The 144,179-nt window shown below is 45.2% G+C and overlaps 2 protein-coding genes across 2 annotated transcripts; one reads left to right on the top strand and one right to left on the bottom strand.

Annotated features, from left to right (window-relative positions):
• Positions 1-50,139: 50,139 nt before the first annotated feature.
• Positions 50,140-95,547, bottom strand: LOC308578110 (uncharacterized protein; the record flags this gene model as incomplete). The annotated part of the gene is made up of 6 exons (XM_081178379.1): positions 50,140-50,244; positions 51,022-51,162; positions 53,951-54,146; positions 55,815-55,894; positions 68,619-68,735; positions 95,512-95,547. 6 exons carry the CDS (start codon positions 95,545-95,547, stop codon positions 50,140-50,142), a joined length of 675 nt encoding a protein of 224 aa, XP_081034505.1.
• A 5,508-nt stretch (positions 95,548-101,055) lies between these two features.
• On the top strand, positions 101,056-103,516 carry LOC308577989 (UDP-N-acetylglucosamine--peptide N-acetylglucosaminyltransferase 110 kDa subunit-like). Its single transcript, XM_081178300.1, has 2 exons — positions 101,056-101,216; positions 103,314-103,516. Exons 1-2 carry the CDS (start codon positions 101,070-101,072, stop codon positions 103,503-103,505), a joined length of 339 nt encoding a protein of 112 aa, XP_081034426.1. The 5' UTR covers positions 101,056-101,069; the 3' UTR covers positions 103,506-103,516.
• Positions 103,517-144,179: the final 40,663 nt, after the last annotated feature.

Below are 144,179 nucleotides of genomic sequence, written 5' to 3'. Positions count from 1 at the left end.
TGTCACCCTTGGAGGCTAAGGCACTGAAGAAACTTAATATGGAGGTCGGATGGCCAAAGTATTGGGAAATTTTGGAACAGGATGGAGATAAATTGAAATTACAAAGTCATGAGAAATTGAAACCTAAAGTACGAGATTGGCTCCAATATTACCAAATAATGGAGGTTTACAAACAGGACAGGAAAATTGGCTTCCAGGTGGAAAAATCAAAATTAGAGACTGAACTGTTAGAACCCAATACCAAGAATTTGTCAAGAATGCATAATTTGCTGCTGAAATGGAATACACAAGATGAAACAGTTAAATCAGCTATGATTAAGTGGGCACAGGACATTGGTCATAACATTATGTTTGCTGACTGGGAATGGTTGTGGAACACCGGTATTAAATTTACGGCATGTAATGCCTTAAAGGAAAACATTATGAAAATGATCTATAGGTGGTACATGACCCCAGTCAAGCTAGCAAAAATCTACCATTTGCCTGATAACAAGTGTTGGAAATGTAAAGAAACTGAAGGTACTTTCTATCACCTTTGGTGGACATGCCCGAAGATTAAGGCTTTCTGGGAAATGATATATAATGAAATGAAAAAGGTACTTAAATGTACTTTCCCTAAGAAACCAGAGGCCTTTCTCTTGGGCATTGTCGGCCAATTGGTGTCAAAGAAAGATAGAACTTTCTTTATGTATGCTACAACAGCAGCAAGAATACTTATCGCAAAGTATTGGAAGACACAAGATCTACCCACCCTGGAAGAATGGCAGATGAAAGTGATGGACTACATGACATTGGCTGAGATGACTGGCAGAATCCGTGACCAGGGAAAGGAGACGGCGGAAGAAGAATGGAAGAAATTTAAAATCTATCTTAAGGACTATTATAAACTTGATGAATGTTAGAATGTCGAGGTTTTGAGAAAGAAAGGGTTACAGTGATATAAGATTAGACTGAAGGAAAGATTAAGAGGACAGAGGCTTGAGAGAAATAATTAGAAGTTGCTAAAAATTTTGGACATCGGGATGCAGAAAGGGGAGGTATGGGGGAGTCTGAGAAACAAGGTTTATGAAAAAAAGATTATGAAACTATACGTGTTTGTATGTCTTTTTATATGTTTGTATTGTTTTTTAAAAAATTGTAAAACCAATAAAAAAAAATATAATAAAAAAAGGGGGAAGCAGCTCCGTCGGCAGGAACGGAGGGGAGGTCAGAACAAGCTATCCTCCCGGAAGGGGAGGGGAGCAGTGAGAGGAGTGATGTAACGATCAGGAGAAAGGTTGGAAGCTGGGCGCGCGCGCCAAGTTCAAATGTGCAAGCGCGCGGGGAAACGGAGAGCCCGGGGGAGGAGCCAGGTCCCAAAGCCCGCAGGAGAGCCATCTGTGGATTCAGCGTCAGAGGAATCCAGGAGGGGTGAAACTCCAGCGGGCAGAAAGACCCTGCGGAAAAGGAAAGACAGGAGGAGGTGGAGCAAAGCAAGCATCTTAAACTGGTGCAGGGGAGGGACTGATTCAGAGGGGACTTCAGCGGTCTAGCGTTACGGACGTGGGGCTGCGTGCCTCGGCTGTGAAACGAAAAATGAACTGCAATAAAATTTCTGTATATAAAGAGAGACTGGCGTTGGTCCTTTGTGAGCTGGGACCTGAGGCAGCCCTGACAGTAAGTCCCCTCTCTGTACGCAAAAAAATTTTTTTTGCAAGCTCACGAAGGTTGGCAGAGATGACTGCGGAGGAGCAACTAACAGAACTGCGAAACGCAGTAGCGGAGCTTTCCACGGCAGTACTGATCTCCAAAAAGACAGGAGAGGAAGCAGAAGCGCGATGCCAGGATCTGCAAGCCAGGTGGGAGCGTGCATGCAAAGAAGGGTTCCCGGGGCCCAGGTCAGAGGGAATTGGACTCGGCTGGCAGGGGGGCAGTTTAGTAGCCCACTTCGATGGGAACCTGAAGCATTATCCCAGTTTCAGAGCTGACATCGTATATGCGCTGCATTTGCTTCGGAAGGATTTTAGAGATGAGGAGGAGAGAGTAGGCTTCATTGTATCCCACTTGCATGGGGAAGCTAAAGCCTGGCTACGCAATTTATGGCGCGAAGATGGTCCTGCCCGCAGGGATTCTGACGCATTTATCGCGGCCATGGACGCTTGTTTCCAATCTACCGTGGACATTGATGTGGCAAGGCGCGAGATGCATGGATTGAGGCAAGGCAAGGCTACAGTACGACAGTACCATTCCCGCTTTTTTGCATTGCTGAATGTGCTGGGCTGGGAAAAGGACTCCGTGGCAGTGAGAGATTTGTTCTGGGAGGGACTCAATGGCTCCGTAAAGGATGAGTTGGCAAGGGGGGACAGACCTCAAACCCTCGCAGACGTCGTGCAGAGAGCGCTCACGATAGGAGTGCGCCACGAGGAACGCCCTTGGCACAGTGATGAGGGTCGCCAGGTGCGTGCACCGGCTAGAGCGTCTCCTTTTCTTCCCAGGGACCTGGGACGTACGCATCCCTCGCCTCCGCTGAGGGAGGGGGAGGAACCGATGGAGCTTGGTGGTGCCAAGGCTCAGACAGCAGCCGGAGCCCCAGCGCCCGGAGCAGTCAAGACTAAGCCTCCTAGAGGGAGCAGGAAGTGCTACATCTGTGACAGTGCGCAACACATGGCCAAAGAGTGTCCCCAGAGGCTCCAGAAGCACACTGCAGCCTTAGCAACAGTAACAGAGGCAGCTCACCACGGAGAGCAGTTTCAGGGAAATGACAGTGCCTGGCTGGAAGCAGAGATGCTGGGGCTCAGCCAGGCAAGTCAGTAAAGCAGTCCCCAGCGATTTTGCAGCCTACAGACCCCCTACCACCCAAGCCAGTGGTGCAACTCACTGCAACTCTCCAGTTACCTAATGGACTCACCCTGGAAGTCCCTGTTAGCATTGACTCCGGTAGCAACGCAGACTTCATGGGGGTGCAGTTCATCAAGGAACATCGCATAGCGCTTCTACCAGCCACGCTGCCCTTAAACGTTGTCACAGTCGATGGCAGGAAGCTGCTGGGCGGGCAGGTGGTACAACAGACACCACCCATGGTGATGCAGATTGGGAATCACCGCGAGGTCATCAGTTTCAACGTCACCCGCCTGTCAGACACGCCAATAGTGTTGGGCATGAGTTGGCTGGATAGACACAGCCCGTCATTAGCGTGGTACCAGCGACAACTCACCTTTGGTTCATCCTACTGCGCACAGCACTGCATCCAGCCCGGCCAGGAAGCGGAGGGCCAGGAGGAAGGGCAGCAGCTGCACCTGGGCATGGTGCAGTCGGTGCCCCACAAGTACAGGGGGTTTTTGGAGGTCTTCTGCGAAAAGGAAGCTGACCAGTTGCCCCCCCACCGGCCCTACGACTGCGCAATTTACCTCTTGCCAGGAGCGACGCTGCCGACTGCGAAGCTGTATTCCATGTCCGAGGACGAGATGCAGGAGCTCAGGGAGTTCATAGAGCACAATTTGAAGCGGGGATTCATCCAAGAATCCAAGGCAGTGGGGGGCAGTCCTGTGTTTTTCGTGAAGAAGGACACGCCCCAAAAAAGGCTCATCGTAGACTTTAGGGCCATAAACTCGATGACAAAGCCCAAGGCATTTCCCATGCCTAAGATTGACGACTTGCTCACGACGGTGCGAAAGGGGAAGATCTTCACCAAGCTGGATCTGCGCGGCGCGTACAATCTCATACGCATGAGGGAGGGTGATGAGTGGAAGACGGCCATGTTTACGCCGTTGGGCACCTATGAATACAAAGTTATGCCGTTTGGCCTCCAAAATGGCTCCCACTGTTTCCAAGCATTCATGCACCACGTGCTAGCGGGACTCCTTTACAAGAAGTGCGTATGCTTCCTCGACGACATCCTGATCTTCTCGGAATCGCCGGAGGCTCACGAGAGTGACGTAAAGGAGGTCCTGCAGAGGCTAAGGGAGCACAGACTCTACGCCAAACTGGAGAAGTGCCAGTTCGACGTGACGGAGGTGGATTTTCTGGGCTACAGGCTGTCCGACAAGGGACTCGCCATGGACAGCGCCAAGGTCCGCGCGGTGTTGGACTGGAAGAGCCCACACAATCGGAAGGAAGTCCAGAGGTTCGTCGGCTTCGCCAACTTTTACCGCAAGTTCATCAAAGGTTTCGCGAAAGAGACGGCGGCTATCACGGACACCCTCAGTTCCAAGAAGAAAAAGTTCATTTGGACGGACCAGGCGGAGCAGTCCTTTCGGAGACTTAAGAGCCTCTTCGTGTCCGAAGAACAGCTGCTACACGTGAATCCCAGCAGGCCCATGCGGGTTGAGACTGTCGCATCGGACAGAGCGGTGGGGGCGGTCCTCTTGCAGCAAGATCCGCAAGGGAACTGGAGGCCTTGCGCGTTCTACTCCAGAAAGCTCAGCAAGTCGGAGCAGAACTACACCATCTGGGACAGGGAGTTGCTGGCCATTCATGCAGCATTCAAGGCGTGGAGGCACTTCCTCATCGGAGCCAGACACACTGAGCAGGTCCGCACGGACCATAAGAACCTAGAGTATTGGCGCACGGCGAAGCTCCAGAGCCAGAGGCACATATGCTGGGCGGAGTTCTTTGCGGATTTCGACTTCAGGATAGAGTACATCCCAGGAGACAACAATGTCATAGCAGATGCGCTCTCCAGGAAACCCCAGTATCTCGAGGAAGCGGCACCAGTGGCGGCCAAGCACATTTTCGCACCGCAGGCATGGGCATGTGCTTCAGCCGCCGTGGACCTGGACGCGGTGCGTCGCACGCTGCAGACGGATCCGTTCGCGCAATCCAAGATGGAGGAACTGTGGAGGGGCACAGCAAAGGACGGCGATTTCCAGATACGCGACGGCCTGCTAACCCGCAAAGGTGCTCTCTACGTGCCGGGGGACGATCTCCGTGCGAAGGTCCTGCAGCAGTTGCACGACGCACCCAGCGCGGGTCACTTCGGCAAGGAGAAGACGGCGGACTTAGTAGCCAGGGACTTTTGGTGGCCCCAGATGCGAGGAGAGGTTGCGGATTACGTCGCCAGGTGTGACACTTGCCAGAGATCCAAACCAGTGCACAAGAAGCCAGCGGGACTACTGGAACCGCTGGAGACGCCACTACAGCCGTGGGAGAGGGTGGCGCTGGACTTTGTTACTGATCTACCCAGTTCGCGAGGCAAGACGGCGGTACTTGTGGTTGTAGACCTGTTCACCAAGATGGCGCATTTCATTCCTTGCGCGAAGGTGGCCACAGCGGAACAGACCGCCAAGCTGTTCATAGACCACGTGTTCAGGGTTCACGGCTTGCCACGGTCCATCCTGTCCGACCGGGGCCGCCAATTCATTTCCAGTTTCTGGCAGAAGTTCCTGGGTATCCTGAACGTCAAGATCAACTTAGCGTCGGCGAGGCATCCGCAGACCAACGGCCAAGCGGAGAGGGTCAACGCCATCATGCAGCAGTACCTGCGATGTTACGCCAATCAACAGCCTGCGACTTGGGTGGACTACCTACCGCTGGCCGAGTTTGCCTACAACAACATGAAGCACGCGTCAACGGGGGTGACACCGTTCTGCGCCAACAATGGGCGACATCCCAGAACCTTCCCGGGGTTGGAGACGACGGCACAGGGGGAGCCGCAGGGAGCTGAGCACTTAGCAGCAGAATTGCAGGAGGTCCATGAGGAACTCCGACGGCACTTGGAGCTAGCTAAACACGCCTACAAGGAGCAGGCAGACAGGCACAGGAGGGCAGGGGAAGAGATCCAGGTGGGGGACTGGGTATGGTTAGCGGCCCAGGCAGTGCCGGCCAAGTCGTTAGCTAAGAAGAAGCTAGGACACAAACAGCTAGGGCCATACCAAGTTGAGGCCAGGATCAATCCTGTAGCTTTTTGGTTGACTCTCCCAGAAGGTTCCAGAATGCACCCGGTCTTTCATAGGTCGGTGCTCACACCCTACAAGGCCCCACACAGGTTTCAGGAGCCAGGGACAGCACCAGACCCACGCAGAAAGTCACCAGAGGGGGGGAAGTCACTGAGGGCTACGACATTCAACGAGGTCACGGAGATTCTGGACTCGAGATGGGGGGGAGGAGGGAGTAGAATATCTCCTCGCCAGGGAGGGTACCCCGGCCAGCGCCAACAGTTGGGTGCCGGATTATGCTCTGGAGGAACCGCTTCTCAAAGACGAGTTCCATGCACTCTTCCCACACAGGCCCATGCCAGCGGATTATTTCGACAGCTGGCTTTTTACGCCCACACTTTCCGCCAGCACGTTCCAGGGGTTCTCCTCCGCAGAGGAGACGACGCCGGAATCGAGCCCTCCAAGGGGATTGTGCTCTTTTTTTATATATATATAAATTTTTTATTGGTTTTACAGCATTTTTTAAACAATACAAACAAATAAAAGGACAAACAAACATGTATAATTTCCTAACCTTTTTTTCATTACCCTCATTTCTCAGACTCCTCCATACCTCCCCTTTCTGCATCCCAATTTCCAAGATTATTTCAGCAGCTTCTAAATAATTTTATCATATATGTGTCCTCATAGTCTTTTCTTCAACTTATTCTTATGTCACTGTAATCCTTTTTTCTTTCTCAACACCTCGACATTTTAGCATTCATCAATTTTATAATAGTTCTTAAGATAAATTTTAAATTTCTTCCAATCCTCTTCCGCCGTCTCTTTCCTCTGATCACGGATTCTGCCAGTCATCTCAGCCAATGTCATATAGTCCATCACTTTCATCTGCCATTCTTCCAAGGTGGGTAGATCTTGTGTCTTCCAATACTTTGCGATAAGTATTCTTGCTGCTGTTGTAGCATACATAAAGAAAATTCTATCTTTCTTTAACACCAATTGGCCGACAATGCCCAAGAGAAAGGCCTCTGGTTTCTTAGGGAATGTACATTTAAGTACTTTTTTCATTTCATTATATATCATTTCCCAGAATGCCTTAATCTTTGGGCACGTCCACCAAAGGTGGTAGAAAGTACCTTCAGATTCTTTACATTTCCAGCACTTGTTATCAGGCAAATGATAAATCTTTGCTAGCTTGACTGGGGTCATGTACCACCTATAGATCATTTTCATAATATTTTCCTTTAAAGCATTACATGCCGTAAATTTTATCCCGGTGTTCCACAACCATTCCCAGTCAGCAAACATAATATTATGGCCAATGTCCTGTGCCCACTTAATCATAGCTGATTTAACTGTTTCATCTTGTGTATTCCATTTCAGCAGCAAATTATACATTCTTGATAAGTTCTTAGTATTGGGTTCTAACAATTCAGTTTCTAATTTTGATTTCTCCACCTGGAAGCCAATTTTCCTATCTTGTTTGTACACCTCCATTATTTGATAATAATGGAGCCAATCTCGTACTTTGGGTTTCAATTTCTCATGACTCTGTAACTTCAATTTATCTCCGTCTTGTTCCAAGATTTCCCAATACTTTGGCCATTCGGCCTCCATATTGAGCTTTTTCAATGCCTTAGCCTCCAAGGGTGACAACCATCTAGGGGTTTTGTTTTCCAGCAAGTTTTTATATCTTATCCAGACATTATATAATGCTTTTCTGACAATATGGTTTTTAAAGGCCCTATGCACTTTAATTTTATCATACCATAAGTATGCATGCCAACCAAATGCATTATTGAAACCTTCTAAATCCAAGATAATCCAAGACAGTAAGAGCTGTTCGACAGTGGAATTTGCTGCCAAGGAGTGTCGTGGAGTCTCCTACTTTGGAGGTCTTTAAGCAGAGGCTTGACAACCATATGTCAGGAGTGCTCTGATGGTGTTTCCTGCTTGGCAGGGGGTTGGACTCGATGGCCCTTGTGGTCTCTTCCAACTCTGATTCTATGATTCAAGATATCTGTATTCTCGAGGAGCATCCACTCTTTCAGCCAGCAAAACGCTGCTGCTTCATAATACAATTTTAAATCCGGCAGGGCAAATCCCCCTCTTTCTTTTGCATCTGTCAATATTTTAAATTTTATTCTGGGCTTTTTGCCCTGCCAGACAAATTTTGAAATGTCTTTCTGCCACCTCTTGAAACAGTCCATCTTGTCAAGAACCTGCAAAGTTTGAAACAAGAATAACATTCTAGGCAATACATTCATCTTAATAACTGCAATTCGGCCTAACATTGACAGTTTCAAATTTGACCATATTTCTAGATCTTTTTTGATTTCTGACCAACATTTTTCATAATTGTCTTTATACAAATTCAGATTTTTAGATGTCAGATGAACCCCTAGGTATTTCACCTTCTTAACCACTGTCAAACCTGTTTCATTCTGGAATTTCTCCCTCTCCATACCTGTTAAATTTTTCTCCAAAACTTTAGTCTTTTGTTTGTTCAGTTTGAATCCGGCCACCTGACCAAATTCTTGAATTATCTCCAACACCCTCTTTGTACTAGTATCTGGCTCTTGTAAAGTAAGTACCAAATCATCTGCAAAGACTCTTAACTTATAATGTTTTGCTCCGACCTGTACATCTTTAACCTGCTGGTCATCTCTAATCATATTTAGCAAAACCTCCAGGACTGATATAAAAAGCAATGGGGAAATTGGGCACCCTTGTCGTGTCCCTTTTTCTATCTTAAATTCTTCAGTTATCACATTATTTACAATCAACTTAGCTTTTTGTTCAGAATATATCGCACCCATACCATTCTCAAATCCTTGGCCTACCCCCATCCCATGAAGATTCTTTTTCATAAAACTCCAAGAAATATTGTCGAAGGCTTTCTCCGCATCCACAAATATCAGCACTGCTTTAGTGTTTATATTCACCTCCAATAGTTCCAAAATGTCTATTATGTTCCTCACGTTGTCTGATAAGTGCCTTTTTGGGAGAAAGCCTGCTTGGTCCTTGTGAATCTTCTCCATCAACACTCTTTTCAATCTTTTTGCCAAAATGTCTGCAAAGATTTTGTAATCCACATTGAGTAATGATATTGGGCGGTAGTTCTTAAGCTGAGTCTTTTCAGTCTCTGTCTTTGGTATGAGTGTAATATAAGCTTCTTTCCACGATTCTGGCGCCTTTTTCCCCTCTAGAATCTCGTTACAGACTTCCTTTAACGGTTGTACCAACCACTCCTTCAAAGCTTTATAGTATCTGGAAGTCAGTCCATCTGGTCCTGGAGATTTGCCCAGTTGCATGTTCTGAATGGCACCCTCTATCTCTTGTTCTGTTATTCTCTGGTTTAGATCCACCTTGCTTTGATGAGAGATTTTTTGTAGTCCATATTTTTTAAGGAATTCATCTATATCCTCTTCCTTCTGTGGTCCTTGTGAATATAATTTTTTAAAGTAGCTCAAAAAACAGTTTCTAATCTCATTGGGTTTGGATATATTCTTTCCATCCACTTCTAGGTTTGTAACTGTATTTAGTTTCTGTCTTTTCTTCAATTGCCAAGCCAGAAGCTTACCACATTTATCTGCAGATTCGAATGTCTTTTGTCTCATTTGCTTTATCTTCCATTCAATCTCTTGGTTCATCAGTTCCATATATTGTGTCTGGTATAACTTGATCTCTCTCAAAATCTCCTGGGACTTTGGTTTTGATCTCAATTTCTTCTCTCCTTCTTTTATCTTTTCCAGGATCTTTTCCTTCTTCTCATTTTGCTTTCTCTTTTTTACTGAATTTTGTTGGATTAGGAATCCTCGCATCACAGCTTTACTTGCGTCCCAGATCACTCTTTTTTCTACATCAGTTTTTAGGTTTAATTCAAAATAGTCCTTTAAGGTTTTTTGGGCCTTTCTGTGGATCTCCTCATCTCGAAACAGGGTGTCATTCATCCTCCATCTAAATTGACCAGTTGTTATAAATTTCATTTCCATCTTCACGGCGTTATGGTCAGAGCAAGTCTTGGGGCAGATTTCTATATTCTTGATCTTTGGAGCCAGCCCACTAGTAATCCAGATTTGATCGATTCTGGTCCAGGTCATCATTGCTTGAGAAAAGAAAGTTCCCTCTCTTTCGAGTGGGTTCCTTGTTCTCCAAATATCTATCAAGTCCATATTTTCAGTCATTTCAAAGAAGGTCTTCGGAAGTCTCCCTTCCTTAGAGATTGTCTGTCTTTGTGCCTTGTCCATATTTGTAGAAACCACACCATTCATATCTCCCATGATTACTACATTATAGTCCAAATAGTCCATCAGAGTTCCATGCAGCTTCTTAAAAAATTCCGCCTTCCCTTCATTTGGTGCATAAATTCCAACAATTAACAGTTTTTCTCCTTGTATTTGTATTTCAATTGCCAAATATCTTCCTTGTTCGTCTTTAAACATCATTCTTGGGGCCAATTTCTCTTTTGCATAAATCACCACTCCTCTTTTCTTAACTTTATCCGATGAGATGAATTCTTGTCCTAGTCTTTTATTTATAAGTAATTTCCTGTGTACCCTTGTCACATGGGTTTCTTGTAAGCAAATCAAATCCAATTTTTCTCTTTTCAGAATATGAAAAAATTGACGTCTTTTCCTGGGCATGTTCAGCCCATTACAATTCCAGCTAAGGAATTGCAGGGCCATCTTGTTATTTGTCATTTACTCCTCCTACCGCTCCAAGTTGCTGCTCTTCCTCTGATGGTGGTTTAAGTCCAAACGATAGATTCAAGATATCTACCGCCCCTTTTACCTCTGGAATTGGGTCTACCGTTCCCTTCTGCAAATCCTCGTGGTTTTTCTCCAAAAACTTCTCTTTGTCTTGAATTGTTTTTATTTTCACCTTCTTTCCCTTGTAGTTAAAGGACAGTCCTTGTGGGAACTCCCACCTAAAAAGTATGTTGTTCCTTTTCAGCAGGTAGACCAGATCTTTATAGAAGGTTCTCACCTCAAGAATATATTTAGGGATGTCCTTGAAGATTTGTATATGAGAGTTTTCAATTTCCAAGGCCTTTTGGCAATGTAGTTTTAATATTTTGTCCCTTTCTTCCTTGGATCTAAAAGTAATCAGGCAATCCCTCGGAGTCTTTCTGTTCTGTCTCCTGCCCAATCTGAATGCTGTTGTTATCTTAAATTCTTCCTCCTGCAATTCTTCCTGCCAAAAGTCAGAAAACTCTTGTGTGAGGAACTCCACAAGGCTGTCCCCTTCACTTTCGGGAACTAGTCTTAATTTCAGGTTTCTCTCCTTTCTCTGTAATTCCAGCAAAGACAAGGTCGCATCATGTTCATACACTTTTCTGGAGATTGGTTCTAGTTTTTCCTGTGTCTCTTCAGCAATATGTCTGGCGTCCTCTGCGATTTTACGTGTTGCAGAGTTTTCTTCAATCAGCTTATTTATAGATTCTATGTTAGATGTCACACTTTTCGTATTCAAGTCCAACCTTGCTGTTAATTTTTGTGAATTTTCTGTACTCTGCTTTGTCAAAGCTTCTAAAGATTGATTTAACTTGAGTAACGCCTGTGTCATTGAATCCATTGAAACAGCTGTCACTTTTTCTTGCCCAGCTGCTCCTGTCGGTGTTAGGCTTGATATTGAGCCTCTTTTCTTTTGTTGTTGTTGTTTTGCTTTAGCTCTGGTAGTTATCTCATCTGCTGGGCCGCTCATGTCCCAAGGACGTTCTCACAGGAGCAGTTTCCTGATGGAAAATCCCACTGTCTTAATCCGTTGCTCTGCAACTGTTACTTCTCAACCCTCTAGAGGGAGCAAACCAAAATGTCCAAGTGAAGGAAACAAAGAACAAAGAGACCAGGATTCCTCAATATAAGTGCTGCAACACTTTTTCTATATAATTACTCTGTCCACACTATCCAAAGAGTTGTTGCAGCAAAGTCCCAACACTGTAACAAGCAGAGCTTCCACAGTATAACTTTGTAACAAGTTGTATCAAGTTCTAAATACAGTTCCTGGTATCTTATTTTGACAGTCCGTCTCAGGGGATTAAGGCAGCGGAAAACTTTTCTCTTTTAAAAAGTCATGCAGGTTATAAAGTCACTTTTTCTCCCCTCTGCCCCTGCCTGCTAGAGTGGAGATCATGTCCAATGCCAAGGTTAAGCAGTCATAAGATTATTTTCCTTCAGATGCAGCTTTGTGTTTTCGTTGCTTAATCTGTCATGCAGTTGGGGGAAGGCAGACTTCCTTATTTTTTGCCTTTCCCGTTTCCGGCTGAATTTTAAATTTTAGTTTTAAAGTCCCAAATAATCTTTCAGTCCTACTCACGGGTTTTTCAGTCGAATTTCAATTTACAGGAAGGAATCGGCGCTCTCCGTTCATGGCAACGCGGCTTCACTCCGCGGGCTGGGTTGCGACTCTCAGCACCATGCTCACTCCCGATGCCGTTCCGGAGCCTTTAAAAAGGCTCTTTCGCAGTAAAGGGGGGCGCTTCTGGTTCCCACCGAGTCTCCTTGTTCACAGGCTTCTGCGCCTGTGATTTTAGGGGTCCCCCGCTTGCCGTAGCGGGTCAGACCCGAACTCACGGAGCAGTCCTTCTCCGGAGCTCGGAGAAAGGACAGCCATTAAACGCTGGCGCCGACTGGAAGTCTCCAAGGGGGGGATCGTGCTCGGGGGTGGACACGGACCGCTCTTACTGGTGGGACGATCAGCCAGAAGTGGGGTGGAGCAGGAGGTGGCTAAGGTGGCCTTGGCAAACAGCATCGCCCGAGGTAACAGGGGGAGAGGCGGACATGGACGTGTTGGGGGAGGAGCCCGGGTTCGAGCACACATACACTGAATTGGAAGCAGAGGAGATCGACGTAGACGAGGTCGTCAAGGACTGGCCGGATCCAGTTGGGGGGCGGCAGACCGGGGGAAATGAACTGTTTCCAGCATTACCCCCCATGGCAATGGAGCACCCGGAACCAGCACCCGAGCAGCGGGAGGGGGGAAGGGGGGGCTTCGAGGGGGGATGGATGTCAGGGGTTCAGGAGCAGAGGCACATGGGAGGCAGGAGAGGGAGGACTATTGGGAAGAGTCCGAGGACAGCGAGGAAGAGGAGGACGGTGGCCCGAGGGATTCCATGAGCCTTTCCAGCGAATCGGGGGATTCCCAGGAGGGGGCGCCTGTAGCCAAGACAAGAGGAGCCCCAGGGGGGACTCATCAGGGGGAAGGAGCAAATAGGGAATCCCGAAGCAGCAGCTGGAGATCGGGACCGGCTTCCCCTCCAGAGCATAGCGAAGGGGGGGAGGTTCCAGTGTGTCAGGGGAAGCAGCTCCGTCGGCAGGAACGGAGGGGAGGTCAGAATAAGCTATCCTCCCGGAAGGGGAGGGGAGCAGTGAGAGGAGTGATGTAACGATCAGGAGAAAGGTTGGAAGCTGGGCGCGCGCGCCAAGTTTAAATGTGCAAGCACGAGGGGAAACGGAGAGCCCGGGGGAGGAGCCAAGTCCCAAAGCCCGCAGGAGGGAGGGAGAGCCATCTGGGGATTCAGTGTCAGAGGAATCCAGGAGGGGCGAAACTCCAGCGGGCAGAAAGACCCTGCGGAAAAGGAAAGACAGGAGGAGGTGGAGCAAAGCAAGCATCTTAAACTGGTGCAGGGGAGGGACTGATTCAGAGGGGACTTCAGCGGTCTAGCGTTACGGACGTGAAACGGCTGTGAAACGAAAAATGAACTGCAATAAACGTTTCTGTATATAAAGAGAGACTGGCGTTGGTCCTTTGTGAGCTGGGACCTGAGGCAGCCCTGACAGGCGCGAAAATGATCCCGCCCTCCAGGATTCAAACGCATTTATCGAGGCTATGGACGCTTGTTTTAAATCAACGGTAGATGTGGATGTGGCCAGGAGGGAAACGCACGGGCTGCAGCAGGGCAAAGCCATGGTGAGACAATATCACTCCCACTTTTTTGCATTGGTAAATGTGCTGGGCTGGGAGAAGGACTCTGATGCCGTGAGGGATCTGTTCTGGGAGGGGCTAAATGGACCCGTGAAAGATGAGCTGGCGAGGGGGGAGAGACCTACCACTACCACAGAAGTCGTCCAGAGAGCGCTGACGATAGGGGTACGCCTGGAAGAACGCCCTTGGGGCAGGGATGAGGGTCGTCTGGCACGCACACCGGCCAAAACACCTCCCTTCATACCCAGAGAAACAGGGCACGCGCACTCCACGCCTCCACTGGGGGAGGGAGAAGAGCCGATGGAGATCGGTGGTGCCAAGGCTCAGACAGCGACCAGAGCCCAAACACCAGGAGCAGTCAAGACGAAGGCTCCTAGAGGGAGCAGGAAGTGTTACATCTGCGACAGTGCACAGCACATGGCCAAAGAGTGTCCCCAGAGGATCCAGAAGCACACTGCAGCCTCAGCAACAGTAAGAGGAGCAGTTCAGCAGGGGGAACAGCTGCAGGGAAACGACGAAGCCTGGCTGGAGGCAGAGGCACTGGGGCCCAGCCAGGCGAGTCAGTGAAGCAGTCCCCAGAGATTTTGCAGCCCACAGACCCCCTCCCACCCAAACCAGTGGTGCAACTCACCGCATCACTTCAGCTGCCAAATGGATTCACCCTGGAAGTCCCTATTACCATTGACTCTGGTAGTAATGCAGACTTTGTGGGGGTGGACTTCATCAGGCGACATCGCATAGCGCTCCTACCAGCCGCGATGCCCCTAAACGTTGTCACGGTCGATGGCAGGGAGCTACTGGGTGGACAGGTGGTATAGCAAACGCCGCCTATGGTACTGCAAATTGGAAATCACTGCGAAGTCATCAGCTTCAATGTCACCCACCTGTCGGACACGCCCATAGTGTTGGGCATGAGTTGGCTGGATAGGCACAGCCCGGCATTAGCATGGTACCAGCGGCAATTGACCTTCTGCTCCTCCTACTGCGCAGAACACTGCATCCGAACCGGCCAGGAAGAGGAGGGACAGGAAGATGAACAGCAGCTACACCTAGGCATGGTGCAGGTGGTGCCCAACAAGTACAAGGCAATTTTGGAGGTCTTCTGCGAGAAGGAAGCGGACAAGATGCCTCCCCACCTGCCCTACGACTGCACGATTGACCTCCTACCGGGGGCGACACTGCCGACTGGAAAACTATATTCCATGTCTGAGGACGAACTGCAAGAACTCAGGGAGTTCATAGATCACAACTTGAATCCAAAGCAGTGGGGGGCAGTCCCCTGTTTTTCGTGAAGAAGAAAGACACGCCCCAACGGAGAATCGTAGTTGATTCCAGGATCATAAATTCCAGGACAAAGCCCACAGCATTCCCCATGCCCAAGATCTACGACCTGCTTGCGACGGTGAGGAAGGGACGGATCTTCACCAAGTTGGATCTACGAGGGGTGTACAACCTTATACGCATGCGGGAGGGCGATGAGTGGAAGACGGCCATGTTTACGCCTTTAGGCACCTATGAATATAGAGTTATGCCGTTTGGTCTGCAAAATGGCTCCCATTGTTTCCAAGCCTTCATGCACCACGTGTTAGTGGGCCTCCTCTACAAGAAGTGCGTATGCTTCCTAGACGACATCCTGATCTTCTCGGAATCGCAGGAGACTCACGAGGGAGACGTCAAGGAGGTCCTGCAGAGACTACGGGAGCACAGACTTTACGCCAAACTGGAGAAGTGCCAGTTCGACGTGACGGAGGTGGATTTCCTGGGCTACAAGCTGTCCGACAAGGGACTCGCCATGGACAGCGCCAAGGTCCGCTCGGTGTTGGACTGGAAGAGCCCGCGCAATCGGAAGGAGGTCCAGAAGTTCGTCGGCTTCGCCAACTTTTACTGCAAGTTCATCAAGGGGTTCGCGAAGGAGACGGCGGCTATCACGGACACCCTCAGCTCCAAGAAGAAGAAGTTCACCTGGACGGACCAGGCGGAACAGTCTTTTCGGAGACTCAAGCATCTCTTCGCGTCCGAAGAACAGCTGCTACACGTAAACCCCGGCAAACCAATGAGGGTTGAGACTGACGCATCAGACAGAGCGGTGGGGGCGGTCCTGTTGCAGCAAGATCCGCAAGGGAACTGGAGGCCCTGCGCATTCTACTCCAGGAAACTCAGCAAGTCGGAACAGAACTACACCATCTGGGACAGGGAGTTGTTGGCCATTCATGCAGCCTTCAAGGCGTGGCGGCACTTCCTCATCGGAGCCAGACACACTGTGCAGGTCCGCACGGACCATAAGAACCTGGAGTACTGGCGCACGGCGCGGTTCCTGAACCAGAGACACATCCGCTGGGCGGAGTTCTTTGCGGATTTCGACTTCCGGATAGAATACATCCCGGGAGACAACAACGTCATGGCAGATGCACTATCCAGGAAATCGCAGTATCTCGAGGAAGCGGCACTGGTGGCGGCCAAACACATTTTTGCACCGAAAGCGTGGGCATGCGCTTCAGCCACCGTGGACCTGGACGCAGTGCGTCGCGCACTGCAGACGGATGCCTTCGCACAATCCAAGATGGAGGAGGTGTGAAGAGGCACAGCGAAGGACGACGAGTTCCAGATACGCGACGGACTGCTCACCTGCAAAGGAGCTCTCTACGTGCCTGGGGACGACCTCCGAGCTAAAGTCCTGCAGCAGTTACACGACGCGCCCAGTGCTGGGCACTTCGGCAAGGACAAGACGGCGGAATTGGTGGCCAGAGACTTTTGGTGGCCCCAGATGAGGGGAGAAGTCGCGGATTACGTCTCTAGGTGTGACACATGCCAAAGGGCCAAACCAGTGCACAAGAAGCTGGCGGGACTGCTGGAACCACTACAGACGCCGCTCGAACCGTGGGAGAAAGTGGCCCTGGACTTTGTCACAGATCTGCCCAGCTCGCGAGGCAAAACAGTGGTACTCGTGGTCGTAGACCTGTTCACCAAGATGGCGCACTTCATTCCTTGCGCGAAGGTGGCCACAGTGGAACAGACTGCCAAACTGTTCATAGACCAGGTGTTCAAAGTTCACGGCTTACCACGGTCCATCCTGTCTGACCGGGGTCGCCAATTCGTCTCGAGCTTCTGGCAGAAGCTGCTGGGCATCCTGAACGTCAAGATCAACTTAGCGTCGGCACGACACCCGCAGACCAACGGACAAGCGGAGTGGGTCAACGCCATCATGCAGCAGTACCTGCGATGCTACGCGAATCAACAGCCCTCGACCTTGGTTGACTACCTACCGCTGGCCGAGTTTGCCTACAACAACATGAAGCATGGGTCTACAGGGGTGACACCGTTCTTCGCCAACAATGGGCGGCATCCCAGAACCTTCCCGGGGTTAGAGACGAAGGGGGAGGGGGAGCCATGGGGAGCAGAGCACTTGGCAGCAGAGTTACAGGAGGTCCACGAGCAACTCCGAAGGACCTTGGAACTAGCAAAACACGCCTACAAAGTGCAGGCAGACAGGCACAGGAGAGTCGGGGAAGACATCCAGGTGGGGGACTGGGTCTGGTTAGCGGCCCAGGCAGTGCCGGCCAGAACGTTAGCTAAGAAGAAGCTCAAACACAAGCAGTTAGGGCCATACCAAGTCGAGGCACAAATCAACCCAGTGGCCTTCCGGTTGACACTCCCGGAGGGCTCCAGAATGCACCCGGTATTTCATAGGTCAGTCCTCACACCCTACAAGGAACCCCACAGGTTTCACGCACCAGGGACCGCACCTCGCCCACTTAGAAAGTCGCCAACGGGGGAGGGGTCACCGAGGGCGGCACCACTCAACGAGGTCACAGAGATTTTAGACTCAAGATGGGGGAAAGAGGGAGTTGAATATCTCCTCGCCAGGGAAGGTACCCCGGCCAGCGCCAACAGGTGGGTGCCGGACTATGCCTTGGAGGAGCACTACCTCAAAGACGAGTTCCATGCACTCTTCCCGCACAGACCTATGCCGGCAGATTTTCACACCCACACTTTCAACCAGCACGTTCCAGGGGTTCTCATCTGCTGAGGAAACGGCGCCAGACACAAGCTCCCCGGAGGGATCACTCTTGGGGTCTGCCACAGACCGCTCTTATTGGTGGGACACTCAACCGGAGGTGGGGTGGAGCAGGGAACTGCTAAGGGGGCCCTGGCACGCAGCATCACCCGAGGTAACGGGGAGAGACGGACATGGACGTGTTGGGGGAGGACCTTGGGTTCGAACACGAATGCAGAGAGATGGAAGCAGAGGAGATCGACGTCGGCGAGCCCATTACGGGCTGGCCGGATCCAACTGGTCGGCTGCACGCCAGGGGGGAAGGAACTGTATCCCGCACTCACCCCCACAGCACTGGAGCACCAGGAACCCGCCCCAGAAGAGGGGAAGGGGGGAAGGGGGGCTTCGATGGCGGGATGGATGTCAGGGGCTCAGGAGCAGAGGTACAGGGGAGAGAGGAGATGGAGAGCGAAGGGGAAGGATCTGAGGGCAGCGTAGGGGGCAAGGGGGGTCCCAGGGGAGACACACCAGAAACAAGGGGCCAGCGGGGACTCCCAAAGCAGCAGCTGGAGATCAGGACCAGCTTCCCCACCAGAGCATAGTGGGGGGGAAGAGTCCCAGGTGTCAGGGGCAGCGTCTCCTCCAGCAGGGAGAGAAGAAGAGTCGGGACTGACCACGCCTCTGTCGGAGAGTGGGGGAACAGAGGGGAGGTCAGGTCCAGCTGGCCTCCCCGAAGGGGGAAGCAGTGACAGGAGCAGTGTAACGGTCAGGAGGAGGGTTGCCGGCTGGGCGCGCGCGCCAAGTTCGAATGTACAGGCGCGCGGGACAGCAGAAAACCCGGATGGGGAACCAGGTCCTAAAGCCCGCCGGAGGCAGGGGGAAGACTCAGGGGACTCAGCGTCAGAAGAGTCTAGGAAGGGCGAGACCCCAGCTGACAGGCGGACCCAGAGGAGGAAAGAGCAAAGGAAGAGGTGGAGCAAGGCTAGGGTCTTAAACTGGTGTCTGGAGGGAGGAAACTCAGACGGAGCTTCGGCGGTCTAGAGTCTCAGACGTAGAGCTGCACGCTCCTGATGTGAAAGACAAACTGAACTTCAATAAAGACTTTTGTATATAACAACGGACTGGCGTTGGTCCTTTGTGAGCTGGGACCCTGGGCAGCTCTGACAATAATGAACTAAAAAAGGTATTTAAATATACCTTCCCTAAGAAACCAGAGGCCTTCCTTTTGGGCATTGTTGGCCAGAGGGTGCTAAAGAAGGACAGAATTTTATTTATGTATGCGACAACAGCAGCAAGAATACTCATCGCAAAGTACTGGAAGACAGAAGATTTGCCCACTCTGGAAGAATGGCAGATGCAACTGATTGACTACGTGGAATTGGCAGAAATGACTGGCAGAATGCGAGACCTGGGAGAAGAGACAGTGGAAGAGGACTGGAAAAAATTTAAGGACTATTTGCAAAAGTACTGTAAAATGTATGAATGTTAGAATGATGCAGGATATAAAGACAACATGGCATTAGTAACCTAGTTGAACGAAATATGAAAATAACTGAACTATAAGAACAAAGATGAAATTTGAATAATATTATGTCAAGTTTAAATATCTAAATATTTGATAACAAAGGGTAAAATTGGAGACATAATAGCTGAAAAGTTTAATTTAAAACAAATTCTGAGAGAAGGTGAAGCATTGCTGAACATGATTTGGTAAATGGGAACACAGGAAAGGGAGAGGCGAGGGGGGTCAAGAAAGAGGGTTATGGAAGTTTGGTTTAACTATGTTGTATGTTTTATGTCTGTATTTTTGTATCGTATTGTTTTTTGTTTTGTGTGATTTCGTACTTTTTTTGTCTTTTACTGTGAAAATTTAATAAAATATCTTTAAAAAAAACATAAAAAACAAACAAAAACACCAATTTGAAATAAGCCCAATCAGAGCTTTATCATCTTCTTTTTATGTAGATGGAACCCAAAATACCTTTTTTCCATTGGTTTGGGGTGATTCTGGCGCACACCCAAATAACACCATGTGAATTGAAAAAAGCCCAATCAAAGCTTATATGTCTTCTCTCTATGCATATGGAAGCGAAAAGATGGTGTTGTGTTATTTTGGTCTCATTACACACACTTTGCGATTTCTGTGTCAATGTGCATTAAAAGCAAAAAACACGAAATGAAGTAAACGCAATCCAAAATTCTTTTTTCTATGTAGTTGGAAAACAAAACAACCTGTTTGGCTTTGTTTAGGCTTATTGCACAACTTTGCTATTTGTGGGTGAATGAACACCGAAAGAGCAATCGAAGCTTATTCGTCCTTTTACTATTGAGATGGAACCAAAACACCTATGCTTGATTTGGGCTGGTAACAAACATGTCACCTGCGATTTTTGGTTGAATGTGCATTCTAACCCCAAAAACACCAATTTGAAAAAAGCCCAATCAGAGCTTTATCATCTTTGAATCATAGAATCATAGAATCATAGAATTGGAAGAGACCACAAGGGCCATCGAGTCCAACCCCCTGCCAAGCAGGAAACACCATCAGAGCACTCCTGACATATGGTTGTCAAGCCTCTGCTTAAAGACCTCCAAAGTAGGAGACTCCACCACACTCCTTGGCAGCAAATTCCACTGTCAAACAGCTCTCACTGTCAGGAAGTTCTTCCTAATGTTTAGGTGGAATCTTCTTTCTTGTAGTTTGGATCCATTGCTCCGTGTCCGCTTCTCTGGAGCAGCAGAAAACAACCTTTCTCTCTCCTCTATATGACATCCTTTTCTATATTTGAACATGGCTATCATATAACCCCTTAACCTCCTCTTCTCCAAGCTAAACATGCCCAGCTCCCTTAGCCGTTCCTCATAAGGCATCGTTTCCAGGCCTTTGACCATTTTGGTTGCCCTCCTCTGGACACGTTCCAGTTTGTCAGTGTCCTTCTTGTACTGTGGTGCCCAGAACTGGACACAGTACTCCAGGTGAGGTCTGACCAGAGCAGAATACAGTGGCACTATTACTTCCCTTGATCTAGATGCTATACTCCTATTGATGCAGCCCAGAATTGCATTGGCTTTTTTAGCTGCCGCGTCACACTGTTGGCTCATGTCAAGTTTGTGGTCAACCAAGACTCCTAGATCCTTTTCACATGTACTGCTCTCAAGCCAGGTGTCACCCATCTTGTATTTGTGCCTCTCATTTTTTTTGCCCAAGTGCAATACTTTACATTTCTCCCTGTTAAAATTCATCTTGTTTGTTTTGGCCCAGTTCTCTAATCTGTCAAGGTCGTTTTGAAGTGTGATCCTGTCCTCTGGGGTGTTAGCCACCCCTCCCACTTTGGTGTCATCTGCAAATTTGATCAGGATGCCCTTGAATCCATCATCCAAGTTGTTGATAAAGATGTTGAATAAGACCGGGCCCAAGACAGAACCCTGTGGCACCCCACTAGTCACTCTTCTCCAGGATGAAGAGGAAGCATTGATGAGCACCCTTTGGGTTCGGTCAGTCAGCCAGTTACAAATCCACTGAGTGGTAGCATAGTCAAGACCGCATTTTACCAGCTTCTTTATAAGAATAGCATGGGGCACCTTGTCAAATGCCTTGCTGAAATCAAGGTAGGCTACATCCACTGCGTTCCCTTCATCTACCAGGTTTGTAATTCTGTCAAAAAACGAGATCAGGTTAGTCTGACATGACTTATTTTTCAGAAATCCATGCTGACTATTGGTGATCACAGCTTTCCTTTCTAGGTGCTCACAGACTGTTTGCTTAATGATCTGCTCCATAATCTTCCCTGGTATTGATGTCAGACTGACTGGGCTGTAATTATTTGGGTCCTCTCGTTTCCCCTTTTTGAAAATAGGGACAACATTTGCCCTCCACCAGTCTGCCGGGACTTCGCCTGTTCTCCAGGAATTCTCAAAGATGACTGCCAGTGGTTCTGAGATCGCATCTGCCAGTTCTTTTAATACTCTTGGATGAAGTTCATCTGGCCCTGGAGACTTGAATACATCTAAACTAGCCAAGTATTCTTGTACTATCTCCTTAGTTATTCTGGGCTGTGTTTCCTTTGCTGAATCATTTGCTCCAAATTCTTCAGGTCGGGCATTGTTTTCTTTATCGGAGAAGACTGAGGCAAAGAAGGCATTGAGGAGTTCAGCCCTTTCTGTGTCACCATCTTCTCCTCTGAGTGACCCCACTGTTTCTTTGTTCTTCCTTTTGCTACGAACATACCCATAAAAGCCTTTTTTGTTGCTTTTAACCTCTCTAGCAAGCCTGAGTTCATTCTGTGCTTTAGCTTTTCTGACTTTGTGTCTACACGTGCTGGCTATTTGTTTGAATTCCTCTTTGGTGGTTTCCCCCCTTTTCCATTTTTTGTACACATCCTTTTTTAATCTTAACTCAGTTAAAAGTTATTTAGATAGCCACCCTGGCTTCTTTAGGTCACCTTCCATGTTTCCATCTCATTGGTATTGCCTGACGTTGTGCTTTTACTATCTCCCTCTTAACAAACTCCCAGCCATCATGAACTCCCTTTCCTTTTAGTATTACTGTCCATGGGATCTCACCCAGCACTTCCCTAAGTTTTATGAAGTCGGCTTTCTTAAAGTCAAGAAATTGAGTCCTAGTATGCTTGGCTGCTCCTTTCCGCTGTATAGTAAACTTCAGAAGAGCATGATCACTCGCGCCTAATGATCCTTCCACTTCTACCCCACTAACCAGGTCATCAACATTGGTTAGGACCAGATCTAAAATGGCTGTTCCTCTTGTTGCTTCTCCCACTTTCTGGACAATGAAGTTGTCTGCAAGGCCAGTGAGGAATCTGTTTGACCTTATGCTCTTGGCCGGGTTTGAAATCCAACAAATATCCGGGTAACTGAAGTCCCCCATTACTACTATCTCCCTTCCTTTTGCATGCTTGGCCATCTGTTCCAGGAAGGCATCATCTATGTCCTCCGTTTGGCTTGGGGATCTATACTAAACTCCCACAATGAGGTCTCTGTTATGTTTCTCTCCCTTAATTTTGACCCAAATGCTCTCACTTTGGCTTTGAGGTTCTAAATCTTGGATCTCTTCACAGGTATACACATCCCTGACATATAACGCTTCCAGTGAAATCAGCGGAGAGAGCACAGGACCTCCGCTTGGCACGCCCACGCTGCGCAGAAGGCTTCCACGCAGAGAATCTAGGAGGAGACTTGGAGTCAAGCAACTTTTATGTTGGAAGAAATTTAGGTCACACCCACTGACGGATTCTGCCAGTGACTAAGACAGTCGCGTTTCAAGGGCTGTCAAACCAGGGAAAGTTTTAGCTATACGACTAGCTTGCAGCAGTTTGCAGTTTACGCACAAGCAACCCCAATTCCCATTACAGCAATCCGTCAGTCCCTTGTTGCTTGTGCGGAGAGCAGCAGAGGCAGTGTCATGAGTCAAGCTGGAGGAGCAGGCGCCGGAGAGGGGCCAGGAAGGAACCAACGCTCGAAGAGAGAAACAGAGAGTTGGAGCAGCAACTGGCTATAGTAGCGGCGCGGCTGGATGAAAGGCGGACTCAGGATGCCCAGGGGAAGCCCAACCCCATCGCAAGGAAGGTACCGGGACTAGTGCAGAAGTTTTCAGGCAACCCCAGAGACTATAATGCTTTTAAGACAGATGTGCAATATGCGCTGGACCTGCAGTATGAGGACTTTGCAGACGATGGGGGGAGGGTCGCTTTTGTGATAGGGCACCTGGAAGGCGGGGCCAGAGAATGGATTAGGCCCTTAATGGCATCGGAGAATGCCGCCTTAAAGAACTTGAGGAAATTTTTTAGCGCCATGGACCATATGTTCTCAAGTGATGTGGAGCAAAGCGTGACACGCCAGCAGCTGATGGAGTGCAAACAAGGGAACCAATCAGTGAGAGAGTACTGGTCACGATTTGCAATGCTAATCCACAAACTCGGGTGGGAACTGGGTTCAGAACCAGTGCAAATGCTATTTGAGGAAGGCTTAGCCTCTTGGGTAAAAGATGAACTTTCCCGCTCGCCCCGCCCGCAATCGATGGACCAGCTGACTAAAATGGCGCTTGCTGTGGGAGTACGCCAAGAGGCGCGCGCTCTGGAAAGGCGGGAAGGGAGAGTGGAGCGTTGGCATGACAATCGCATTCCAGACGTGCCTGGGCCACCTGCACCGCCCGTGCTGCCCGCGGAACCAATGGAAATTGGAGGAGCGCGCGTGCGCGGGGTTTCAAACTCCGGCGAGGTTCGCAAGAAAGAGGGGAAAACGACCAGGAAGTGTTTTCTCTGCCTACAGCCGGGACATTTTGCCGGGTTTCTGCCCTCAGAGAAAAGCGTGGTAAGGAATGGTGGGGGCCGCGGGGGGAGAGCAGGAGCAGGGAAACGGCAAGGCTTGGCTGCAGGAGAGCGGGCACAGCAGCCAGGCGAGCAACCAGTGAAGGTGCCCAAACCAGACCCCCCCCCCCCGGGCAGCAATAGCCATAGAGGTGGTGTTAGAACTCCCCAACGGACACCCTATTAAGGTGAAGGCATTGCTGGATTCTGGCAGCTCTTGCAACTTCTTTAGCAGGGATTTTGCACTAGAACACCAACTCCAGGTGGTGCCTCTCGAACACCCCCTGCAAGTAACAACCATTGATGGGAGAGAACTCTTGGGGGGAGTGACCCACTAGACCCCTCCCATGAAAACGAGGGTCTCCAGACACACTGAGACAATTGCCTTTCACGTTGCCACATTAGCAGGGCCACCAATCATACTGGGAATGAGCTGGCTGGCACTGCACGATCCAGTAGTGGGGTGGCACCAGCGGACAGTCACCTTTGGGTCAGCTCACTGCGTAGAGCACTGCCACGAAGGGGAAGCCCCGAGGATGGCAGTAGCCAGGGTGGCAGGGATAGCGGTGGGAGAAAAGGTGAGAGTACTGTTATTGGTTTCAGAACTCACAGGGTTAAGGAGTTCTGTGTGACGTCTCTTACCTGAGGCGTGGTTAGAAACTCTTATGGGAGTGGATTGACTCTGAGAGTTTCAGTCTGGTTTCGCTTTTGCGGAGAGAGGACGCAAGATGGGTGGCTTTCACCAGGTTTGAAGTTATGCTGTTAAACTTCATGATTAAAGGCTAAGAAGATAAGGAACGCCTTTGTGTCTGAATTTATTACTGCAATTGCTTCACCGCTGTGTTTATCTCTGCTACCGGCAAGAGGGAGAGGCAGGAAGGATTTTTGGATCAGCACGGACAGACAGCAGAGCTGCGCAAAGGGAAGCGTGCTGGACTCCATGTTTGTTTTTCTTGGAACTCATGGCAACTTTGGCCTCTCCGTTGCCATAGGTTATGGGTGCTTGCCAACGCTTTGAAGCATTGCAGGAACGTCCCACGTGTGGGGGGGGAAGCCAGCAGGAGAGTTGCTGGGTCCAGCTGGAGCTCTGGAGCTGTTTCTCTGAGGCTGGAAGGAGCTCGCTGGGAGGAGAAGCCGATCTGCCAGAGGCCGGAGGAAGCTGATACCAGTCGTGAGTAAGCTTACCCCGGGGGAGAAGGAGATGGCTCAGTCCCAGGAACATGGCTTTGAGCTTAAGCTGCCATGTGAGAAGTTAACCACTAAAACGTGGTTGGAGTGGAGTTATTTAGCAGAGTTGTCCTTAGTTGGAGCCAAGCTCTGGGAATTGGTGAAGCCGATGTCTTCGTCAGCTGGGGCTGTTGCAAGCCAACGTGAAGCTGAGGAGCGTGTTCTGGCTTTTCTGGCTGAGAATGTAAGTGCTGGTTTAAGGCCTATAGTTCTGGATGCAAGGAAACCTGCGGTCGCTTGGCTAGCTCTACAGGAAGTGTGCAAAGCTGGGGGCGGAAGCAAGGGCCGGGAGACGGCTGCATCGGAACAGGAGAGGCAAGAGGGCACTGACCACCTTCGTGGAAGCCGGTGCACAGCTGGGAAAGGCTGTGGGACCCCTGAGGGGGACGAAGGGACTATTGCCACTGCTGCTGTTGCTGCCAGTTTCGCAGGGTCTCAAAGCTGCGCAGGTGATGCAACATGTCTGCGTGAGGAGCTTGGAGAGAGGCAAGCTGCTGGGGGCCCTTTACCCACCACTGGGGGTGCAGGAAAGCGTCCTGGGAGCCCTGGGAGCAGTGGGGGGGCGGTGAGCAGTAAAAGCACAGAAAAGCCTCTTTTTCCAAAGGCTGCCAAGAGTTGTTTGCGTCGTAAGTCGAAGCCTGGGAAACAGGACAGAGCTAGATGCGTCAAGGTCAGCCATCTGCTGCAGAGGGAGATAACGGCTGCAGAGTTGTCTGGGAACTCTGAGATAAGTCCAGTCTTCGGAGCAACGAGAGAAGTTGCGGTTTCGGACGCTGCCAAGGACAGGGGGTGCAGCGGGACGTTTGTTGGCATGGCAACACTACAGAACAATTCCAGCAGGGACACAGCTGTGAAGTTTATAATCGACAGTGGAGCGAGTCATCACCTGATTGGAGAGACACCTGCTGGGGGGCTGCGGGACTGCAGGGCTGTTTTGGATGGGAAAATTGTGCAGTTTGCAAACGGTTCCCAAAAGCAAGTTTCTGACATTGTTGACGTGTATGTTCCTTTTTTGCAGGCGCAGCTGGAGATCTACGTTGTGCCAGGAATGTATTGTTGTCTGTTATCTGTACCAGCTCTTGTAAAAGAAGGGTACAAAATTTGTTTTGAAAATAACACCTGTTCTATTTCCAGAGGGGGGAAGCTGCTTGTCAACGTGGAAGGCAAGGACAATCTCTTTGTTCTGGAGACACCTCTGGAGGGTGGGGGGAATGCAGGAAAAGCACAGGCGCAGTGTGCTAGTGTTCCCAGTCATGATTCATGTGTTCATGTATGGCACAAGAGAATGTCTCATGCTTGTTCGGAAGATGTTAAAAGGTTGCCCGGCTGCACCAAAGGTTGTAAAATCACACCATGTGAGGGATCCCTAGTGTGCAGGGCATGCAGCAAGGTTCAAAGGTGCAGGTTTCCCGGGGTAAAGAGGGTAACCACAAAACCTTTTGAGTTGGTTCACACAGACCTTACAGGACCCATGAAGTGTGAGAGTCTGGGTGGGGCCAGGTTTCTGCTAACAATGGCAGATGATTTTTCTCAGAATTTATGGTGTTTCTCTCTCAGGTCACAGAGGGAGGCAGCGCAACTGATCCAGGATTGGGTTGCGGAGGTGGAACTAAGGTTCTCCACCAAGGTGCAAGAGTTCAGGAGCGACCGTGGGTCACAGTTCACTGGGTCTGCTCTGAAGGAATTCTTCAAGGAAAAGGGAATTCGTCACCAGGTGACGGGTGCAAAGTCTCCTCAAGAGAGAGGCGTGGCAGAGCACAGGAGTGAAACACTGGCTGAAGCTGTCAGGGTTTTGCTGTGTGACTCTGGGCTGCCTCAGAGCTTTTGGAGTGAGGCTTGGAAGTTTGCCAGCTTTGTTTTTAACAGGTCCTACAATCACGATGTAGGTGACACACCGTATTTTCTGTTGCACAAGAGGAAGCCACAGGTGCATTTCTTCCGTTCGTTTGGTTCTAGGGCTTCAGTGCCGATACCAACAGCGCAACGGAAGGAGGGTGGTCCTAGGTGCCAGGACATGATCTTCTGTGGGTATGATCCTGCGACAAATGGGTGGAAGTTTGCATACCCAGAGGGTGATCAGACCAAGCTGCTGGTCAGCAAGCATGCTGAGTTCTTTGAGCAGGGTGGTTGGTCACGGCCTAAGGTTGGTTCTGATTTTCTCTCAGAATGTCTGTCCGATTCTGAGGGGGAGGAAGAAAGGGAGGAAGGAGAGGCAAAGGCGGAGCCTGTTGCTGAAGACCAGGTTGCTGATGATGGTCAAGCACAGGGGTGGGTTTCTCCACAGGTTAAGATGGAACCCAAGAGCGAGCCTTCATCTCCTGTTAGCCATGTGCAGGAGGCCCGAAGACGCAGCAAGTCAGAGGGGGAATCTTCTGAGCTTGCTGGAGACACACTTGCTGACCCCAGTGGGTCAGGAGGAGCGCCCGAGGTTGTACTCCGGCGGTCAACTCGGACCACAAAGGGGATTCCACCTGAGAGGTTTCAGGTCACCAGTGCGTGGGTTGGTTTCGCACAGTGTGATTCTGGGAGTGTGGAAGGGATTCAACAATTGCCTGGGATAGATGCCAGTGGGAGGCAAAAGGCAATGGGAGGTGAGTTGAACTCAAAGAGGTCTGTAAATAGGGGTTCACAGTTTCCCTCAGGGTTCGAGACGAGAGGGGGTGTTATTGGTTTCAGAACTCACAGGGTTAAGGAGTTCTGTGTGACGTCTCTTACCTGAGGCGTGGTTAGAAACTCTTATGGGAGTGGATTGACTCTGAGAGTTTCAGTCTGGTTTCGCTTTTGCGGAGAGAGGACGCAAGATGGGTGAGCTTTCACCAGGTTTGAAGTTATGCTGTTAAACTTCATGATTAAAGGCTAAGAAGATAAGGAACGCCTTTGTGTCTGAATTTATTACTGCAATTGCTTCACCGCTGTGTTTATCTCTGCTACCGGCAATAGGGAGAGGCAGGAAGGATTTTTGGATCAGCACGGACAGACAGCAAAGCTGCGCAAAGGGAAGCGTGCTGGACTCCATGTTTGTTTTTCTTGGAACTCATGGCAACTTTGGCCTCTCCGTTGCCATAAGTACCACCTCAGTATGCAGACCTGGAAGAAGTTTTCAGTGAGAAAGAGGCGGATAGACTACCCCCTCACAGGCCCTTTGACTGTCAGATCAACCTACTCCCAGGGGCTCAGTTACCAGTGGGTAAGCTGTACGCCATGTCAGACAGGGAGATGCAGGAGTTGAGGAAGTTCATTGACAAGAACCTGAAGAGGGGCTTTATACGAGAATCAAGGGCGGTGGGGGGCAGTCCAGTGTTCTTTGTGGACAAAAGAGACTCCAAGGAGCCCCGCTTGGTCGTAGATTATAGGTCGGTCAACCGGGTATCGGAACCAGTGACCTTCCCTATGCCCAGAATTGATGACATTTTGGCCAGGGTAAGGAAAGGGAAGGTTTTTACCAAGTTGGACCTTCAAGGGGCGTACAATTTGATAAGGATGAGGGAGGGGGATGAATGGAAAACCACGATGTTCACCCCTCTGGGGGCCTTTGAGTACCTCGTGATGCCCTTCGGATTACAATCGGGTTCCAGCACATTTCAAGCTTTCATGAACCACGTGTTGGGGTCCCTGCTGTACAAGAATTGTGTGGCCTTCCTGGACGACGTACTTATCTACTCAGAGAACGAGGAGCAGCATCTGAAAGATGTCAAGAAAGTGCTGAAAAGGCTGCAGGAGCATCAGCTGTGGGTCAAACTGGAGAAATGCCAATTCCACGCCCGAGAGGTGGGGGGAGAGCTTCCAAGATGGCGCCGGCAAGGGCAGCCCTGCTCTAAGCTCCATGCTAGTCGTGCAGTTTTTTATTAGTTTTTAACAGTTTTATTAATTTCTTTTTACCTGTTTTAATTGCTAGCTAAGGCATTTAAACCTACAAGTGACACAGCAATTTGTCTCCCTTGTTGGAAGGACACTGAATCACCGGCTACACAAGGAACTAGAAGGCAAGCGTTGGTTAAAATTACTCCCGGGCACTGGATCACCGCTGCTGTAGCTGTAGCCTGGAGACAGGGTCTGAGCGGAGTCTCAATACTTGGGGAAGGGAAAGAAGCCAAGCCGAAGTTTTGAAGCCAGGCCAGGGGAGGACCAGAGGAGACCATAGGAGTCCTCAGGTGCCTGGACAAGCAGCTGAACCCGACGGGCTTGAGGACCCAGCCTCCCTCCCGAGCCGCTTTCTCCAGCTGCACTTCGTCATCCTACCAGCTAGTGTGGAAAGCTGTGAGGCTGTGAGGCTTCGGGTTGCTGAAATTACACTTTGAGAGGCAAAGAAGAAGTCTACGGCAGAGAGAGGTGAGAAGAAAGGAGACGGAAGTTCCAATTAAACAAAACAAAAGCCTGGAAGTTCGCAAAGCGGTGAGACCCTTCTGTTTTAAGTAAAGCCTGCCTTCACTTACCCCAGAGACCGAATAGGGGAGGGACGGGGGACCGGATAAAGATTTAAATTGAGAGCCCTTGACTTGTATAATTAACCGTGAAGAGGGCTGAGCTGGAGAAGATTTACTAGAGCCCTCAACAGGAGTAAATCTCTATCGGAATTTTACTCTTATTATAGCTCTTCAACGAACTGTGGAGAAATCCCTGGAGTTAAATACTCAGCTGCACAGCTAAATCACTGACTGTGGTAGGAAGTTCCCTTCTTCTCTCCTGTATTATTTATATTATTTAGTTCATATCTACTGTGGCTATGGGCAAGAGGAAACGCCTCAGAGAAGCAGAGGAATTACTGCTTCTCCCTAGCCCCAAGCTACAAGCTAAGGGAAGAAGAGTCCAGTCAAATCCTCAAGCAGCAGTTACTACACACAATAGATTTCTTCCACTAAGTGACTTGGATGTAGCCATTCCCAAGCCCCAAAATACCATCTTACACACTTGTAATCTAACGAGCACTCCCATTAAAGGTGGGTCTGACGTGGATGGAAAAAAGATCCAGGATAAAGAGAACCAGCTGGGAAATGAGTCCTCCCATTTACAATTAGTCATTAGGACACTGGACTGTATATTTAAAAAGATAGACTTTCTGACGTGCTCAATTTCCAAGCTAACTGAAAAAGTGATGGATATGGATGCCAAAATTGCCCTCAAAAATAACTACCAGAGGGGACCTCCACGGATAGCCCCACCAAAATCTGGGGCAAAGGGGATGAGAAAATACAAACTAAACAATCTCATGTGTAAGCAAAATCTAACACTGCAACCAAAGAAGGTGTGCCTAACGATAAGGTCAGAGATATGGGACTGGTCAAGCTTAGAAGGAGCTAAAATTGCCCTAAGTAAAATCCTGAGAATAAGCACAGTTCATATCGATCTTCGTGCTTTACTTCCGCTAACTCAATCAAATGGCCCTTACAAAGTTATTTTAGCCTTCCATTCGCTGAGATTACCCTTATTAATAATAAGAGAAAAATGGAAATTCATAAAAACAAAAATCATACCCACAAGGGTTTTTGCGGACAGCATAGTAAATCCACTACTTGTGGAAAAAGGGAAAGAGACATTAGATTCAGAAACAAGCTCTATAAAATCGCCAAAGAGATCTTGCTCTCCCCACAGAGAACGGAGGAGATCGTCTGCAGCCCACAACTAGGAATGAATTTGGGTAGTTCCAGAATATCCAGTGGTGAAAGCGCCCTTATGAATTCATTTGATGAATTACAATCACAAGAAAAAGAAAAAATAATAAATAAATTAGACAAATTAAGAGAGAAGATGTTTCAGGCCAAAAGTAAAATAGGAAACAAAGAAATTCAAACAAACAGGGCCATTGAAGGCTCGGTGGACCTTCTCCAATTTAGCCCACAGCCCCAAAATAGGTCTATAAAATCCAAGGCAACGATACAGACAATCGTCCCGCCACCTTCATTAGTTAATTTGGAACCAGCTCATCCTGTACCAACCGGAATGGATATATCTACTAAAGAACAGCAAAATGTAAACAAAATTTCGACACATTCCTCAATGCCTGACCTGGAGTCATCATTATCGGACGGAGAATCCCTAGCTGATGATCTAGAAGTTCAATCTGTTATCGATACGGACTGGACAGAAGACCCCTTGGGCCATATAAATAAGATGATATACCCATGGAAGGAAAATCTAATAATAGCTAAAACTTGTACCGACCTAATCTCTGCCCCCCTAGGTGATAAGCTCTCTGATAAAACAAGGGATTTCAGAGAGGAGATCAGACCAAACCAGGACACTACCCCTATAGGACCGAGCGAGCAGAGCATAATTATAAACAGCTCAAGAGGCACACCTGCGTCAAAAGGAGAGAAGTCATCTACTATTAGTCAAAGGAAAATTACTGACTTCTTTAAATCTGACAACCCAAGATCAGCGTTCCCCCCTTCTCCATTGTGACTACCCAAACCCCAGTCAAATCTCCCCCCCCCCCCCGTTCTCCTTTTTAAGCTGGAACATAGCAGGTTGGAAGGGGAAAAAATCTGACCCGGACCTTGTAAAACTAATAAACTTACACCAAGTAATTCTTTTACAAGAAACATGGGAAGAGGGGAGAGTAGATATTAATGGTTTTGATGTTACATCATTACCGGCATGCCCGTCTACTAAAGGAGGCCGGCCTAGTGGAGGATTAGTTATAGCAATTTCCTTGAAAATACAGGCAAAACTCACGCTTGTAAATGCTTCCACCTTTGCAATTACAGCCCTGATTACGGGGAAAAATTTTGAACTTGTTATAACAAATGTCTATCTTCCTCCTGGAGGCAACACTGCAGACTTATACAATAAATGGGGAATTTTGGAGGAACATCTTACTCTTTGTCTCTCCAAATACCCCAATATACCCAATGTTATAGCAGGGGACTTCAATGCTCGCATTGCAACAAACTGGGAGTCTTTAATCAAAGCCAAATGGTGGATAACTCCAGAATTCATTAATGACCTCGCCCTCCATACTCAAAGACTTTCCAAAGACAAAAGGGTAAATGAAGCAGGAACCCTTCTTTACCAATTGGTACTACGTCTAAACTTAGTGATTCTAAACGGGAACTGCCCGCCAGACGTACCGGGTGATTTTACACACATAAGCTCCTCTGCAAACAGTGTCCTGGATTATATGTTAGTATCTCATGACATTTTCCCCAAATTTTCCCATTTTAAAGTTGAAAATATTCAACTGAGCGACCACCTACCGTTGGTCGCCACAATGACTATAGACTGGACCCCAGATGGAGACAGGCACCCAACACATCTGATTACGAACTCAGTATTGCAAATCAAAAGTGTTAAATGGTCCGAATTACAGGCCCAAAAATACTCAGCATATTTCCAACAAGGGCTAAAACAAGCATATTCAGGCTTAATTGAGGACTACTACGATTATGACCAAACTCTAAGACTATTCTCGAATCTGTCAGAAGATCTATCGTCCTTTTTCTCTGTTCCGACGCATAAAATGAATCGAACACAAAGGAAGATAGGTGCATTGTGGTTCAATAGTGCTTGTAAACAGGCTAGACAACTTCTTGGTAACATCTACAAAGAATATAAAGCAACGGTCCTGCCAAAAGAATATTTCCAAGCAAAATCGGCCTACAAGCAAATTCAAAAGGGAGCTAGACAGGAATGGCAAGTGAATCAATGGCGGGCAATCATAGAAGCCTCATCATTACGGAACTCCAGACAATTTTGGCTCCTGGTAAATCAAAGAACTAAAAGATACCCTTTAACTATTATTCCTGCCCCGGTTTGGGAATCATACTTAAAAAATTATTTTGCCACAACTGACTGTACTGCTAACACAAGAGATGAATTTCAAGAACAGCTTCCCCTCTGGCCCCCCACTGATCCGGAGGACATCCATGATTTGATCGTTAAACTCAAAACAGGGAAAGCGCCTGGGCCAGACCTGATCCCGGCAGAAGCTATAAAATACCATGCGGACTGGTGGGCTTAAGTCCTGGCGACCATTTTTGATGCCGTTAACAACTCTGGAATGATCCCGGAAGTATGGAAGGACGCTATTATCGTTCCAATCCACAAAAAGGGCTCACCAGACGACCCAGGAAATTATAGAAATATCAGTCTGCTCTCAATAGTGGGGAAACTGTATGCCCGCTTCCTGTTGAACAGACTTACCCAATGGGCCGAAGAGAAAAAATTAATTGGGCCCGAACAAGCTGGATTTCGCCCAAAACAGTCAACAATTAATCATATTCTAATTTTACAGCATCTTGCCTGGAAATATTCCACCCCAAAGGGTGGCCAACTCTGTGTGGCATTCATTGATCTAAAGGCAGCATTCGATAGTATCCCCAGGAACATCCTCTGGGAAAAACTCACCCGCTGGGGCATCGACAGAAGGCTTCTCTGGCTAATAATTAAACTCCATGAGAACTCAGTGGCCAGAGTGAGACTCACTCCAGAGGGCGATCTCACCAATTCAATTCCCATTAACAGAGGTGTCCGACAGGGCTGTATATTGGCTCCATTCCTGTTTAATTTATTCATAAGCGACATGAGGACTCCCCTAACAGAGGCTCAAGAAAGGATTCACGCACCCCGCCTAGCACTTTATCGTTGCCCTCTGTTACTATATGCGGATGACGCAGTCATCCTCTCCTTTTCTAGAGTAGGTCTCAGGAGGGCCTTAAAATTTTTTGGATCATATTGTAACACAAATTCCCTTACAATTAATTATGGAAAATCTAAGATCCTAGTTTTCTCAAAGAGCCGGAAACTCCATAATTGGAGAATTGATGGGAGAGTCATCGAACCAATTTATAGATTCCAATACTTGGGAGTTTGGTTACAACATAACCTTAGATGGAAGGCCCATGTAGCTTATGTTACAAACAGAGCCAAAGCTATCTCCTTGGCGATCTTGCGATTCTTCTTCACCGATGGAGCCCTCCACATCCCATCGGCGTTGAAAGTGTTCAAGGCCAAGGTGATCCCGACAATTGCTTATGCCATCTCAACTTGGGGGACTTTTGTCAACCTATCTCACCTACAGGTTATTCAAAATCAGTTTTTAAGAGGGATATTGAAACTGCCCAACTGTGTAAGTAATACAGCGTTACACATGGAACTTAATATTGTATCCCTGGAAAACGCCCTGTGGAAGCACATACTCTGTCACTGGTTATCTCTATGGCACAATCTCCCAAACTTGTATTTGATACAATGTATGTGGAGAGATGATTTCCAGAGCCCATGGGTAAAAAATTTACAACTGAAAATTACGGCAATGGGAATCTCCCCATCTAAATTACTAGAGCAGGACATAGTTCCAGCTAAAAGAACAGTAACCTGTAAACTAGAGGAGATGGACTTGCAGCAGAAAATGGTGTTGGGCAATGGTACCTGCTCACCTCAAAACCTTGGTTTATTACCCCTCTTAAGGCTCCCAAACTATTTGAATTCCTTAACTTCTTCGACTCATAGATATGCCTTTATAAAGGCAAGATTCAACGCCTTCCCATCGAACGTGCTGAGAAATAGATTTTCCAATGGACAGATATCGCTCTTATGTGATTGTAATTGTGGGGCACCGGAATCGTTGCATCACATAATCTTTGATTGTGCTTCTCACTCATCGGCCAGGAGCAAGTTTCTTGATCCATATCTAAAGGGAATCGCCGATGATTGGAATGAAGCCAAACTGAGATATCTACTAAATGATGAAGATCCCCTAAGATCACTCACGGTTGCCAGATTCTTGATCAGCGTCCTATCCCTAAAGAAGAAAAACGGACTCCTGTGCGGCTCGGATGACCCTTTTAAACCATGACATATGTTTTAGGATGTAACTAGGTGATATCACCACTGATGTCTTTTATTAATTTATGAGCAGAAGACGATGTCTATGTTGCAAATTTATTGTAATGTATGTTGTTGGGTCTTTTGCTTATTTTGCTTTGGTTCTTGTCTGTTCTTGTAAGTTTTTAGCTGTTTTAAATTTGGAGGTTTAAGTATATATATGTTGGTGGGAAACTGTCGTGTGACGGGCCAATGGCCGTAATAAATATCAATCAAGAATGGAAATAAAAAGTCCATTGTATAAAATACATTTGAGGGTCACTTGAGCAGGAAGCACGTGAGGCGCAGCAAAACACAGGCCGATAAACAGTAGACAAAGCCCATCTTTCCCAAACATCGCAGGAAAAGGCCAGAATTTACGAAGCGCATGAACCATCACAGCTTTCCTCAATGATGAAGCAATTGCTAATATATAATCATAGAACTAGGGAGTTTGAAAGGGCCACGAGGCTCATCTAGGCTTACCCCCTGCAATGTGGGAATCTTTGCCAAAGAGCTTCCCTCTTGTGGCTTATCCCCACAACAGATACTGACTTTGGGTTTTGGTCAAGCAAACAGTCTAATCCAGGCATTCCCAACCTGCGGCCCTCCAGATGTTTTTGTCCTACAACTCCCATGATCCCTACCTCACAGGACCAGTGGTCAGGGATGATGGGAATTGTAGTCCAAAACATCTGAAGGGCCGACGGCTGGGGATGCCTGGTCTAATCTGTCAGTGCCTAAATGATCTCAAGTGTCAGAACAACTTGACTGCTATCAGGAAATTTCCCACCGTCCCATTTCGACTCTCCAGCACCTGATCTGCATCACCAAGCAATCCCAAAATGCCGACAGCTTTGAACCTTGCAAGATCAAATGTCTCGCCCTGGACTGGACTCGAGGGACGATTCCGACAGATTCCACATGGGAAACGCTCATGTCCCATGTAGCACCAAATCAGTAGTGCATGTGCTTTATAAAAAGCCTTGAGGAGATGATTGTGTTGTTGTTTAGTCGTGTCCAACTCTTCGTGACCCCCTGGACCAGAGCATGCCAGGCACTTCTGTCTTCCACTGCCTCCCGCAGTTTGGTCCAACTCATGCTGGTAGCTTCGAGAACACTGTCCCACCATCTCGTCCTCCGTTGTCCCCTTCTCCTTGTGCCCTCCATCTTTCCCAACACCAGGGTCTTTTCCAGGAAATCCAGGAAATGCTGGGTGAGATCCCATGGACAGTAATACTAAAAGGAAAGGGAGTTCATGATGGCTGGGAGTTTGTTAAGAGGGAGATAGTAAAAGCACAACGTCAGGCAATACCAATGAGACTGAAACATGGAAGGTGCCTAAAGAAGCCAGGGTGGCTATCTAAAGAACTTTTAACTGAGTTAAGATTTAAAAAGGATGTGTACAAAAACTGGAAAAGGGGGGAAACCACCAAAGAGGAATTCAAACAAATAGCCAGCACGTGTAGACACAAAGTCAGAAAAGCTAAAGCACAGAATGAACTCAGGCTGGCTAGAGAGGTTAAAAGCAACAAAAAAGGCTTTTATGGGTATGTTCGTAGCAAAAGGAAGAACAAAGAAACAGTGGGGTCACTCAGAGGAGAAGATGGTGAAATGCAAACAGGGGACACAGAAAGGGCTGAACTCCTCAATGCCTTCTTTGCCTCAGTCTTCTCCGATAAAGAAAACAATGCCCGACCTGAAGAATTTGGAGCAAATGATTCAGCAAAGGAAACACAGCCCAGAATAACTAAGGAGATAGTACAAGAATACTTGGCTAGTTTAGATGTATTCAAGTCTCCAGGGCCAGATGAACTGCATCCAAGAGTATTAAAAGAACTGGCAGATGCGATCTCAGAACCACTGGCAGTCATCTTTGAGAATTCCTGGAGAACAGGCGAAGTCCCGGCAGACTGGAGGAGGGCAAATGTTGTCCCTATTTTCAAAAAGGGGAAAAGAGAGGACCCAAATAATTACCGCCCAGTCAGTCTGACATCAATACCAGGGAAGATTCTGGAGCAGATCATTAAGCAAACAGTCTGTGAGCACCTAGAAAAGAATGCTGTGATCACCAATAGTCAGCATGGATTTCTGAAAAATAAGTCATGTCAGACTAACCTGATCTCCTTTTTTGACAGAATTACAAGCCTGGTAGATGAAGGGAACGCAGTGGATGTAGCCTACCTTGATTTCAGCAAGGCATTTGACAAGGTGCCCCATGATATTCTTGTAAAGAAGCTGGTAAAATGCGGTCTTGACTATGCTACCACTCAGTGGATTTGTAACTGGCTGACTGACCGAACCCAAAGGGTGCTCATCAATGGTTCCTCTTCATCCTGGAGAAGAGCGACTAGTGGGGTGCCACAGGGTTCTGTCTTGGGCCCGGTCTTATTCAACATCTTTATCAACGACTTGGATGATGGATTCAAGGGCATCCTGATCAAATTTGCAGATGACACCAAACTGGGAGGGGTGGCTAACACCCCAGAGGACAGGATCACACTTCAAAACGACCTTGACAGATTAGAGAACTGGGCAAAAACAAACAAGATGAATTTTAACAGGGAGAAATGTAAAGTATTACACTTGGGCAAAAAAAATGAGAGGCACAAAAACAAGATGGGGGACACCTGGCTTGAGAGCAGTACATGTGAAAAGGATCTAGGAGTCTTGGTTGACCATAAACTTGACATGAGCCAACAGTGTGACGCAGCAGCTAAAAAAGCCAATGCAATTCTGGGCTGCATCAATAGGAGTATAGCATCTAGATCAAGGGAAGTAATAGTGCCACTGTATTCTGCTCTGGTCAGACCTCACCTAGAGTATTGTGTCCAGTTCTGGGCACCACAATTCAAGAAGGACACTGACAAACTGGAACGTGTCCAGAGGAGGGCAACCAAAATGGTCAAAGGCCTGGAAACGATGCCTTATGAGGAACGGCTAAGGGAGCTGGGCATGTTTAGCCTGGAGAAGAGGAGGTTAAGGGGTGATATGATAGCCATGTTCAAATATATAAAAGGATGTCACATAGAGGAGGGAGAAAGGTTGTTTTCTGCTGCTCCAGAGAAGCGGACACGGAGCAATGGATCCAAACTACAAGAAAGAAGATTCCACCTAAACATTAGGAAGAACTTCCTGACAGTAAGAGCTGTTTGACAGTGGAATTTGCTGCCAAGGAGTGTGGTGGAGTCTCCTTCTTTGGAGGTCTTTAAGCAGAGGCTTGACAACCATATGTCAGGAGTGCTCTGATGGTGTTTCCTGCTTGGCAGGGGGTTGGACTCGATGGCCCTTGTGGTCTATTCCAACTCTATGATTCTATGATTCTCTTCTCATGAGGTGGCCAAAGTCTTGGAGCCTCAGCTTCAGGATGTGTCCTTCCAGTGAGCACTCTGGGCTGATTTCCTTCAGAATGGATAGGTTTGATCTTCTTGCAGTCCATGGGACTCTCAAGAGTCTCCTCCAGCATCATAATTCAAAAGCATCAATTCTTCGGCGATCAGCCTTCTTTATGGTCCAGCTCTCACTTCCATACATCACTACTGGGAAAACATAGCTTTTACTATACTGACCTTGTTGGCAAGGTGGTGTCTCTGCTTTTTAAGATGCTGTCTAGGTTTGTCGTGAGATGATTACCCCTCCTTTATTGCCTGTTCCGGGTTGCCCAACCACTACCCCAGAGTCCTCTCTTGGCAGATCAAGAGGAGCAGGTGACGGCAAAGGCGGCCGGGTTTTGAGCTGGGGCAGTCAGAATAAGGTCCACTCTCGATTCAAAACCCTCAAATGTATTTGATATCATTGATTTTTCATTTCTATTCCTTGCAGATCATCTCGTTGTTTTATTGCTACAACCAAGGGCTGATGCAAATTAAGAGGATAATGATAATGATGATGATAATAATAATAATAATAATAATAATAATAATAATAATAATAATAATAATAAACTTTTATTTGTATCCTGCCCTCCCCGTCCGAAACCGGGCTCAGGGAGGCTAACACCAAATATGTAACACTGGTATAAAATCAAGCAATAACGAAATTACCTCCTGAAAACAAGCCAGGATCAAATTCAAATCCAATTAGATGGCTTTCCGCAGGATTAGGGTTGGGAACAGTAAACGCTCATCAGGCCCAACTCTTATATGGGCCTGTGAGAACACTGGGAGGCCTCTTTCATACTAGTCCTTACACAAAAAGAGAAGGGGAGTCAGGTTGAACCAAAGGCCCGGCGGAACAACTCCATCTTACAGGCCCTGCAGAAAGATGTCAGATCCCACAGGGTCCTGATCTCTTGTGGCAGAGAGTTCCACCAGGCCGGGGCCAAGGCTGAAAAGGCCCTGGCCCTGGTCGAGGCCAGCCTAATCTCCCTGAAGCCCAGGACCTCTAACATTTTTTTATTTGCAGACTGTTAGATCCTCCGTGGAGAGGCGGTCCTAGGCTGTATTCATTCGTTTGGCCCAACGTGGGGCTCGTACCCATGACCCCAAGATTCAGAGTCTCAGCGCTCTGCTGCCTGAGCTACTCACACAGCTGCCCTCTTGTGCACCTCACCTCAAATTTGTCCGAATTGTGCATGCCTGGGATTCACTGCATGAGATGGGAGGTGGGGTGGTTCCCAAAGTCAGAGCTCAGGTAGCCAACGCGGAGCCGGCCCTCACTGCCTTTCAGGTCCTTGGGGTGCTCGTAAGGCGGCTTGTGGAGCACGTTGATCTAGCAAGGGGATTCAAGAAAGCCGGGTTACGGAAATGACATGGGGGTGGGGGACATGAGGCCACATCTTTGAAGTTGTTCCAATGTTACAAATATACATACCTTTGACTTGACAGCCCAAGAAAGACACGCAGAAAATCTATGCTTTAACCGACTCTCCTCATTCCGCCATTTGAACGAATTTGGGCTCCACCTCCCTCCATGAGCCAAGAAGCAGGAAGTCATGTAGGCAGCAGGAACAGGGCATCCCGCCAGAATTCCCCAAGCCTGAGAGCACATACACGGCACCCCACCGAGGGAGGGACCAAGGGGGCAACCATAGACATCTGCCAAGGCAGTTTAGCAAGGCAGGTGTTCTGAATGCCCATCTCCAGACAAGTCCAGTGGGAAAGGACGTGTCAAGAGTTTTATTGTTCTTTCAGTGATGGAGATTTAAGGGGTCTGATAAAGGGACCTCATAGTGAATGCATAACCCTTGTATACCCCTCCTCATTTGTGATGTGCTAGTGATGTAGTGATGATGTATCAACGATGCTGCTTGAAGTGTATTCTGGGGGGAAGAAGGAAGTTTTAAAAGTTGACATTGCCCCATGCTCGGGGTTCTTACTCCTGGGCAGACCTGTGGTGCAACAGTAAGAATCATGGTCTACTGACCACTGTTTTGCTCCAAATTACCGGGCTGGGACTTCCTCCTTTTACTGACAGCATGGACCCATGGGGGACAAGTGCCCCGTGAGCTAGGCTGTCAAGGAGTCACTCACCCTGGAATTTTTTCGCTTAACAGCCATTGGCGCCAATACAGAGCAGGCTTCCTAAACCTTGGCCCTCCAGCTGTTTTCAAACTACAGTGCCCATCATCCCTGACCACTAGACCTGCTAGCTAGGGACCATGGAGCTGTAGGCCAAAAGCATCAGGAGGGCCAAGGTTGAGGAAGCCTGATAGAGAGCTCTACCTCTCTTTCAAATCAGAGCCGGCAAAGGCGGTGGAGTTCCTGCGCGGGTGCCTCGAGGCGGTTGGAGGATGGATGGCAGCTAACTGGTTGAGGTTGAATCCTGACAAGACTGAAGTTCTGTGGTGTGTGGGCGGGTGGGGGGGACTCCCTGGTCCTGAACGGGGCAACTGTGCCCCTGAAGGACCAGCTGCACAGTCTGGGGGTCATTTTGGACCCATGGAGGCACAGGTCTGTTCTGTGTCCAGGGCAGCTCTATCTGGGATGCAGGATAAGACCCTCCCTGCCCACGGACTCTCTTGCCAGAGTGGCGCATGCTCTTGTTATCTCCAGCTTGGACGACTGCAATGCGCTCTATGTGGGGCTACCTTACTGCAATTAATCCAGAATGTGGTAGCCAGACTGGGGGCCGTGAACAGCCGCAGAGACCACATAACACCAGTCTTGAAAGACCTGCATTGACTCCCAGTACGTTTCCGGGCACAATTCAAAGTGTTGGTGCTGACCTTGAAAGCCCTAAACAGCCCAGCAGATGAAACTTTCCTCTGGTTGTCAATATTAAGAGGATGCCAGCAAGATCAAGCCTTTCTGTAAAATAAAGGATTTAAATCCAGTCTGACTGAGACCACATACCACCGGTCCCAAGAGATCTGCTTTGGCTCCCAGTACGTTTCCAAGCACAATTCATAGTGTCGGTGCTGACCTTGAAAGCCCTCAATGGCCTCGGCCCAGTAGACCTGAAGGAGCATCTCCACCCCGGACACCGGGGTCCCTCTCCCGAGGGCCTTCTGGCGCTTCCCTCCCTGCAAGAAGCCAAGTTACAGGGAAGCAGGCAGAGGGCCTTCTCGTGGTGACGGCCGCCCTGTGGAACGCCCTTCCATCAGATGTCAAAGAAATAAGCAATTATCTCACTTTTAAAAGACATCTGAAGGCAGCCCTGTTTAGGGAAGTTTTTAAATATTTAATGCTGCCTTGTGTTTTTAATATTTGGTTGGCAGCCACCCAGAGTGGCTGAGGATACCCAGACAGATGGGCAGGGTAGAAATAATAAATTATTATATATTATTATATATCCAAAGCCAACATGAAAGCATTCAAACTCTGACGGAACGGAGCGGCGCACACCTCTTCACAGCATAGACCCACCTTGTCCAGGCAAAGGTTCCCATGTCTCTCGGCAATAGCCTTTCGGAAGCCGTGAGACAGTGGATACAGCATGCTGTGATGCGGGTGCACCGAAGGGAGCCGGTTCTTCTCCAGCTGGTCAGCCACAATACTGACAAGCTTCTTCATTCTCTCGCCGTAATCGGTCCAATCACAGACGATCTGAAAGGGGGCAAAGAAAACCAGGGTTCTAGATTCAGGTAGGTAGCCGTATTGGTCTGATGAAGTCAATATATATATATAAATTGTCCAGTAGTGCCTTAGAGACCAACAAAGTTTGTTCTTGGTATAAGCCAGGCACCCCAAGCCTTCGGCCCTCCAGATGTTTTAGACTACAATTCCCATCATCCCCGACCACTGGTCCTGTTAGCTAGGGATCATGGGAGTTGTAGGCCAAAACATCGGGGGGGGGGCGCAGGTTGGGGATGCCTGATATAAGCTTTTGTGTGCATGCACACTTCTTCAGATACACTGAAGCGGAAGTCCCCAGACCCTGATATACAGAGGGAGAAGTCCCCAGACCCTGCTATATAAGAGTAAGGAGAAGCCCCCAGACCCTGATATATAGTGGGAGGGTGAGTTGGGGTTTTTCTCCGAAGGGTAGTAGGAGTCAATGGGTATGGTCCACCTGCTGGCAACTGTGAATGACTGAAAAAACAAGGGATGGTACGCAGATGACCTGAAATAGTTTTAGGATATGTAATGAGACACATTCGTCCACAGGTTGACCATACCGATTGAGTCCTACTACCGTTCAGAGAAATACCCCGCCCCACCCTCCCTCTAAATATCAGGGTGTGGGGACTTCCGCTTCAGTGTATCTGAATAAGTCTGCCTGCACATGAAAGCTTAGACACAGAACAAACTGAGTTGGTCTCTAAAGTGACATTGGACAATTCCTGAATTAGGTGACGCTTTTACCATTACCGTGGTACCTTGGGACTCAAACGCCTCGGTTCCCAAATGCCGGAAACCCTGGGAGTGTTGGCCCTTAAAACTCTGCCTCACCTGCAAACAGTGCGCCAGGTTGCAGTAAGCGTCAGGAAAATCCGGCTTCAGTTTCAAGGCGGTGCGATACGAAGCAATTGCCTCTGGGATGTTTCCGGAATCCTAGAAAGGGAGGGATATTTCAGCAATTGCCACTAGCTTTTTTCTCAACCATCAAAACCAAAGATGAAGAACAGACAGAAGGCACGATGATCCACACCTGGTAGACTTATAAAGTAACATTCAACAATCATTGGAATAGAACAGGGGTCGGCAAACTTTTTCAGCAGGGGGCCGTCCACTGTCCCTTAGACCTTGTGGGGGCCAGACTAGATTTTGGGGAGGGGGAAAAAGGAACGCATTCCTATGTCCCACAAATAACCCAGAGGTGCATTTTAAATAAAAGGACACATTATACTCGTGTCAAAACATGCCGACTCCCGGCTAGATTGAGAAGGCCATGGGGCCGTAGTTTGCCTCCCCATGCTATAGAATAATATTGAGTATCAGCATGTAAAAATTCAATAGAAACCTACTCTTAACAATTACAATAAATTGTAATTAATCGTACAATAAATGAATATTACAATGAATGATTATTGTAATTGATCATAGAATAAATGTTACAATAAATGGTTATAAAACAATGGCAAGTCACAGTGTCTACAATAGCCGCAGCGAGAATCTTAACAGACAAAGGATGGAAAGGAGAATCCCATCCCTACTAAGTTGGCGTAGCTAGCAAAAAGGCTAAAATACGCAGAATTAGCAAGATTATAATACAGGCAGAATTACGAGAGGTTTTGGAAGAAACATTTCATAGAGAACAGGACACTTGCAGAGTACAGTGGTACCTCTGGATGTGAATGGGATCCGTTCCGGAGCCCCGTTCGCATCCTGAAGCGAATGCAACCCGCATCTGCACGTCGCAATTCGCCGCTTCTGCGCATGACATCATTTTGAGGGTCTGTGCATGCGGCGAAACCCGCAAGTAACGTGCTCCGTTACTTCTGGGTCACTGCGGAGCGCAACCCAAAAATATTCATCCTGAAGCATATTTAACCCGAGATAGGACTGTATTGTCTAAATTTACAGGGGTGCCCAAATTTTCCCAAAGAGGGCCAGATTTGACATGAGGGCGGGGCAAATTTGTTGAGCTGTTTTAGGATTTAACCCCAAGGTTGTTGAGCTCTTTTTAGGATTGAAGTTGTTGAGCATTTTGGGGGGGGGGGGTTGCCCCAGTAAGTAAACCAGGTTACGCTCCCTGGCCACACGCTGGACATGTGTGGTCTAAAAAAAAATGTTGGGAAAATTTAAATTCTTTGGCAGGTGTGGATTGACAAAGGACAGCAGGAAATATGACAAAACCAATGCATTTTGAGATCTAGGAGAGACGAGCAAAAGGGCGCCATCGGAAATGTGACGTAGGGGTGATTGGAAGTCACAATGAGATTTTTGGGTGTGGAACTCCACCATACTTTCCGTCTATATAAGCCACCCTCTATTTGGGGGGGGGGGCTCAAATTTAAGAAAATGAGCCATTCACCCACCCAATCACCCGTATAAGACCTCCCCCCCATTTTTATTTCAAAGTAAAAATAGCAATTTTTTCATTTTCCTTTTAAAAAAATTATTTACAAACAAACACATAGACACAAAACAAAATTCGTATTACCCTACCACCCAAAATTTCAGACATTAAAACCACCCTTGTGGCTTCCCTCCACCGCCCCTCACCCTCCTATATAATATTTCACATTGCCATTTTTATTTTCCCCCTATTTATTTATTTATTTATTTTTGATTTCATTTTACATGCTAGTTGCCGTACATTTTCAACACTATACATTACATATATGGATTCCCCACATCTAACCCTATACACAACTCAGCATTTACCCAAATACCCACGTGACTTCCTTCACTCACATTGCAATTTTTATCTAAATTTATATTTCTTAACTCTTTTAACTTACTATTTATTATTATTATAAACCAGATTTACAAACATTAAACCAAACATATCAACATGTTAGTTTTTGAGCAGTACTTGAACACATAATCTTCAAACCATTTCCATTATATTTTTATTTTCCAGTTTGATTGGTACCTTATTACTGCACTTGACCTTGCCAGTTCTATAAATTCAATTAGTTTCTTTATCCAGTCATCCTTTGTGGGTATATATTTCCTGTTCCAGTTTTGTGCAAGGAGTAGCCTTGCTGCAGCTGTCGCGTATAAGAATAATATCTTCCCATCTTGTGGTATTTCTTTACCTCTTATACTCAGTAAATATGCCTCTGGTTTCCCCCTCTAAATTAATTCTGATCATCTTTTTTATTTCCTCATGAATTTTTTAACGTTTCTGTAGCCCCACCATAAACGTATCGGCGTGCCCTCTGCCTCCTCAGACTTCCAGCATAAATTCCAATTCTCCCCTTTTTCTTTTTGTGCCCCATCTCGGTTTGGGACGGCTTTTGCCAGTTGTTTTCCTTTTGTAAAAACTAAGATTCCCCTGCTGCCCCCCCCCCAGTTTTTTTTAAAAAAAATAGATTTAGCAGAGACACAAAGCTTACCTTATGGATGGAAGTGAGGTTGCTGTGGGCATCGGCAAACACAGGATTTATCTGGATTGCTCTTGTGTAGCATTGCAGAGCTCCCTGGACGTCTTGCATTTCCTTCAAGGTGTTCCCCATGTTGGAATAGGCGTCTGCAAAAGTGGGACTGATTCTGACATGGAGGGGGAGAGAAAAAGTGCCATTTTGGTACAAAAATACTCTGAAGTTACGCTGGAAATGTAAGGGTCAAGAAGGCTCTTTCTATCCTATACGGTGGTCTTTAGGGCAGTTCATTAAAAAAACTTTTTTTAAAAATGCCTTCTCCAAAGCCTTCACAAAATAGGAAAACGTCCAAGAAAACAGCTGTTTTCATGGAGGGTTGAGATATTAACTGATATGCACAAAATTTCAGATATAGCTATATAATCCCTAATGTAGTAAGATAAGACCTTGGGAGCAGGCATCTTCAAAAAAGTGTTTTTTATGAACCACCCTAGTGGTCATGTGAGACAGTGAGACCTTGGTTCTCAAATGTTTTTTATACAGGTTTCTTTATACAGAAGGTTTTTTATACAGAAAGGTTCAGCATTGTGGCATCCTCTTCATACGGACAAGCAGCACTTTCCTTTTGGGAAATTCCATGCTCCTCAATTCTGGCAATTATTAATCACTCTCAATTCCACCCTAATAATTGCCACCTGCCCGGATTTTAACTTGTCTGAATTAATTTTTATTTGAATTACTTGATGTCTGCTTTTAGGCTCGTTGTGTTGTTTTTATGATGTTAGCTGCTCTGAGCCCAGCCTTGGCCGGCGAGGGTGGGATACAAACAAAAACAAATTATTATTATTATTATTATTATTATTACTACTACTCAAACGCTTTGGTTCCCAAATGCCGAAAACCCAGAAAAAGTGTTCCAGTTTCCAGGCGTTTTTCGGAAGCCAAACATCAAATTTGGCTGTCAGCTATTCTTTCTGGGGCGCCTGCACCAATCAAACAGACTTCGGGAACAGATTAAGTTTGGTGCTTTGGTTTTTGCAATTTATGTGGTGTTTTTGTTTCGGAGGCTTTTTTGGTTCATTTGTTTTTGCGACTGTGCGGATCCCAGTTTAGTTACTGATTGATTGATTGATTGATTGATTGTGTGATTGCAGAAACGGATAGAAGCCCCGGTCCCCATCCGAACAATGACTATCATCAGTGCAGGTGAGGAAAAAAAATAATTTTCATTTTTATCATTTACAAGACTGTTGTATTTATTTTAGAGTACAGTACATGGATGACTGCTTTCATTTTAGGGATCAGTGGTCTCGTTAGATAGTAAAATTCATGTTAAATGGCTGTTTTAGGGATTGTTTTTCAAAGTCTGGTACGGATTAATCCGTTTTGCATGACTTTCTATGGGAAAGTGCACCTTGGTTTTGGAACACATTCAGTTTGAGAACCAAGGTACCACTGTATAATTAACTGGGGGGGGGGGGGAGAGAACATTTGTGTAAAAACCAGAAGCCTTTCTAATAGGTTTAACGGGTGAAGAAATACCAAGAGACCTAAAAAGACAGTGTATTCTATTTATGCCAGAATGTTCTTAGCCCGGATGTGGAAGGAAGAGACGGTCCCAACAAAAGAAGAGTGGATTATCAAAATGACTGTGAAGATCAGACATCAAGATGATAGGAAATTTAAGCAAAGAAAAAAGTTAAAAGGACAAAATGGGGAAAATAATGAAGATGAAATGTGAAAAAGCATGGTGCAAAAACCTTAAGGATATAACCATCGTTAGTTCAAAGATGGCAAAATTAAGGGAGAATGAGATAGGCAGGAGAAGTAAATATTTAAAAAACCAGAAGAGGGAAGCTGGGGGAGATTGGGATTCATCTATGCTGTCTGCAAGAATGATGTTTGTGTTGAATATAAAATGCTAAAACTTAATAAAAACTATTTATATATATAAAAAAATTAAACAAGAATGGGAAAAATTTATTGAATACCTTAAAGATACATATTTAGAAATAATAATAATAATAATAATAATAATAATAATAATAATAATAATAATAATTGTATCCCGCCCTCCCTGGCCGAAACCGGTCTTAGGGCAGCTAACATCAAATATATAACATTAGTATAAAATCAAACAATAATTAAATTACCTCCTAAAAACAAATCGGGATCAAATTAAAATCGAATTAGATGGTTTTCCACAGGCAGGATTGATATAACATTGATGAAGCCAAAGTAGCAAATAAGGAAATGGAATAGAACGAATCATTGTAATTACATGCAAGAAAAGATGGCAAAATATGGAAACGGGGGGTGGGGGGTGGGGGAGAGTCCAAGGGGTTTGTATAATCCCAGTATTGTATATATTGAAAATGTTTGGAGTGTATGGAAATAAAATGATAAAATAAAAAAACTGAATAATAATAATAATAATAATAATAATAATAATAATAATAATAATAATAATAATAATAAAATTATTTATATCCTGCCCTCCCCAGCCGAAGCCGGGCTCAGGGCGGCTAACAACAATCAAAATAGTCCAACATTTTAAAACATTCATTATAAAATTAATTAAATCAAATTAAAATCAAATTAATGGCAACCATCAAGCAAAATTCTGTGCAGGTTGCCAGAGGAGGGAGTCAGTCTGCGCCCTGACCAAAGGCCTGGTGGAACAGCTCTGTCTTGCAGGCCCTACGGAAGGATGTCAGGTCCCACAGGGCCCTAGTCTCTTGTGACAGAGCGTTCCACCAGATTGGAGCCGCAGCCGAGAAGGCCCTGGCTCTAGTTGAGGCCAACCTAACCTCTCTGTGACCTGGGATCTTTAGGGTGTTTTTATTTGCAGACCGTAAATTTCTCTGTGGGACATACCAGGAGAGGCAGTCCCATAGGTACGAGGGTCCTAGGCCGTATAGGGCTTTAAAGGTTAAAACCAGCACCTTAAACCTGATCCTGTACTCCACCGGGAGCCAGTGCAGCTGGTACAGCACCGGATGGATATGATCTCGCAGCAAAGACCCCGTAAGGAGTCTCGCCGCGGCATTCTGCACCCGCTGGAGTTTCTGGGTCAGTCTCAAGGGCAGCCCCACGTAGAGCGAGTTACAATAATCCAGTCTGGAGGTGACCGTCGCGTGGATCACAGTGGCTAGGTCAGGGTGAGAGAGATAAGGAGCCAACTGCTTAGCTTGGCGGAGATGAAAAAATGCCGCCTTTGTTATAGCTGTAATCTGCGCCTCCATGGAAAGGGAGGTGTCGAAGATTACACCCAAACTCTTAACGGACGATGCTGGCACTAATTGCACCCCCGCAAGATAGGGAGTTGCCCCCTCAATCCCATATCGCTCCGTCCCAGCCAGAGGACCTCTGTCTTCGAAGGATTTAACTTCAACCGGCTCCCACGTAACCATCCAGCCACAGCTTCCAGACATCTGGTCAGTGTATCTGGGGCCGAGTAAGGATGGCCATCCATCAACAGATAGAGTTGGGTGTCATCGGCATACTGATGGCAACCCAGCCAAAAACTCCGGACAAGCTGGGCGAGGGGGCGCATAAAGATGTTAAAAAGCATCGGGGAGAGTATCGCACTCTGAGGCACTCCACACACCAAGGAGTGGCGCGATGACAATTCCCCCCCCAAGCGCCACCCTCTGTCCCCGACCGGAGAGAAACGAGCGCAGCCATTGAAGGACTGTGCCCTGGATCCCCACGTCGGCAAGGCGGTGGTCCAGAAGTTCGTGATCGACCATGTCGAAGGCTGCTGACAGGTCTAGAAGAATCAGCAGCCCCGACCCGCCTCGATCCAGCTGCCTGCGGAGATCATCTGTTAGGGCGACCAGAGCCGTCTCGGTCCCATGACCAGCGCGGAAGCCGGACTGGAATGGATCGAGAGCAGATGTTTCATCCAGAAACCTACCAAGCTGTTCAGCAACCGCTCTCTCAATCACCTTACCCAGGAATGGAAGATTCGAAACCGGGCGGTAATTGGATAGATCTAAAGGATCTAATGATGTTTTCTTTAAGAGCAGACACACCACTGCCTCCTTCAGTTTCCCTGGGAATATCCCAGTGCCAAGGGACAAATTGATGATATCCCCCAGGGGGGCCCGCACCTCGTCTGGGCACGCTCTAATCAGCCAGGACGGGCACGGGTCAAGAGGACAGGTGGTGGGCTTTCCAGCTCGGAGGAGTCTGTCCACATCGGCTGGGGATATCCGGTCAAAGTGGTCCAATACTGGACCCGAGGACAGTCGAGGGGCCTCCAGTTCCTTTATTGTATCCAAATTGGCAGGGAGGTCATGGCGGAGCAACAGGACCTTCTCCGCAAAAAAGCTCGCAAATGCCTCGCAGCTGTGTGTCGAATTGTTATTTAAATTTGGCTGTCCTTCAAGGGACAAAAAATAAAATAAAAATAAAAATAAAAAATAAAAAAACCTAAAAGAAAAAGAGAAAGTGCTTTATCCACAAGAGGAGAGCTTTCCCACAGGCACCAGACCAGCGCATGAGGAGTAATAATAATTATTAACAACAGCAACAATAATTTATTATTTATACCCAGCCACTCTGGGCGGCTTCCAGCAAAAGATTAAAATACAGTAAGGAGGAGCTCTTTCAATCTATTTTCCCCATGGCTTTGGAAGCTCACCTGATGGCCTCCTTGTAGTGCATGAGGGCCTCCTGGAGCTTCCCCTGCTGTTGCAAAACACTGGCTAAATTTGAATGCGCAGCTGCAAACTCCGGGAAGACCTGCGGGGAAGAAGCTCACTCTTAGTTTCCCTGAGAAGCATTCTAAAGAGACGGAGGCTGCTCTTTGAGGCTCAAAGGTTGTGGGCGTGAAATAAATCCTCATTTGGATTGACTTGCAAAAATTAAGGAGGAGGAGGAACCTATGGACTGCCTTTTTAGCATGCATAGGAAATACTGTTGGGAGATCAGACTGTCAAATGACCAATGCCATATTTTAAAGAGCCCCTCTTTGATGCTCAAATGTGGCAGGGGCTGGCTGCAAAATAAATCACCGTTTGGAATGATTTGTGGTAATGATAATAATAATAATAATAATAATAATAATAATAATAATAATAATAATAATAATAATAATAATGGGCCTATGAACTGCCTTTTTCGTACGCATAGGAAATACTGTTAGAAAATAAGACTGTCAGGGGATCAAGCTCAGCCGACACAGAGAACAGCATGTGCCCAGCTTTTATTTCAATTTCTGTACCGTTCCTTAACACCTTGCATTGTTCTTCTGATGAAAAAGCAGATTTTTGGTCATTCCAGGAGGCCTAGGAATATAAAAAGGGGGACAGACCCTCTTCCTTCCAAAGGGGACTTATCGGACCATGCTTTGTCGAGCCTCAAAATGCTACTTCACTTTCACTTCTTCACCATTATTTCCGTTATTGATCAAGAAAAATTTGATCAGCGATTTTTAAAAAGACCCAGACTAGGAGTCCAGGGTACGCATGCCTAACCCTTATATGTCAATTTAATTGTTGTAATTCTCCACGCACGTACCTCAAGAGCTTTCCGGTACAGGCGGACAGCCTCCTCGATATTCCCTTGTTCTCGCTTGATGTTCGCCAGGTTATTAAGAGAATCCGCGTGAGTCGGACATAAACGGAGAGCTGTATTGTAGCATTCCTCGGCTTCGGCAACCTTCGAAACACAAAACAGAGTTTTTACACGAATATTAGTATGTCTTTCACAGGAGCCCAAAAGGCTGCTCTGTGATGTGATGGCTGGATTGAGGTTTGATACAGCCCCTCAGCTCCTGACGGTAACTTGGTATTAGAGCGGTTCATAAAAAACTCTTTTTTTGAAAATGCCTGCTCCAAAGTTCTTCTCTTACCAACAGTAGAGATTATATAGCTATATCTGGAATGGCATGCATATCAGTTAATATCTTTTATATATATATGCCAGCTGTCCTTTGTCAACAACCAATTGTTGCTGTTTTTTATATTGAATATATGCTATATGGTAACTGTTGCACCTCATAGGTAACTCAAGCCTTCTGCACGTCACAAAAGATGTATTTTATCAAAGTCATTGTTGAACTGAAATACAATTAAGAAGTATATTAATAGTGAAATGCAATTAAGAAGAAGCATATTAACAGTAAAACCCCACAATTGTTGAGCCTTTTTTAAGGATTTGACCCCAGAGGTGCTGACCTTTTTTTAGGATTAAGGTTCTTGAGCTTTTTGGGGGGAAGTTTTGCCCTAGTAAATAAACCGCCACGAGGGCCGGATTAAATCGACCAGAGGGCCAGATTAGGCCCCTGAACTGGACTTTGGACATGCCTGGTCTAAAAGAACATTGGGAAAATTTAAATTCTTTGGCAGGATAGCAGGAAATATGACAAAACCAATGCATTTTGAGATCTAGGAGAGATGGGTGGAAGGCCCCCAAAGTGGACTTTGGACATGCTTGGTTTAGGGGAACATAAATACAAGAGCAGACTAATCCGATTCAAACTCTCTTTCCCGCACACTTACCGTCTTTTGCAAGATGTATTTAAGGAAGACAGTAAGGGAAATGGTTTTGGTCATACTAAATCAAAATTAAGAGACAGAGTTGCTAGATAGTAAAAGAAAATCATTGCCAAAAACGTATAAGAATGGCATACAAAGGATGAAGAAGTTAAGTCGGTTATGATTAAATGGGCTCAAGATTTTGGTCATAACATTGAATTAGATAAGTGGGAAAGATTATGGGCAAAAACAATTTATTGAATGTACAGCACTAATTAAAAATTTAATGAAGGTGACGTATAGGTGGTATTTGACGCCGACTAAACTTGCTAAAATATATATAACTCAAGATAAGGCACGCTAGAAATGCAAGGAGAAGGAAGGGAATTTCGTCCATAGGTGGTGGATGTGCACTAAAGTCAAAGTCTACTGGGATATGATTTACAAAGAATTGAAAAAGATCTTTAAATATACTGTTATTAAAAAAACCAGAGGCTAATTTTTGAAAGTGATTTACAAATGCTAAAGTAAATTGTTTTAAGTAGAGTAAGAAGGTAAATAGGGCGATATATGTTCAGGTAGGCAGCTGTGGTGGTCTAACGCAGTTGAAATATATAAAAAATATATAAATTGTCCAGTAGCACATTGCAGACCAACTCAGTTTGGTCTTGGTAGAAGCTTTTGTATCTGAAGAATTGGACCTGCATACAAAAAATTATACCAAGAAGAAGCCAAGTTTAGCAAGCCCTGTTTAGGGAAGCTTTTAATGTTTGACGGACTATTGTATTTTAATATTTTGTCGCCAAGAGTGGCTGGGGAAACCCAGCCAGATAGGCGGGGTATAAATTTTATTATTATTATTATTATTATTATTATTATTATTATTATTATTATTATTATCATCATCATCATCAGGTGCTACTGGACAATTTTTAAAGGGTGATATAGAAATGCTAAGAGGATCGTGACTGCTTAAGAAAGCCAGGGAGTGGGAGCGGGGGAAGGGGGAGGGGAGTCGACGCTTGGTATGAGCAAAGTTGTATGTGACGATATGACAAAGGAAAAAATAAAAGAGGACTTCTTCTAGGTTCTGTACCCCAAATCCCCCCCCCCAAAGAGCCCAATTTCGAGGTCACCATCATCCGGAAGGCTTTTTTCAGCAAACCCTCTGACATACAGAAAGCAAAAGGGACCGGTTTCATTTTCTTTTTTTAATTTTTATTTTATTTATAACATAGTCCACAACAACTCATACATACAAACAGACCCACCACCATTGACTAATTATCAAAATTAAACTCCTATCCCCTTACACAAAGAAAACATAACATAAAAATAAAAGACTTTATTCTGTTAAATGGCCGCCTTATTTACCTCTTGTATACTATTTCTTTTGTATGGGATTATTACAATTTTTCCTAATTATGACTTAAACCACAAAGTCTCCTGTAGAAATTAATTGAAACAAGTCCAAGTGTATATTTTGGGGCACTGTTTGGTAAAGTATTCTCTGCATTTTCCCCATTCCTTTTGGAATTCTTGTCTGGGTTGTGCCCTAATTGTCTCTGTTAATCTGGCCAATTCAGCATGGGGTAAAAGCCTAAGAAAAAGCTAAACAACTTCAATCCTAAAAAAAGTTCAACAATTTAAACCCTAAGAAAAGAGCTCAACAACTTCAATCCTTAAAAAAAGTAAACAACTTTGGTCGGCCCTTATGGCCCTTCACTTCATCAAATCTGGCCCTCTTTGAAAAAAGTTTGGACACCACTGCCTAATAGGAAAGTTTCTGTATTTTTTTTTCACAGGCCCACCAGAAATGTATAAGTGTCCCTTCTTCTTTACTGCACCTCCAGCACAGTTTTTTTGTTTTATACATTTTAGCTATTTTGGCAGGTGTTAAGTACCATCTATAAAACATCTTTTATATAGATGTTCCCCCCACCCCAAGGCAAAAGGGACCAGTTTCTTACGCTGCCTTTCTCTTTCAGCGCGTTGGCCAGGTTGCAGTAGGCGTCAGGGAAGTGGGGCTGGAGCTCAATGGCCCTCTTGTAGGTATCGATTGCCAGATCGATCAGCCCCTGTTCGTAATACACACATGCCAGGTTGCCGTGGACAACAGCGTGGTTGGGACTCAGGCTCAGGGCCCGTAGGTAGGCTGCAACGGCTCTGAAATGAGATCAAGGACTGGTTCAGTTTCATTGTCACCAGGGTGGATAAAAATCTGTTTTTTTAAAAATAAAATGCTTTGGGAGGACGATTAAGAGGATCGAGGCGGGCCGGGACTGCTGATTCTTTTAGATTTGTTAGCGGCCTTCGACATGGTCGATCACAAACTTTTGGACCACCGCCTTGCCAACGTGGGGATTCAGGGCACAGTCAGACAATGGCTGTGCTCCTTTATCTCAAGTCGGGGACAGAGGGTGGCGCTAGGGAGGGAGTTGTCGCTGCGGCACTCCTTGTTGTGTGGAGTGCCGCAGGGCACAATCCTTTCCCAGATGCTTTTCAATATCTTTATGCGCCCCCTTGCCCAGATTGTCCGGAGTTTAGGGCTGAGTTGTCGTCAATATGCTGATGACACCCAACTTTATCTGTCAATGGACTCGGCCCCAGACACACTGACCAGATGCTTGGAAGCCGTGGCTGGGTGGCTGCGTGGGAGCCAGTTGAAGTTAAATCCTTCGAAGACAGAGGTCCTCTGGCTGGGTCAGGACAACATGGGGTTGGGGGGCCAACTCCCATCTCTTGTGGGGGCGCAATTAGTGCCAGAGCCTTCTGTCAAGAGCTTGGGTGTAACCTTCGATGCCTCTCTTTCCATGGAGGCACAGGTTGCAGCCACAGCAAAGGTGGCATTTTTCCACCTCCGCCGTATTAAGGAATTGGTTCCTTACCTTTCTCGCCCTGATCTGGCCAGTGATCCATGCGATGGTCACCTCCAGGCTTGATTATTTTAACTCGCTCTATGCTTAGACTCACTCTGACACCCTATATGGGATTTGGTATATAAATTTTCCCGTGGCTTTCTTGCTGGCCCATGTAGCACCAGCATGGATAGCTGGCTTGGGTGAATAGCTGATGTTTCCTCCCTTTGTAGTCTTGATGAGGCTGCATTTTAAGCTGTATTTTAATTAACTGGGGTTTTTTTCTATTCTATTTTATTGTAATTTATATTTGGTGTTAGCCGCCCTGAGCCAGGCCCTGGCCAGTGAGAGCGGGGTAGAAATAAATAAATAAATAATTCGGGGAAGAATTATTTGTTTTAAGTTTTTCATGTGTGCGAAAACTCAGTCCAAGTTTTTATTGGGGAAAAAATGTTTCAGCACATCAGTTAAGCAACATGGATACATATGCTACCATTTTACTGTTTTAGTGAAATAAATTGCTTAAATTGTTATGAAGGAAATGTTTCTTTTCTCCTTCCAATCAAGTACAGCAGAAAAGTTGTTCAAATAAAAAGTGTTCACTTATTAAAACTCACCATCATTTCGTCACAATCGGGCTGTATATAGCAGAACCAAATCATTTTGATATAACTGTAGAAAAGACTCTGAAGTTAGGATTCCAAAAAGGAAACCTGCCTCCGATTGTCAATATTAAGAGGATGCCAGCAAGGCTGAACCTTCCGGTAAAAGGGGGATTTAAATCAAGTCTTATGGATTTGGGATTTAAATCAATTTGCTTTAAATAAAATCAACCCTCTAGGCAACAATGGGAGTTAGTTTGGGTATGGGTGCAACCACTAAACTGAGAATATAAGACGTAATGTGATTATACGCAAAACCAATAAAAAACATTTATATAAAAAAGAGAATATAAGCTCTATGCCTATTTGCTTACCTGTCAAATATACGCGCCTCCTTCAAGACGTTCCCCAGATTAATGTAAGCATCCAGGAAGTTGGGGTCCAGGGTCACCGCCTGAAAATATTTAAGATAATAGATTTTTGTTACTAATACAGTCATACCTCAGGTTGAAGTAGCTGCGGGTTAAGCATTTTCGGGTTGTGCTCCGTGGCGACCTAGAAGTAACAGAGCCCGTTACTTCCGGGTTCTGCAGCTTGCGCACGTGCAGACACTCAAAATGATGCCACACGCATCTACGGAAGCAGCAAATTGTGACCCGAGCATGTTCGCTTCAGGATGCGAACGGGGCCCCGGAACGGATCCCGTTCGCATCCAGAGGTACCACTGTATAACAGCATGGTTACTTTTAAATAAGTGGGTCAACTTTGACCTAGGCTGCCTCCTACCTACCTTCCTACCTTATCGATCTACCGACTTTATCTTATTATCTATCTACTTGCCTACCTATCTTATCTATCTATCTATCTATCTATCTATCTATCTACCTACCCTATCTATCAAATCTATCTACCTACCTACCATCTAATCCAGGTGTGGCCCAACTTGGCCCTCCAACCCCCATCATCCCTACCTAACAGGACCAGTGGTCAGGGACAATGTGAGTTGTAGTCCCAAAACAGCTGGAGGGCCAGGTTTGGCCATGCCTGAATCTATCTACCTACTCAATCAATCAATCTAACTAATCTATCTATCCATCTACCAACCTTTCTTATATATGTATCTATCTAATCTACCTACCTAATGTATCTAATCTAATCTAATCTAATCTAATCTAATCTAACTATCTATCATCTATCTAATCTATCTATGCAAGGAATATCAACTGTACGAGAAATGGTACCAACTAATGTACTAACAGGACACCGGAGGCCCATTGCAGCTGAAAAAATGCCTCCAGTTTTAATATAAAAAAGAATGGGAAACGTTTATTGCATATTGACAAAAGCAGTGCACACAGGTTAATACATTAGCAGGATTAATTTTTTTTAAAAAACCCACCTGTAATGGTTAAATTTAAAGTAGAATCATAGAATCATACAGCTGGAATAGACCACAAGGGCCATCGAGTCCAACCCCCTGCCAAGCAGGAAACACCATCAGAGCACTCCTGACATATGGTTGTCAAGCCTCTGCTTAAAGACCTCCAAAGAAGGAGACTCCACCACACTCCTTGGCAGCAAATTCCACTGTCAAACAGCTCTTACTGTCAGGAAGTTCTTCCTAATGTTTAGGTGGAATCTTCTTTCTTGTAGTTTGGATCCATTGCTCCGTGTCCGCTTCTCTGGAGCAGCAGAAAACAACCTTTCTCCCTCCTCTATGTGACATACTTTTCTATATTTGAACATGGCTATCATATCACCCCTTAACCTCCTCTTCTCCAGGCTAAACATGCCCAGCTCCCTTAGCCGTTCCTCATAAGGCATCGTTTCCAGGCCTTTGACCATTTTGGTTGCCCTCCTCTGGAGTAAGGACAGTCCCCGGATTTACAAATCAGTCCCCATACAAAATCCATTTAAGTTGAAAAGTATCCCCGGACTCATTGAAAAAAAATCTGATAACCTTAAATTAGTGATGATGATTTTATTGAAGAAGAAGAAGAGTTTGGATTTGATATCCCGCCTTTCACTCCCTTTAAGGAATCTCAAAGCGGCTAACATTCTCCTTTCCCTTCCTTCCCCACAACAAACACTCTGTGAGGTGAGTGGGGCTGAGAGACGTCAGAGAAGTGTGACTGGCCCAAGGTCACCCAGCAGCTGCATGTGGAGGAGTGGAGACGCGAACCCGGTTCCCCAGATTATGAGTCTACCGCTCTTAACCACTACACCACACTGGCTCTCCAGTGATGATAATGAATGATGATAATACAAAGGAACCAGGGGAGGCAAGTCAAATAATCCCATAATGTGGGATTAACATTGATTGTGTATACAGTTGTTTTTTTAAAAAATATTATTTAATTTAATGATTTGGTTTTTTGTGAAAACTAAAAAAATATTATACAGTGGTAGCTTGGGTTAAGTACTTAATTCGTTCCGGAGGTCTGTTCTTAACCTGAAATTGTTCTTTTTTTAAATAATAATAATAATTTTTATTAAATTTTCCTATTTACAAATTCGCCATCCCAAACAGTATTCACAAATTTCAACTTTTTGGACTTCCACAAGCTTTTCCACCAATCCATATTTTCTATTTTTATGCATTCTCTAAATTTATATTGCCATTTAATATTATCCTTTCAGTTCTATTTCTTTTTTACAATACATCTTTAACTTTCACAAAGCCTCTTTAAATCCCACTAGCGTTGTCTGTTCGTCACATATGCTTTTCCGATAATCTGTAAACTTTCCCGAGTCCTCGATGAACTTGTGATCCCATTGATATCTAATCTTCCCAGTCAGTTTATCCAGTTCTGCATAGTCCATAAGTTTCATTCTCCACTCTTCAAGGGTCGGTAGCTCCTCTTGTTTCCATTTTTGGGCCATTAATATTCTTGCCGCTGTTACTGCGTATTGGAAAAGTTTGTAATCCTTTCTATTTATCTCTCTTCCAGTTATTCCTAACAAAAAGGCTTCTGGTTTCCTTACAAATGTGTATTTAAGCATCTTCTTCAACTCATTATATATCATTTCCCAGAAACCCTTTACCTTCTTACATTCCCACCACATATGGAAAAAAGATCCTTCTTTTTCTTTACATTTCCAACACTTATTACATGTTTTGAACATTTTTGCTAACTTAACCGGTGTTATGTACCATCTATATACCATTTTCATAATATTTTCCTTTTTCCATTTTCATAATATTTTTCCCAGTCAGCCAATTGTATATTATAACCAAAGTCTCTGGCCCAATGTATCATAACCGACTTTACCTCCTCGTCCATCGTTTGCCAATCCAACAACATTTTATACATTTTTGACAATATCTTATAATCATTGTTTATCATCTCTATTTGAAATTTCGATTCTTTTTCCGTATATCCACTCTTTTAAATCCTTTTTAAACATTTCATTTACCTGAAAATAATGCAACCAATCAAACACATGTTCTTTTACTTGTTCATATGGCTTCATTTTCCATTTCCCCCCTTCTTTAATTATTAGCTCTCCGTAAGTGATCCAATTCCCTCTCATATTGATTTTCTTTACACTCATAACCTCTAATGGAGACAACCAGTGTGGAACTTTGGGTTCTAATATATTTTTACACCTATCCCATATTTCTATTATGGAGCTCCTGAAAATGTGATTCTCAAAACCCTTGTGACTTTTCTTCTTCTCCAACCACAAATACACGTGCCACCCAAATCTATTATCAAATCCTTCTAACTCTAACAGTTTATTGTTTTTTTAATTTTATCCATTCCCTTAACCAGCAGAGACAAGACGCTTCATAATATAATTTCAAATCTGGCAGCGCAAAGCCTCCTCTTTCCTTTGCATCTGTCAATAACTTACATTGTATTCTTGGCTTTTTGCCCTGCCAGATATATCTTGAATTTGCCACTCTTTGAAAGTCGTTGTCCCCCTAATTATAGGAATCATTTGGAACAAAAATAACATCTTTGGAAGCACACTCATTTTGATCGTTGAGATTCTACCCCAAAAAGAAAGTTTCATCCTTCCCCAAACTTACAAAACTTTTTTGATTCTGTTCCACACCGGTATATAGTTGTTTTGAAATAAATCAATATTTCTTGGAGTTAACCATATTCCCAGATATTTTACCTTCTTCGCCACTTCAATCCCTGATTCTCGTTGCATTACTTCTATTGCACTTTGGTCCATATTCTTAATCATTACTTTGGTTTTTTTCTTATTTAATTGTGGGAGCCAGGAAGTCATGGAAAAGGCTTGTAGTGCCACCTGGTGCCTTGCTGACCTCGGTGACCAGCACTCTGAGCTTACAATGTATTAGAATGTATTGACCCTATAAGGAGTTAGGTTCCCCCCTCTGGGCACTGTAACCCTATATGGTTTGTGGGTGGGTTAAAGCTTGACCGGATGAGGTAACGTGAGACATTGGAATGCAGCCATGCGGCTGGAGAGAACAAAGGATAATAAAATCGGAGGAGAGAGAGGAAGGAGCTTTTTTGCCCTCCGTCCATGGAGACATTTGCCTTTGTGTGTGTTTTTTCTTTGCCTTGCACCCCAAAATGACGGCTGGTTTCCGTCAACTGGTTCCCACAAGTGGTGCCCTCTCTGAGGCAGAATAAAAGGATACGGCTGAGGTTTTTAAAAGGGAAAAAAGAAGCAACTGGAAGCAAACAGTCTGAGGCAGACTAAGAGGATTTTAAAAGAAACTGAGAGGATTTTTGATCCAAGCAGTGGTTATCATCGACTCACTACGTCCGGCAAGGATTGCAAAGCGCTCTACATCTTTAAAAAAGATCCCGGTGAGTTCGATCCCTTCTATTATATTGATTTTTGAAAAATGGGCAGCTCTTTGACTACTCCCCAACAGAAATTTTTAAAAGACTTAAAATTTCTCCTCTCCTCCAACAAACTGGAAGTTCCCGAGGGTGATTTGATACAGCTCATTCTGGCCATTGATGAACATTCTCCCTGGGACTTGGGTGTAATTGCAAATGGGACTTGGGAACTGAAACTTTGGGACAAGATTGGTGAACATTTTCATGAGCTCCCCAGCATCAGTACTCGGATTTTAAATGCATGGTGCAAGGTTCATTACGCTATGGGCTCTTTATCACCAAAAAATATCTCCCTGGCTGCATTGCCATCACAACCTCCAGCTTCTTTAATCCAGTCTGCTGTGTTAGAGTTTGTTCCAATCCTTGCCCTGCCAGCAGCTCCAGAACCCAAGCCTCCAGATTATAGTTCCTCACTAGAGGACCCAATCCTGCAAAAATATCGTGGTCTGGCTGGAAATGACCCTGCTCTTTCAGCAGCAGAACCAGCTACCCCCTTTCAACGTGCAGCCCTTGCCTGTTCCTTATCTCAGGATACCATGGCATTCCCTGTTATTGTGCCCCCTGCTGGTGCTCCAGCAGGAACTCAAGCCCAGCACCAACCTTTTGACTTTAAAATCTTGAAAGAGCTCCAATTGTCAGTCAGGACAAATGGACTGCAAGCACCATTCACACAGGCTCTTTTGGAAGCCACATTAGCCCAGCTGTTGGTTCCAGATGACATCAAGCTTTTGGCACGTACAGTTTTACCTCCATCAGCTGGTGTATTATTTGCTCATGAATGGGAAATCGCCTGTCATGGTTATGCTCCTGCCTTACTGCAACAAGCAAGAGGGAATAATCCTAATATTACCCTCGCAGATGTGATGGATGCTATGATGGGCCGTGGGCCCTTTGCTCAGGCTTCAGTACAAGCCACACTGCTGCAGATTTTATTGAGGGATACTGCTCTTGCTGCTCAACAAGCAATGAGAAAAATCCCAGAACCCACCAGTATTCAATCAAGGTGGGGTTCAATCAGGCAAGAGGCAAGAGAATCATATTCTTCCTTTATGGACAGGCTGATTACAGCAGTGAGTAGACAAATTGAAAATCCTGAAGCCAAACAAATAATTATCAAACAATTGGCCTTTGAATATGCCAAAGAGGATTGTAAGGTTGCGTTAAGACCGATAATACACAATCCTGCCACAGACACAGCAGCCATGCTTCGCATTTGTCAGTCTGGTGATACAGCCACCCACAAGATTCATCTGCTAGCAGCAGCGCTCAATGAAAACCAGCCTGTAGCCACCGATACAACGTTTCCAGCGTGGCGAACCAGGATCACCGATACCTCAGTGTGGGTAGAACGGTGGCCTCCACCAAAAGAAAAATCCGCAGCAATGGCACCATCCTGTTTCTGAACAGCTTATCTCTGAACAATTGACTTTCGGCCACATTGAACCATCTTCATCCCACTGGCTCCAGCAGACAAGGAACAGTTTGCTTTTACATTGCCAGTATATCACGATTCGCAACGTTATCAGTGGATTGTCCTCAAGGCATGCGGAACTCCCCTACACTTTGTCAACATTTTGTGGGTGAAGCATTGAAACCTTTCCACATGCGCCACCTAGAGGTGCTGCACACGAGCTGCACCTGGCCGTATTTGCTACATCGTTGCCAACAGGAATTTTATATGCTCAGGCGGAACAAGAAGAAGACTATCTGCATTATAGAATGGTTACATCTACCACATACCCCACCGAAGAACATTTATTCAGTAATTGAATCCACATCAGACATTGTTATCAAAGGACGTTCACGTGCAAATTGCTTTAGCTGATTTTATAGGTGTCATCATTTTTAACCCTCCAAAGGATGACCGTTTGACATTTCTGACACAGGTCACCTATGTTTGGCTACCCCCTTGTCTCTCACACCTCTCCCCTCTGCACTAACCCTCTTCATGGATAGAACAAGAAGTAGGGGGGTGGTGACATGGGAGGAGGGAGGAAAATGGAAATGTTTATATACCCCTCCACAGTCTTCTGCCCAGTGAGCTGAGCTAGCAGCTGTGATTCTTGCCTTTCAATCCTTTCCTACTCAACCTTTCAATCTTATTGTGGATACTCAGTATGTATATCGCCTTTTTGCTAGTTTACCAATATCTTATATAACTCCTTCCTTGGATTCTGACTTGTTTTCCTTGTTTCTTGGCCTGCAGGCCTTACTTCAGCACAGAGAGTTATCTTATTATGTTGCACATCTTCGCTCCCACACATCACACCCAGGGTATTTAGCAGAGGGCAATGCAAGAGCAGATGTGGCTCTGAGGGACATTTCTACCTTTTCTCTCTTTTCTGACCCTATACTAGGTCATAACACCTTTCACCTTCCTGCGAAAGCATTGGCAAAGCATTTTTCTATTCCTTTGGCCCAAGCAAGGGATATAGTTTCCCAATGTGCTTCTTGTTCTAAATCTCAGCTGGCCATTCCTTTTGATGCTGTCAATCCTAGGGGCACGTCTGCATTGGCGTGTTGGCAGATGGATGTCACACACACACCTGTGTTGGCTCCACTCTCCAAGGTTCACCTCACGGTGGACACCCACTCTGGATTCATATGGGCTACGCCCATGAGGGGGGAAACAGCTCGGCATGTCATTCAGCACACTATCCGCTGTTTCTCAGTCATGGGTAAACCTGCGCGTATCAAAACTGATAATGGTCCAGCATATATTTCTAAAACATTTTCGGAATTTTGTATGTTGTGGAATGTGAAATTAACTCATGGCATACCCTTTAACTCCACAGGTCAAGCTATAGTGGAAAGAGCACACCTGACGTTCAAAACACTATTGCTTAAACAGCTTGGCGGCCGAAGCATACCAACGGCAGATATCCCTTCGGCTGTTCACCAAGTTCTTTTTGTACTTAACCATCTTTTATATCCACATAATAGGACCCATACTCCCGCGGAATTGCATTTTAGGAAGGAGGAGGCACTCCCCCGCCCCTTGGTGGTGTACCGACGCTTGCCTGATCCCGCGTGGCATGGACCTGTTCCGCTGATCACGTGGGGACGAGGGTACGCGGCAGTGGACGTCGAGGACAAGCCTTTGTGGGTTCCAGCTCGATGCGTGCGGCCATGGCGAGTCCCTTCAACTACAGAAGTGCCTTCCTAACCATTTGCCTTGCCATCTTTTGCTGCATCATTATACAAGGATGAGAAGCAGACGACACAATCCAGTTGCAGCCACCATATTTCACCTTATCGGCTGGCAAGCAGCTGTCGCCTGAATCCTACTCTGGCTGGCAGTATCCACGGCTCAGCCACTCTCGAACTATAAGAACAGCATTGTTGAATAAGACTTTTAGGGGAGAAAATTATCAAAAGATATGGAGGAATAATATTTTTGTACAAGATATGATTAAGTTTACCAGTTTATTGCATGCTTCTAAATGTTGGTTATGTATGCACATGCCGCCCTTTGCCAGTCATTCAGGCATAATGCTTCATGGCGTGCCTGTCAATGGATCTTTTCAATTTACTGATATTATATCCCCTAAGCAAACTTTTTGGCCTCCAGTACAATTGACCCTCCATGAGCCTGCCCCCATTTGTTTTCAAATTAAAGAGGGGAAAGAATCATGGGGCATATATCCAAACTGTCAATATACATTGAAATTCATGTTTAATAGCTCTTGTTCTCTTACAGGAACATACAGTGACCAATCTCAGTGCTTTAGAAGCGATACCAGTGCATGGCTAAAAACTAGGAAAGAAACCTACCATGCAAATTGGAGTCTGAATTCTTCTATCCCTGGCTTAGCAAATGCCACAGATGAGCAATTTCATATCAGTTCCTTATTTACTGAAGCCTTTAATTGGTCCCAACAGAGTAGTAATATCAGCTATTTACTCCAAAGAGAGTTATGGTTGCTTTGTGGCGAAAAAGCATACAAAGCCATTCCTCGAAACCTCACAGGCACATGTACATTGGGTCTCGTGGTTCCGTTGTTGTATAAGGTTGATAAGTTACCATCTTCTCTTAGACTACGAAATCGTCGGGAGGTAAATTCACCCATAAATCAATATATCGGTACCCAGGTCTCTCGGGCCTTGCTGCCCTCGGTGGGTGCAGCAATGAACTATAGGGACCTCCATCGGCTAGCAAATTGGACTGAAGGATTATTCAATGATACCATAAAAGCTTTGAAGGAACTCAACCAGGAGGTGTCTGCAATGAGAGAAGTGGTTTTACAGAATCGTTATACTTTGAATGTGATTTTAGCTTCAAAAGGAGGAGTTTGTGCGCTTGTTCATTCTCACTGTTGCATGTTTATTCCTGATAATAATGTCAGCATATCTGCGACAATCGACCATATGGAAACCATGGTAGCCCACAATCCGTTTGCCCCCCCTCCTTCCGTTGATCCATGGGCATGGTTATATTCTTGGCTTCCGGATGGAAGTTGGCTTCGACATTTATTGATTTTAGTGATCATTATAGTAGTTATTTGCATTATTTTGTGTTGCTGTATACAATGTATTCCTTCTTTAATTTCTGTATGTACTGCATGGTTCTCCAGTCCGCGGCCCGCTTCCGGTCTCACAAGAGTCGCCTATCGCGCTCGATATAACCGTATTGGTACTGACATATATGACTCTGATTAAATAAATAAAGAAAGAGGGCATGTGGGAGCCAGGAAGTCATGGAAAAGGCTTGTAGTGCCACCTGGTGCCTTGCTGACCTCGGTGACCAGCACTCTGAGCTTACAATGTATTAGAATGTATTGACCCTATAAGGAGTTAGGTTCTCCCCTCTGGGCACTGTAACCCTATATGGTTTGTGGGTGGGTTAAAGCTTGACCGGATGAGGTAACGTGAGACATTGGAATGCTGCCATGCGGCTGGAGAGAACAAAGGATAATAAAATCGGAGGAGAGAGAGGAAGGAGCTTTTTTGCCCTCCGTCCATGGAGACATTTGCCTTTGTGTGTGTTTTTTCTTTGCCTTGCACCCCAAAATGACGGCTGGTTTCCGTCAACTGGTTCCCACATTTAATATAAACCCGGCCACCTTGCCAAATTCCATCTCCACATTTAAACTCTTTAAAGGATCTTCTATCGTTATTACCAGGTCATCAGCAAAGGCTTTAACTTTATATTCGTTTTGACCTACTGTCACCCCTTTTATTAATTCATTTCGTCTAATTGCACTCAAGAGGACTTCCAGAACCATTATGAATAACAGTGGCGAGAGAGGACAACCCTGTCTTATACCCTTCCATATCTTCACTTCTTCTGTTATTACATTATTCACAATCAATTTAGCTCTTTGCTCTGTATAAATCGCCCTTATTCCATTATAGAAATCGTTCCCCACTTCCATAAATTCTAAATTTTTTAACACAAATTCCCATGATATACAGTGGTGCCTCGCAAGACGAATGCCTCGCAAGACGGAAAACCCGCTAGACGAAAGGGTTTTCCGTTTTGGAGGCGCTTCGCAAAACGAATTTCCCTATGGGCTTCCTTCGCAAGACGAAAGCCCATAGGGAAATCTCCGGGACAGCGGGGAAGCGCAGCACGTCTTCCCCACTGTCCTCGGACCTCCTCCGAAGGCTGGCGGTGGTGTGGAGACCTCCTCCCGCCGCCAGCCTTTGGAAGGCTGCTCTGAAGCCTGGCGGTGGGGTGGAGAAACCTCCTCCCGCCGCCAGGCTTCGGAAGGATGCTCCGAAGCCTGGCGGCGGGAGGAGGTCTCTCTGCCCCACCGCCAGCCTTCAGAAGGCTGCTCCGAAGCCTGGCGGCGGGAGAAGGTCTCTCCGCCCCACCGCCAGCCTTCAGAAGGCTGCTCCGAAGCCTGGCGGTGGGGCGGAGAGACCTCCTCCCGCCGCCAGGCTTCGGAAGGCTCTCCGAAGGCTGGCGGTGGGGCGGAGAGACCTTCTCCCCGCGCCAGCCTTCGGGTGGCTGTCCTGAAGACTTGCGGTGGGAGGAGGGTTTTCCTTCCCACCGCCAACATTCAGAATGCTGTTCTGAATGTTGGCGGTGGGGAGGAAAAACCCTCCTCCCACCGCAAGCCCCGGGAACAGAGGAGAAGCGCTGCGCCCCTTCCCCTCTGTTCCCGTATCTGTCCTGAAGGCTTGCGGTGGGGAGAAAAGCCCTTCTCCGCACCGCCAGCCTTGAAAGCGGTTTCCATAGGAACGCATTAATTGATTTTCAATGCATTCCTATGGGAAACGGTGCTTCGCAAGACGAAAAACTCGCAAGAAGAAAAAACTTGCGGAATGAATTAATTTCGTCTTGCGAGGCACCACTGTATTATCAAATGCCTTCTCCGCATCTACAAACATTAGTATAGCTTGTTTCTCATTCCTAGCAGACAGATATTACAAAACATTTATTATATTTCTCACATTATGTTTCATCTGCCTGCCTGGAAGAAACCCTGCTTGATCATCGTGAATAAATTCTCTCAATACCTTTTTTAATCTTTTTGCTAATATTCCAGCAAAAATCTTATAGTCTGTGTTTAACAATGAGATCGTGTGTTAAATCAGAATCTTGCTTGGGAATAAGTATGATGAAGGCTTCTTTCCAAGTTTCCAGAATATCTTTTTCCTTCAAAATATTATTCATAACTTCTTTCAGTGGTACCGTCAGGGTGTGCCTCAATTCTTTGTAATAACTGGCTGTAAATCCATCTGGTCCTGGAGCCTTTCCTTTTTTCAATTCTTTTATGACCTCTATTATTTCCTCATTCTCAATTGGGGCATTCAGTCTGTCTTTCTTTTCTGTCGGGATCTTTTGCACCTTTTTTTCTTTTAAATATCTTTCTATTCTCTTCAAATTGTTCTTTTCTCTGTTGCTGTACAAATGATTATAAAAGTCCAAGAATCCTTTTCTAATGCCTTTCGGGTTCTCAATCTCTTCTCCATCCACAATAATTTTGTTGATTATGTTTTGTTCCTTTCTTTTCTTAATTTGCCACGCGAGCCATTTACCTGACTTATTGGCATTGTCCATAAAATATTCCATCAACTTCTTTTGCGCCTCTTGTATGATTTTTTGATCACCCAAGAGGTAATCGTTAATTCTCCATCTAAATGATCTTTCTTCATAACCTTTAATTTCCAATTTTATTGGACTGTGGTCTGAAATTACTCTTGGCTGAATTTCAATTTGCCGAATTCTTGGAGTTAGTTCATTCGAGACCCAAATTTGATCTATTCTTGACATTGACTGATTTGGTTCCGAATAAAATGTAAACTGTTTCTCCAGTGGATGTCTAAGTCTCCAAACATCAATTAGATTACAGTTTTTCGTCATTGAAAAGAAAGTCTTGGGTAGTTTTCCTTCTTTGCTAACCTGAAATTGTTCTTAACCTGAACTTTAGCTAATGGGGCCTCCTGCTACCATTGAGCCGCCAGAGCACGATTTCTGTTCTCATCCTGAAGCAAAGTTCTTAACCTGAAGCACGATTTCTGGGTTAGCGGAGTGTATAACCTGAAGTCTATGTAAAACGAGGTACCACTGTATATATTTAAAAATTGCATCCAATTTTGACAGTGTTATTACAAACCACTTCATTCAGCCCTGCAACATCTTGCGAAGCAGCGATATACTAATATGCATCTGTTATTATGTGACATTGGTCAAGGCTTTCTGGGAAATAATATATGATGAATTTAAAGAAAATGTTTGAAAATACATTTGTCAAAAAAGCCAGAAGCCTTCTCACTAGGTATAAGACTTCTTATGTCTGCAACGACGGCAGCAAGAATGCAACTAGCCCAATGGGGCTTAAATTGGATTGTTATGAATGAAAAAAATTAGTAAAAAAATATTTCAAAAGAGAATGCTACTTGCCCAATTAATGGGGCTTAGATCAGGTTATTCATGAAAGAAATGATAAAAAAATATTTAAAAGAAGAGAGAATGCTACTAGCCCAATTAATGTGGCTTATATTTGATTGTTATTAATAAAAAAATTAATAAAAAATAATTTAAAAAGAGAATGTCACTAGCCCAATTAATGGGGCTCATATGGGATTGTTATTAATGAAAAAATTAATGAAAAAATAATTTACAAAGAGAATGCCACTTGCCCAATTAATAGGGCTTAAATCAGATTGCTATGAATGAAAATAATAAATTCTTTAAAAGAAGAAGAGAGAACGCTACTAACCCAATTAATGGGGCTTCTAATGGATTGTGATTAATGAAAAATTAATAAAACATTATTTAACAGAAGAAGAGAGAACGCTACTAGCCCAATTAATGGGGCTTATATTGGATTGTTATCATTATCATTATTTTTCCAGGCCTTCCCATCTAGAGCCCAGAAACTCTGTAACAGTTACCTTCTCAAAGTGATGAATCGCCAGCCAGATTTCCCCTTGCGCATTGAACACACAGCCGAGGTTACTCCATGCCACAGCAAAGTTGGGTTGGGTCTCGATGGCTTTCAGGTAGCAGGCCTTGGGAGGGTCGAGAGGTAGGTAGGTACAGGGGGAAGGGGGTATTTGCACAAAAGAAAAGCAAGAGAAAAGTCCCAGTTAGCAGAGGCTTGACAACCATATGTCAGGAGTGCTCTGATGGTGTTTCCTGCTTGGCAGAGGGTTGGACTCGATGGCCCTTGTGGTCTATTCCAGCTGTATGATTCTATGATTCTACTTTAAATTTAACCATTACAGGTGGGGTTTTTTAAAAAAATTAATCCTGCTAATGTATTAACCTGTGTGCACTGCTTTTGTCAATATGCAGTAAACGTTTCCCATTCTTTTTTATATTAAAACTGGAGGCATTTTTTCAGCTGCAATGGGCCTCCGGTGTCCTGTTAGTACCATTAGTTGGTACCATTTCTCGTACAGTTGATATTCCTTGCATAGATAGATTAGATCAGTGTTTCCCAACCGGTGTTCCGCGGCACACTAGTGTGCCGCGAGAGATTGCCTGGTGTGCCGTGGGAGGGAGGCGGGCGAGTCGGGCGGCGAGAGGCGGGGCGGCGGCGGCGAGGATCCGCGTCGAGCCGGGGGCGGCTCCGCGGTGGTGGTGCCGAGGTTTCTCTCTCCATTCTCCCCTCACACACACACATAGGAAATAACACAGGATCAGCTGACAGGACCCGGCCAATGGGGCGGCGGTGGGGCAGCGCGCGCAAAAGGGAGGAGCGCGAGACAGCGGACAAGGAGGTGGCCGGCATGTCCGGGCAGCAGCAGCAACAGCAGCAGCAACTCCCGGCGACTGCTCCTCAAGCCCCGGGCAACCCTACTCCCTCACCGGCCTCGGCCGCCCTCCTGCTCCACCGCCGCCGCCTCCCCCGCCGCCGCCGGCTACCTCGGCCCCGCCGCCGCTCCCTCCTCCGCCCGCTATCGCCGCCACCACCACAACAGCCGCCGCCGCCTCAGCTGGGCCCATGCCTGCCGGGAGCGGCGGCGGCAGCAGCAGCAGCAGCAGCGCCCCGGCGCCCTTCCCTCACGGCGGCGACCCGGCCCTGCAGTGGCGTAGCGTGGGGGGTGCAGGGGGGGCCGGCCGCACTGGGCGCAACATCTGCGGGGGGCGCACTCGCAGCTCTCTGCCCCTCCCGAGGTACTATTTCTGGGTTAGCGGAGTCTGTAACCTGAAGCGTATGTAACCCGAGGTACCACTGTACTTCCAAGTCAGCGTGCAAGGGATTGCAGGACCGGCGGACTTGGCGGTGGGGGTGGTTGCTGGAGCCTTGTCTGTCCTTTCAGCCCCGCACCCACCGCAGACCCCTTCCTATGCCACTGGTAGCTAGGCGAGGCGGGGGGCACTGGGCGCCACACCTCGGTGCCTGCAGCGTGCCTGAGCCATGCGTCTGCGGGCGAACTGCCCGCAAGCTCCGCTCTGGCCTCTGCCCACCGCCTCAGCCTCCCTACAGCTGAGGGGGAGGCTGCAGCGAGGCTCCACGCAGCGCGCCCTGCCATGGCTCGCCCCCATGGCACTCGCCCCTGGCTGCAGGACGCGCGCGCCGCCCCGGGCCCCTGAGCGGCTAGCTGCGCCGCTGCGCTGAGCGCAAGGAATACGTCCTCTCCGAGTTCGGCGTCCTCTTCGTGGGCAGCGCGAACCGCATCTCCAGCTTCGGGTGGAACTTTGGCCAGGTAGGGGGAAGCCTTTGGGCGGGGGGGGGGGCTGGAGACCGGGGTGGGGAGGGGTTAGGAGAGACGCTACCGGCCCCGTCCAGAAATGCCCAGAGCAACTGGAGCTCAGCTACACGCACACATGCGCCCTCCAAATCCCGTTTCCCACCCCTTTCTCAAAAGAAGAGAGAAAAAATGGGTCCTGGGTGTGAAACCAAAGGACCTTTCCAGCTCCTCCTCAATTCCAGGTGTGGATGGCAATGCCTCGTGTCTCCTCCCCCGCGACCAGAGCACACTTCCTAGGCTGGTTGGACGGTCCCTGGGGGTCTTCGGGTTGCCACATTTTGAAGAGCAAAAAACAGGACACATTTGTCGACTTCTGCTTTTAGCTATGGATCAGTGGCCTAGCGTGGGGGGTGCAGGGGGGGCCGGCCACACCGGGCGCAACATCTGGGGGTTAGTGTTAGGGGGCGCAAATCCACGGGTTAGGGGGCGCAAATTACTTGCATTGTCCCGGGTGCTGACAACCCACGCTACGCCACTGCGGCCCTGAACGAGCAGGAGAAGGAGCTCAAGTGACGCTGCGCGCTGACGTCACGGGGCTGTAATGGTGGTGTGCCTCGAGATTTTTTTCATCAAACAAGTGTGCCTTTGCCCAAAAAAGGTTGGGAAACACTGGATTAGATAGATGATAGATAGTTAGATTAGATTAGATTAGATTAGATAGATAGATTAGGTAGGTAGATTAGATAGATACATATATAAGAAAGGTTGGTAGATGGATAGATAGATTAGTTAGATTGATTGATTGAGTAGGTAGATAGATTCAGGCATGGCCAAACCTGGCCCTCCAGCTGTTTTGGGACTACAACTCACATTGTCCCTGACCACTGGTCCTGTTAGGTAGGGATGATGGGGGTTGGAGGGCCAAGTTGGGCCACACCTGGATTAGATGGTAGGTAGGTAGATAGATTTGATAGATAGGGTAGGTAGATAGATAGATAGATAGATAGATAGATAGATAGATAGATAGATAGATAAGATAGGTAGGCAAGTAGATAGATAATAAGATAAAGTCGGTAGATCGATAAGGTAGGAAGGTAGGTAGGAGGCAGCCTAGGTCAAAGTTGACCCACTTATTTAAAAGTAACCATGCTGTTATACAGTGGTACCTCTGGATGCGAACGGGATCCGTTCCGGGGCCCCGTTCGCATCCTGAAGCGAACATGCTCGGGTCACAATTTGCTGCTTCCGTAGATGCGTGTGGCATCATTTTGAGTGTCTGCACGTGCGCAAGCTGCAGAACCCGGAAGTAACGCGCTCTGTTACTTCTAGGTCGCCACGGAGCACAACCCGAAAATGCTTAACCCGCAGCTACTTCAACCTGAGGTATGACTGTATTAGTAACAAAAATCTATTATCTTAAATATTTTCAGGCGGTGACCCTGGACCCCAACTTCCTGGATGCTTACATTAATCTGGGGAACGTCTTGAAGGAGGCGCGTATATTTGACAGGTAAGCAAATAGGCATAGAGCTTATATTCTCTTTTTTATATAAATGTTTTTTATTGGTTTTGCGTATAATCACATTACGTCTTATATTCTCAGTTTAGTGGTTGCACCCATACCCAAACTAACTCCCATTGTTGCCTAGAGGGTTGATTTTATTTAAAGCAAATTGATTTAAATCCCAAATCCATAAGACTTGATTTAAATCCCCCTTTTACCGGAAGGTTCAGCCTTGCTGGCATCCTCTTAATATTGACAAACGGAGGCAGGTTTCCTTTTTGGAATCCTAACTTCAGAGTCTTTTCTACAGTTATATCAAAATGATTTGGTTCTGCTATATACAGCCCGATTGTGACGAAATGATGGTGAGTTTTAATAAGTGAACACTTTTTATTTGAACAACTTTTCTGCTGTACTTGATTGGAAGGAGAAAAGAAACATTTCCTTCATAACAATTTAAGCAATTTATTTCACTAAAACAGTAACATGGTAGCATATGTATCCATGTTGCTTAACTGATGTGCTGAAACATTTTTTCCCCAAGAAAAACTTGGACTGAGTTTTCGCACACATGAAAAACTTAAAACAAATAATTCTTCCCCGAATTATTTATTTATTTATTTATTTCTACCCCGCTCTCACTGGCCAGGGCTGGGCTCAGGGCGGCTAACACCAAATATAAATTACAATAAAATAGAATAGAAAAAAACCCCAGTTAATTAAAATACAGCTTAAAATGCAGCCTCATCAAGACTACAAAGGGAGGAAACATCAGCTATTCACCCAAGCCAGCTATCCATGCTGGTGCTACATGGGCCAGCAAAAAAAGCCACGGGAAAATTTATATACCAAATCCCATATAGGGTGTCAGAGTGAGTCTAAGCATAGAGCGAGTTAAAATAATCAAGCCTGGAGGTGACCATCGCATGGATCACTGGCCAGATCAGGGCGAGAAAGGTAAGGAACCAATTCCTTAATACGGCGGAGGTGGAAAAATGCCACCTTTGCTGTGGCTGCAACCTGTGCCTCCATGGAAAGAGAGGCATCGAAGGTTACACCCAAGCTCTTGACAGAAGGCTCTGGCACTAATTGCGCCCCCACAAGAGATGGGAGTTGGCCCCCCAACCCCATGTTGTCCTGACCCAGCCAGAGGACCTCTGTCTTCGAAGGATTTAACTTCAACTGGCTCCCACGCAGCCACCCAGCCACGGCTTCCAAGCATCTGGTCAGTGTGTCTGGGGCCGAGTCCATTGACAGATAAAGTTGGGTGTCATCAGCATATTGACGACAACTCAGCCCTAAACTCCGGACAATCTGGGCAAGGGGGCGCATAAAGATATTGAAAAGCATCTGGGAAAGGATTGTGCCCTGCGGCACTCCACACAACAAGGAGTGCCGCAGCGACAACTCCCTCCCTAGCGCCACCCTCTGTCCCCGACCTGAGATAAAGGAGCACAGCCATTGTCTGACTGTGCCCTGAATCCCCACGTTGGCAAGGCGGTGGTCCAAAAGTTTGTGATCGACCATGTCGAAGGCCGCTAACAAATCTAAAAGAATCAGCAGTCCCGGCCCGCCTCGATCCTCTTAATCGTCCTCCCAAAGCATTTTATTTTTTAAAAAACAGATTTTTATCCACCCTGGTGACAATGAAACTGAACCAGTCCTTGATCTCATTTCAGAGCCGTTGCAGCCTACCTACGGGCCCTGAGCCTGAGTCCCAACCACGCTGTTGTCCACGGCAACCTGGCATGTGTGTATTACGAACAGGGGCTGATCGATCTGGCAATCGATACCTACAAGAGGGCCATTGAGCTCCAGCCCCACTTCCCTGACGCCTACTGCAACCTGGCCAACGCGCTGAAAGAGAAAGGCAGCGTAAGAAACTGGTCCCTTTTGCCTTGGGGTGGGGGGAACATCTATATAAAAGATGTTTTATAGATGGTACTTAACACCTGCCAAAATAGCTAAAATGTATAAAACAAAAAAACTGTGCTGGAGGTGCAGTAAAGAAGAAGGGACACTTATACATTTCTGGTGGGCCTGTGAAAAAAAAATACAGAAACTTTCCTATTAGGCAGTGGTGTCCAAACTTTTTTCAAAGAGGGCCAGATTTGATGAAGTGAAGGGCCATAAGGGCCGACCAAAGTTGTTTACTTTTTTTAAGGATTGAAGTTGTTGAGCTCTTTTCTTAGGGTTTAAATTGTTGAACTTTTTTTAGGATTGAAGTTGTTTAGCTTTTTCTTAGGCTTTTACCCCATGCTGAATTGGCCAGATTAACAGAGACAATTAGGGCACAACCCAGACAAGAATTCCAAAAGGAATGGGGAAAATGCAGAGAATACTTTACCAAACAGTGCCCCAAAATATACACTTGGACTTGTTTCAATTAATTTCTACAGGAGACTTTGTGGTTTAAGTCATAATTAGGAAAAATTGTAATAATCCCATACAAAAGAAATAGTATACAAGAGGTAAATAAGGCGGCCATTTAACAGAATAAAGTCTTTTATTTTTATGTTATGTTTTCTTTGTGTAAGGGGATAGGAGTTTAATTTTGATAATTAGTCAATGGTGGTGGGTCTGTTTGTATGTATGAGTTGTTGTGGACTATGTTATAAATAAAATAAAAATTAAAAAAAGAAAATGAAACCGGTCCCTTTTGCTTTCTGTATGTCAGAGGGTTTGCTGAAAAAAGCCTTCCGGATGATGGTGACCTCGAAATTGGGCTCTTTGGGGGGGGGGGGATTTGGGGTACAGAACCTAGAAGAAGTCCTCTTTTATTTTTTCCTTTGTCATATCGTCACATACAACTTTGCTCATACCAAGCGTCGACTCCCCTCCCCCTTCCCCCGCTCCCACTCCCTGGCTTTCTTAAGCAGTCACGATCCTCTTAGCATTTCTATATCACCCTTTAAAAATTGTCCAGTAGCACCTGATGATGATGATGATAATAATAATAATAATAATAATAATAATAATAATAATAATAATAATAATAATAATAAAATTTATACCCCGCCTATCTGGCTGGGTTTCCCCAGCCACTCTTGGCGACAACATATTAAAATACAATAGTCCGTCAAACATTAAAAGCTTCCCTAAACAGGGCTTGCTAAACTTGGCTTCTTCTTGGTATAATTTTTTGTATGCAGGTCCAATTCTTCAGATACAAAAGCTTCTACCAAGACCAAACTGAGTTGGTCTGCAATGTGCTACTGGACAATTTATATATTTTTTATATATTTCAACTGCGTTAGACCACCACAGCTGCCTACCTGAACATATATCGCCCTATTTACCTTCTTACTCTACTTAAAACAATTTACTTTAGCATTTGTAAATCACTTTCAAAAATTAGCCTCTGGTTTTTTTAATAACAGTATATTTAAAGATCTTTTTCAATTCTTTGTAAATCATATCCCAGTAGACTTTGACTTTAGTGCACATCCACCACCTATGGACGAAATTCCCTTCCTTCTCCTTGCATTTCTAGCGTGCCTTATCTTGAGTTATATATATTTTAGCAAGTTTAGTCGGCGTCAAATACCACCTATACGTCACCTTCATTAAATTTTTAATTAGTGCTGTACATTCAATAAATTGTTTTTGCCCATAATCTTTCCCACTTATCTAATTCAATGTTATGACCAAAATCTTGAGCCCATTTAATCATAACCGACTTAACTTCTTCATCCTTTGTATGCCATTCTTATACGTTTTTGGCAATGATTTTCTTTTACTATCTAGCAACTCTGTCTCTTAATTTTGATTTAGTATGACCAAAACCATTTCCCTTACTGTCTTCCTTAAATACATCTTGCAAAAGACGGTAAGTGTGCGGGAAAGAGAGTTTGAATCGGATTAGTCTGCTCTTGTATTTATGTTCCCCTAAACCAAGCATGTCCAAAGTCCACTTTGGGGGCCTTCCACCCATCTCTCCTAGATCTCAAAATGCATTGGTTTTGTCATATTTCCTGCTATCCTGCCAAAGAATTTAAATTTTCCCAATGTTCTTTTAGACCAGGCATGTCCAAAGTCCAGTTCAGGGGCCTAATCTGGCCCTCTGGTCGATTTAATCCGGCCCTCGTGGCGGTTTATTTACTAGGGCAAAACTTCCCCCAAAAAAGCTCAAGAACTTTAATCCTAAAAAAAGGTCAGCACCTCTGGGGTCAAATCCTTAAAAAAGGCTCAACAATTGTGGGGTTTTACTGTTAATATGCTTCTTCTTAATTGCATTTCACTATTAATATACTTCTTAATTGTATTTCAGTTCAACAATGACTTTGATAAAATACATCTTTTGTGACGTGCAGAAGGCTTGAGTTACCTATGAGGTGCAACAGTTACCATATAGCATATATTCAATATAAAAAACAGCAACAATTGGTTGTTGACAAAGGACAGCTGGCATATATATATAAAAGATATTAACTGATATGCATGCCATTCCAGATATAGCTATATAATCTCTACTGTTGGTAAGAGAAGAACTTTGGAGCAGGCATTTTCAAAAAAAGAGTTTTTTATGAACCGCTCTAATACCAAGTTACCGTCAGGAGCTGAGGGGCCGTATCAAACCTCAATCCAGCCATCACATCACAGAGCAGCCTTTTGGGCTCCTGTGAAAGACATACTAATATTCGTGTAAAAACTCTGTTTTGTGTTTCGAAGGTTGCCGAAGCCGAGGAATGCTACAATACAGCTCTCCGTTTATGTCCGACTCACGCGGATTCTCTTAATAACCTGGCGAACATCAAGCGAGAACAAGGGAATATCGAGGAGGCTGTCCGCCTCTACCGGAAAGCTCTTGAGGTACGTGCGTGGAGAATTACAACAATTAAATTGACATATAAGGGTTAGGCATGCGTACCCTGGACTCCTAGTCTGGGTCTTTTTAAAAATCGCCGATCAAATTTTTCTTGATCAATAACGGAAATAATGGTGAAGAAGTGAAAGTGAAGTAGCATTTTGAGGCTCGACAAAGCATGGTCCAATAAGTCCCTTTTGGAAGGAAGAGGGTCTGTCCCCCTTTTTATATTCCTAGGCCTCCTGGAATGACCAAAAATCTGCTTTTTCATCAGAAGAACAATGCAAGGTGTTAAGGAACGGTACAGAAATTGAAATAAAAGCTGGGCACATGCTGTTCTCTGTGTCGGCTGAGCTTGATCCCCTGACAGTCTTATTTTCTAACAGTATTTCCTATGCGTACGAAAAAGGCAGTTCATAGGCCCATTATTATTATTATTATTATTATTATTATTATTATTATTATTATTATTATCATTACCACAAATCATTCCAAACGGTGATTTATTTTGCAGCCAGCCCCTGCCACATTTGAGCATCAAAGAGGGGCTCTTTAAAATATGGCATTGGTCATTTGACAGTCTGATCTCCCAACAGTATTTCCTATGCATGCTAAAAAGGCAGTCCATAGGTTCCTCCTCCTCCTTAATTTTTGCAAGTCAATCCAAATGAGGATTTATTTCACGCCCACAACCTTTGAGCCTCAAAGAGCAGCCTCCGTCTCTTTAGAATGCTTCTCAGGGAAACTAAGAGTGAGCTTCTTCCCCGCAGGTCTTCCCGGAGTTTGCAGCTGCGCATTCAAATTTAGCCAGTGTTTTGCAACAGCAGGGGAAGCTCCAGGAGGCCCTCATGCACTACAAGGAGGCCATCAGGTGAGCTTCCAAAGCCATGGGGAAAATAGATTGAAAGAGCTCCTCCTTACTGTATTTTAATCTTTTGCTGGAAGCCGCCCAGAGTGGCTGGGTATAAATAATAAATTATTGTTGCTGTTGTTAATAATTATTATTACTCCTCATGCGCTGGTCTGGTGCCTGTGGGAAAGCTCTCCTCTTGTGGATAAAGCACTTTCTCTTTTTCTTTTAGGTTTTTTTATTTTTTATTTTTATTTTTATTTTATTTTTTGTCCCTTGAAGGACAGCCAAATTTAAATAACAATTCGACACACAGCTGCGAGGCATTTGCGAGCTTTTTTGCGGAGAAGGTCCTGTTGCTCCGCCATGACCTCCCAGCCAATTTGGATACAATAAAGGAACTGGAGGCCCCTCGACTGTCCTCGGGTCCAGTATTGGACCACTTTGACCGGATATCCCCAGCCGATGTGGACAGACTCCTCCGAGCTGGAAAGCCCACCACCTGTCCTCTTGACCCGTGCCCGTCCTGGCTGATTAGAGCGTGCCCAGACGAGGTGCGGGCCCCCCTGGGGGATATCATCAATTTGTCCCTTGGCACTGGGATATTCCCAGGGGAACTGAAGGAGGCAGTGGTGTGTCTGCTCTTAAAGAAAACATCATTAGATCCTTTAGATCTATCCAATTACCGCCCGGTTTCGAATCTTCCATTCCTGGGTAAGGTGATTGAGAGAGCGGTTGCTGAACAGCTTGGTAGGTTTCTGGATGAAACATCTGCTCTCGATCCATTCCAGTCCGGCTTCCGCGCTGGTCATGGGACCGAGACGGCTCTGGTCGCCCTAACAGATGATCTCCGCAGGCAGCTGGATCGAGGCGGGTCGGGGCTGCTGATTCTTCTAGACCTGTCAGCAGCCTTCGACATGGTCGATCACGAACTTCTGGACCACCGCCTTGCCGACGTGGGGATCCAGGGCACAGTCCTTCAATGGCTGCGCTCGTTTCTCTCCGGTCGGGGACAGAGGGTGGCGCTTGGGGGGGGAATTGTCATCGCGCCACTCCTTGGTGTGTGGAGTGCCTCAGAGTGCGATACTCTCCCCGATGCTTTTTAACATCTTTATGCGCCCCCTCGCCCAGCTTGTCCGGAGTTTTTGGCTGGGTTGCCATCAGTATGCCGATGACACCCAACTCTATCTGTTGATGGATGGCCATCCTTACTCGGCCCCAGATACACTGACCAGATGTCTGGAAGCTGTGGCTGGATGGTTACGTGGGAGCCGGTTGAAGTTAAATCCTTCGAAGACAGAGGTCCTCTGGCTGGGACGGAGCGATATGGGATTGAGGGGGCAACTCCCATCTCTTGCATGGGTGCAATTAGTGCCAGCATCGTCCGTTAAGAGTTTGGGTGTAATCTTCGACACCTCCCTTTCCATGGAGGCGCAGATTACAGCTATAACAAAGGCGGCATTTTTTCATCTCCGCCAAGCTAAGCAGTTGGCTCCTTATCTCTCTCACCCTGACCTAGCCACTGTGATCCACGCGACGGTCACCTCCAGACTGGATTATTGTAACTCGCTCTACGTGGGGCTGCCCTTGAGACTGACCCAGAAACTCCAGCGGGTGCAGAATGCTGCGGCGAGACTCCTTACGGGGTCTTTGCTGCGAGATCATATCCATCCGGTGCTGTACCAGCTGCACTGGCTCCCGGTGGAGTACAGGATCAGGTTTAAGGTGCTGGTTTTAACCTTTAAAGCCCTATACGGCCTAGGACCCTCGTACCTATGGGACTGCCTCTCCTGGTATGTCCCACAGAGAAATTTACGGTCTGCAAATAAAAACACCCTAAAGATCCCAGGTCACAGAGAGGTTAGGTTGGCCTCAACTAGAGCCAGGGCCTTCTCGGCTGCGGCTCCAATCTGGTGGAACGCTCTGTCACAAGAGACTAGGGCCCTGTGGGACCTGACATCCTTCCGTAGGGCCTGCAAGACAGAGCTGTTCCACCAGGCCTTTGGTCAGGGCGCAGACTGACTCCCTCCTCTGGCAACCTGCACAGAATTTTGCTTGATGGTTGCCATTAATTTGATTTTAATTTGATTTAATTAATTTTATAATGAATGTTTTAAAATGTTGGACTATTTTGATTGTTGTTAGCCGCCCTGAGCCCGGCTTCGGCTGGGGAGGGCAGGATATAAATAATTTTTTTTTTATTATTATTATTATTATTATTATTATTATTATTATTATTATTCAGTTTTTTTATTTTATCATTTTATTTCCATACACTCCAAACATTTTCAATATATACAATACTGGGATTATACAAACCCCTTGGACTCTCCCCCACCCCCCACCCCCCGTTTCCATATTTTGCCATCTTTTCTTGCATGTAATTACAATGATTCGTTCTATTCCATTTCCTTATTTGCTACTTTGGCTTCATCAATGTTATATCAATCCTGCCTGTGGAAAACCATCTAATTCGATTTTAATTTGATCCCGATTTGTTTTTAGGAGGTAATTTAATTATTGTTTGATTTTATACTAATGTTATATATTTGATGTTAGCTGCCCTAAGACCGGTTTCGGCCAGGGAGGGCGGGATACAATTATTATTATTATTATTATTATTATTTCTAAATATGTATCTTTAAGGTATTCAATAAATTTTTCCCATTCTTGTTTAATTTTTTTATATATATAAATAGTTTTTATTAAGTTTTAGCATTTTATATTCAACACAAACATCATTCTTGCAGACAGCATAGATGAATCCCAATCTCCCCCAGCTTCCCTCTTCTGGTTTTTTAAATATTTACTTCTCCTGCCTATCTCATTCTCCCTTAATTTTGCCATCTTTGAACTAACGATGGTTATATCCTTAAGGTTTTTGCACCATGCTTTTTCACATTTCATCTTCATTATTTTCCCCATTTTGTCCTTTTAACTTTTTTCTTTGCTTAAATTTCCTATCATCTTGATGTCTGATCTTCACAGTCATTTTGATAATCCACTCTTCTTTTGTTGGGACCTTCTCTTCCTTCCACATCCGGGCTAAGAACATTCTGGCATAAATAGAATACACTGTCTTTTTAGGTCTCTTGGTATTTCTTCACCCGTTAAACCTATTAGAAAGGCTTCTGGTTTTTACACAAATGTTCTCTCCCCCCCCCAGTTAATTATACAGTGGTACCTTGGTTCTCAAACTGAATGTGTTCCAAAACCAAGGTGCACTTTCCCATAGAAAGTCATGCAAAACTCTATCTAGTGAACAATAGTGAACAATGTGGTGACAGAAAAGCTTCAGATTGAAAAAGGTACACGTCAGGGGTGCCCCCTGTCCCCTTTATTGTTTATCTCAGTCCTGGAGGTTTTGCTGAACATGATAAGGAAGGATCGGCAGGTACAAGGAATACGGGTCGGAGTGAAACAATATAAACTGAAAGCATTTGCAGATGACTTGGTTTTAACATTACAGGAGCCAGAAGCTAGTACAAAAAGAGTTCTGGAACTGATACAGAAATTTGGTCGGGTGGCGGGTTTCAAGTTGAACAAACAAAAAACTAAGGTGTTAGGGAAAAATTTGACAGCTACTGAAACAGAAGAACTATATATCTAAAACCATAAAATTCCTATCACAATATTCCCCCCTTTGGGGCTAGAATTTTTCTTAAAAATTTTTGCCCCACAAATAATAACATCGGATGTTGTAAATGGATGTGTTTGTATAAATATATCATAAAAATAACACATGTTGCGTTTTGCTACTAAATTACTTGTGGCATTTTAACACCTTGGGAGAGACCATTTACTCAATAGTGTTCTATGCTTTACACCTAGCAGGAAGGTAAGGTCCACTAATGACTGAAAAGTGCAGTTTGCTTCCCCCCCCGCCATTTTTGTGTTCTCAGGTGTCAAGGTAGCTCTTCTGTGGTCTCACACTGACATAGTGCTACAGCAACACATCCCTTCTGTTGAATCCCCTCAGGGCTTTCATTTAACCATGTCGCCTGGCATTCACCATAGCTGGCACAGGTTTTGGGCATCTCGTGAGGGAGAGGTCTTCGCCTTGGCCTTTAGCTATGGGATTTTATTATAGGCTGTGGTCTCGCACTCGCACAATGGGAAGTTGCTCACTTGCACTTAAAGGACCAAAAGCTAATTGCAGCCTGGATACACTTGCCCAATTCAAACTGAGTCCAATTTGAATTTATCTTGCCCCATGGTTCTCAACTCTTCAAACCAATCTGTTAAAGAAAACCATTCTTAACAAGGGCAGTTGTCCAAATAAGTCAATTTAAGTCTATAAGAAATCATTCCTGCTAAACCAAAGCATATCCACCCTCATGTTTCTTAGAAGCTTCTCCTTGGTTTAGCACATTTTTTAAAATGGGTAGGGAAGGTTGGCATAGTGCCAGGTGGGACAACGAATTGTGGATATCTAAACATTGGACTACACAATAGTGTGAGCTATTAGAAAGTATAAAATGCATGAGAATTCTCCATTGGTGTGTAAGCAATAAGACATTAAACATAAAAACAGTTACACACAATATTCCCCCCTTTGTGGAAATTACACTGTCAGACACATTTCAACATTCTTACATAATAAGACATAATACAAAACAAAATAATTCAATATCTGTTGCATATCTTGACACAATTGTGATCTTTTACGTATGTATCTTTTGAATCCTGGAGCAGAGGCTTGAGGTTCAAGTGAAAAAATGTCCTTGCAATTCAACTCCTCCCCCCTTTGTCAGTTCAACCCCTCCCCCCTTTGTCAGCCCCACTCCCCCCTCAGTCTATAGCCTTTGAAAGAGATAACTGTGGGCACTTTGAAAACTCTGGTGTTGCAGGTCTTGTGAGTTGAGGGGTTGTTGCTGCTTTTCATCATTGCACATCTGTAGAAGTGATATCCTGTAAGGGGGCAGGGTTTTGGGGAGACTTAAACACAGTTAGACAAGGAAGGGGGAAAAGGCAAAAGGGATGTCCTTGAGTTTTCCGTGGGAAGCTGCAGATAAATAAAAATCTTAGCACATTAAGCATTTTATTTATTTCAATATTATTATCACATTTCCACATAATTACTGTTATTATCTGCTAAGTTTGTTTGCTTTCCTTCACTTAATTTTTGTTGTTGTTGTTCTTTTCATATTATAAAATAAAAATTACTCCACATGTATAGAAAGAGAACTGTAAAAAATACAAAGGTTAAAAAATAAAAAGAAAGCAAAAAATTAGATTACCAGTTAGATGAAAATGGACTTGACACAAAGACATCAGATTCAGAAAATAACTATTATTAAATAGTACAAAGATATTATCAAAACCACACAGATTACTACTGGACTGGGGGGAAAAGGGAAAACAATGGGGAAAACTTAAAATTCACCATGTGCTATCCAATAAAAGGACTTCATGAAACTGACTTTCAACATGTGATGAACATGTCCCCAAAGTAAAACACACACACACACAAATGACCTATGAGGAACCAAAAATAAATAAATGCTAAGACACACAATTAATAAGCAACCTGAAGTAACCTGAAGTAATCTGTTTTGGCATTCTAACATCACAAATGAAAATAAAAGTGTTTCTTGATGTGACATCAGCTGTAATGTTAATAGCGGAATATTGGGAAATGAGTTAATACCAATAAAAATGAATGGCAATTTAAAGTTGTGCAGGTACCTTGCACTAGCCAAAATGACAGAATTAGTAAGAAATGCTCAAACAATGTTTGGTTGTGCTTCGATTAACTTCATAGACATCATGGAGAAACTGATTAAATAAATGAAAACAGATTATTTGTAACTTAAAGTGTCAAAGGCACAAAGAGATGGAAGTTACTAATACAGCAGGGATTCAGACTTGTTTCACAGAACAGAAAGAAAGTTGCTGTTTGGCTTTAAGGGAAGAAAGACAAAAAGAAAAACAAATGCAATTACTTTTTATAGAGTATTTAAATCACTGTTTGCATCCCCTCATTATCATTTGTGCTGTGGGAGAAAAGAAAGGACACTCTGTTGAAAGGGAAAATTATTTCATGTGAGAGGTCTGTCAGGAAATGCTGTTCCTAAAATGCATAGGCATATACACACCTGTTGAAAGGGAAAATTATTTCATGTGAGAGGTCTGTCAGGAAATGCTGTTCCTAAAATGCATAGGCATACACACACACACACACACACACACTGTTATAAAATCTACTCAAGAGAGGAACTCACAGTGGGAGTGCTTTGATATTACCTGTGAAAAGAATTTGACATGTCCAGTACTTAACTCTTTTGTATTAAGTAGCCCCTGGAGCAAAACACATTAAGGGTGATTTCCCTCAATGGCTATTTGGAAAGGTTTCTCCCTGCAGCACACTGCTCTCCAAACCTTCTCTCTCCCCCCTCCAATCTCTCTCTCTCTCTCGCTCTCTCTTTTTTTTTTTAAAGCTGATCTAGCCTCTGTGCATGTGCAGAGTTCATGCCTCAGCAAACCTTTTATACCATTGAAAATGTTGCATCTTTTGGCTCAATTAGAATAAGGAAGGGAAAGGTAAGGAGTAGATTTTAAAAATATGGTTAGATTTTAAAACAAAAAAGAGAAACTCAGCAATTCAAGTATTCACCATTCAGCCCAAGCAAAGGAGTGCTTCCTTTATGTACAGGAAAGGGCTAATATCCCTCTGGCCATTCGCGGAACAATCAACCGCTCTCTTATTTATGAGTAAAAATGGCCAGAGAGTTAGAATTCATAGGATTATTTTATTTTATTTTTTTAACATTCTCAGTCATGGTCAAGGCTAATTCTACTTAACTATATGAATTTTTATGTGCTTAAACTTTGAGTAGACTTTTAAGTCTGATTTTTGTAAATAATAGACAAAATGATAAACACTAATCACTTAAATGCCTGATATCACCAGTTCTGCTTCAAACATCACGAGCAAATCTGGGCTGAATTTCAACACATCAGTTACAAATTGGGAAAGTTGAAAGGGACCTGGGGTCATCTAGTCCAACCCTAAAATACAGGGTTCATAGCAAGATTTGTACTACCAGAAACACACACATTCACCTCTCACCTTTAAAAACAAAGAGCAAATCTGGGCTGGATTTCAACTCATCAGCCACAAATTGGGAAAGTTGAAAGGGACCTGGGGTCATCTAGTCCAACCCTAAAATACAGGGTTCATAGCAAGATTTGTACTACCAGAGAGACACACACATACTTATGTACACAGACACAACTGGGGAAGAGACCACAAGCCATGCGCCTATCATGTACTATGGAAGAGGAAAATAAAAGTACCCAACCCTTTTAGCAGATCTTGAAGCTAGTTTGAGTGAGTGTTTACTTCCTTAGACTAAAGAGTGAAAGTTCCTAGATAAATTATCTTTAAAGACTGAAGTGAACATTTTTCCTAAGATAGGGAGAGGATCTCTTATAAAGCATAGTTAAAACAACCATAGATTTGATTTAAAAGGAATACAAAAGTGACAATTTTTCCTGAACTTGCAGAGGAATAGTAAGCCTAATCTATGCCCCCCCCCCTTTGCAGTTTCCTTTAAAGGAAGCTTACTCGGGAGTAAATTTACCTGTGTGATAGGAATTTTATGGTTTTAGATATATAGTAATGTTCATAACTGCACATACATAGATCAGCACAGGAACCATTTTGATTCCTAAACTGACCAAATCCTTTCTCTGCAAGGTTAAAAATGGAAAAGCCTCCCCATTGTCTCTTCCTTTAATCTGTGTTTGAATAAGAAGAGTGACTAGTGGGGTGCCACAGGGTTCTGTCTTGGGCCCGGTCTTATTTAACATCTTTATCAACGACTTGGATGATGGACTCAAGGGCATCCTGATCAAATTTGCAGATGACACCAAACTGGGAGGGGTGGCTAACACCCCAGAGGACAGGATCACACTTCAAAACTCATGGAACTTTGGAGTGTCAGGCATAGCCCTACTGGCTTTAGCCCAAACGTAGCAGAGTTTTCCTGCACAGCGAAGAAGCTAGTTGCGGCAGTAATGACTAGTCAGCTAGACTCAGAATAACTATTTACAGGATTTATTAAAAGGAAAAAATAAAACCAGCAGAGTTTCTGCATACAAATAAAAGCAAATAAATCCTATCTTTCTTTCTCTTTCTCTCTCTCTCATAACCAAACACAGCACTTCTAACTCCTAACACACCTCACACCAAACTGTGCTAGCAATCCCTAGATAACAGAGTTGAGTGCTGCTCGTTAACCAATCAGAGTGAGTAGTTTCTAGGTCAAGCAGACCTGGGCTTTCTGCCAAGAGTAAATTGACACCAGCTTGAGTTAATTGGAGAAGCTAGAATCTGCAAGTTTCCCACGAGAACCAATTAACAGAAACTGAAACCGAAACTGAACACCCCCTCACAGATTCTGCTGAACAATTAACTCCAAATACACCTATGTAGGAGATTATTTTTCCAGCAAACCTAAACCCTTGCACATTCGCTTGTTCTTTACCTTTGCCAATGGTTTAGTTAACACATCTGCTACATTTTCTTCACTTGACACATAAGTACAGGTGATTACATTGTCTTGTACACAGCAACGTACATTTTGGTATTTTACAGAGATATCTTTGGAACGCGATTTGAAACCCTCTGTTTTACTTAATGTTATACAAGCTTGATTATCAATGTAAACTTGTACTGGTTCTCCACAATTTACATTTAAATCTGTTAACAAATGCTTGAAATAAATCACCTCGTTGCACAATTCACTCAATGCGGCATACTCTGATTCCGTTGATGACACACTTACAACGTCTTGCTTGCGAGACCGCCAGCTGATTAAAGCTCCACCGACCATTATGATTAGTCCTGTGACAGATTTTCTATCTGGCAAATTTCCCCAGTCACTATCACAGTAACAACTCAACATTTCGTCCTCGGAAGAATTTAATTGTAACATATAGCCAACTGTCTGTTTGAGATACCTCAGAACTTGTTTTACCCCTTTCCAGGCATTTAGTGTGGGTTTTGAGACCAATCTACTTAATATGCCTACTGCATAGCTAATATCAGGTCTGGACCACTGTGCTAGATACAATAAACTTCCAATTACAGAGTGATATACATCAGGGTGTTCAAATTCAGGACTCTCATCTATGTGAAGTGTTTTTATGAAACCTGGATCCATAGGCACCGCTGCCCCTTTGCAATCCTGCATCCTGTATGTAGTCAGTAGTTGTTTAACTTTGTTCTGCTGACTAATTAGACAGCTGCCATCTTGGGCCCAGCACACTTCCAACCCTAGATATGTCCTAACCGGGCCTAAGTCTTTTGTACACCCACCTGCAGCCTACAATCTTTGCCCCCTCAGGCGCTGCCACTGGTGTAAAACCTTGTGCTCATTCAGAGAGGACATCTCTTCCTCCATTGCCTGTTTCCAGCGCTCTGCCTCCTCTTTTGGTAACTTTAACACCTCCTGAAAACTCTTGGGTTCTGCACTTACACTAAACACATTTGCAGTATCTGGGGAAAAACGCACTGGAGGCACTCCTTTGTTTGGTCTTTTAGATCTTCTGGGAGAAAATTTTTCTTCTGACCCACTTTCCTCCTCAGAACTATGACCTCTCTTTTGTTGCTTAGCAACTGGTCTTCCACTTTCTTGAGAGCTCTTATCTGAACTTTCCTCCCCCTCAGACTCTGATTCTCTGTGTCTACCTTCAGAGTCATGGAGCTCCTGGGAAGGTTCAAACCAAACCTCAGTATTGGCATGTAGTCTCTCCCAGCCACTATGTTCACAAAAACTGGCATTCCTGGAGATCACAATGCCATTCGTCCCTTCAGCAAAGCGGAAACCTTTTCCCAGCTCCTGGTAACCCACAAACACTAGCTGTTTGGTCTTAGGATCTCCCTTCTTTCTCATTTGCTTCGGAATTAATACCCAGGCTTTTGATCCAAACACATGCAAATGGTCAATTTTAGGTTTTTTCTGAAACAATTTAAAGTACGGGGTTGTACCTATTGTTTGATGAAAGAGCCTGTTTTGGAGATAACACGCGGTGAGCATGCTCTCCCCCCAATAAGACATGGGTAAATCAGCATCATCAAGCATGGCAAACATCATATCTTGTAAAGATCTGTTTTTTCGCTCTGCAACGCCATTCTCCTCTGGGGAAAAAACGTTCGTTTTTCTATGCCCAATGCCACGCTTTTGTAACCAATCTCTAAAGGCATTTGACATAAATTCGCCACCTCTGTCCGTCTGAATCCTTTTGAGTTTAATGGACAGAAATCTTTCCACAGATGCCACCCAGCCTTTAAACTTAGTGAACACGTCACCCTTATTCTTCATGGGAAAAACCCAGGAGTAACGCGTGGCGTCATCCACAATTGTTAGTGAAAAACGCGATCCACCCCTGCTTACAGCAAATGGACCAATTACGTCCATGTGAACCAGCTGTAGCGGTGACTCACTAACTCTGTCACTTCTGGGGTAAGAGACTCTGTGGGTTTTAACCTTTTTACAAACATTACAATCAAGGTACTTGTTACAACTCTTTAAATTACCCCCATCAGCCAATTCAGACATTTTTAGTACACTTTTCCAGCAAGCATGCCCCATTTTCCTATGCAATAAGTGCACACAGTTGTCATGTATAGCTTTGTTATTCACTGCAGGCTGAGATTTACTGACTACTGCTGCAACTTGAGATCCTGCTTTAAGCCAAAACAAGCCTCCCTCTGACTTAGCAGTGCCTAAAATCTCACCAGCCTTCTTAATAATGCAACTGTCTCCTTCAAAATGCACTTTAAACCCAGCTTTTAGCAAACAATCTACAGACATCAGATTGCTCCTTAATGACGGCACACAAAGTACATTTTGCAGGCATTCACGAAGACAAGGAACAAAAACTGCACCCCCCGAAATCACTTCGGAAGTACTTCCGTCTGCTAGAGCCACCTGGCTGCGCTGTGCTGAGTTCTTGGAAACAAACAATTCATCTGAATTCACGATATGGCGAGATGCTCCCGAATCGACCACCCAGACCGCTTGTTTCTCATCAGCAATCTTGACCTCGCCGGTCACCAGCTGAGCCGACTGTTTTTGTTTGAAGGATTTCTTTTTCCGCTGCTGCTGCTGCTGATCTTGTCTCTGCTCCTGCACCGGCAACTGAGACTTGACCAACTCCGGACATTGTCGTTTTAGATGCGCTGAAGACCCACATCGGAAACAACGCCTAACAGCAAACGCTGACTCCTCACCGGTACGCTGCTCTTGCTTCACCTCTGGCACGGCATGAGAACTCCTTCCAAACCGCCCACCTGTAGAAGCCTCTGCAGCCAACAACCTTTCTTGCCTCTTCTGCCATTCTTCAATCAAACGCCCAGTAACATAACTGACTGATAAATCACGCTCCTGCATGCCTTCTAGAGACAAAACTAAATTATCCCAGCTTTCCGGGAGAGAACTCAAAATAATAGCCACCTTCTCCTGCTGGTCTAATGCACAGTCTCTTTCCTGTAGCGCAGCAAACTTTAACTGTAAACTGTGTAGGTGTTCCTGCATTGTAACCCCAGGCTGTAACATTGCCTTGTACAATGCCTTGCGAATGAACAGCTTGGAAACCGCTGTCTCACGCACATGGAGTTCTTTAAGTGCTTGCCACACACCTCTAGCTGTCTTGATTCCCCTCACATACGGCAACTGGGAATCTTCCAGCCCTAAGACAATTGTGGCCCTTGCTCTTTGGTCTCTATCGAGGTCTTCATCATCAGGCTTCGTAGGAAACTTACTCACCACTTGCCAGAGACGATCCCTCTGCAGCACTGCCTGCATGCGTTCCGACCACAGCAAGTAATTGGAGTCATTCAGACGCTCAAAAGCCATCTGAACTGGTTGTGAGGTCATCTTGAGAGCGATGTCCCTGGAACCCGGAACCAGCTACTCACGACCACCGAGAGAGAAAACAGGAACCACAGCACCCAGCACTCACACGCTGCAGCTGTTGTCCTTGTGTCCGCTGCGTCACCAGCTCACCACGGTCAGGAACCAGCCAGGAACAACAACCTCTGGAACTACTGGAACCAACGCCGTTGATGCTGACACCACCGCAACTCAGGCTGGCAGCACAATGCCCATAACCTCATGGAACTTTGGAGTGTCAGGCATAGCCCTACTGGCTTTAGCCCAAACGTAGCAGAGTTTTCCTGCACAGCGAAGAAGCTAGTTGCGGCAGTAATGACTAGTCAGCTAGACTCAGAATAACTATTTACAGGATTTATTAAAAGGAAAAAATAAAACCAGCAGAGTTTCTGCATACAAATAAAAGCAAATAAATCCTATCTTTCTTTCTCTTTCTCTCTCTCTCATAACCAAACACAGCACTTCTAACTCCTAACACACCTCACACCAAACTGTGCTAGCAATCCCTAGATAACAGAGTTGAGTGCTGCTCGTTAACCAATCAGAGTGAGTAGTTTCTAGGTCAAGCAGACCTGGGCTTTCTGCCAAGAGTAAATTGACACCAGCTTGAGTTAATGGGAGAAGCTAGAATCTGCAAGTTTCCCACGAGAACCAATTAACAGAAACTGAAACCGAAACTGAACAAAAACGACCTTGACAGATTAGAAAACTGGGCCAAAACAAACAAAATGAATTTTAACAGGGAGAAATGTAAAGTATTGCACTTGGGCAAAAAAAATGAGAGGCACAAATACAAGATGGGTGACACCTGGCTTGAGAGCAGTACATGTGAAAAGGATCTAGGAGTCTTGGTTGACCACAAACTTGACATGAGCCAACAGTGTGACGCGGCAGCTAAAAAAGCCAATGCAATTCTGGGCTGCATCAATAGGAGTATAGCATCTAGATCAAGGGAAGTAATAGTGCCACTGTATTCTGCTCTGGTCAGACCACACCTGGAGTACTGTGTCCAGTTCTGGGCACCACAATTCAAGAAGGACACTGACAAACTGGAACGTGTCCAGAGGAGGGCAACCAAAATGGTCAAAGGCCTGGAAACGATGCCTTATGAGGAACGGCTAAGGGAGCTGGGCATTTTTAGCCTGGAGAAGAGGAGGTTAAGGGGTGATATGCTAGCCATGTTCAAATATATAAAAGGATGTCACATAGAGGAGGGAGAAAGGTTGTTTTCTGCTGCTCCAGAGAAGCGGACACGGAGCAATGGATCCAAACTACAAGAAAGAAGATTCCACCTAAACATTCGGAAGAACTTCCTGACAGTAAGAGCTGTTCGACAGTGGAATTTGCTGCCAAGGAGTGTGGTGGAGTCTCCTACTTTGGAGGTCTTTAAGCAGAGGCTTGACAACCATATGTCAGGAGTGCTCTGATGGTGTTTCCTGCTTGGCAGGGGGTTGGACTCGATGGCCCTTGTGGTCTCTTCCAACTCTATGATTCTATGATTCTATGATTCTATGATTCTAAGGTGTGAGCCTGTGACCTGGCCCAGGAAATAAGTATTTTAGCATTACAAAGGAATGGCCAGGCTCCCCAGAAAATCCAATCAAGTAACCTGCTAGACAGGAGATAAACAAGGAGAAGAGAAAAACAACATTTAAATTTCTGTGATGTAGGTGGGATGTATCTGAGGGGTGGTCTTAGGTTACACCCCTTCTGTGATGTATGCATAATGTTTCTGGGGGTGGTCCTGATCTAGAGAAGGGGAATTTCAAAAGTCTTTATAAGGCCTCGCAGGCCATTGTTCTGGGTCCTCTTCCTCTCCTGCGTGTGAGGGGAGTACCCTGTTGCAACAGATCAATAAAGATCAAGCTTACTAGCTGCTTTGCTTCTCAATATTCTCTGGTTGGCCTCTGTTATTTTCTCCTACCAATAGGGAACCTATGTAAGGACTCTATATGGGCTCTTGGATACCCCATAAGGGAAAAGGGCATATTTTTATTTACAACAGATGGCGACCACGCACGAAGGGACTTTTGGTTACCCAGATTCTGGAAGCGAGGAAGGACTGGTTATCCAGCGCGCACCAGGCAGTTTGCCAGGAGGAATAACCAGTCTTCCATCGGTCCCAGGGTCTGGCAATAACTGGAGTTTCAGCGGGGCTAACCAGAGGAAGCAAATCTTGATCAGGCCGGCCTTAAAAAAACCAGTCAAGAGATCCCGGGATCACCAGGACAGCGCTTGCGAAGTGAGTATGAGTAGGAAAAATGGGTAGTGGGGTGGGATTCTGCAAACCACAGCAAACCTATACTTCTCAAATCCTTACTTCTTTCCTCACTTTAACTCTTGAAAAATTGCCTTCTCCTCCTTTCTGTCCCCTCGATCTCAACACCAGCCTTAGCCCTTCGGAGTATGCCCAGGCAAGGGTTGTGTGTGACTTCTTTCACTTAATTCTTTATGCCGACCTATTCCTTCGGAGTTTTGCCCAGAAAGGTCGTGCAATTTCTTCTGCACTGAAAACTATAATTCCCAAGACTATAACTCCCAGCGCAGCCGCACCTCTGCCATGGCGATCTTTGTTAGAAATGACCTGTGAACAGAGAACGCAAGGGCGCTGAATTCCTTTCCATCTTTCATATTCCAGAGTCTCAATCTGGCATTGCAAGTGTGCAAGCGTTCAGTAGGGACTCTGAGTTAGATTGTAAAAGGCAGGGAGGTTGCTGTGGGTTGTAGAATAGAGATTAAGTCAGGTATCCCCAGGTTTTCCCCTCGGAGATTTGTCCAGGTATCCCCAGGTTTTTTCTCTTGGATCCCCAAGTTTTCCCCTCGGAGATTTGTCCAGGTATCCCCAAGTTTTCCCCTCGGATCCCCAGGTTTTTCCCCTCGGAGATTTGTCCAGGTATCCCCAGGTTTTCCCCCTCGGAGATTTGTCCAGGTATCCCCAGGTTTTTCCCCTCGGAGATTTGTCCAGGTATCCCCAGGATTTTCCCCTCGGAGATTTGTCCAGGTATCCCCAGGTTTTTCCCCCTCGGAGTTTTGACCAGGTTTCCCCTTTTCCGGACCCTTCGGAGTTTTGCCCAGGTCCAAACCCCTTTTAATTGAAAATGGGTGCACCTCAGTCAAAAGAAAAAAAGTCCCCAGACCCCTGGCGTGAAAGAAGCCCAGTTGGTGCTTACTTCCCGCCTGGACTCTGACAGTCCCCTTCAATTTGTGTTTAAGAAACGTTTTTCCTGTGTTTAAATTGTACTTAGGCAACATCCAGCAGCTGCTTATCTTAAATGTGCCATCTAAAATAAGAATGCAAGCTTGCTCCAAATTCTAAATCTAAGGAAGCCATGTTGAACCTTATCAGTCTTTAAACAAGACAAAAATTGAGAATGAAGTGTGCAAATGTTTGTTAAAGAGGCTCTAAAAGAGAGTTTTTCTCCCAAGTGGTAAAATCCTGTATACGTGCTACTTGTGTTCTGAAAGGAGGATTACCCCACCCCCTTTCTCTAGTTTCAGTGGGGAGGGTGATTTTAAGTCTAATGGTAAATGATGTTGTGTTGTAACTTTTGAGTTTGTGAGTACACCTGTGTTCCAGTCTAAGTTAACCTAATGTTTCTGCTGCAAAAGCCTAGTTGAGCCAACTGCTCTCTCAAGCTAAAATGCAGTGTATGTATTTCATTAAGCATATGCCTATGAAAGTATGGTGTTCCTTCTAAGAAAATCTGAGTCCAGTTTTAACTTTGATCTGGTTGGACAGAAGAGTTATTGTAAGGCTCCTGGTATCAGTCTCTATAAGACGTCCTGGCCTCTTTTCTTAGAAAATGCCCCCCCCCCCTGTTTCATTCTGTCTCTTTCAGGTTTTTTTTGGTTTTTTTCCCCCTTCTCCTTCTTATTCTGTGCCAGGTAAATTTACTCCCGAGTAAGCTTCCTTTAAAGGAAACTGCAAAGGGGGGGGGGCATAGATTAGGCTTACTATTCCTCTGCAAGTTCAGGAAAAATTGTCACTTTTGTATTCCTTTTAAATCAAATCTATGGTTGTTTTAACTATGCTTTATAAGAGATCCTCTCCCTATCTTAGGAAAAATGTTCACTTCAGTCTTTAAAGATAATTTATCTAGGAACTTTCACTCTTTAGTCTAAGGAAGTAAACACTCACTCAAACTAGCTTCAAGATCTGCTAAAAGGGTTGGGTACTTTTATTTTCCTCTTCCATAGTACATGATAGGCGCATGGCTTGTGGTCTCTTCCCCAGTTGTGTCTGTGTACATAAGTATGTGTGTGTCTCTCTGGTAGTACAAATCTTGCTATGAACCCTGTATTTTAGGGTTGGACTAGATGACCCCAGGTCCCTTTCAACTTTCCCAATTTGTGGCTGATGAGTTGAAATCCAGCCCAGATTTGCTCTTTGTTTTTAAAGGTGAGAGGTGAATGTGTGTGTTTCTGGTAGTACAAATCTTGCTATGAACCCTGTATTTTAGGGTTGGACTAGATGACCCCAGGTCCCTTTCAACTTTCCCAATTTGTAACTGATGTGTTGAAATTCAGCCCAGATTTGCTCGTGATGTTTGAAGCAGAACTGGTGATATCAGGCATTTAAGTGATTAGTGTTTATCATTTTGTCTATTATTTACAAAAATCAGACTTAAAAGTCTACTCAAAGTTTAAGCACATAAAAATTCATATAGTTAAGTAGAATTAGCCTTGACCATGACTGAGAATGTTAAAAAAATAAAATAAAATAATCCTATGAATTCTAACTCTCTGGCCATTTTTACTCATAAATAAGAGAGCGGTTGATTGTTCCGCGAATGGCCAGAGGGATATTAGCCCTTTCCTGTACATAAAGGAAGCACTCCTTTGCTTGGGCTGAATGGTGAATACTTGAATTGCTGAGTTTCTCTTTTTTGTTTTAAAATCTAACCATATTTTTAAAATCTACTCCTTACCTTTCCCTTCCTTATTCTAATTGAGCCAAAAGATGCAACATTTTCAATGGTATAAAAGGTTTGCTGAGGCATGAACTCTGCACATGCACAGAGGCTAGATCAGCTTTAAAAAAAAAAAAGAGAGAGCGAGAGAGAGAGAGAGATTGGAGGGGGGAGAGAGAAGGTTTGGAGAGCGGTGTGCTGCAGGGAGAAACCTTTCCAAATAGCCATTGAGGGAAATCACCCTTAATGTGTTTTGCTCCAGGGGCTACTTAATACAAAAGAGTTAAGTACTGGACATGTCAAATTCTTTTCACAGGTAATATCAAAGCACTCCCACTGTGAGTTCCTCTCTTGAGTAGATTTTATAACAGTGTGTGTGTGTGTGTGTGTGTGTATGCCTATGCATTTTAGGAACAGCATTTCCTGACAGACCTCTCACATGAAATAATTTTCCCTTTCAACAGGTGTGTATATGCCTATGCATTTTAGGAACAGCATTTCCTGACAGACCTCTCACATGAAATAATTTTCCCTTTCAACAGAGTGTCCTTTCTTTTCTCCCACAGCACAAATGATAATGAGGGGATGCAAACAGTGATTTAAATACTCTATAAAAAGTAATTGCATTTGTTTTTCTTTTTGTCTTTCTTCCCTTAAAGCCAAACAGCAACTTTCTTTCTGTTCTGTGAAACAAGTCTGAATCCCTGCTGTATTAGTAACTTCCATCTCTTTGTGCCTTTGACACTTTAAGTTACAAATAATCTGTTTTCATTTATTTAATCAGTTTCTCCATGATGTCTATGAAGTTAATCGAAGCACAACCAAACATTGTTTGAGCATTTCTTACTAATTCTGTCATTTTGGCTAGTGCAAGGTACCTGCACAACTTTAAATTGCCATTCATTTTTATTGGCATTAACTCATTTCCCAATATTCCGCTATTAACATTACAGCTGATGTCACATCAAGAAACACTTTTATTTTCATTTGTGATGTTAGAATGCCAAAACAGATTACTTCAGGTTACTTCAGGTTGCTTATTAATTGTGTGTCTTAGCATTTATTTATTTTTGGTTCCTCATAGGTCATTTGTGTGTGTGTGTGTTTTACTTTGGGGACATGTTCATCACATGTTGAAAGTCAGTCTCATGAAGTTCTTTTATTGGATAGCACATGGTGAATTTTAAGTTTCCCCCATTGGTTTCCCATTTTTTTTTTCAGTCCAGTAGTAATATGTGTGGTTTTGATAATATCTTTGTACTATTTAATAATAGTTATTTTCTGAATCTGATGTCTTTGTGTCAAGTCCATTTTCATCTAACTGGTAATCTAATTTTTTGCTTTCTTTTTATTTTTTAACCTTTCTTGTATTTTTTACAGTTCTCTTTCTCTACATGTGGAGTAATTTTTTATTAAGTGAAAGAAAGCAAACAAACTTAGCAGATAATAACAGTAATTATATGGAAATGTGATAATGAATAAAATGTTTAATCCACTAAGATTGTTATTATCTGCAGCTTCCCACGGAAAACTCAAGGACATCCCTTTTGCCTTTTCCCCCATCCTTGTCTAACTGTGTGTTTAAGTCTCCCCAAAACCCTGCCCCCTTACAGGATATCACTTCTACAGATGTGCAATGATGAAAAGCAGCAACAACCCCTCAACTCACAAGACCTGCAACACCAGAGTTTTCAAAGTGCCCACAGTTATCTCTTTCAAAGGCTATAGACTGACGGGGGGGGGCTGACAAAGGGGGGAGGAGTTGAATTGCAAGGACATTTTTTCACTTGAACCTCAAGCCTCTGCTCCAGGATTCAAAAGATACATACGTAAAAGATCACAATTGTGTCAAGATATGTAACAGATATTTAATTAGTTTTTTTTTTTGTATTATGTGTTATTATGTAAGAATGTTGAAATGTGTCTGACAGTGTAATTTCCACAAAGGGGGGAATATTGTGTGTAACTGTTTTTGTGTTTAATGTCTTATTGCTTACACACCAATGGAGAATTCTCATGCATTTTATACTTTCTAATAGCTCACACTATTGTGTAGTCCAATGTTTAGATAACCACATTTCATTGTCCCACCTGACACTATGCCAATCTTTCCCTATCCATTTTAATATGTGTTAAACCTCGTTTTGCCAAGGACAAACTTCTGGATCCATAAAACACCAGGTACATGAAGGTGGATATGCTTTAGTTTAGCAGGAATGATCCCTTATAGAGTTAAATTGACTTATTTGGACAAAGTGCCCTTTTTAAGAATGGTTTTCTTTAACAGATTGGTTTGAAGAGTTGAGAACCATGGGGCAAGATAAATTCAAATTGGACTCAGTTTGAATTGGGCAAGTGTATCCAGGCTGCAATTAGCTTTTTGGTCCTTTAAGTGCAAGTGAGCAACTTCCCATTGTGCGAGTGCGAGACCACAGCCTATAATAAAATCCCATAGCTAAAGGCCAAGGCGAAGACCTCTCCCTCACGAGATGCCCAAACCTGTGCCAGCTATGGTGAATGCCAGGCGACATGGTTAAATGAAAGCCCTGAGGGGATTCAACAGACAGGATGTGTTGCTGTAGCACTATGTCAGTGTGAGACCTCAGAAGAGCTACCTTGACACCTGAGAACACAAAAATGGCGGGGGGGAAGCAAACTGCACTTTTCAGTCATTAGTGGACCTTACCTTCCTGCTAGGTGTAAAGCATAGAACACTATTGAGTAAATGGTCTCTCCCAAAGTGTTAGAATGCCACAAGTAATTTAGTAGCAAAACGCAACATGTGTTATTTTTATGATATATTTATACAAACACATCCATTTACAACATACGATGTTATTATTTGTGGGGCAATAATTTTTAAGAAAAATTCTAGCCCCAAAGGGGGGAATATTGTGATAGGAATTTTATGGTTTTAGATATATAGTAATGTTCATAACTGCACATACATAGATCAGCACAGGAACCATTTTGATTCCTAAACTGACCAAATCCTTTCTCTGCAAGGTTAAAAATGGAAAAGCCTCCCCATTGTCTCTTCCTTTAATCTGTGTTTGAATAAGGTGTGAGCCTGTGACCTGGCCCAGGAAATAAGTATTTTAGCATTACAAAGGAATGGCCAGGCTCCCCAGAAAATCCAATCAAGTAACCTGCTAGACAGGAGATAAACAAGGAGAAGAGAAAAACAACATTTAAATTTCTGTGATGTAGGTGGGATGTATCTGAGGGGTGGTCTTAGGTTACACCCCTTCTGTGATGTATGCATAATGTTTCTGGGGGTGGTCCTGATCTAGAGAAGGGGAATTTCAAAAGTCTTTATAAGGCCTCGCAGGCCATTGTTCTGGGTCCTCTTCCTCTCCTGCGTGTGAGGGGAGTACCCTGTTGCAACAGATCAATAAAGATCAAGCTTACTAGCTGCTTTGCTTCTCAATATTCTCTGGTTGGCCTCTGTTATTTTCTCCTACCAATAGGGAACCTATGTAAGGACTCTATATGGGCTCTTGGATACCCCATAAGGGAAAAGGGCATATTTTTATTTACAACACCTGGCACAGAATAAGAAGGAGAAGGAAAAAACCTGAAAGAGAGAATGAAACAAGGGGGGGGGGCATTTTCTAAGAAAAAAGGCCAGGACATCTTATTGAGACTGATATCAGGAGCCTTACAATAACTCTTCTGTCCAACCAGATCAAAGTTAAAACTGGACTCAGATATTTTTCTTAGAAGGAACACCATACTTTCATAGGCATATGCTTAATGAAATACATACACTGCATTTTAGCTTGAGAGAGCAGTTGGCTCAACTAGGCTTTTGCAGCAGAAACATTAGGTTAACTAGAAACATTAGGTTAACTTAGACTGGAACACAGATGTACTCACAAACTCAAAAGTTACAACACAACATTTACCATTAGACTTAAAATCACCCTCCCCACTGAAACTAGAGAAAGGAGGTGGGGTAATCCTCCTTTCAGAACACAAGTAGCACGTATACAGGATTTTACCACTTGGGAGGAAAACTCTTTTAGAGCCTCTCTCAAATAAACATTTGCACACTCCATTCTCCATTTTGTCTTGTTTTTAAGACTGATAAGGTTCAACATGGCTTCCTTAGATTTAGAATTTGGAGCAAGCTTGCATTCTTATTTTAGATGGCACATTTAAGATAAGCAGCTGCTGGATGTTACCTAAGTACAATTTAAACACAGGAAAAACGTTTCTTAAACACAAATTGAAGGGGACTGTCAGAGTCCAGGCGGGAAGTAAGCACCAACTGGGCTTCTTTCACGCCAGGGGTCTGGGGACTATTTTTCTTTTGACTGAGGTGCACCCATTTTCAATTAAAAGGGTTTTGGACCTGGGCAAAACTCCGAAGGGTCCGGAAAAGGGGAAACCTGGACAAAAAAACTTGGGGATACCTGGACAAATCTCCGATGGGAAAAACCTGGGGATACCTGGACAAATCTCCGAGGGGGAAAACCTGGGGATCCGAGGGGAAAACTTGGGGAAACCTGGACAAATCTCCGAGGGGAAAACTTGGGGATCCAAGGGAAAAAACCTGGGGATACCTGGACAAATCTCCGAGGGGAAAAACCTGGGGATCCGAGGGGAAAACTTGGGGATACCTGGACAAATCTCCGAGGGGAAAACTTGGGGATCCAAGAGAAAAAACCTGGGGATACCTGGACAAATCTCCGAGGGGAAAACCTGGGGATCCGAGGGGAAAACTTGGGGAAACCTGGACAAATCTCCGAGGGGAAAACTTGGGGATCCAAGGGAAAACTTGGGGATACCTGGACAAATCTCCGAGGGGAAAACTTGGGGATCCAAGGGAAAAAACCTGGGGATACCTGGACAAATCTCTATTCTACAACTCACAGCAACCTCCCTGCCTTTTACAATCTAACTCAGAGTCCCTACTGAACGCTTGCACACTTGCAATGCCAGATTGAGACTCTGGAATATGAAAGATGGAAAGGAATTCAGCGCCCTTGCGTTCTCTGTTCACAGGTCATTTCTAACAAAGATTGCCATGGCAGAGGTGCGGCTGCGCTGGGAGTTATAGTCTTGGGAATTATAGTTTTCAGTGCAGAAGAAATTGCACGACCTTTCTGGGCAAAACTCCGAAGGAATAGGTCGGCATAAAGAATTAAGTGAAAGAAGTCACACACAACCCTTGCCTGGGCATACTCCGAAGGGCTAAGGCTGGTGTTGAGATCGAGGGGACAGAAAGGAGGAGAAGGCAATTTTTCAAGAGTTAAAGTGAGGAAAGAAGTAAGGATTTGAGAAGTATAGGTTTGCTGTGGTTTGCAGAATCCCACCCCACTACCCATTTTTCCTACTCATACTCACTTCGCAAGCGCTGTCCTGGTGATCCCGGGATCTCTTGACTGGTTTTTTTAAGGCCGGCCTGATCAAGATTTGCTTCCTCTGGTTAGCCCCGCTGAAACTCCAGTTATTGCCAGACCCTGGGACCGATGGAAGACTGGTTATTCCTCCTGGCAAACTGCCTGGTGCACGCTGGATAACCAGTCCTTCCTCGTTTCCAGAATCCGGGTAACCAAAAGTCCCTTCGTGCGTGGTCGCCATCTGTTGTAAATAAAAATATGCCCTTTTCCCTTATGGGGTATCCAAGAGCCCATATAGAGTCCTTACATAGGTTCCCTATTGGTAGGAGAAAATAACAGAGGCCAACCAGAGAATATTGAGAAGCAAAGCAGCTAGTAAGCTTGATCTTTATTGATCTGTTGCAACAGGGTACCCCCCTCACACGCAGGAGAGGAAGAGGACCCAGAACAATGGCCTGCGAGGCCTTATAAAGACTTTTGAAATTCCCCTTCTCTAGATCAGGACCACCCCCAGAAACATTATGCATACATCACAGAAGGGGTGTAACCTAAGACCACCCCTCAGATACATCCCACCTACATCACAGAAATTTAAATGTTGTTTTTCTCTTCTCCTTGTTTATCTCCTGTCTAGCAGGTTACTTGATTGGATTTTCTGGGGAGCCTGGCCATTCCTTTGTAATGCTAAAATACTTATTTCCTGGGCCAGGTCACAGGCTCACACCTTATTCAAACACAGATTAAAGGAAGAGACAATGGGGAGGCTTTTCCATTTTTAACCTTGCAGAGAAAGGATTTGGTCAGTTTAGGAATCAAAATGGTTCCAGGTCGGCCTTCTTGTACTGATCTATGTATGTGCAGTTATGAACATTACTATATATCTAAAACCATAAAATTCCTATCACATACTACCCTTCGGAGAAAAACCCCAACTCACCCTCCCACTATATATCAGGGTCTGGGGGCTTCTCCTTACTCTTATATAGCAGGGTCTGGGGACTTCTCCCTCTGTATATCAGGGTCTGGGGACTTCCGCTTCAGTGTATCTGAAGAAGTGTGCATGCACACAAAAGCTTATATCAGGCATCCCCAACCTGCGCCCCCCCCCCGATGTTTTGGCCTACAACTCCCATGATCCCTAGCTAACAGGACCAGTGGTCGGGGATGATGGGAATTGTAGTCTAAAACATCTGGAGGGCCGAAGGCTTGGGGTGCCTGGCTTATACCAAGAACAAACTTTGTTGGTCTCTAAGGCACTACTGGACAATTTTTATATATATTTTGACTTCATCAGACCAATACGGCTACCTACCTGAATCTAGAACCCTGGTTTTCTTTGCCCCCTTTCAGATCGTCTGTGATTGGACCGATTACGACGAGAGAATGAAGAAGCTTGTCAGTATTGTGGCTGACCAGCTGGAGAAGAACCGGCTCCCTTCGGTGCACCCCCATCACAGCATGCTGTATCCACTGTCTCACGGCTTCCGAAAGGCTATTGCCGAGAGACATGGGAACCTTTGCCTGGACAAGGTGGGTCTATGCTGTGAAGAGGTGTGCGCCGCTCCGTTCCGTCAGAGTTTGAATGCTTTCATGTTGGCTTTGGATATATAATAATATATAATAATTTATTATTTCTACCCTGCCCATCTGTCTGGGTATCCTCAGCCACTCTGGGTGGCTGCCAACCAAATATTAAAAACACAAGACAGCATTAAATATTTAAAAACTTCCCTAAACAGGGCTGCCTTCAGATGTCTTTTAAAAGTGAGATAATTGCTTATTTCTTTGACATCTGATGGAAGGGCGTTCCACAGGGCGGCCGTCACCACGAGAAGGCCCTCTGCCTGCTTCCCTGTAACTTGGCTTCTTGCAGGGAGGGAAGCGCCAGAAGGCCCTCGGGAGAGGGACCCCGGTGTCCGGGGTGGAGATGCTCCTTCAGGTCTACTGGGCCGAGGCCATTGAGGGCTTTCAAGGTCAGCACCGACACTATGAATTGTGCTTGGAAACGTACTGGGAGCCAAAGCAGATCTCTTGGGACCGGTGGTATGTGGTCTCAGTCAGACTGGATTTAAATCCTTTATTTTACAGAAAGGCTTGATCTTGCTGGCATCCTCTTAATATTGACAACCAGAGGAAAGTTTCATCTGCTGGGCTGTTTAGGGCTTTCAAGGTCAGCACCAACACTTTGAATTGTGCCCGGAAACGTACTGGGAGTCAATGCAGGTCTTTCAAGACTGGTGTTATGTGGTCTCTGCGGCTGTTCACAGCCCCCAGTCTGGCTACCACATTCTGGATTAATTGCAGTAAGGTAGCCCCACATAGAGCGCATTGCAGTCGTCAAAGCTGGAGATAACAAGAGCATGCGCCACTCTGGCAAGAGAGTCCGTGGGCAGGGAGGGTCTTATCCTGCATCCCAGATAGAGCTGCCCTGGACACAGAACAGACCTGTGCCTCCATGGGTCCAAAATGACCCCCAGACTGTGCAGCTGGTCCTTCAGGGGCACAGTTGCCCCGTTCAGGACCAGGGAGTCCCCCCCACCCACCCACACACCACAGAACTTCAGTCTTGTCAGGATTCAACCTCAACCAGTTAGCTGCCATCCACCCTCCAACCGCCTCGAGGCACCCGCGCAGGAACTCCACCGCCTTTGCCGGCTCTGATTTGAAAGAGAGGTAGAGCTCTCTATCAGGCTTCCTCAACCTTGGCCCTCCTGATGCTTTTGGCCTACAGCTCCATGGTCCCTAGCTAGCAGGTCTAGTGGTCAGGGATGATGGGCACTGTAGTTTGAAAACAGCTGGAGGGCCAAGGTTTAGGAAGCCTGCTCTGTATTGGCGCCAATGGCTGTTAAGCGAAAAAATTCCAGGGTGAGTGACTCCTTGACAGCCTAGCTCACCGGGGCACTTGTCCCCCATGGGTCCATGCTGTCAGTAAAAGGAGGAAGTCCCAGCCCGGTAATTTGGAGCAAAACAGTGGTCAGTAGACCATGATTCTTACTGTTGCACCACAGGTCTGCCCAGGAGTAAGAACCCCGAGCATGGGGCAATGTCAACTTTTATAACTTCCTTCTTCCCCCCAGAATACACTTCAAGCAGCATCGTTGATACATCATCACTACATCACTAGCACATCACAAATGAGGAGGGGTATACAAGGGTTATGCATTCACTATGAGGTCCCTTTATCAGACCCCTTAAATCTCCATCACTGAAAGAACAATAAAACTCTTGACACGTCCTTTCCCACTGGACTTGTCTGGAGATGGGCATTCAGAACACCTGCCTTGCTAAACTGCCTTGGCAGATGTCTATGGTTGCCCCCTTGGTCCCTCCCTCGGTGGGGTGCCGTGTATGTGCTCTCAGGCTTGGGGAATTCTGGCGGGATGCCCTGTTCCTGCTGCCTACATGACTTCCTGCTTCTTGGCTCATGGAGGGAGGTGGAGCCCAAATTCGTTCAAATGGCGGAATGAGGAGAGTCGGTTAAAGCATAGATTTTCTGCATGTCTTTCTTGGGCTGTCAAGTCAAAGGTATGTATATTTGTAACATTGGAACAACTTCAAAGATGTGGCCTCATGTCCCCCACCCCCATGTCATTTCCGTAACCCGGCTTTCTTGAATCCCCTTGCTAGATCAACGTGCTCCACAAGCCGCCTTACGAGCACCCCAAGGACCTGAAAGGCAGTGAGGGCCGGCTCCGCGTTGGCTACCTGAGCTCTGACTTTGGGAACCACCCCACCTCCCATCTCATGCAGTCAATCCCAGGCATGCACAATTCGGACAAATTTGAGGTGAGGTGCACAAGAGGGCAGCTGTGTGAGTAGCTCAGGCGGCAGAGCGCTGAGACTCTGAATCTTGGGGTCATGGGTACGAGCCCCACGTTGGGCCAAACGAATGAATACAGCCTAGGACCGCCTCTCCACGGAGGATCTAACAGTCTGCAAATAAAAAAATGTTAGAGGTCCTGGGCTTCAGGGAGATTAGGCTGGCCTCGACCAGGGCCAGGGCCTTTTCAGCCTTGGCCCCGGCCTGGTGGAACTCTCTGCCACAAGAGATCAGGACCCTGGGTGACTTCCGGTCGGCGCCAGCGCTAATGGCGGTCCTCTTTCCGAGCTCCGGAGGAGGACTGCTCTGCGAGTTCGGGTCTGACCCGCTACGGCAAGCGGGGGACCCCTAAAATCACAGGCGCGGAAGCCTGTGAACGAGGAGATTCGGTGGGCACCAGGAGCGCCCCCCCTTTACCGCAGAAAGAGCCTTTTTAAAGGCTCCGGAACGACATCGGGGGAGCGCGGTGCTGAGAATCGCTACCCAGCCCGCAGGGTGAAGCCGCGTCGCTATTAGCGGAGAGCGCCGATTCCTTCCTGTAAATTTCGGACTGAAAAAACCCGTGAGTAAGACTGAACGTCTATTTGAAACTAAAGTCTGGAAATTTGGCTGAAAACGGGGAGGTGAAAATTAAGGAAGTCTGCCTTCCCCCGACTGCATGAAAGTGAAAGCAACGAAACTTTAAAGCTGCATCCGCAAGAGACATTGCCTTTGATTAATTAAATCTGACATTTGGACTTTAGATCTCCCCTCTAGCTAGCAGGGCAGAGGGGAGGCAAAAGAGACATTAGTAACTGCATGATCTATTTAAAAGAAAAAAATTTCTGCTGCCTCAATAACCTGAAACGGACTGCTAAATAAGACAATAGGGCACTGAACTGACTTTTCCCTGTGAAGGTTACATTGTGATACAAAGTTCCTGGATTCTTTTGCTACAGTATACCAGAGTAGGCTGAGACAGTATCTACTGGAAAACTGCTGCAATTTATATTTACAAGCCTCCTGATATACTTGTTTTAAACTTTCTTTCTTTCTTTTTGTATTTGGACATTTTCTTTGTCTCTGTATCTGGACATTTTGATTTGCTCCCCCTAGAGGGTAAAGTAAAGGCCGATATAGCTCAAGACAGTGGAATTTTCCATCCGGAAACGGTTCCCGTGGGAAACGACCTTGGGACATGAGTGGTCCACTAGAAGAGATAGCCACAAGAGCTAAGACTAGACAACAACAACAGCACCAGCAACAGCAACAGCAACAAAAGAAGAGAGGCTCGATTACAGGCGCAACCCCTACAGGACCTACAGGAATAACAGGACAAGAAAAAGTGACAGCTGTCTCCATGGATGCTGTGACACAAGCTTTACTTAAGATAAACCAATCCCTGGAGACTCTAACAAAGCAGAGCTCAGAAAATACACAAAAATTAACAGAGTTATCAGCAAGATTAGATCTGAACACAGAATCTATAAACAAATTGGTCCAGGAAAATTCTGCAACACGTAAAATTGCGGAAGAAGCTAGAGCTATTGCTGGAGAGACTCAAGAGAACTTAGAACCGATTGCCAAAAAGGTGCACGAGCATGACGCAACTCTGGCTTTGTGGGAATTACAGAGAAAAGAGAGAAATTTGAAATTGAGATTAATTCCAGAGAACGAAGGTGACAATCTCATGGAGTTTTTAACACAAGAGTTTGCTGACTGCTGGGAAGATTTGGAGGAAGACGAATTTAAAATCACAACAGCGTTTAGACTGGGTAAAAAACAGAACAGAAAGACCCCGAGGGATTGTTTGATTACCCTTAGATCCAAGGAAGAAAGAGACAAAATATTAAGACTACATTTTGGAAAGGCCTTGCAAATTGGAAATTCAGCTGTACAGATTTTTAAAGACATCCCAAAATATATCTTGGATCTGAGAACCTTCTATAAGGATCTGGTTTTTTTGTTAAAGAAGAATACCATCCTCTTTAGGTGGGAATTTCCACAGGGATTGTCTTTCGATTACAAGGGGAAGAAGGTGAAAATAAAGACTATACAAGACAAAGAGAAATTTTTGGAAAGAAACCGAGAGGACCTACAGAAGGGAACTGTGGACCCAATTGCAGAACAGAGGAGAGCAATAGACATTTTGAATCTTTCGTTTGGACACATTCCACCACCATCAGAGGAAGAGCAACAACTTGGAGCTGTTGGAGGAGTGTCAGAAAAATAACAAGATGGCTCTGCAATTCCTTAGTTGGAATTGTAATGGGCTCAATATGCCTTTGAGGAGACGACAAGTTTTTCATATTCTGAACAGAGAACAACTGGATTTGATATGCCTACAAGAAACCCATATAACCAGAGCTCACAGGAGATTACTTATAAACAAAAGACTAGGACAAGAATTTATCTCATCAGACAAAGTCAAAAAAAGAGGAGTTGTGATCTATGTAAAAGAGAAATGGGCTCCAAAAATGATGTTTAAAGATGAACAAGGGAGATATTTGGCAGTTGAGATACAAGTACAAGGAGAAAAATTTTTGATAGTTGGAATTTATGCACCAAATGAAGGTAAAGCTGAATTCTTCAAGAAACTTCATGAAACTTTGACGGACTATCTGGATTATAATATGATAATTATGGGAGACATGAACGGTGTGGTCTCCACTAACATGGACAAGGCACAAAGACTGACAGTTACCAAGGAAGGGAGACTTCCTAAGACTTTTTTTGAAATGACGGAAAATATGGACTTAATAGACATATGGAGAACAAGGAACCCTCTTGAGAGAGAGGGAACCTTTTTCTCCCAAGCAATGACGACCTGGACCAGAATCGACCAAATCTGGATTACTAGTGGGATGGCTCCAAAGATTAAGAAGGTAGAAATCTGCCCAAAAACTTGCTCCGACCATAACGCTGTGAAGATGGAAATGAAACTTACAACAACTGGTCAATTTAGATGGAGAATGAATGACACCCTCTTTCGAGATAAGGAGATCCTCATGAAGGCCCAAAAAACTTTAAAGGACTATTTTGAAATAAATTTAAGGGCCGATGTGGAAAAAAGAGTGATCTGGGACGCAAGCAAAGCTGTGATGCGAGGTTTTTTGATTCAACAAAACTCAATAAAGAGGAAGAAACAGAATGAGAAAAAGGAAAAGATTTTGGAAAAGATAAAGGAAGGAGAGAAAAAATTAAGAGTAAAACCAAAGTCCCAGGAGATTTTAAGAGAGATTAAGTTATATCAAGCACAATATATGGAATTGATGAACCAAGAGATTGAATGGAAGATAAAGCAAATGAAACAAAAGACATTTGAATCGGCAGATAAATGTGGCAAACTCCTGGCATGGCAATTGAAGAAAAGGCAGAAACTAAATACAGTTACAAGCCTAGAAGTGGATGGAAAGAACATATCTAAACCTAATGAAATTAGAAATTGCTTTTTGAGCTACTTTAAAAAAGGGACTCAAGGACCGCAAAATGAAGAAGATATAGATAAATTCCTTGACAAATATGGATTACAAAAAATCTCTCATCAAAGTAAGATGGATCTGAATCAGAGAATAACAGAACAAGAGATAGAGGCTGCCATTCAGAATATGCAACTGGGCAAATCTCCAGGACCAGATGGACTGACTTCCAGATACTACAAATCTTTGAAGGAGTGGTTGATTCAACCATTAAAAGAAGTCTGTAATGAGATTCTAGAGGGAAAAAAGGCACCTGAATCGTGGAAAGAAGCGTATATTTCACTCATACCAAAGACAGAGACTGAAAAGACTCAATTGAAGAACTACCGCCCAATATCACTACTTAATGTGGATTACAAAATTTTTGCAGACATTTTGGCAAAAAGATTTAAAAAAGTGTTGATGGAAAAGATTCATAAGAACCAAGCAGGCTTTCTCCCAAAAAGACACCTAGCAGACAATGTAAGGAATATAATAGACATTTTGGAAAAGTTAGAGGTGAATATAAATACTAAAGCAGTATTGATTTTTGTGGACGCGGAGAAAGCCTTTGACAATATTTCTTGGAGTTTTATGACAAAGAATCTTCATGGGATGGGGGTAGGCCAAGGTTTTGAGAATGGTATGGGTGCAATATATTCTGAACAAAAAGCTAAGTTGATTGTAAATAATGTAATAACTGAGGAACTTAAGATAGAAAAAGGAACACGACAGGGGTGCCCAATTTCCCCATTGCTTTTTATTTTGGTTCTGGAGGTGTTGCTGAATATGATTAGAAATGACCAGCAGGTCAAAGGTGTACAGGTCGGAGCTAAACATTACAAGTTAAGAGCATTTGCAGATGACCTAGTATTGACTTTGCAAGAGCCAAACACTAGTACGAAAAAGGCGCTAGAAATAATCCATCAGTTTGGCCGGGTAGCCGGATTTAAGTTGAATAAACAAAAAACTAAAGTTTTAGGAAAAAATTTAACAGATATGGAGAAGGAGAAATTCCAAGAGGAGACAGGGTTGACGGTGGTCAAGAAGGTGAAATACCTAGGGGTTTATTTGACATCTAAAAATTTGAATTTGTATAAGGATAACTATGAAAAATGTTGGTCAGAAATTAAAAAAGATCTAGAAATATGGTCAAATTTGAAATTGTCAATGTTAGGCCGAATTGCAGTGATTAAGATGAATGTATTGCCTAGAATGTTATTCTTGTTTCAAACCTTGCAGATTCTTGACAAGATGGAATGTTTTAAGAGGTGGCAGAAAGATATCTCGAAATTTGTCTGGCAGGGCAAAAAGCCCAGAATCAAATTTAAAATATTGACAGATGCTAAAGAAAGAGGGGGTTTTGCCCTGCCGGACTTAAAATTGTACTATGAGGCAGCAGCGTTTTGCTGGCTGAAAGAGTGGATGCTCCTCGAGAACACAGACATTTTGGATTTGGAAGGTTTTAATAATGCATTTGGTTGGCACGCATATCTATGGTATGATAAAATTAAGCTGCATAGGGCCTTTAAAAATCATATTGTCAGAAAAGCATTGTTTAATGTTTGGATAAGATATAAAGATCTGTTGGAAAACAAAACCCCCAGATGGGTGTCTCCAGTGGAAGCTAAAGCAGTGAAGAAACTCATATCCTTAAAGGAAAACATTATGAAAATGGTTTACAGGTGGTACATGACCCCAGTCAAGCTGGCAAAAATTTATCATTTGCCTGATAATAAGTGTTGGAAATGTAAAGAGACTGAAGGTACCTTCTATCACCTTTGGTGGACATGCCCGAAGATTAAGGCCTTCTGGGAAATGATTTATAATGAAATGAAAAAGGTACTTAAATGTACTTTCCCTAAAAAACCAGAGGCCTTTCTCTTGGGCATTGTCGGCCAATTGGTGTCAAAGAGGGATAGAACTTTCTTTATGTATGCTACAACAGCAGCAAGAATACTCATCGCAAAGTATTGGAAGACACAAGATCTACCCACTCTGGAAGAATGGCAGATGAAGGTGATGGACTATATGACATTGGCTGAGATGACAGGCAGAATCCGTGATCAGGGAAAAGAGACGGCGGAAGAAGAATGGAGAAAATTTAAAAGCTATCTTAAGGACTATTATAAACTTGATGAATGCTAGAATGTTGAGGTTTTCAGGAAAAAAGGGATACAGTGATATAAGACCAGATTATAGAAAAGATTAAGACGACAGAGGTTGGAAAGGAATATTTAGAAGTTGCTAAAAAATTATGGACATTGGGATGCAGAAAGGGGGGATATGGGGGAGTCCCGGAAAAGAGGTTTATGAAAAAATGTTATGAAATTATACGTGTTTGTATGTCTTTTTAGGTGTTTGTTTGTCTTTAAAAAATTCTGTAAAACCAATAAAAAATTTATATATATAAAAAAAAGAGATCAGGACCCTGTGGGATCTGACATCTTTCTGCAGGGCCTGTAAGATGGAGTTGTTCCGCCGGGCCTTTGGTTCAACCTGACTCCCCTTCTCTTTTTGTGTAAGGACTAGTATGAAAGAGGCCTCCCAGTGTTCTCACAGGCCCATATAAGAGTTGGGCCTGATGAGCGTTTACTGTTCCCAACCCTAATCCTGCGGAAAGCCATCTAATTGGATTTGAATTTGATCCTGGCTTGTTTTCAGGAGGTAATTTCGTTATTGCTTGATTTTATACCAGTGTTACATATTTGGTGTTAGCCTCCCTGAGCCCGGTTTCGGACGGGGAGGGCAGGATACAAATAAAAGTTGTTGTTGTTGTTGTTGTTGTTGTTGTTGTTGTTGTTGTTGTTGTTGTTGTTGTTGTTATTATTATTATTATTATTATTATTATTATTATTATTATCATCATTATCCTCTTAATTTGCATCAGCCCTTGGTTGTAGCAATAAAACAACGAGATGATCTGCAAGGAATAGAAATGAAAAATCAATGATATCAAATACATTTGAGGGTTTTGAATCGAGAGTGGACCTTATTCTGACTGCCCCAGCTCAAAACCCGGCCGCCTTTGCCGTCACCTGCTCCTCTTGATCTGCCAAGAGAGGACTCTGGGGTAGTGGTTGGGCAACCCGGAACAGGCAATAAAGGAGGGGTAATCATCTCACGACAAACCTAGACAGCATCTTAAAAAGCAGAGACACCACCTTGCCAGCAAGGTCAGTATAGTAAAAGCTATGTTTTCCCAGTAGTGATGTATGGAAGTGAGAGCTGGACCATAAAGAAGGCTGATCGCCGAAGAATTGATGCTTTTGAATTATGATGCTGGAGGAGACTCTTGAGAGTCCCATGGACTGCAAGAAGATCAAACCTATCCATTCTGAAGGAAATCAGCCCAGAGTGCTCACTGGAAGGACACATCCTGAAGCTGAGGCTCCAAGACTTTGGCCACCTCATGAGAAGAGAATCATAGAATCATAGAGTTGGAAGAGACCACAAGGGCCATCGAGTCCAACCCCCTGCCAAGCAGGAAACACCATCAGAGCACTCCTGACATATGGTTGTCAAGCCTCTGCTTAAAGACCTCCAAAGAAGGAGACTCCACCACACTCCTTGGCAGCAAATTCCACTGTCGAACAGCTCTCACTGTCAGGAAGTTCTTCCTAATGTTTAGGTGGAATCTTCTTTCTTGTAGTTTGGATCCATTGCTCCGTGTCCGCTTCTCTGGAGCAGCAGAAAACAACCTTTCTCTCTCCTCTATATGACATCCTTTTCTATATTTGAACATGGCTATCATATAACCCCTTAACCTCCTCTTCTCCAAGCTAAACATGCCCAGCTCCCTTAGCCGTTCCTCATAAGGCATCGTTTCCAGGCCTTTGACCATTTTGGTTGCCCTCCTCTGGACACGTTCCAGTTTGTCAGTGTCCTTCTTGTACTGTGGTGCCCAGAACTGGACACAGTACTCCAGGTGAGGTCTGACCAGAGCAGAATACAGTGGCACTATTACTTCCCTTGATCTAGATGCTATACTCCTATTGATGCAGCCCAGAATTGCATTGGCTTTTTTAGCTGCCGCGTCACACTGTTGGCTCATGTCAAGTTTGTGGTCAACCAAGACTCCTAGATCCTTTTCACATGTACTGCTCTCAAGCCAGGTGTCCCCCATCTTGTTTTTGTGCCTCTCATTTTTTTTTGCCCAAGTGTAATACTTTACATTTCTCCCTGTTAAAATTCATCTTGTTTGTTTTTGCCCAGTTCTCTAATCTGTCAAGGTCGTTTTGAAGTGTGACCCTGTCCTCTGGGGTGTTAGCCACCCCTCCCAGTTTGGTGTCATCTGCAAATTTGATCAGGATGCCCTTGAATCCATCATCCAAGTTGTTGATAAAGATGTTGAATAAGACCGGGCCCAAGACAGAACCCTGTGGCACCCCACTAGTCACTCTTCTCCAGGATGAAGAGGAAGCATTGATGAGCACCCTTTGGGTTCGGTCAGTCAGCCAGTTAAAAATCCACTGAGTGGTAGCATAGTCAAGACCGCATTTTACCAGCTTCTTTATAAGAATATCATGGGGCACCTTGTCAAATGCCTTGCTGAAATCAAGGTAGGCTACATCCACTGCGTTCCCTTCATCTACCAGGTTTGTAATTCTGTCAAAAAACGAGATCAGGTTAGTCTGACATGACTTATTTTTCAGAAATCCATGCTGACTATTGGTGATCACAGCCTTCCTTTCTAGGTGCTCACAGACTGTTTGCTTAATGATCTGCTCCAGAATCTTCCCTGGTATTGATGTCAGACTGACTGGGCTGTAATTATTTGGATCCTCTCGTTTCCCCTTTTTGAAAATAGGGACAACATTTGCCCTCCACCAGTCTGCCGGGACTTCGCCTGTTCTCCAGGAATTCTCAAAGATGACTGCCAGTGGTTCTGAGATCGCATCTGCCAGTTCTTTTAATACTCTTGGATGAAGTTCATCTGGCCCTGGAGACTTGAATACATCTAAACTAGCCAAGTATTCTTGTACTATCTCCTTAGTTATTCTGGGCTGTGTTTCCTTTGCTGAATCATTTGCTCCAAATTCTTCAGGTCGGGCATTGTTTTCTTTATCGGAGAAGACTGAGGCAAAGAAGGCATTGAGGAGTTCAGCCCTTTCTGTGTCACCATCTTCTCCTCTGAGTGACCCCACTGTTTCTTTGTTCTTCCTTTTGCTACGAACATACCCATAAAAGCCTTTTTTGTTGCTTTTAACCTCTCTAGCAAGCCTGAGTTCATTCTGTGCTTTAGCTTTTCTGACTTTGTGTCTACACGTGCTGGCTATTTGTTTGAATTCCTCTTTGGTGGTTTCCCCCCTTTTCCAGTTTTTGTACACATCCTTTTTTAATCTTAACTCAGTTAAAAGTTATTTAGATAGCCACCCTGGCTTCTTTAGGTCACCTTCCATGTTTCCATCTCATTGGTATTGCCTGACGTTGTGCTTTTACTATCTCCCTCTTAACAAACTCCCAGCCATCATGAACTCCCTTTCCTTTTAGTATTACTGTCCATGGGATCTCACCCAGCATTTCCTGGATTTCCTGGAAAAGACCCTGGTGTTGGGAAAGATGGAGGGCACAAGGAGAAGGGGACAACGGAGGACGAGATGGTGGGACAGTGTTCTCGAAGCTACCAGCATGAGTTGTCTATTCCACCATGAGTTGTCTATTCTATGATTCTATGATTCTATGATTCAAAGATGATAAAGCTCTGATTGGGCTTTTTTCAAATTGGTGTTTTTGGGGTTAGAATGCACATTCAACCAAAAATCGCAGGTGACATGTTTGTTACCAGCCCAAATCAAGAATAGGTGTTTTGGTTCCATCTCAATAGTAAAAGGACAAATAAGCTTCGATTGCTCTTTCGGTGTTCATTCACCCACAAATAGCAAAGCGGTGCAATAAGCCTAAACAAAGCCAAACAGGTTGTTTTGTTTTCCAACTACATAGAAAAAAGAATTTTGGATTGCGTTTACTTCATTTCGTGTTTTTTGCTTTTAATGCACATTGACACAGAAATCGCAAAGTGTGTGTAATGAGACCAAAATAACACAACACCATCTTTTCGCTTCCATATGCATAGAGAGAGGACATATAAGCTTTGATTGGGCTTTTTTCAATTCGCATGGTGTTATTTGGGTGTGCGCCAGAATCACCCCAAACCAATGGAAAAAGGTATTTTGGGTTCCATCTACATAAAAAGAAGATGATAAAGCTCTGATTGGGCTTATTTCAAATTGGTGTTTTTGTTTGTTTTTTATGTTTTTTTTAAAGATATTTTATTAAATTTTCACAGTAAAAGACAAAAAAAAACGAAATCACACAAAACAAAAAACAATACGATACAAAAATACAGACATAAAACATACAACATAGTTAAACCAAACTTCCATAACCCTCTTTCTTGACCCCCCTCGCCTCTCCCTTTCCTGTGTTCCCATTTACCAAATCATGTTCAGCAATTTGTTTTAAATTAAACATTTCAGCTATTATGTCTCCAATTTTACCCTTTGTTATCAAATATTTAGATATTTAAACTTGACATAATATTATTCAAATTTCTTTTCTTTTTTATAAAATTTTTATTGGTTTTACAACATTTTTAAGAAAAACAAACACAAAAAGTGACAGACATACATGAATAGTTTCAAACATATTTTCATAAACCTCTTTTCTTCAACTTCCCCATACCCCCCCTCTCTGCATCCCAATGTCCATAATTCAACTAGCAACTCCCAGTTGTTACTTTCTAATCTCTGTCATCTTAGTCCTCTTTTATAGTCTAGCCTTGTATCCCTGTACCCTTTTGCTTCTAGAAACCACAACATTTTAGCATTCATTAAGTTTATAGTAGTCCTTAAAATAGCTTTTAAATTTTCTCCATTCTTCTTCCACCGTCTCTTTTCGTTGATCACGGATTCTGCCTGTCATCTCGGCCAGTGTCATATAGTCCATCACTTTCATCTGCCATTCTTCCAAAGTGGGTAAATCTTGTGTCTTCCAATACTTTGCGATGAGTATTCTTGCTGCTGTTGTGGCATACATGAAGAAAGTTCTATCTTTCTTTGTCACCAATTGGCCGACAATGCCCAAGAGGAAGGCCTCTGGTTTTTTAGAAAAGGTACATTTAAGTACCTTTTTCATTTCATTATAGATCATTTCCCAGAAGGCCTTTATCTTCGGGCATGTCCACCAAAGGTGATAGAAAGTACCTTCAGTCTCTTTACACTTCCAACATTTATTGTCGGGCAAATGATAGATTTTTGCCAGTTTGACTGGGGTCATGTACCACCTGTAAACCATTTTCATAATGTTTTCCTTTAAGGCATTACATGCCGTAAATTTAATACCGGTGTTCCATAACCATTCCCAGTCAGCTGACATAATGTTATGTCCAACATCCTGAGCCCACTTAATCATAGCCGATTTAACTGTTTCATCCTGTGTGTTCCATTTCAACAACAAGTTGTACATTCTAGATAAATTCTTAGTATTGGGTTCTAACAATTCGGTCTCTAGTTTTGATTTTTCCACCTGGAAACCGATTTTCCTATCCTGTTTAAAAAATTCCATTATTTGGCGATATTGGAACCAATTTTCTACTTTATGCTTCAATTTCTCCTGACTTTGTAGTTTGAATTTATCTCCATCCTGTTCTAAGATTTCCCAATACTTCGGCCATCCGACCTCCATATTGAGTTTCTTCACTGCTTTAGCCTCCACTGGTGACACCCATCTAGGGGTTTTATTTTCCAATAGATCTTTATATCTTATCCAAACATTAAATAATGCTTTTCTAACAATGTGATTTTTAAAGGCACTGTTAACTTTATCATACCAAAGATATGCATGCCAACCGAAAGCATTATTGAAACCTTCCAGATCCAAGATGTCCGTGTTCTCGAGGAGCATCCATTCTTTCAGCCAGCAAAAAGCTGCTGCCTCATAATACAATTTTAGGTCCGGCAGGGCAAAACCCCCTCTTTCTTTAGCGTCAGTCAATATTTTAAATTTAATTCGGGGCTTTTTGCCCTGCCAGACAAATTTCGAGATGTCTTTGTGCCACCTCTTAAAACATTCCATCTTGTCAAGAATCTGCAAGGTCTGAAACAAAAACAACATTCTAGGCAATACATTCATTTTAATTACTGCAATTCGGCCTAACATTGACAGTTTCAAATTTGACCATATTTCTAGATCTTTTTTAATTTCTGACCAACATTTTTCATAGTTGTCCTTATACAAATTCACATTCTTAGATGTTAAATAAACCCCTAGGTATTTCACCTTCTTGACCACAGTCAAACCTGTTTCCTCTTGAAATTTCTCCTTTTCCATATCTGTTAGGTTTTTCCCTAAAACTTTAGTTTTTTGCTTATTCAACTTAAATCCAGCTACCTGGCCAAATTGTTGTATTATTTCTAGGACCTTTTTCGTACTAGTGTTTGGCTCTTGCAAAGTCAATACTAGGTCATCTGCATACGCTCTTAACTTATACTGTTTAGCTCCGACCTGCACACCTTTGACCTGCTGGTCATTTCTTATCATGTTCAGCAACACCTCCAGAACTGAAATAAAAAGTAATGGGGAAATTGGGCACCCCTGTCGTGTTCCTTTTTCTATCTTAAGTTCCTCAGTCACGACATTATTTACAATCAGTTTAGCTTTTTGTTCAGAATATATTGCAGCCATACCATTCTCAAAACCCTGGCCTACCCCCATCCCATGAAGATTCTTCCTCATAAAACTCCAAGAAATATTATCGAAGGCTTTCTCCGCATCCACAAAGATCAATACTGCTTTAGTGTTTATATTCACCTCTAGCTTTTCCAAAATGTCTATTACATTCCTTACATTATCTGCTAGGTGTCTCTTAGGGAGAAAGCCTGCTTGGTCTCTATGAATCTTCTCCATCAAGACTCTTTTAAATCTTTTTGCCAAAATGTCTGCAAAAATTTTGTAATCCACATTAAGCAGTGATATTGGGCGGTAGTTCTTAAGTTGGGTCTTTTCAGTCTCTGACTTTGGTATGAGTGAAATATATGCCTCTTTCCACGATTCAGGTGCCCTTTTTCCCTCAAGGATCTCATTACAAACTTCTCTTAGTGGTTGAGTCAGCCATTCCTTCAGCGATTTGTAGTATCTGGAAGTCAGTCCATCTGGTCCCGGAGATTTGCCCAATTGCATATTCTGAATGGCAGCCTCTATCTCTTGTTCTGAGATTCTCTGGTTCAAATCCATCTTACTTTGATGAGAGATGTTTCGTAGTCCATATCTTCCAAGGAATTTATCTATATCTTCTTCATTTTGTGGGCCTTGAGTGTAAAGTTTTTTAAAATAACTTAAAAAGCAATTTCTAATTTCATTGGGTTTAGATATGTTCTTTCCATCCACCTCTAGGCTTGTAACTGTATTTAGTTTCTGCCTTTTCTTCAGTTGCCATGCCAAAAGTTTGCCACATTTATTTGCTGATTCAAAAGGCTTTTGCTTCATTTGCTTTATCTTCCATTCAATCTCTTGGTTCATCAATTCCATATATTGTGTTTGATATAACTTGATCTCTCTTAAAATATCCTGAGACTTTGGTTTTGTTCTTAATTTCCTCTCTCCTTCCTTTATCATTTCCAAAATCTTCTCTTTTTTCTCAGTTTGTTTTTTCCTCTTTATTGAATTTTGTTGAATCAAAAATCCTCTCATAACCGCTTTACTTGCGTCCCAGATCACTCTTTTCTCCACGTCGGTCCTCAAATTTATTTCAAAATAGTCTTTTAGGGTCTTTTGGGCCTTCGTGAGAATCTCCTTATCTCGAAAGAGGGTGTCATTCATTCTCCATCTAAATTGACCAGTTATTGTGAGTTTCATCTCCATCTTCACGGCGTTATGGTCGGAGCAAGTTTTTGGGCAGATTTCCACTTTCTTAATCTTTGGAGCCAGTCCACTAGTAACCCAGATTTGGTCAATTCTGGTCCAGGTCATCATTGCTTGGGAGAAAAAGGTTCCCTCTCTCTCCAGAGGGTTCCTTGTTCTCCAAATGTCTATCAAGTCCATGTTTTCTGTCATTTCGAAAAAAGTCTTAGGGAGTCTCCCTTCTTTGGTGACTGTTAGTCTTTGTGCCTTGTCCATATTAGTGGAGACCACGCCATTCATGTCTCCCATGATTATCATATTGTAATCCAGATAGTCCGTCAAAATTTCATGAAGTCTCTTAAAGAAGTCAGATTTGCCTTCATTTGGTGCATAAATTCCAACAACTAGAAATTTTTCTCCTTGTACTTGTATCTCCACAGCCAGATATCTCCCTTGTTCATCTTTGAATATCATTTTTGGAGCCCATTTCTCCTTCACATATATTACCACTCCTCTCTTCTTAACTTTGTCTGATGAAATAAATTCTTGTCCTAGCCTTTTATTTGTGACTAATCTCCTGTGGGCTCTGGTTATGTGAGTTTCTTGTAAACATATCAAGTCCAGTTGTTCTCTATTCAATATATGAAATACTTGTCTTCTCTTCAAAGGCCCATTGAGCCCATTACAATTCCAGCTAAGGAATTGCAGCGCCATCTTGCTATTTTCCTAAGGCTCCTCCAACAGCTCCAAGTTGTTGCTCTTCTTCTGATGGTGGTGGTTTTTGTCCAATCGAGAGATTCAGGATATCCAGTGCTCTCCTCTGTTCTGCAAGTACGTCCACAGTCCCCTTCTGTAGGTCCTCCTGGTATCTTGCCAAAAATTTGTCTTTATCTTGAATTGTCTTTATTTTCACTTTCTTTGCCTTGTAGTCGAATGACAGTCCTTGTGGGAACTCCCACCTGAAACGGATAGAATTTTTCTTTAGCAAAAGAACCAAGTCCTTGTAGAAGTTTCTTAAATCCAAAATATATTTTGGGATGTCTTTAAAGATCTGTACAGCTGAATTTCCAATTTGCAAGGCCTTTTCAAAGTGTAGTCCTAATATTTTATCTCTTTCCTCCTTGGATCTGAGTGTAATCAAACAGTCTCTCGGTGTCTTTCTATCTTGCTTTTTACCCAGTCTAAAGGCAGTCGTAATTTTAAATTCGTCTTCCTCAAGGTCCCAGCAATCCGCAAACTCCCGTGTCAAATATTCCACAAGGTTGTCTCTTTCATTCTCCGGAATCAGTCTTAATTTTAAATTTCTCTCTTTCCTCTGTAACTCCCACAAGGCCAAAGTTGCATCATGCTCATAGACCTTCTTGGCAAGTGGCTCTAATTTCTCCTGTGTCTCTCCGGCAGTGGCTTTTGCCTCTTCGGCAATTTGGCGCGTGGTGGCGTTTTCCTCCACCAATTTGTTTATAGATTCTGTATTCTGGTTTAATCTTGCTGATATTTCTGTTAATTTTTGTGTGTTCTCTGAAGTCTGTTTTGTCAAAGACTCCAGAGTTTGGTTTATCTTGAGCAAGGCCTCTGTCACAGCTTCCATAGAGACGGCTGCTCCTTTGTCTTGTCCTGTTGTTCCTGCTGATCCGGCTGTTGCGCCTGAAATTGAGCCTCTTTTCTTTGCCTGTTGCAGCTGCAGCTGTTGTTGTTGTTGTTGTTGCTTGATCTTGGCTCTTGTAACTATCTCTTCTTGTGGGCCACTCATGTCAAGGTCAATTCCCACGGGATTATTCTCCCTTGGAAAATTCCACTGTCTTAGGCCGTGCCAAGTTTTACTTTATCCCCTAGAGGGAGCAAATCAAAATGGCCATAGAACGGGATTTCCAAATACAAAAACAAAGGAGACAGTCCAAGATGTAAAAAAGAAGGAGATTAACACAGTCAAAGTCAATGTTGCTAAAGACTTATAACTTCAAATTGCCACAGTTGCCCAGTTTATACTGTTTCTTCTTATGATATACAGTGATCAGGCACTGTGGAAACTTTGTATCAAAGTATCACTTCACAGGAAAAAGTCAGTTCAGTGTACTAAAAAGGCAGACCGTTTCATGCTTTCAAATGGGTGAGATAGCAGAGGTTTTTTTCCTCCAAATAAATCATGCAGTTGTTGGTCAGATTCACCTCCCCTCTGCCCTGCTTGCTAGAGGGGAGATCAAAGGTCTAAATGTCCGGTTTATATGATCAAAGAGCAGGTTTAAACGGATGCAAGTTTAGAGTTCCGTTGCTTTCACTTTCATGCAGTCGGGGGGAGGCAGACTTCCTTTGCTTAAATCTCCCCGTTTTTAGCCCAATTTCTAAAATTTTAAAGGGTCCCGATTATTTTCCAGCTCTTACTCACGGGAATTCAGTCCAAATTTTCTTTTCAGGAAGGAATCGGCGCTCTCCGCTTATGGCGACGCGGCTTCACTTCGCAGGCTGGGTAGCGACTCTCAGCACCGCGCTCTCTCCCGATGTCGATCCGTAGCCTTTAAAAAGGCTCTTTCACGGTACCGGGGGGGCGCGAAGGTGCCCACCGAGTCTCCTTGTTCTCAGGCTTCAGCGCCTGGGATTTTAGGGGTCCCCCGCTCGCCGTAGCGGGTAAGACCCGAACTTGCGAAGCAGTCCTTCTCCGGAGCTCGGAGGTAGGACCGCCATTAAGCGCTGGCACCGACCGGAAGTCCAATATTATTCAAATTTCATCTTTGTTCTTATAGTTCAGTTATTTTCATATTTAGTTCAACTAGGTTACTAATGCCATGTTGTCTTTATATCCTGCATCATTCTAACATTCATACATTTTACAGTACTTTTGCAAATAGTCCTTAAATTTTTTCCAGTCCTCTTCCACTGTCTCTTCTCCCAGGTCTCGCATTCTGCCAGTCATTTCTGCCAATTCCACGTAGTCAATCAGTTGCATCTGCCATTCTTCCAGAGTGGGCAAATCTTCTGTCTTCCAGTACTTTGCGATGAGTATTCTTGCTGCTGTTGTCGCATACATAAATAAAATTCTGTCCTTCTTTAGCACCCTCTGGCCAACAATGCCCAAAAGGAAGGCCTCTGGTTTCTTAGGGAAGGTATATTTAAATACCTTTTTTAGTTCATTATTGTCAGAGCTGCCCAGGGTCCCAGCTCACAAAGGACCAACGCCAGTCCGTTGTTATATACAAAAGTCTTTATTGAAGTTCAGTTTGTCTTTCACATCAGGAGCGTGCAGCTCTACGTCTGAGACTCTAGACCGCCGAAGCTCCGTCTGAGTCTCCTCCCTCCAGACACCAGTTTAAGACCCTAGCCTTGCTCCACCTCTTCCTTTGCTCTTTCCTCCTCTGGGTCCGCCTGTCAGCTGGGGTCTCGCCCTTCCTAGACTCTTCTGACGCTGAGTCCCCTGAGTCTTCCCCCTGCCTCCGGCGGGCTTTAGGACCTGGTTCCCCATCCGGATTTCTGCTGTCCCGCGCGCCTGTACATTCGAACTTGGCGTGCGCGCCCAGCCGGCAACCCTCCTCCTGACCGTTACACTGCTCCTGTCACTGCTTCCCCCTTCGGGGAGGCCAGCTGGACCTGACATCCCCTCTGTTCCCCCACTCTCCGACAGAGGCGTGGTCAGTCCCGACTCTTCTTCTCTCCCTGCTGGAGGAGACGCTGCCCCTGACACCTGGGACTCTTCCCCCCCACTATGCTCTGGTGGGGAAGCTGGTCCTGATCTCCAGCTGCTGCTTTGGGAGTCCCCGCTGGCCCCTTGTTTCTGGTGTGTCTCCCCTGGGACCCCCCTTGCCCCTACGCTGCCCTCAGATCCTTCCCCTTTGCTCTCCATCTCCTCTCTCCCCTGTACCTCTGCTCCTGAGCCCCTGACATCCATCCCGCCCTCGAAGCCCCCCTTCCCCCCTTCCCCTCTTCTGGGGCGGGTTCCGGGTGCTCCAGTGCTGTGGGGGTGAGTGCGGGATACAGTTCTTTCCCCCTGGCGTGCAGCCGACCAGTTGGATCCGGCCAGCCCGTAATGGGCTCGCCGACGTCTATCTCCTCTGCTTCCATCTCTCTGCATTCGTGTTCGAACCCAAGGTCCTCCCCCAACACGTCCATGTCCGTCTCTCCCCCTGTTACCTCGGGTGATGCTGCGTGCCAGGGCCCCCTTAGCAGTTCCCTGCTCCACCCCACCTTCGGTTGAGTGTCCCACCAATAAGAGCGGTCCGTGGCAGACCCCAAGAGTGATCCCTCCGGGGAGCTTGTGTCTGGCGCCGTTTCCTCAGCAGATGAGAACCCCTGGAACGTGCTGGTTGAAAGTGTGGGTGTGAAAATCTGCTGTCTGTGCGGGAAGAGTGCATGGAACTCGTCTTTGAGGTAGTGCTCCTCCAAGGCATAGTCCGGCACCCACCTGTTGGCGCTGGCCGGGGTACCTTCCCTGGCGAGGAGATATTCAACTCCCTCTTTCCCCATCTTGAGTCTAAAATCTCCGTGACCTCATTGAGTGGCGCCGCCCTCGGTGACCCCTCCCCCGTTGGCGACTTTCTAAGTGGGCGAGGTGCGGTCCCTGGCGCCTGAAACCTGTGGGGTTCCTTGTAGGGTGTGAGGACTGACCTATGAAATACCGGGTGCATTCTGGAGCCCTCCGGGAGTGTCAACCGGAAGGCCACTGGGTTGATTTGTGCCTCGACTTGGTAAGGCCCTAACTGCTTGTGTTTGAGCTTCTTCTTAGCTAACGTTCTGGCCGGCACTGCCTGGGCCGCTAACCAGACCCAGTCCCCCACCTGGATGTCTTCCCCGACTCTCCTGTGCCTGTCTGCCTGCACTTTGTAGGCGTGTTTTGCTAGTTCCAAGGTCCTTCGGAGTTGCTCGTGGACCTCCTGTAACTCTGCTGCCAAGTGCTCTGCTCCCCGTGGCTCCCCCTCCCCCTTCGTCTCTAACCCCGGGAAGGTTCTGGGATGCCGCCCATTGTTGGCGAAGAACGGTGTCACCCCTGTAGACCCGTGCTACGTGTTGTTGTAGGCAAACTCGGCCAGCGGTAGGTAGTCCACCCAGGTCGAGGGCTGTTGATTCGCGTAGCATCGCAGGTACTGCTGCATGATGGCGTTGACCCACTCCGCTTGTCCGTTGGTCTGCGGGTGTCGTGCCGACGCTAAGTTGATCTTGACGTTCAGGATGCCCAGCAGCTTCTGCCAGAAGCTCGAGACGAATTGGCGACCCCGGTCAGACAGGATGGACCGTGGTAAGCCGTGAACTTTGAACACGTGGTCTATGAACAGTTTGGCAGTCTGTTCCACTGTGGCCACCTTCGCGCAAGGAATGAAGTGCGCCATCTTGGTGAACAGGTCTACGATCACGAGTACCGCTGTTTTGCCTCGCGAGCTGGGCAGATCTGTGACAAAGTCCAGGGCCACTTTCTCCCACGGTTCGAGCGGCGTCTGTAGCGGTTCCAGCAGTCCCGCCGGCTTCTTGTGCACTGGTTTGGCCCTTTGGCATGTGTCACACCTAGAGACGTAATCCGCGACTTCTCCCCTCATCTGGGGCCACCAAAAGTCTCTGGCCACCAATTCCGCCGTCTTGTCCTTGCCGAAGTGCCCAGCACTGGGCGCGTCGTGTAACTGCTGCAGGACTTTAGCTCGGAGGTCGTCCCCAGGCACGTAGAGAGCTCCTTTGCGGGTGAGCAGTCCGTCGCGTATCTGGAACTCGTCGTCCTTCGCTGTGCCTCTTCGCAGCTCCTCCATCTTGGATTGTGCGAAGGCATCCGTCTGCAGTGCGCGACGCACTGCATCCAGGTCCACGGTGGCTGAAGCGCATGCCCACGCTTTCGGTGCGAAAATGTGTTTGGCCGCCACCAGTGCCGCTTCCTCGAGATACTGCGGTTTCCTGGATAGTGCATCTGCCATGACGTTGTTGTCTCCCGGGATGTATTCTATCCGGAAGTCGAAATCCGCAAAGAACTCCGCCCAGCGGATGTGTCTCTGGTTCAGGAACCGCGCCGTGCGCCAGTACTCCAGGTTCTTATGGTCCGTGCGGACCTGCACAGTGTGTCTGGCTCCGATGAGGAAGTGCCTCCACGCCTTGAAGGCTGCATGAATGGCCAACAACTCCCTGTCCCAGATGGTGTAGTTCTGTTCCGACTTGCTGAGTTTCCTGGAGTAGAATGCGCAGGGCCTCCAGTTCCCTTGCGGATCTTGCTGCAACAGGACCGCCCCCACCGCTCTGTCTGATGCGTCAGTCTCAACCCTCATTGGTTTGCCGGGGTTTACGTGTAGCAGCTGTTCTTCGGACGCGAAGAGATGCTTGAGTCTCCGAAAAGACTGTTCCGCCTGGTCCGTCCAGGTGAACTTCTTCTTCTTGGAGCTGAGGGTGTCCGTGATAGCCGCCGTCTCCTTCGCGAACCCCTTGATGAACTTGCGGTAAAAGTTGGCGAAGCCGACGAACTTCTGGACCTCCTTCCGATTGCGCGGGCTCTTCCAGTCCAACACCGAGCGGACCTTGGCGCTGTCCATGGCGAGTCCCTTGTCGGACAGCTTGTAGCCCAGGAAATCCACCTCCGTCACGTCGAACTGGCACTTCTCCAGTTTGGCGTAAAGTCTGTGCTCCCGTAGTCTCTGCAGGACCTCCTTGACGTCTCCCTCGTGAGCCTCCTGCGATTCCGAGAAGATCAGGATGTCGTCTAGGAAGCATACGCACTTCTTGTAGAGGAGGCCCACTAACACGTGGTGCATGAAGGCTTGGAAACAATGGGAGCCATTTTGCAGACCAAACGGCATAACTCTATATTCATAGGTGCCTAAAGGCGTAAACATGGCCGTCTTCCACTCATCGCCCTCCCGCATGCGTATAACGTTGTACACCCCTCGTAGATCCAACTTGGTGAAGATCCGTCCCTTCCTCACCGTCGCAAGCAGGTCGTCGATCTTGGGCATGGGGAATGCTGTGGGCTTTGTCCTGGAATTTATGATCCTGGAATCAACTACGATTCTCCGTTGGGGCGTGTCTTTCTTCTTCACGAAAAACAGGGGACTGCCCCCCACTGCTTTGGATTCAAGTTGTGATCTATGAACTCCCTGAGTTCTTGCAGTTCGTCCTCAGACATGGAATATAGTTTTCCAGTCGGCAGTGTCGCCCCCGGTAGGAGGTCAATCGTGCAGTTGTAGGGCAGGTGGGGAGGCATCTTGTCCGCTTCCTTCTCGCAGAAGACCTCCAAAATTGCCTTGTACTTGTTGGGCACCACCTGCACCATGCCTAGGTGTAGCTGCTGTTCATCTTCCTGTCCCTCCTCTTCCTGGCCGGTTCGGATGCAGTGTTCTGCGCAGTAGGAGGAGCAGAAGGTCAATTGCCGCTGGTACCATGCTAATGCCGGGCTGTGCCTATCCAGCCAACTCATGCCCAACACTATGGGCGTGTCCGACAGGTGGGTGACATTGAAGCTGATGACTTCGCAGTGATTTCCAATTTGCAGTACCATAGGCGGCGTTTGCTATACCACCTGTCCACCCAGTAGCTCCCTGCCATCGACCGTGACAACGTTTAGGGGCATCGCGGCTGGTAGGAGCGCTATGCGATGTCGCCTGATGAAGTCCACCCCCACAAAGTCTGCATTACTACCAGAGTCAATGGTAATAGGGACTTCCAGGGTGAATCCATTTGGCAGCTGAAGTGATGCGGTGAGTTGCACCACTGGTTTGGGTGGGAGGGGGTCTGTGGGCTGCAAAATCTCTGGGGACTGCTTCACTGACTCGCCTGGCTGGGCCCCAGTGCCTCTGCCTCCAGCCAGGCTTCGTCGTTTCCCTGCAGCTGTTCCCCCTGCTGAACTGCTCCTCTTACTGTTGCTGAGGCTGCAGTGTGCTTCTGGATCCTCTGGGGACACTCTTTGGCCATGTGCTGTGCACTGTCGCAGATGTAACACTTCCTGCTCCCTCTAGGAGCCTTCGTCTTGACTGCTCCTGGTGTTTGGGCTCTGGTCGCTGTCTGAGCCTTGGCACCACCGATCTCCATCGGCTCTTCTCCCTCCCCCAGTGGAGGCGTGGAGTGCGCGTGCCCTGTTTCTCTGGGTATGAAGGGAGGTGTTTTGGCCGGTGTGCGTGCCAGACGACCCTCATCCCTGCCCCAAGGGCGTTCTTCCAGGCGTACCCCTATCGTCAGCGCTCTCTGGACGACTTCTGTGGTAGTGGTAGGTCTCTCCCCCCTCGCCAGCTCATCTTTCACGGGTCCATTTAGCCCCTCCCAGAACAGATCCCTCACGGCATCAGAGTCCTTCTCCCAGCCCAGCACATTTACCAACGCAAAAAAGCGGGAGTGATATTGTCTCACCATGGCTTTGCCCTGCTGCAGCCCGTGCGTTTCCCTCCTGGCCACATCCACATCTACCGTTGATTTAAAACAAGCGTCCATAGCCTCGATAAATGCGTTTGAATCCTGGAGGGCGGGATCATTTTCGCGCCTGTCAGGGCTGCCTCAGGTCCCAGCTCACAAAGGACCAACGCCAGTCTCTCTTTATATACAGAAACGTTTATTGCAGTTCATTTTTCGTTTCACAGCCGAGGCGCGCAGCCCCACGTCCGTAACGCTAGACCGCTGAAGTCCCCTCTGAATCAGTCCCTCCCCTGCACCAGTTTAAGATGCTTGCTTTGCTCCACCTCCTCCTGTCTTTCCTTTTCCGCAGGGTCTTTCTGCCCGCTGGAGTTTCGCCCCTCCTGGATTCCTCTGACACTGAATCCCCAGATGGCTCTCCCTCCCTCCTGCGGGCTTTGGGACCTGGCTCCTCCCCCAGGCTCTCCGTTTCCCCTCGCGCTTGCACATTTGAACTTGGCGCGCGCGCCCAGCTTCCAACCTTTCTCCTGATCGTTACATCACTCCTCTCACTGCTCCCCTCCCCTTCCGGGACGATAGCTTGTTCTGACCTCCCCTCTGTTCCTGCCGACGGAGCTGCTTCCCCTGACACACTGGAACCTCCCCCCCTTCGCTACGCTCTGGAGGGGAAGCCGGTCCCGATCTCCAGCTGCTGCTTCGGGATTCCCTATTTGCTCCTTCCCCCTGATGAGTCCCCCCTGGGGCTCCTCTTGTCTTGGCTACAGGCGCCCCCTCCTGGGAATCCCCCGATTCGCTGGAAAGGCTCATGGAATCCCTCGGGCCACCGTCCTCCTCTTCCTCGCTGTCCTCGGACTCTTCCCAATAGTCCTCCCTCTCCTGCCTCCCATGTACCTCTGCTCCTGAACCCCTGACATCCATCCCCCCTCGAAGCCCCCCCTTCCCCCCTCCCGCTGCTCGGGTGCTGGTTCCGGGTGCTCCATTGCCATGGGGGGTAATGCTGGAAACAGTTCATTTCCCCCGGTCTGCCGCCCCCCAACTGGATCCGGCCAGTCCTTGATGACCTCGTCTACGTCGATCTCCTCTGCTTCCAATTCAGTGTATGTGTGCTCGAACCCGGGCTCCTCCCCCAACACGTCCATGTCTTCCTCTCCCCCTGTTACCTCGGGCGATGCTGTTTGCCAAGGCCACCTTAGCCACCTCCTGCTCCACCCCACTTCTGGCTGATCGTCCCACCAGTAAAAGCGGTCCGTGTCCACCCCCGAGCACGATCCCCCCCCCCTTGGAGACTTCCAGTCGGCGCCAGCGTTTAATGGCGGTCCTTTCTCCGAGCTCCGGAGAAGGACTGCTCCGTGAGTTCGGGTCTGACCCGCTACGGCAAGCGGGGGACCCCTAAAATCACAGGCGCAGAAGCCTGTGAACAAGGAGACTCGGTGGGAACCAGAAGCGCCCCCCTTTACTGCGAAAGAGCCTTTTTAAAGGCTCCGGAACGGCATCGGGAGTGAGCGTGGTGCTGAGAGTCGCAACCCAGCCCGCGGAGTGAAGCCGCGTTGCCATGAACGGAGAGCGCCGATTCCTTCCTGTAAATTGAAATTCGACTGAAAAACCCGTGAGTAGGACTGAAAGATTATTTGGGACTTTAAAACTAAAATTTAAAATTCAGCCGGAAACGGGAAAGGCAAAAAATAAGGAAGTCTGCCTTCCCCCAACTGCATGACAGACTAAGCAACGAAAACACAAAGCTGCATCTGAAGGAAAATAATCTTATGACTGCTTAACCTTGGCATTGGACATGATCTCCTCTCTAGCAGGCAGGGGCAGAGGGGAGAAAAAGTGACTTTATAACCTGCATGACTTTTTAAAAGAGAAAAGTTTTCCGCTGCCTTAATCCCCTGAGACGGACTGTCAAAATAAGATACCAGGAACTGTATTTAGAACTTGATACAACTTGTTACAAAGTTATACTGTGGAAGCTCTGCTTGTTACAGTGTTGGGACTTTGCTGCAACAACTCTTTGGATAGTGTGGACAGAGTAATTATATAGAAAAAGTGTTGCAGCACTTATATTGAGGAATCCTGGTCTCTTTGTTCTTTGTTCTTTGTTTCCTTCACTTGGACATTTTGGTTTGCTCCCTCTAGAGGGTTGAGAAGTAACAGTTGCAGAGCAACGGATTAAGACAGTGGGATTTTCCATCAGGAAACTGCTCCTGTGAGAACGTCCTTGGGACATGAGCGGCCCAGCAGATGAGATAACTACCAGAGCTAAAGCAAAACAACAACAACAAAAGAAAAGAGGCTCAATATCAAGCCTAACACCGACAGGAGCAGCTGGGCAAGAAAAAGTGACAGCTGTTTCAATGGATTCAATGACACAGGCGTTACTCAAGTTAAATCAATCTTTAGAAGCTTTGACAAAGCAGAGTACAGAAAATTCACAAAAATTAACAGAATTAACAGCAAGGTTGGACTTGAATACGAAAAGTGTGACATCTAACACAGAATCTATAAATAAGCTGATTGAAGAAAACTCTGCAACACGTAAAATCGCAGAGGACGCCAGACATATTGCTGAAGAGACACAGGAAAAACTAGAACCAATCTCCAGAAAAGTGTATGAACATGATGCGACCTTGTCTTTGCTGGAATTACAGAGAAAGGAGAGAAACCTGAAATTAAGACTAGTTCCCGAAAGTGAAGGGGACAGCCTTGTGGAGTTCCTCACACAAGAGTTTTCTGACTTTTGGCAGGAAGAATTGCAGGAGGAAGAATTTAAGATAACAACAGCATTCAGATTGGGCAGGAGACAGAACAGAAAGACTCCGAGGGATTGCCTGATTACTTTTAGATCCAAGGAAGAAAGGGACAAAATATTAAAACTACATTACCAAAAGGCCTTGGAAATTGAAAACTCTCATATACAAATCTTCAAGGACATCCCTAAATATATTCTTGAGGTGAGAACCTTCTATAAAGATCTGGTCTACCTGCTGAAAAGGAACAACATACTTTTTAGGTGGGAGTTCCCACAAGGACTGTCCTTTAACTACAAGGGAAAGAAGGTGAAAATAAAAACAATTCAAGACAAAGAGAAGTTTTTGGAGAAAAACCACGAGGATTTGCAGAAGGGAACGGTAGACCCAATTCCAGAGGTAAAAGGGGCGGTAGATATCTTGAATCTATCGTTTGGACTTAAACCACCATCAGAGGAAGAGCAGCAACTTGGAGCGGTAGGAGGAGTAAATGACAAATAACAAGATGGCCCTGCAATTCCTTAGCTGGAATTGTAATGGGCTGAACATGCCCACGAAAAGACGTCAAGTTTTTCATATTCTGAAAAGAGAAAAATTGGATTTGATTTGCTTACAAGAAACCCATGTGACAAGGGTACACAGGAAATTACTTATAAATAAAAGACTAGGACAAGAATTCATCTCATCGGATAAAGTTAAGAAAAGAGGAGTGGTGATTTATGCAAAAGAGAAATTGGCCCCAAGAATGATGTTTAAAGATGAACAAGGAAGATATTTGGCAATTGAAATACAAATACAAGGAGAAAAACTGTTAATTGTTGGAATTTATGCACCAAATGAAGGGAAGGCGGAATTTTTTAAGAAGCTGCATGGAACTCTGATGGACTATTTGGACTATAATGTAGTAATCATGGGAGATATGAATGGTGTGGTTTCTACAAATATGGACAAGGCACAAAGACAGACAATCTCTAAGGAAGGGAGACTTCCAAAGACCTTCTTTGAAATGACTGAAAATATGGACTTGATAGATATTTGGAGAACAAGGAACCCACTCGAAAGAGAGGGAACTTTCTTTTCTCAAGCAATGATGACCTGGACCAGAATCGATCAAATCTGGATTACTAGTGGGCTGGCTCCAAAGATCAAGAATATAGAAATCTGCCCCAAGACTTGCTCTGACCATAACGCCGTGAAGATGGAAATGAAATTTATAACAACTGGTCAATTTAGATGGAGGATGAATGACACCCTGTTTCGAGATGAGGAGATCCACAGAAAGGCCCAAAAAACCTTAAAGGACTATTTTGAATTAAACCTAAAAACTGATGTAGAAAAAAGAGTGATCTGGGACGCAAGTAAAGCTGTGATGCGAGGATTCCTAATCCAACAAAATTCAGTAAAAAAGAGAAAGCAAAATGAGAAGAAGGAAAAGATCCTGGAAAAGATAAAAGAAGGAGAGAAGAAATTGAGATCAAAACCAAAGTCCCAGGAGATTTTGAGAGAGATCAAGTTATACCAGACACAATATATGGAACTGATGAACCAAGAGATTGAATGGAAGATAAAGCAAATGAGACAAAAGACATTCGAATCTGCAGATAAATGTGGTAAGCTTCTGGCTTGGCAATTGAAGAAAAGACAGAAACTAAATACAGTTACAAACCTAGAAGTGGATGGAAAGAATATATCCAAACCCAATGAGATTAGAAACTGTTTTTTGAGCTACTTTAAAAAATTATATTCACAAGGACCGCAGAAGGAAGAGGATATAGATGAATTCCTTAAAAAATATGGACTACAAAAAATCTCTCATCAAAGCAAGGTGGATCTAAACCAGAGAATAACAGAACAAGAGATAGAGGGTGCCATTCAGAACATGCAACTGGGCAAATCTCCAGGACCAGATGGACTGACTTCCAGATACTATTAAGCTTTGAAGGAGTGGTTGGTACAACCGTTAAAGGAAGTCTGTAACGAGATTCTAGAGGGTGGAAAGGCGCCAGAATCGTGGAAAGAAGCTTATATTACACTCATACCAAAGACAGAGACTGAAAAGACTCAGCTTAAGAACTACCGCCCAATATCATTACTCAATGTGGATTACAAAATCTTTGCAGACATTTTGGCAAAAAGATTGAAAAGAGTGTTGATGGAGAAGATTCACAAGGACCAAGCAGGCTTTCTCCCAAAAAGGCACTTATCAGACAACGTGAGGAACATAATAGACATTTTGGAACTATTGGAGGTGAATATAAACACTAAAGCAGTGCTGATATTTGTGGATGCGGAGAAAGCCTTCGACAATATTTCTTGGAGTTTTATGAAAAAGAATCTTCATGGGATGGGGGTAGGCCAAGGATTTGAGAATGGTTTGGGTGCGATATATTCTGAACAAAAAGCTAAGTTGATTGTAAATAATGTGATAACTGAAGAATTTAAGATAGAAAAAGGGACACGACAAGGGTGCCCAATTTCCCCATTGCTTTTTATATCAGTCCTGGAGGTTTTGCCAAATATGATTAGAGATGACCAGCAGGTTAAAGATGTACAGGTCGGAGCAAAACATTATAAGTTAAGAGCCTTTGCAGATGATTTGGTACTTACTTTACAAGAGCCAGATACTAGTACAAAGAGGGTGTTGGAGATAATTCAAGAATTTGGTCAGGTGGCCGGATTCAAACTGAACAAACAAAAGACTAAAGTTTTGGAGAAAAATTTAACAGGTATGGAGAGGGAGAAATTCCAGAATGAAACAGGTTTGACAGTGGTTAAGAAGGTGAAATACCTAGGGGTTCATCTGACATCTAAAAATCTGAATTTGTATAAAGACAATTATGAAAAATGTTGGTGAGAAATCAAAAAAGATCTAGAAATATGGTCAAATTTGAAACTGTCAATGTTAGGCCGAATTGCAGTTATTAAGATGAATGTATTGCCTAGAATGTTATTCTTGTTTCAAACTTTGCAGGTTCTTGACAAGATGGACTGTTTCAAGAGGTGGCAGAAAGACATTTCAAAATTTGTCTGGCAGGGCAAAAAGCCCAGAATAATATTTAAAATATTGACAGATGTAAAAGAAAGAGGGGGATTTGCCCTGCCGGATTTAAAATTGTATTATGAAGCAGCAGCGTTTTGCTGGCTGAAAGAGTGGATGCTCCTCGAGAATACAGATATCTTGGATTTAGAAGGTTTCAATAATGCATTTGGTTGGCATGCATACTTATGGTATGATAAAATTAAAGTGCATAGGGCCTTTAAAAACCAGATTGTCAGAAAAGCATTATATAATGTCTGGATAAGATATAAAGACTTGCTGGAAAACAAAACCCCTAGATGGTTGTCACCCTTGGAGGCTAAGGCATTGAAAAAGCTCAATATGGAGGCCGAATGGCCAAAGTATTGGGAAATCTTGGAACAAGACGGAGATAAATTGAAGTTACAGAGTCATGAGAAATTGAAACCCAAAGTACGAGATTGGCTCCATTATTATCAAATAATGGAGGTGTACAAACAAGATAGGAAAATTGGCTTCCAGGTGGAGAAATCAAAATTAGAAACTGAATTGTTAGAACCCAATACTAAGAACTTATCAAGAATGTATAATTTGCTGCTGAAATGGAATACACAAGATGAAACAGTTAAATCAGCTATGATTAAGTGGGCACAGGACATTGGCCATAATATTATGTTTGCTGACTGGGAATGGTTGTGGAACACCGGGATAAAATTTACGGCATGTAATGCTTTAAAGGAAAATATTATGAAAATGATCTATAGGTGGTACATGACCCCAGTCAAGCTAGCAAAGATTTATCATTTGCCTGATAACAAGTGCTGGAAATGTAAAGAATCTGAAGGTACTTTCTACCACCTTTGGTGGACGTGCCCAAAGATTAAGGCCTTCTGGGAAATGATATATAATGAAATGAAAAAAGTACTTAAATGTACATTCCCTAAGAAACCAGAGGCCTTTCTCTTGGGCATTGTCGGCCAATTGGTGTTAAAGAAAGATAGAATTTTCTTTATGTATGCTACAACAGCAGCAAGAATACTTATCGCAAAGTATTGGAAGACACAAGATCTTACCCACCTTGGAAGAATGGCAGATGAAAGTGATGGACTATATGACATTGGCTGAGATGACTGGCAGAATCCGTGATCAGAGGAAAGAGACGGCGGAAGAGGATTGGAAGAAATTTAAAATTTATCTAAAGAACTATTATAAAATTGATGAATGCTAAAATGTCGAGGTGTTGAGAAAGAAAAAGGGATTACAGTGACATAAGAATAAGTTGAAGAAAAGACTATGAGGACACATATTTGATAAAATTATTTAGAAGCTGCTGAAATAATCTTGGAAATTGGGATGCAGAAAGGGGAGGTATGGGGGAGTCTGAGAAATGAGGGTAATGAAAAAAAGGTTAGGAAATTATACATGTTTGTTTGTCCTTTTATTTGTTTGTATTGTTTAAAAAATGCTGTAAAACCAATAAAAATTTATATATATATATAAAAAAGAGCACAATCCCCTTGGAGGGCTCGATTCCGCCGGCGTCTCCTCTGCGGAGGAGAACCCCTGGAACGTGCTGGCGGAAAGTGTGGGCGTAAAAAGCCAGCTGTCGAAATAATCCGCTGGCATGGGCCTGTGTGGGAAGAGTGCATGGAACTCGTCTTTGAGAAGCGGTTCCTCCAGAGCATAATCCGGCACCCAACTGTTGGCGCTGGCCGGGGTACCCTCCCTGGCGAGGAGATATTCTACTCCCTCCTCCCCCCATCTCGAGTCCAGAATCTCCGTGACCTCGTTGAATGTCGTGGCCCTCAGTGACTTCCCCCCCTCTGGTGACTTTCTGCGCGGGTCTGGTGCTGTCCCTGGCTCCTGAAACCTGTGTGGGGCCTTGTAGGGTGTGAGCACCGACCTATGAAAGACCGGGTGCATTCTGGAACCTTCTGGGAGAGTCAACCAAAAAGCTACAGGATTGATCCTGGCCTCAACTTGGTATGGCCCTAGCTGTTTGTGTCCTAGCTTCTTCTTAGCTAACGACTTGGCCGGCACTGCCTGGGCCGCTAACCATACCCAGTCCCCCACCTGGATGTCTTCCCCTGCCCTCCTGTGCCTGTCTGCCTGCACCTTGTAGGCGTGTTTAGCTAGCTCCAAGTGCCGTCGGAGTTCCTCGTGGACCTCCTGCAATTCTGCTGCTAAGTGCTCAGCTCCCTGCGGCTCCCCCTGCGCCGTCGTCTCCAACCCCGGGAAGGTTCTGGGATGTCGCCCATTGTTGGCGCAGAACGGTGTCACCCCCGTTGATGCGTGCTTCGTGTTGTTGTAGGCAAACTCGGCCAGCGGTAGGTAGTCCACCCAAGTCGCAGGCTGTTGATTGGCGTAACATCGCAGGTACTGCTGCATGATGGCGTTGACCCTCTCCGCTTGGCCGTTGGTCTGCGGATGCCTCGCCGACGCTAAGTTGATCTTGACGTTCAGGATACCCAGGAACTTCTGCCAGAAACTGGAAATGAATTGGCGGCCCCGGTCGGACAGGATGGACCGTGGCAAGCCGTGAACCCTGAACACGTGGTCTATGAACAGCTTGGCGGTCTGTTCCGCTGTGGCCACCTTCGTGCAAGGAATGAAATGCGCCATCTTGGTGAACAGGTCTACAACCACAAGTACCGCCGTCTTGCCTCGCGAACTGGGTAGATCAGTAACAAAGTCCAGCGCCACCCTCTCCCACGGCTGTAGTGGCGTCTCCAGCGGTTCCAGTAGTCCCGCTGGCTTCTTGTGCACTGGTTTGGATCTCTGGCAAGTGTCACACCTGGCGACATAATCCGCGACCTCTCCTCGCATCTGGGGCCACCAAAAGTCCCTGGCTACTAAGTCTGCCGTCTTCTCCTTGCCGAAGTGACCCGCGCTGGGTGCGTCGTGCAACTGCTGCAGGACCTTCGCGCGGAGATCGTCCCCCGGCACGTAGAGAGCACCTTTGCGGGTTAGCAGGCCGTCGCGTATCTGGAAATCGCCGTCCTTTGCTGTGCCCCTCCGCAGTTCCTCCATCTTGGATTGCGCGAACGGATCCGTCTGCAGCGCGCGACGCACCGCGTCCAGGTCCACGGCGGCTGAAGCACATGCCCATGCCTGCGGTGCGAAAATGTGCTTGGCCGCCACTGGTGCCGCTTCCTCGAGATACTGGGGTTTCCTGGAGAAAGCATCTGCTATGACATTGTTGTCTCCTGGGATGTACTCTATCCTGAAGTCGAAATCCGCAAAGAACTCCGCCCAGCGTATGTGCCTCTGGCTCTGGAGCTTCGCCGTGTGCCAATACTCTAGGTTCTTATGGTCCGTGCGGACCTGCACAGTGTGTCTGGCTCCGATGAGGAAGTGCCTCCACGCCTTGAATGCTGCATGAATGGCCAGCAACTCCCTGTCCCAGATGGTGTAGTTCTGCTCCGACTTGCTGAGCTTTCTGGAGTAGAACGCGCAAGGCCTCCAGTTCCCTTGCGGATCTTGCTGCAAGAGGACCGCCCCCACCGCTCTGTCCGATGCGACAGTCTCAACCCGCATGGGCCTGCTGGGATTCACGTGTAGCAGCTGTTCTTCCGACACGAAGAGGCTCTTAAGTCTCCGAAAGGACTGCTCCGCCTGGTCCGTCCAAATGAACTTTTTCTTCTTGGAACTGAGGGTGTCCGTGATAGCCGCCGTCTCTTTCGCGAAACCTTTGATGAACTTGCGGTAAAAGTTGGCGAAGCCGACGAACCTCTGGACTTCCTTCCGATTGTGTGGGCTCTTCCAGTCCAACACCGCACGGACCTTGGCGCTGTCCATGGCGAGTCCCTTGTCGGACAGCCTGTAGCCCAGAAAATCCACCTCCGTCACGTCGAACTGGCACTTCTCCAGTTTGGCGTAGAGTCTGTGCTCCCTTAGCCTCTGCAGGACCTCCTTTACGTCACTCTCGTGAGCCTCCGGCGATTCCGAGAAGATCAGGATGTCGTCGAGGAAGCATAAGCACTTCTTGTAAAGGAGTCCCGCTAGCACGTGGTGCATGAATGCTTGGAAACAGTGGGAGCCATTTTGGAGGCCAAACGGCATAACTTTGTATTCATAGGTGCCCAACGGCGTAAACATGGCCGTCTTCCACTCATCACCCTCCCTCATGCGTATGAGATTGTACGCGCCGCGCAGATCCAGCTTGGTGAAGATCTTCCCCTTTCGCACCGTCGCGAGCAAGTCGTCAATCTTAGGCATGGGAAATGCCTTGGGCTTTGTCATCGAGTTTATGGCCCTAAAGTCTACGATGAGCCTTTTTTGGGGCGTGTCCTTCTTCTTCACGAAAAATACAGGACTGCCCCCCACTGCCTTGGATTCTTGGATGAATCCCCACTTCAAATTGTGCTCTATGAACTCCCTGAGCTCCTGCATCTCGTCCTCGGACATGGAATACAGCTTCGCAGTCGGCAGCGTCGCTCCTGGCAAGAGGTCAATTGCGCAGTCGTAGGGCCGGTGGGGGGGCAACTGGTCAGCTTCCTTTTCGCAGAAGACCTCCAAAAACTCCTTGTACTTGTGGGGCACCGACTGCACCATGCCCAGGTGCAGCTGCTGCCCTTCCTCCTGGCCCTCCGCTTCCTGGCCGGGCTGGATGCAGTGCTGTGCGCAGTAGGATGAACCAAAGGTGAGTTGTCGCTGGTACCACGCTAATGACGGGCTGTGTCTATCCAGCCAACTCATGCCCAACACTATAGGCGTGTCTGACAGGCGGGTGACGTTGAAACTGATGACCTCGCGGTGATTCCCAATCTGCATCACCATGGGTGGTGTCTGTTGTACCACCTGCCCGCCCAGCAGCTTCCTGCCATCGACTGTGACAACGTTTAAGGGCAGCGTGGCTGGTAGAAGCGCTATGCGATGTTCCTTGATGAACTGCACCCCCATGAAGTCTGCGTTGCTACCGGAGTCAATGCTAACAGGGACTTCCAGGGTGAGTCCATTAGGTAACTGGAGAGTTGCAGTGAGTTGCACCACTGGCTTGGGTGGTAGGGGGTCTGTAGGCTGCAAAATCGCTGGGGACTGCTTTACTGACTTGCCTGGCTGAGCCCCAGCATCTCTGCTTCCAGCCAGGCACTGTCATTTCCCTGAAACTGCTCTCCGTGGTGAGCTGCCTCTGTTACTGTTGCTAAGGCTGCAGTGTGCTTCTGGAGCCTCTGGGGACACTCTTTGGCCATGTGTTGCGCACTGTCACAGATGTAGCACTTCCTGCTCCCTCTAGGAGGCTTAGTCTTGACTGCTCCGGGCGCTGGGGCTCCGGCTGCTGTCTGAGCCTTGGCACCACCAAGCTCCATCGGTTCCTCCCCCTCCCTCAGCGGAGGCGAGGGATGCGTACGTCCCAGGTCCCTGGGAAGAAAAGGAGATGCTCTAGCCGGTGCACGCACCTGGCGACCCTCATCACTGTGCCAAGGGCGTTCTTCGTTGAATCCTGACAAGACAGAAGTACTGTTTTGGGGGGACAGGAGGCGGGCAGGTGTGGAGGATTCCCTGGTCCTGAATGGGGTAACTGTGCCCCTGAAGGACCAGGTGCGCAGCCTGGGAGTCATTTTGGACTCACAGCTGTCCATGGAGGCGCAGGTCAAATCTGTGTCCAGGGCAGCTGTTTACCAGCTCCATCTGGTACGTAGGCTGAGACCCTATCTGCCTGCGGACTGTCTCGCCAGAGTGGTGCATGCTCTGGTTATCTCCCGCTTGGACTACTGCAATGCGCTCTACGTGGGGCTACCTTTGAAGGTGACTCGGAAACTACAACTAATCCAGAATGTGGCAGCTAGACTGGTGACTGGGAGCGGCCGCCGAGACCATATAACACCGGTCTTGAAAGACCTGCATTGGCTCCCAGTACGTTTCCGAGCACAATTCAAAGTGTTGGTGCTGACCTTTAAAGCCCTAAACGGCCTCGGTCCAGTATACCTGAAGGAGCGTCTCCACCCCCATCATTCTGCCCGGACGCTGAGGTCCAGCGCTGAGGGCCTTCTGGCGGTTCCCTCATTGCGAGAAGCAAAGCTACAGGGAACCAGGCAGAGGGCCTTCTCGGTAGTGGCGCCCACCCTGTGGAACGCCCTTCCAGCAGATGTCAAAGTGATAAACAACTACCTGACATTCAGGAGACATCTTAAGGCAGCCCTGTTCAGGGAAGTTTTTAACGTGTGATATTTTATTGTATTTTTGGTTTTTATGGAAGCCGCCCAGAGTGGCTGGGGAGGCCCAGCCAGATGGGCGGGGTATAAATAATAAATTATTATTATTATTATTATCGTGAGCGCTCTCTGCACGACGTCTGCGAGGGTTTGAGGTCTGTCCCCCCTTGCCAACTCATCCTTTACGGAGCCATTGAGTCCCTCCCAGAACAAATCTCTCACTGCCACGGAGTCCTTTTCCCAGCCCAGCACATTCAGCAATGCAAAAAAGCGGGAATGGTACTGTCGTACTGTAGCCTTGCCTTGCCTCAATCCATGCATCTCGCGCCTTGCCACATCAATGTCCACGGTAGATTGGAAACAAGCGTCCATGGCCGCGATAAATGCGTCAGAATCCCTGCGGGCAGGACCATCTTCGTGCCATAAATTGCGTAGCCAGGCTTTAGCTTCCCCATGCAAGTGGGATACAATGAAGCCTACTCTCTCCTCCTCATCTCTAAAATCCTTCCGAAGCAAATGCAGCGCATATACGACGTCAGCTCAGAAACTGGGATAATGCTTCAGGTTCCCATCGAAGTGGGCTACTAAACTGCCCCCCTGCCAGCCGAGTCCAATTCCCTCTGACCTGGGCCCCGGGAACCCTTCTTTGCATGCACGCTCCCACCTGGCTTGCAGATCCTGGCACCGCGCTTCTGCTTCCTCTCCTGTCTTTTTGGAGATCAGTACTGCCGTGGAAAGCTCCGCTACTGCGTTTCGCAGTTCTGTTAGTTGCTCCTCCGCAGTCATCTCTGCCAACCTTCGTGAGCTTGCAAAAAAAAAATTTTTGCGTACAGAGAGGGGACTTACTGTCAGGGCTGCCTCAGGTCCCAGCTCACAAAGGACCAACGCCAGTCTCTCTTTATATACAGAAATTTTATTGCAGTTCATTTTTCGTTTCACAGCCGAGGCACGCAGCCCCACGTCCGTAACGCTAGACCGCTGAAGTCCCCTCTGAATCAGTCCCTCCCCTGCACCAGTTTAAGATGCTTGCTTTGCTCCACCTCCTCCTGTCTTTCCTTTTCTGCAGGGTCTTTCTGCCCGCTGGAGTTTCACCCCTCCTGGATTCCTCTGACGCTGAATCCACAGATGGCTCTCCTGCGGGCTTTGGGACCTGGCTCCTCCCCCGGGCTCTCCGTTTCCCCGCGCGCTTGCACATTTGAACTTGGCGCGCGCGCCCAGCTTCCAACCTTTCTCCTGATCGTTACATCACTCCTCTCACTGCTCCCCTCCCCTTCCGGGAGGATAGCTTGTTCTGACCTCCCCTCCGTTCCTGCCGACGGAGCTGCTTCCCCCTTTTTTTTATTATAAATTTTTTTTATTGGTTTTACAAATTTTTTTAAAACAATACAAACATATAAAAAGACATACAAACACGTATAGTTTCATAATCTTTTTTTCATAAACCTTGTTTCTCAGACTCCCCCATACCTCCCCTTTCTGCATCCCGATGTCCAAAATTTTTAGCAACTTCTAATTATTTCTCTCAAGCCTCTGTCCTCTTAATCTTTCCTTCAGTCTAATCTTATATCACTGTAACCCTTTCTTTCTCAAAACCTCGACATTCTAACATTCATCAAGTTTATAATAGTCCTTAAATTTCTTCCATTCTTCTTCCGCCGTCTCCTTTCCCTGGTCACGGATTCTGCCAGTCATCTCAGCCAATGTCATGTAGTCCATCACTTTCATCTGCCATTCTTCCAGGGTGGGTAGATCTTGTGTCTTCCAATACTTTGCGATAAGTATTCTTGCTGCTGTTGTAGCATACATGTGATGGGATGATGAGCTGCTTGTGCGTAAAATCGTAGTCCCTCAGAGTTTGTGCAACTCCACAAACCTCTGTGTGTGACAGAGCTCCTCAGACATGTCTGCTCTAGTCACTTCCAGATTCCGACAGTGGTTGTTTTCGGAAGCGCTTCCAGCATAAAAGCTCCTTAACGGAAACACGTCTTCGGGACTCGCGGCGTGACAGCTTCCGGCGAGGAATGGGTCTCCCTATGGGAGCTTCTGACACCTCCCCACTGTTCTCGCTGGACGTGTCCCTGAGCCCTCCCTCTTGCTCGCTTTCCCTCAGAGATCCTCCCCTTTCCCTGCTAGTTCCTGCTTTAGCTGCTGCGTCTCTCTCAGCCTTAGTGAGACTTTCCTCCAGAGACCCATCTCTCCCCCTGCTGGTCCCTGCTTCAGCTGTTGAGTCCCTCCCAGCCTCCGTGAGCCCTCTCCCCACCTGTTCCTCCGATTGCAGTTCCCTGACAATACATAAAGAAAGTTCTATCTTTCTTTGACACCAATTGGCCGACAATGCCCAAGAGAAAGGCCTCTGGTTTCTTAGGGAAAGTACATTTAAGTACCTTTTTCATTTCATTATATATCATTTCCCAGAAAGCCTTAATCTTCGGGCATGTCCACCAAAGGTGATAGAAAGTACCTTCAGTTTCTTTACATTTCCAACACTTGTTATCAGGCAAATGGTAGATTTTTGCTAGCTTGACTGGGGTCATGTACCACCTATAGATCATTTTCATAATGTTTTCCTTTAAGGCATTACATGCCGTAAATTTAATACCGGTGTTCCACAACCATTCCCAGTCAGCAAACATAATGTTATGACCAATGTCCTGTGCCCACTTAATCATAGCTGATTTAACTGTTTCATCTTGTGTATTCCATTTCAGCAGCAAATTATGCATTCTTGACAAATTCTTGGTATTGGGATCTAACAGTTCAGTCTCTAATTTTGATTTTTCCACCTGGAAGCCAATTTTCCTGTCCTGTTTGTAAACCTCCATTATTTGGTAATATTGGAGCCAATCTCGTACTTTAGGTTTCAATTTCTCATGACTTTGTAATTTCAATTTATCTCCATCCTGTTCCAAAATTTCCCAATACTTTGGCCATCCGACCTCCATATTAAGTTTCTTCAGTGCCTTAGCCTCCAAGGGTGACAACCATCTAGGGGTTTTGTTTTCCAACAAATCTTTATATCTTATCCAAACATTAAACAACGCTTTTCTGACAATGTGATTTTTAAAAGCCTTATGCACTTTGATTTTATCATACCATAGATATGCATGCCAACCAAATGTATTATTAAAGCCTTCTAAATCCAAGATATCTGTATTCTCGAGGAGCATCCACTCTTTCAGCCAGCAAAACGCTGCTGCTTCATAGTACAGTTTTAAGTCCGGCAGGGCAAATCCCCCTCTTTCTTTTGCATCTGTAAGTATTTTAAATTTTATTCTGGGCTTTTTGCCCTGCCAGACAAATCTCGCAATGTCTTTCTGCCACCTCTTGAAACAGTCCATCTTGTCAAGAATCTGCAAAGTTTGAAACAAAAATAGCATTCTAGGCAATACATTCATCTTAATAACTGCAATTCGGCCTAACATTGACAATTTTAGATTTGACCATATTTCTAGATCTTTTTTAATTTCTGACCAACATTTTTCATAGTTGTCCTTATACAAGTTCAAATTTTTAGATGTCAAATGAACCCCTAGGTATTTCACCTTCTTAACCACTGTCAAACCTGTCTCTTCTTGAAATTTCTCCTTCTCCATGACTGTCAATTTTTTTTTCTAAGACTTTAGTTTTTTGTTTGTTCAGTTTAAGTCCGGCTACCTGGCCAAATTGTTGAATTATATCCAACACTCTTTTCGTACTAGTGTTTGGCTCTTGTAAGGTCAATACTAAGTCATCTGCGAATGCCCTTAACTTGTAATGTTTAGCTCCGACCTGTACACCTTTAACCTGCTGGTCATTTCTAATCATATTCAGCAACACCTCTATTTTTTTTTTTTAAAAAATTTTTTATTGCGTTTCTTTTCATAGATTTACAAAATTGTTTACATGGCAAGATACAAGAAACATTTTTTGTATATATGTATAAGAAAGAATAAAAACAAGAAAAAATGTTATGAAACTTTCCTTAACATCCTTCAGCATTTCACTTTTGGACCTCCTCACATCCTCTCAGCATTGCGTTCATTATTCTAACCAGTTCAGCAATTTGTTATCTTGTTTCCCATCTTATTGTACCTTTAAATATATTATGTTACCAATTTCAAAAATTTGTAATTTAATTTTAAGACTCTTAATAAACATAATATTTTGTTTCAAATATGTCTCGTTTTTTCCATCAATGCTTACTTTATCATTTGCTTAAAATAAAATGCAGAAGCATAGTATTTCTTAATCGTGCGCTATCTTAACATTCAAACAACTTATAATGTTTTTGCAAATAGTCCTTAAATTTTTTCCAGTCCTCCTCCATTGTTTCTTCGCTCAGATCTCGGATTCTGCCAGTCATTTCTGCCAACTCCATGTAGTCCATCAACTGCGTCTGCCAGTCCTCCAGTGTGGGTAAATCTGGTGTTTTCCAGAACTTAGCGATGAGAATCCTAGCTGCTGTGGTTGCATACATAAACAAGGTTCTGTCCTTCTTTGGCACCTTCCGATCCACCATGCCCAGGAGAAAGGCCTCTGGTTTCTTAGAAAAGGTATATTTAAATACCTTTTTCAGCTCATTATATATCATTTCCCAAAAGGCCTTTACTTTCGGGCAGGTCCACCAGAGGTGAAAGAATGTCCCTTCTGCCTCCTTGCATTTCCAACACTTATTATCAGAAAGATGATATATTTTAGCCAACTTGACTGGGGTCATGTACCACCGGTATACCATTTTCATAATGTTCTCTTTCAAGGCACTACATGCCGTGAATTTCATACCGGTGTTCCATAACCTTTCCCAGTCTTCAGACATAATGTTGTGTCCCACATCCTGTGCCCATTTTATCATAGCAGATTTAACTGTCTCATCCTGTGTGTTCCATTTAAGCAGCAAGTCATACATTCTCGAAAGTACCTTAATCTTTGGTTCTAGCAACTCCGTCTCCAGTTTCGATTTTTCCAACTGGAAACCCACTTTTCTGTCCATTTTGAATACCTCTTGAATTTGAGCATAATGTAGCCAGTCTCGCACCTTACCTTTTAATTTGTCCTGGCTTTGGAGCTTCCAATTATCTCCAACTCTTTCAATCAGTTCCCAATACTTTGGCCAGTAGGCCTCCATATTGGGTTTTTTTTTTGAAATCTTGGCTTCCACAGGTGATAGCCACCTCGGGGTCTTGCTTTCTAATAAATCCTTGTACTTCGTCCAGACGGCAAAAATTGATTTTCTGACAATATGGTTTTTGAACAATTTATGCACCTTCGCCTTGTCATACCACAAGTATGCATGCCAACCATACACGTTGTCAAACCCTTCCAGATCTAGGACATCGGTGTTTTCCAACAGGAACCAATCCTTCAACCAGCAGAAGGCTGCAGCTTCATAGTACAACCTTAGGTCCGGCAGGGCAAACCCCCCTCTTTCTTTTGAGTCGGTTAGTATTTTGAATTTTATTCGGGGCTTTTTGCCCTGCCAGACAAACTTAGAAATATCCTTCTGCCATTTTCCAAAACATTCCATTCTGTCCACGACCTGAAGGGTTTGAAATAAGAACAGCATTTTTGGCAAAACACACATCTTTATAGCTGCGATTCGGCCTGACAAGGTAAGTTTCAATCTTGACCAAATATCCAGATCCTTTTTAATTTCCAACCAACATTTTTCATAGTTATCTTTAAAAAGATTTAAATTTTTGGTGGACAAATATACCCCCAGGTATTTCACTTTCTTAACCACACTTAGCTCTGTCTCTTTCTGATACCCCTCTATCTCTGTAGATGTCAAATTTTTGACCAAAACCTTAGTTTTTTGTTTATTTAACTTGAATCCCGCCACCCGACCAAACTCCAGGATAAGTTCCAAAACTCTTTTTGTGCTAGATACTGGCTCCTGTACTGTCAAAACTAGGTCATCTGCAAAGGCTTTCAGTTTGTATTGTTTCGCTCCGACCTCTATACCTTGCACCAACTGGTCCTCCCTAATCATATTCAGCAATACCTCCAGAACAGAGATAAATAGCAGAGGGGATAAAGGGCACCCCTGTCGTGTCCCTTTTTCAATTAGAAGTTCATCCGACACCACATTGTTCACTATCAACTTGGCTTTTTGCTCTGAATAAATTGCTTCTAGTCCATTTTCAAACCCCCGTCCCACTCCCATCCCCTTCAAGTTTTTCTTCATAAACATCCAAGAAATGTTGTCAAATGCTTTCTCCGCATCAATAAAGATTAAAGCAGCCCTTGTGTTTCTAATTCTCAACAACTCCAATATATCAATGATGTTCCTGGTGTTATCAGACATGTGTCTACCAGGGAGAAAGCCTGCTTGGTCCTTGTGAATTACTTCGTTTAAAACGTTTTTAAGTCTACTTGCTAAAATGTCTGCAAATATTTTGTAATCCACATTCAGGAGTGAGATGGGACGGTAGTTCTTAAGCTGAGTCTTTTCCTTCTCTGACTTAGGAATCAATGTGATGAATGCTTCTTTCCACGTTTCCGGTGCCCTTCTCCCCTCCATAATCTGGTTGCAAACCTCCAGCAACGGTTGTATCAAACAATCCTTCAAAGTCTTATAATATTTGGAGGTGAGACCATCTGGGCCTGGAGATTTGCCAAGTTGCATATTTTGTATGGCACCTTCAATTTCCTGTTGAGTTATTTTACTGTTGAGAGTTGATCTTTTATCTTGACTTATTTTGGATAGTCCATTTGTCCTCAAAAATTGGTCTATTTCCGATTCTTTCTGAGGCCCCTGTGCATATAGTTCTTTGAAATATCTGTGGAAGCACTTTCTTATTTCTTCTGGTTTCTGAACTATTTTTCCTTGAATCTCCAAGTTTGTGACCGTGTTTAGCTTTTGTCTTTTTTTCAATTGCCAAGCTAGCAACTTTCCACATTTATTTGCTGATTCAAACGATCTCTGCTTCATTTGTTTGATTTTCCACTCAATCTCTTGATTAATCAATTTCGAATATTGTGCTTGATGGAATTTGATCTCTCTTAGCACCTCCTTTGACTTCGGATTAGTTCTCAGCTTTTTCTCTCCTTCACTTATTTTCTCTAGAATTTTTTCCTTTTTTCCATTCCAAAATTTTCTCTTTATTGTATTCTGTTGTATCAGAAACCCTCTCATTACAGCTTTGCTAGCGTCCCAGATTATTCTTTTCTCCACCGTAGTATTCAAATTTATTTCAAAGTAGTC

The sequence above is a fragment of the Podarcis bocagei genome (assembly GCF_964188305.1).
Source record: "Podarcis bocagei genome assembly, chromosome: W".
Lineage (NCBI taxonomy): Eukaryota > Metazoa > Chordata > Lepidosauria > Squamata > Lacertidae > Podarcis > Podarcis bocagei.
The sequence above is the reverse complement of the archived record's forward strand: the minus strand, read 5'-3'. Positions and strand labels throughout refer to the sequence as shown.

Excerpts from the sequence above, each read along its gene's own strand:
- LOC308577989 (XM_081178300.1), top strand. The coding sequence starts at position 101,070 with ATGAAGAAGCTTGTCAGTATTGTGGCTGACCAGCTGGAGAAGAACCGG. Across the intron at positions 101,217-103,313 it reads GGAACCTTTGCCTGGACAAG|ATCAACGTGCTCCACAAGCC; the intron begins GTGGGTCTATGC and ends TCCCCTTGCTAG.